Source organism: Chiloscyllium punctatum, chromosome 26, assembly GCF_047496795.1.
Source record: "Chiloscyllium punctatum isolate Juve2018m chromosome 26, sChiPun1.3, whole genome shotgun sequence".
NCBI classification, from domain to species: domain Eukaryota; kingdom Metazoa; phylum Chordata; class Chondrichthyes; order Orectolobiformes; family Hemiscylliidae; genus Chiloscyllium; species Chiloscyllium punctatum.
Window position 1 is genome coordinate 21,554,819 of NC_092764.1, and position 144,179 is coordinate 21,698,997.

Sequence of the window (144,179 nt, forward strand, 5' to 3'; positions counted from 1 at the left end):
ATTTTATATGTTTGTAAAGTTAAAAAAATTTGCAAATAAATATATTTATGAGAAAAATTCCATTGTAATTCATGCAATATTTCACGATTTTGTTTTTTATAATAATATCTGTGGAAAAAAACCCAAAACTGAAGAAGAGAATAGCTGTATTAAAGGCATGAATCTCAATGAGATTTCAGATGATATAAATTACGGAGGCCGTAGTGTACAACATCACTGGAGACCTATTGAGATTGCAGAAGATTACAGTTTCAAAAATGATCTGGGCCTTTATTTATTTTGTTTGATTGCAGACATTAATTTGCTGACATGATGTATTTTTTGCTGCTGTTAATATCTACATTAGAAAATTGTGATAAATTCTCTCTAAGTTTATTGAAAAATAAATTACAGTTGCTCCTAGAAAAACAGAAAAACATCCTGATATTCCCTCTCTTCAAGCACTGTACAAAAGAAACCCTGATGTGAACGAAGCAATTCAGTTTATGAGTCCGTGAGGTATGTTGTCCTCTCTTAATTCTCCCTTCACTGTCCTCTTTTCTCTGTTCATTTCCGAGGTAAAAACAATGACTGCAGGTGCTGGAAACCAGAGTCTAGATTAGAGTGGTGCTGGAAAAGCACAGCAGTTCAGGCAACATCTCCTCGGATGCTGCCTGAACTGCTCTGTTCACTTCCTGTACATTCTGGACTTTTTGCTGGGTTAAAGGTACAAAGATGCTCTTCTCTATCCAAGACTTTGCATGACTGCCAATCTGTGAGCCTAACAAGTCAGCGAAGCAAAGCCATTTGATTTTAAGGTGTTCCTGGTGTATGGGATTGTGATTCTCGCATCCTTAAGCAGATGAGCTATCCAGAAAACTCAAGGAAAGCCTGAATGAAATTATTAACTACATGCAGTGTGGCAGTAATACAGTGCTATAATGCCACATGATGTATGTACAAAATGTTTTTTTTGATTTTCATTTTATTTAATAAATCTGTGAAATATTTGAAATTGTTTAAAATGCTGCAGGTCTTTGATCACTAACCAAAGTCAGTGGTATGATGCACAAAATTCTCTCCAAATACTTTACAGAGTCTCTCAATTTTACTTTTCTTAAACAGTACAATATAATGGGCTTGAACTTACTCCATGAGCACAATCATGAAGTTAGACTCGAAAACATATCCATTGTGCCATGTTTAGTTACATTCAGATTTCCTGTCAATCCTGTTGGAATGTGAAAATGGTTGAAAGAAAAATGTTGATTGCACCTCATAGGTCGGAACAGGCTCAAGGGACTGAATGGCCTACTTCGGTTCCTATGTTCTTAAATTCTTGCCATGTATGAAACTTAAAGTTTCAACTCATTTAAACATCATACATGCACATTAGACATGCATGCTTAGCAACCTGCAATCAGGGAAGCTTTTCCGTTTCAATGTGTGAGATACCATAAAAAAAGTATGCAAACAAAAAGGCAAAACATGATTCAGTCTCTGACTGTGTTTTCTTTTAGGTGCTCAAACAAATCTGATTAAACTTTAGAAGCATTGCACTTTTCTGCTGCAGCTCAGAAAATCCAGTCGTAATTTTGAAAGAGCTTCAGAGCAAGTGCAAATATGGGAAACTAATGTCAGAGACTACTTTATTCACTTGTGGGATGTGAGCTTCACTGGCTAGGGCTACCTGTGCTGCCTATCCCTAATTGGCCTATAAAAGGTGGTGATGAGCTACATTCTAGGAGATCATTGGGTTTAGGTATAGTGCTGTTAGGGAGGGAGTTCTAGGATAAAAATCAAAATAACTGTGGATGCTGTAAATCAGAAACAAAAACAGAAGTTGCTGGTAAAGCTCAGCAGGTTTGGAAGCTCCTGTGGAAAAAAATCAGAGTGACCGTTTCAGGCCTGGTTCTGATGAATGCTGCCAGACATACTGAGCTTTTCCAGCAATTTCTGTTATTGTTAGAGAGTTCTGGGATATTGACCCAGCAACATTAAAAACACAGTAATGTAGTTCCTATGAATATATGAAATAGGAACCAATGTAGATTATTCATCCCCTCAAGACTATTCTATATTTCAAAAGGATCATGGCTCTTCTGTTTGTGTTTCAGATTTCACATTCCCGCCTAGTACTGATAACCATTTCCTTTCCTAACTCGCACCTCTCCACTAAAAATATTCCTTACCTCCAACATCTTCTGAGGCAATCTGTTCCAAAGTTGCTCAACCTTCCTACTCATCTCTGTCCTGAAAGGGCGATCCCTAACTTGAAAACAGTGTCTCAGTCTTGGAAACACACTCACAAGAGGAAACATTCTTTCTACCTCTACCTTATCAAGACAGCTCAGGGTCTTGTACACCTCAATCAAGTTGCTCCTCACTTCTAAACTCCAGGAAACAATTCCAAACTGTTCAAACTTTCCTCATAGGACAATTAACTCATTCCAGGAATCAATATTGTAAACCTCTTCTGAACTACCTCCTAAGCATTTGCATCTTTCCTTAAATAAGAAGGCAGACCAAAACTGCACACAGCATTCAAGGTGTGTTTTTTTCCAATGCCCTGAAGCATAACATCCTCACTTCTTTGACATTGGGAAGGTCATGGATGAAGCTGCAGAAGTTGGCTAAGCCTAGGAAACTAACTTGAGGAATTCGTGCAGAGATGTCTTAGGCTGAAGTGATGAACTTCCAACAATCACAGCCGTGGTTCTTTGTGACTCCAGCCAGCCTTGAGATTTCCCCGTGATTCCCATTGACTCCAGTTGTGCTGGAGCTTCTTGATTCCATGCTTGGTTGAATATTGCCTTGATGTCAATGGCAGTTACTCTCATCTCCCCTTAAATTAAGGGCAGAGCCAGTTTAATGGATAGACATATGGTTCAGATTGAGAGTTTGAAAGACAGTTTTAATAATTTGAGTGCATTGGACTTCTGAGTATAACTATCTTACACCCAAAATTCTATGATCATGCTCGATTATGTGTCTCTCGGTTTTAATACAGAGGAAATTCAAGGTAAATAGTATATAAACATATTTGATATTTTTCCACACTTTTGACTTCTGTACGTATTAATGATATGAGGTGGCATGAAAACTATTGATCATTCTCTTTGCAACCACAGTATATAATAGCTCACAACATACATTGCTGTTTCACTTCCATATTAACTGACATTTGTGGTTTGGAGAAGTCCTGTTATAATTTGGTATATGTTTTTGCACAGGCTCAGTGTGGGATTACATTAATTTTGTTATTTTACAATATTTCCCGCTTGGGAGTGATGGTTTGAGGCAGCATACGTGCAGATGGTGTCTGAATCTGAGCAACAGGGTGCAGTTTATATTCTTCATTTCCTGAACCAGAAGCTGGTGATGGAAGTGGTGTCTCTGGTGATGCTGCAAGGAAGAAAAAATAATTTAGATTAAATGCCATTGTCAATCTGGAAACCTCCAAAATAGTAAACTTCTTGCGCAAGAAAACTTCCTGCATAGTCCAAAAAAAAGGTTCAAGTATTGAAAATCTTCAATTCCTTCTGATTGTATCACTTGCAATTCATTTAAAAAGATTTGCAATCACCTCTCGGTAATAACCATGGTCATCCCATCGAAGGGTGAATGCCATCAAGATTATTAACAATACCTTCCCTTAATTTTCAATAAAAGTTGACTGCAGAATTCAAAATAAGTATTAGTGCAATATTAAAGGAGCATTAGGTACTCTTCAAATTCGGACATTTTAAAAAGAGTAGTTTCTGTCAAACTCCAGTGAGGAAACTTACAGATCTGAACATGATGGATTGCTGAAGGCACACCCGTTGTAATCATTGCATGGCCACTTAACGGATTGTGAAGTAGACCAGAATGTCCAGAGTGTGGATACTGAGTTACTTCAGTTGTGGATCCTGTGACAAATAAAGATTATAAAGTGAACATTTTCTAAAAGAAAGAAGCTATAAAGTAGGCTTAGGTAACATAATGTGACAGAATACCAGTCCTGTTTGGTTGCTTTTTCATAATTCATCAGTCAGATGCTTTACTTTATTTTAAAATATTCACCCATGATGAGCTAAAGAAAAACAAATGATGCTTATAGCCCTGAATTTAGACACAGTATGTGAACTATTCGTATAGGATAGGAAAAGGACTTAGTAGGAGTTGTCCATTTAGCCCTTTGAGCCTATTCCAACATTCAGTAAGATCATATTCCATAGATTGTGATCACAACTCCATTTGACCGTCTGCTCCTCAAAGTCTTGGTTCCATTGTCTGTCGAAAGTTCAGCTCAGTCATAAATAAATTCAATGACTGTGGTCCACGTTTTTTAGGGAAAAACATTCCATTGACCATCTCAGGAAAATAAATTCTCCTCATCCCCATTTTAAGAGGTGTGGGAAAAGATCTGCCACCCTGCCTACACATAATAGGCCCACACAGAACATAGGAAAGCAAACTTGATCAAACTATACCAGAAACACGCAGAATGCCTCAGCAATGACCAAAAAGGCTGACAAGTGAAACCATACAGCACTCCTAGACAAGGAAATACACTTCCCCAATCTCACTAACAATACCAGTCAACACAGCTGTCCCGAAGCCCTGAGGGCAGTCTAATAACACAGCAATACCAAAGCCACACGAAGAACAGGTCAGACGGAGAGGCACCACCAATGACATCACTCCCAGGACAGGAACAATGGAAGCACCTTATTGTTTCAAAAGAGACATTCTCACCTACCTGCAAAGAGGACTGGAATCCCCTGACCCATTGATACTGCCAGGATGTTCTGGATTAGTGGTGCTGGAAGAGCACAGCAGTTCAGGCAGCATCCGAGGAGCAGTAAAATCGACGTTTCGGGCAAAAACCCTTCATCAGGAATACAGGCAGAGAGCCTGAAGGATGGAGAGATAATTGAGAGGAGGGTGGGGGTAGAGAGAAAGTAGCATAGAGTACAATAGGTGAGTGGGGGAAGGGATGAAGGTGATAGGTCAGGAAGGAGGGGGGAGTGGATAGGTGGAGAAGAAGATAGGCAGGTAGGACAAGTCATGGGGACAGTGCTGAGCTGGAAATTTGGAACTGGGGTGAGGTGGGGGGAGGGGAAATGAGGAAACTGTTGAAGTCCACATTGATGCCCTGAGGTTGAAGTGTTCCGAGGCGGAAGATGAGGCATTCTTCCTCCAGGCATCGGGTGGTGAGGGACCGGTGGTGAAAGAGGCCCAGGACCTCCATGTCCTTGGCAGAGTGGGAGGGGGAGTTGAAATGTTGGGCTATGGGGCAGTATGGTTGATTGGTGCGGGTGTCCATTGCTCACTATGCGGTCTCTTCTACACTGAGTAGACTGGACGCCTCTTAGCAGAGCGCTTTAGGGAACATCTCTGGGACACCCGCACCAATCAACCACACTGCCCTGTGGCCCAACATTTCAACTGCCCCTCACACTCAGCTGAGGACATGGAGGTCCTGGGCCTCCTTCACCACCGCTCCCTCACCACCCGATGCCTGGAGGAAGAACGCCTCATCTTCCGTCTTGGAACACTTCAAGTCCAGGACATCAATGTGGACTTCACCAGTTTCCTCAATTTCCCTTCCCCCACCTCACCCCAGTTCCAAACTTCCAGCTCAGCACTGTCCCCATGACCTGTCCTACCGGCCTATCTTCTTTTCCACCTGTGCACTCCATTCTCCTCTCTGACCTATCACCTTCATCCCCACCCCCACTCACCTATTGCACTCTATGCTACTTTCTCCCCACCCCCACCCTCCTCTCAATTATCTCTCCATCCTTCAGGCACTCTGCCTGTATTCCTGATGAAGGGCTTTTGCCTGAAATGTCGATTTTCCTGCTCCTCGGATGCTGCCTGAACTGCTGTGCTTTTCCAGCACCACTCTGCTCCAGAATCCCATTTGGCCCTTAAAGTCTGTTCCTCCATTCAATATGATCATGGCTAATCCAATACCCTGTTCCTGCTATCTTGTGAACATTTGGGAACCATCCTGTTGTTAGAGAAAAACAATTTGAGACCAGAACAGGGCCAACTGACATATCCTGTCAGTTAGACAACGCACCCATTCATGCAGACTTTGTTTTCAGCCAGCCAGCCAATTCTTTTTTCCATGCCAGTACGTTATCCCCTATAACATGCGCTGCTTTGCAGAATAACCTCCATGTGGTGCTTTGTAAATTTTCTTCTGCAAATCCAAGTACAGTTTATCAATAGGCTCCCCTTTGTAATAGTGCACATTTCTCCTACAAAGAACTCCAATAAAGTGATTAAACAATTTCACAAAAATCACTTGACCCTTTCTGATTAACTTTTTCTAAGTGCCCAACTATAGCCTCCTGAATGATTGGTTTGCCTAAGACAGACATCAGGGTAGACAAGCAGGAGGTGGGAAGAACCCAGCAAGCCAGGCAGCATCAGGAGGTGGAGAAGTCAATGTTACAGGTATAATACCTGAAATGTTGACTTTTCCACCTTCTGATGCTGCCTGGCTTGTTGTATTCTGGTAGCTTCCTGCTTGTCTACTTTGGACTCCAGCATCTGCAAATTTTTTTTTGTCTCTAACTATTGCAGACGTTAAGCTTATTTTTAGATTAGATTAGATTCCCTACAGCCCAACAAGTCCACACTGACCCTCTGAAAGTAACCCATCCAGACCCATTTCCCTCTGTCTAAAGCAGCTAACACAATTGGCAATTTAGACTGGCCAATCCACCTGACCTGCACATCTTTGGTCTGTGGCAGGAAACCGGAGCACCTGGAGGAAACACACGCAGACACAGGGAGAAGGTGCAAACTCCACACAGACAGTCACCTGAGGCGGGAATTGACCCCAGGTCCCTGGCGCTATGAGGCTGTTTCCTACCTTGCTCCCATCTTGAATAGCAGAGTTACATTTCTACTTTCCATTCTGAATCTCTAAGTTCTGGAAAATTAACACTAATGCATCTACTCCTCGTTAGCCACTTATTTTAAGACCTTAGGATGAATGTGATCAAGAATCTGTTCTCTCAGTACCACTTCTTTATTGATCGCAATTTCATCCAGTTCCTTTCTTCCTTCTCCCACCTGATGTACAGGTTTTACTTTGATTTTTTTTGTAACTTCTATGGTGAAGACCCTTCTTCATTTCATTTGCCATTTCCTTATAGATTACTACCAACTCCATATTATCACTCTCTGGAAGACCAACATTCAATTTATTTAATTAAAAGCAAAATACTGCAGATGCTAGAAATCTGAAACAAGCAGCAAATGCAGGACTAACTCAACAGGTCTGGCAGCATCTGTGGAGGGAGAAATTGAGTTAATGTTTTGAGTCCAGTATGCCTCTTTTTCAGAATTTATTTCATTGATTTGTTTCCCTTTTAGATATCTGTGTAAACTCCAACTATCTGTTTTCACATTCATAGCTAGCTTCTTACACACTCATTTCTTTCTCCCAATTAACCTTTTGGTTATTTTCTTCCATTCTTTATTTTCTGACCAATCATCTGACCTGCCTCTCGTCTTTGATGCATTTATTCACTTTTCCCTAAATTTGACACTTCGCTTAGCTTCTTTAGTTAAACATAGATGATGAGATGTCCCTTTGGAATTTTACTTCATAATAGGAATTTACTTATTCAGAGTATTCTAAAATATTCCTTTTACAGTCAGCCACTGCTTCTCCACATAGAACATAGAACATAGAACATAGAACATAGAACATTACAGCGCAGTACAGGCCCTTCGGCCCTCGATGTTGCGCCGATCAAAGCACCCCTAACCTACACTAAGCCACTATCCTGCATATACCTATCCAATGCCCGCTTAAATACCCATAAAGAGGGAGAGTCCACTACTGCTACTGGCAGGGCATTCCATGAACTTACGACTCGCTGAGTGAAGAACCTACCCCTAACATCAGTCCTATATCTACCCCCCCTTAATTTAAAGCTATGCCCCCTTGTAATAGCTGACTCCATACGTGGAAAAAGGTTCTCACTGTCAACCCGATCTAACCCCCTAATCATCTTGTACACCTCTATCAAATCACCCCAAACCTTCTTTTCTCCAATGAAAACAACCCCAAGTGCCTCAGCCTTTCCTCATAGGATTTTCCTACCATACCAGGCAACATCCTGGTAAACTTCCTCTGCACCCGTTCCAGTGCCTCCACATCCTTCCTATAGTATGGCGACCAAAACTGCACACAATATTCCAGATGCGGCCGCACCAGAGTCTTATACAACTGCAGCATGACCTCAGGACTCCGGAACTCAATTCCTCTACCAATAAAAGCCAGTACGCCATATGCCTTCTTCACTGCACTATTTACCTGGGTGGCAACTTTCAGAGATCTGTGTACATGGACACCAAGATCCCTCTGCTCTTCCACACTACCAAGTAGTCTACCATTAGCCCAGTAATCCATCTTTTTATTACTCTTACCAAAGTGAATCACCTCACACTTAGCTACATTGAACTCCATTTGCCACCTTTCTGCCCAGCTCTGCAGCTTCTCTATATCCCGCTGTAACCTGCCATATCCTTCCTCACTGTCTACAACTCCTCCGACTTTCGTATCATCCGCAAACTTGCTCACCCAACCTTCTAACCCTTCCTCCAGGTCATTTATAAAAATGACAAACAGCAATGGTCCCAAAACAGATCCTTGCGGAACACCGCTAGTGACGGCACTCCAAGATGAACCTTTGCCATCAACTACTACCCTCTGTCTTCTTCCAGAGAGCCAATTCCTAATCCAAACCTCCAACTCACCTTCAATGCCATATCTCTGTATTTTCTGCAGTAGCCTACCATGGGGGACCTTATCAAACGCCTTACTAAAATCCATATATACCACATCTACCGCTTTCCCCTCATCTACCTCCTTAGTCACCTTCTCAAAGAATTCAATAAGGTTTGTGAGGCACGACCTGCCCTTCACAAAACCATGCTGACTATCCTTGATCACATCACTCTTATCCAGATGTGCATAAATCCTATCCCTTACAATTCTCTCTAAGACTTTGCCCACAACAGAAGTGAGACTCACTGGCCTATAGTTACTAGGATTATCCCTACTCCCCTTCTTGAACAAGGGAACCACGTTTGCTAGCCTCCAGTCCTCTGGCACTACTCCTGTCGACAAAGAGGACACAAAAATCAAGGCCAATGGCTCTGCAATCTCCTCCCTTGCTTCCCAGAGAATCCTAGGATAAATGCCATCAGGCCCAGGGGACTTATCTATTTTCACCCTTGCCAGAATTTCCAACACCTCTTCTCTACATATCTCAAAGCCATCCATTCTACTTATTCGTGCCTCAGTATTCATATCGACAACAATGTCCTGTTCCTGAGTGAATACTGACGAAAAGTATTCATTCAGCGCCTCCCCAATCTCTTCAGCCTCTACACGCAACTTCCCATTACTATCCTTGATTGGACCTATTCCTTCCCTAGTCATTCTTTTATTCCTAACATACCTATAGAAAGCCTTAGGGTTTTCCCTAATCCTACCAACTAAGGACCTTTCATGTCCCCTCCTTGCTGCTCTTAGCTCTCTCTTCAGGTCCTTCCGGGCTACCTTATAACTCTCAATATCCGTTGCTTAGCCAGTATCCCAGTTCAATTTAGCTAGTTCAGCTTTCAACACGACACAGTTACCCTTATTTAAGTTTAAAACATTAGTCTTAGACTCAGGCTTCTCCATTTACTGTGTGTAAATTTCAGTCATGTTGTGGTGCTAGCTGCCTAGATGTGCCCGTGTGCTGAGGTAATTTTAACCCCCTGTCATTAAACAATATTGAAACTAATATAGTCTGCTCTCTTAAAAAATATAATACTGCAGAAGCTGGAAATCTGAAGTAAAAACTGAAAATGCTGCTGACACTCAGCAGGGCTGGCAGGATCTGTGGAGATGATAACAAAATAGTAGGATGGGGGAATTTGACCCTTCTTCAAAACTTCTGAAAGTTTCCAACATTTTCTGTTTTTGTAACCTGCTCCCTGGCTGGTTCTAACCCGTACTACTCAAAGTAGTATTCTGTGAACTCTTCACCAAAACTACCATAGGCAATTTGATTTTTCCAGGTACGTATATTAAAATGATCTCCAATTATTGCCATTTCTTTATCATAAGCACCCAATATCTTTTCTTGTGTACTTTGTCCTACATTGTAGTTAATGTTAGAGGGACTGTAGATCTCTTCCACAAGTGACTTCTTCTTCCAACTATTCTATAGCTTTACCCAAACCATTTTGACAACCTGACTCCTGAAGGAAACTCATCTCAAATTATTGTACCAATGCCATCTTTCATTAAGGGTTCTACACCTCCACTTTTTCCCAGCTTGCTATCCCTCTTGAATGTTCTCTAACCTTAATATTCAGGGCCCAATCCTTATCATTCTGCAGCTCCACCTCTGTAATAGCTGTCAGATCATAATTATTTACATCAATATACACTATCAATTTGTTTATTTTGTCATGCATTCTATGCACACTCAGGTAGAGTCTTTAGTTTTTTTGTGTTATCTTTATTCTTTATTGTTAGTAATTTCTAGTATTCCTTTTATCTCTGTCCCTTCTTGCAAGACTGTGACATCCATTTCTCATGCTACTATTTTATTCTCCTGCTTCAATCTTACTCATCAATTTGTTAAATGTGCTGAAGCTGGACCCCTCACCTTCCTCATTTAAGTTTAAAACTTGCCCTCTATTCCCAGTAATCTTTCTCATTAGCACAATAGTCCTAGCACAATTCAGGTGTAGATGCCAGTGACCTGAGAATTGGAATCCACTATTTCCACGGCAGTCTTTGAGCCATGCATTAATGTCTTTAATCTTACTTGCCTGATATTAATTAGTTAGTGATCCAGAGGTTATTACCTTTAAGATTCTGCTTTTTAACTTAGTGCCTAATTTCTCACAGTCCATCAGCAAATCTCTTTCCTAATCCAGCTTTCAAGCAGTTAAAATGCCTTTACCTTTGAAAAGCCATACCACATTGCAGTCTATTACTCAAAATAACATGGGGGCAGCAGATGAATCAGAATCAAAATCCCTTAAATGGCTGAGAAAGTTCACTCACTGGAGCGAATATTTGGAGAAATATTACCCCATAAGCAAAATGGAAGGAAATGTGGAGCTGCTTCACCAATCACATGTTCCTTCTCTCCTGCACTTGTTGCTGATTGGCTTGCTAAACTTAATAAGCGTAGATATTTACAGTGCAGAAGGAAGCCATTTCACTCACTGGCCCAATGAGCTCATCATGTAAGCCTATCAGCAACAAAGGCAGGAGCGAAGCAACCTGTTACTGGAGGAGTAAAGAGCAGTTAGGTTCAGAATCACATCATTGAGGGAGTTGCTGGGGAATGTCTGTACAAGAGTTGGGCACTGGTGGCTGAGACCAGGGATTGAGGGTCTAAGACCTGAAACTAAAATTCAAGGTAGGGTTTGATCGGCCTGGTTTGAAATGAGAAAAGGCTTTAATTTTATCAGTTGAGACAAGATTTATATCTAAGTCTCAGAAGTGAACAGTTTAACCTCTCAAGGCATCCACATATCACAATCTACCTATTATGTTAAAGTTTTTATTCATGGGCCCAACTTTCTATTTTCACAAATTTTTATTGAATTTTTTTTCATCAACACTTAACATAGGAACAGCTTATAATTAATTGTACGGTAATGGAAATTCCTTATACTGTATAAACAGATTGTTTCACCATGAGTTACACAAATTAGGTGACACAGTAGCTTAGTCTTATTAACAGTCTGTAACTAAAAATAAAACCAGCTTCTCACCTCCCAGCAGCATTTCCTGCAAAAGATTATCAATTTTTGCCACTCCGAAGAGTCTGGCAAACTGAATTTGTTCAATCATCTGCCATGTGATGCTCTGCAGTGATGGAAGAAGTAGGAGAATATCACCGAATCGTCCACGGGAGTCATACTGACGATCATTGATATAATCCTCCAGGTTGACCTGCACTTGGAATCGCATGTTTTTGATTTTTGCTGAATCACTAACACCCCTGCAGTCTGTGATACAAAGGTTACAGGAAATTAACACTTAGGTATAAAACACTACACTTTAGAGGCATTTGTACTTTTTGATGAAAAATGGATAAATACAAGCAATTTAAGGTTAGATAAGGGTGATAATTAAAGATGAGAAAACAAACAATTGTCTCACTAAGTTCTTCTCTCTAGTAGACTGTTACTCCTACTTTAACATCCAGGCAATCACATAAGCATCGTTGATTGTTGTAAAAACCCATCTAGTTCACTAATGTCTTTTAGTGAAGGAAATCTGCCTTCCTTACCTGGTCTAACCAATACATGACTCCAGACCTACAGCAATGTGGGTGACTGTTAACTGCCCTCTGGGTAATTTGGGATGGAAAATATTCATTTAGAGTATTGTGAGAAGTTTTCGGTCCTGTATCAAAGGAAGGATGTGCTGGCCTTGGAGGGGGTCCAGAGGAAGTTCACAAAAGTGATCCTGGGGATGAAGGACTTGTCATATGAGGAGCGTTTGAGGTCTCTGGATCTGTACTCAATAGAATTTAGAAGGATGAGGCGGAAACTTACAGAATACTGAGAGGCCTGGTTAGAGTGGATGTAGACAAGATATTTCCATTACTAGGAGAGATTAGAACCCATGGATACAGTCTCAAAGTTAAGGGATGATCCTTTAGAACTGAGGTGAGGAGGAATTTCTGCAGCTGGAAGGTGGTTAATCTGTAGAAATCATTGCTGCAAAGAGCTGTGGAAACAAGGTCATTGAGTGTATTTAAGACAGAGATAGACTGTTCTTGATTGGTAAGAGGATCAAAGGTGAAGGCAGGCAAATGGGTTTGAGAAACATATCAGCCACGCTTGAATGACAGAGCAGACTCAATCGGCTGAATAGCCTAATGCAGCTCCTATATTGTATGGTCTTATATTTCAGTACATGACCACCATGTTAAATTTTCTTCATATAAAAACTGATCTGAAAAATCAGATTTCATTCTGTGTGTGAGAAGAGTCATGCCAGACTTGAAAGGTTAACTCTGTTTCTCTCTCTACAGATGCTGCCAGACCTAATATGTTTTCCAGCATGTTCTAGGGTTTGATTTTGTCCAGGAGTCTGGGATCATAATAAGTATTGAGCTATGTTGGTACCTAAACATAGTTTAATCAACAAAGACACTTACCTGGATCAAAAAATACCACAGCTTTGAGGCAAGCAAATTCATTCTCATCTATCTGGAGGTCATGTAATGGTTTCACCAGTTCATCCAGAATCCTGTTTGCAACACGCATAATCTCTAACTCTGGGCAATGCCTGGGAATGATGTAATCATTTCCTGTAGAAAAGGGTGGATTTTATTAGCAATGTACCTTCAATTCACAAAGCTAATATAACTGAACATCTTTAAACATATCTGAAAATTATTTAAAAACAGTCAACATATAGATTATATTTATAAATGCAAATAGTCTAGTTTGCATCAAACTTAACAATCTATCCAATGTATGGAAAAAGTTAAGAAGTGTTGTTAATCATGAATGAGAATGTTAGAGGAGCATGCAGGGAGGGCCAAGAGCAGCATTGACAAACCATTGTTTTTTTAACAATGATGTGTACTAATAGTGACTGTGTTACAGTTGCTCTTGAAGTTTATAATCTTCTGCATGGAGCAATATAAACAACAATACTTTTCATAAAATATACATATTGCAGATATTTTTAAAATGTTCTCTATTTGGTGGGACCGTGGTAATGTCACAAGAGTAATAACCAAGAGCTCAACCTAACGAGTAGGTTAAATCCCATCATGGCAGACGGTGAACTTTGAAATCGTTGAAATTTGGAATTAAAATCTCACCTAATGGTGATCTTGTGACCTTTATTGACTGTCAGAAAATCCCATGGGTTTCAATAATATAATTCAGGGAAGGAGATCTGCCATCCTTACCTGGCCTGGCCTACATGTGACTCCAGACTCACTACAATATAATTGACTCTTAAATGCTCTCTGAAATGGTGGAGTTTTAACAAAATACCAGAAGTCTAAAGCAAGTAGTGAAACCAGATGAATCACCTGGCAGTGACTGAGGCACCAGAAATGAGAACAACAAACCCAGCCCCAACGATATTGCATTGTCTTCCTTACCAACAACTTGGGCTTGGACCAAAACCTTTCCACAGACTGATCAAGAAACAGCCCAACTCAGTCATGGTCAGTGAATCATAACTTACAATGTCCCAGATACCACCATCACCGAGCTTTGGAATGTCCTGATCAACTGGCATATCTGACCCAGCAGAGATAGCAGCACAGTAACATGCAGTCAGCAGAAAGTTTCCCCAGGCAACCTCGACATTCACTCCAGATCCCATGAGGTATCATGGCATCCAGTCAAACATGGGAAGGAAACCTCCCTGTTGATTATAACCTACTACATCCCCTCAGTATATGGATCAGTGCTCCTCCATGCTGAAAAACACTTGAAAGTAACACTGAGAATGGTAAGGGCACAGAATAATCCTGGCTGAAGGATTTCAACATCCATCACCAGGAGTGGTCATATGCATCACCATTGACAGGACTATTTGTGTGCCAAGCAGCAGAAGCAAACCATAGCTTATTACAACGAACAAACCGTTAAAGTTTACAAAGGTTCATGGCCAGCTGAGCCTTCCTCAAAGTGGACTTTCACATTAGAGTGTTAGAAAAGAACTGTGGAAAAATTTCACAAGCTACTTAGAGAATGGAACGATGCTTATACTTCTAAGAAGGAGTTGTGCTTTCTCTGAATAGGATGTGGTGTAAAGTTGTGCCCTAACAAAACTTTGTCCTCTCAAACTCTCTAAAAACAAAATGAAGAACTATGCTTGTACCAACACATGATGCCTTTCTAAATGAACAACCTATTGCCTCTATGTGGTCTGTATCCCTCTATTCCCTGCCTATTCATATATTTGTCAAGACTCCTCTTAAACTGTTGATAATGTATCTGCCTTCACAACCTCTTCTGGCAGTGCATTTAAGGGATTTACCTCGTACTGTGTAAAAAAAACCTGCCTCTCACATCTCGTTTAAATATTCCCCCTTTTACCTGAAACCTATTCCCCCCCCAATAATTAAAAAATACTCTTGACTGTCCATTCTATCCATTCCATAATTGTGTAAACTTCTGTCAGATTGTTCCTCAGCTTCTGATGTTCAAATGAAACAAACCAAGTTTGTCCAATGTATCCTCAAAGCTAATACACTTATGATAGTGTAAACTTCAGAGCTTTAATAATTTTTCACAGATTGAAAGAATGAATAAAGATAAACTGTTACACACAAAAGGATCAGCAATAATTTTAGCTGGAATAAACCAAACTTTTCATTAACTGATACCTCTTGGACAGGATTGTGCCTATTGATCAAATATTCTGGTTGAATCAGATGTCCATATAATCAATGTAAGACAACTATAAGGCACAGAAAAGTAATGCATGGTCTATATACATCACTGTTATACTTTATTTACAGCATTATCACAAATAATAATGCAACTTTGCCTTAAATAAAACTTATTGACAGAGAGCCTTTTCACTCGCATCCTGATCTGACTACTTGGATACTAAGGAGGTCACAATACTACAGTAGACCTGTGGTATTTAAGGAATATAATTTTTACCTGCTTATTGAGAGTGCCAATTTATAAGGTGTCGGTTAAAATAAAGTTTACTGTATTAGGGGACAAGGACAAACTTATACAGGGGATTGAAAGTAATTAGCCATGTCTGGGAGAAGAGGGAGTCAAAGCTACAGCAACAAAATGGTTCTATCAGTTGCTTTATGAATGGCTGCCTCATGCCACAAGGACAACTAATTGCTCTGCAGAATAACTTTAAGGAGTTAATTACAGGAGAGCTGTCATTTCAGAGAGTTAAGGCCAAATGTAACAAGAAACATTCCTTGATAAGAAGGCAAGCTGCAGACTTGATGGTTTCACAGGAGGAGTCAATAATTTGGATGAAACAATCTGAAGAATCATTAATAATATCACAACATAGACCTGAAGGACAACTATATGATATAAGAATCCAACACCAGAACTCTCCTTCAGCCGAACTTCAAAGAACAACACAGCACAAAGATCGTGCTCTAGACATCCTGAGACTGACATTGTTAGGTGGAATCTTAGTTAAATTCCGCCATTAAATCATATAATAGCCAAATTGAGTTGTGAGGTTTAACTTGTTTACTTGGGGACTCTTATTTTGGTTGCTACATGCAATAAAATATAAATCATTGTTTCAGTACTTGGTTGGCTTTAACATTTCTTATTCAGTAGCTGAATTAAAGGTAACTTGTGCTGATTTGCCCACAACACCCTCCAAACTGGGCAACATCTGGTAAACTTTTCCTGTACCTCTCAAAAGCTTCCACATCTTTCCAGTAGTGTGGTGGCCAGAATTATACACAATATTCCAAATGTGGCCTAACTAAAGTTCAAGAAACTGCAACATGACTTATCAATTTTTATACTGTATGCCTCAACCCAGTGAAGGCAAGCATGCCTTATGATTTCAAGAACATCTTATCCACTTTTGTTGCCACTTTCAGGCAATTGTAGATCTGTAAGCCTAGATTCCTCTGTTGATGCTACTAAGGGTTCTGCTATTTACTGGGCATTTCCTTCCAGTATTAGCTCTTAGAATCTGCAATACCTCACAGTCATCCAGATTAAATTCCATCTGCCTTTTCTCTGCCCAAGTCTTCAGCCTATCTATGTTCTGCCGTATCCTTTGGCAATCCTTACCTTTTGCAACTCTCCCAATCTTTGTGTCCTCTGTGGACATACTAATCAGGCCACATACATTCTCCTCCAAATCATTTATAAATACAAGCAACAGGGGTCCCAGCACCAGTACCTGAGGAACACCACTGGTCACAGATTTCCAGTCAGAAACACCTTTCCACCACTATTCTCTGTTTTCTATGGCTAAACCAGTTCTATGTCCACCTTGCCAGCTCATCACAGATCCTACGTGACTTCACCTTTGGTATCATGAGAGACATTGTCAGAGGCCTTACTAAAGTCCACATAGACAACATCCACTGCTCTGCTCACATCAATGTACTTTGTCATTCCCTCAAAAAACTCAGTCATGTTTGTAAGACAAAATCTCCCCATCCTTTTTTATATTGTCGAACCCTGGAATATCAACATATCCCTTTCTAAATTCAACATCTACCAAGTCCTCCTCCTTTGCGAATTCCAATGTAAAGTATTCATTAAGCACCTTACCCACTTCCTCTGGTTCCTTGCATAAATTCCTTTGTCCTTGAGGGGACTTACCTTTTCCCCAGCTACCCTCTTGCTACTTATAAATGCGTAAGTGTCTTGGGATTTTCCTTTATCCTGTTTGCTAAGGATATTTCATGGCCGCCAACTCCTTGTTTAAGTTCTTCCCTGCTTTCTTTCTATTCTTTGAGTGCTTTGTCTGTCTTCAGTTCTCTAACCTTACTGCTGCCTTATTTTTCATTTTGACTAAGCTCTCAGTTTCGCTTGTCATCCAAGGCTTACGAATCTTGTCATTATTATCCTTCATTTTCACATTGCCTGGTAGACAATGCCCTCCACACAGTATCTAAAACAGTATATTTATTGGGAGGGCGTTAGCCACAGGTTCTCCTGCACTGCCTGCCTGTCCCTTCTAGTAGGTAAAAACAATGATTGCAGATGCTGAAAACCAAATACTGGATTAGTGGTGCTGGAAGAGCACAGCAGTTCAGGCAGCATCCAACAAGCAGCGAAATCAACGTTTCGGGCAAAAGCCCTTCATCAGGAATAAAGGCAGTGAGCCTGAAGCATGGAGAGATAAGCTAGAGGAGGGTGGGGGTGGGGAGAGAGTAGCATAGAGTACAATGGGTGAGTGGGGGAGGAGATGAAGGTGATAGGTCAAGGAGGAGAGGGTGGAGTGGATAGGTGGAAAAGAAGATAGGCAGGTTGGACAAGTCAAGGAGACAGTAACTGAGCTGGAAGTTTGAAACTAGGACGAGGTGGGGGAAGGGGAAATGAGGAAGCTGTTGAAGTCCACATTGATGCCCTGGGGTTGAAGTGTTCCGAGGCGGAAGATGAGGCGTTCTTCCTCCAGGCGTCTGGTGGTGAGGGAGCGGCGGTGAAGGAGGCCCAGGACCTCCATGTCCTCGGCAGAGTGGGAGGGGGAGTTGAAATGTTGGGCCACGGGGCGGTTTAGTTGATTGGTGCGGGTGTCTCGGAGATGTTCCCTAAAGCGCTCTGCTAGGAGGCGCCCAGTCTCCCCAATGTAGAGGAGACCACATCGGGAGCAACGGATACAATAAATGATATTGGTGGATGTGCAGGTGAAACTTTGATGGATGTGGAAGGCTCCTTTAGGGCCTTGGATAGAGGTGAGGGAGGAGGTGTGGGCACAGGTTTTACAGTTCCTGCGGTGGCAGGGGAAAGTGCCAGAATGGGAGGGTGGGTCGTAGGGGGGTGTGGACCTGACCAGGTAGTCACGGAGGGAACGGTCTTTGCGGAAGGTGGAAAGGGGTGGGGAGGGAAATATATCCCTGGTGGTGGGGTCTTTTTGGAGGTGGCGGAAATGTCGGTGGATGATTTGGTTGATGCGAAGGTTTGTAGGGTGGAAGGTGAGCACCAGGGGCGTTCTGTCCTTGTTACGGTTGGAGGGGTGGGGTCTGAGAGCGGAGGTGCGGGATGTGGACGAGATGCATTGGAGGGCACCTTCCCACGTGGTTAAAGATGCCCTCCAACGCATCTCGTCCACATCCCGCACCTCCGCCCTCAGACCCCACCCCTCCAACCGTAACAAGGACAGAACGCCCCTGGTGCTCACCTTCCACCCTACAAACCTTCACATCAACCAAATCATCCACCGACATTTCCGCCACCTCCAAAAAGACCCCACCACCAGGGATATATTTCCCTCCCCACCCCTTTCCGCCTTCCACAAAGACCGTTCCCTCCGTGACTACCTGGTCAGGTCCACACCCCCCTACGACCCACTCTCCCATTCAGGCACTTTCCCCTGCCACCGCAGGAACTGTAAAACCTGTGCCCACACCTCCTCCCTCACCTCTATCCAAGGCCCTAAAGGAGCCTTCCACATCCATCAAAGTTTCACCTGCACATCCACCAATATCATTTATTGTATCCGTTGCTCCCGATGTGGTCTCCTCTACATTGGGGAGACTGGGCGCCTCCTAGCAGAGCGCTTTAGGGAACATCTCCGAGACACCCGCACCAATCAACTAAACCGCCCCGTGGCCCAACATTTCAACTCCCCCTCCCACTCTGCCGAGGACATGGAGGTCCTGGGCCTCCTTCACCGCCGCTCCCTCACCACCAGACGCCTGGAGGAAGAACGCCTCATCTTCCGCCTCGGAACACTTCAACCCCAGGGCATCAATGTGGACTTCAACAGCTTCCTCATTTCCCCTTCCCCCACCTCGTCCTAGTTTCAAACTTCCAGCTCAGTTACTGTCTCCTTGACTTGTCCAACCTGCCTATCTTCTTTTCCACCTATCCACTCCACCCTCTCCTCCTTGACCTATCACCTTCATCTCCTCCCCCACTCACCCATTGTACTCTCTGCTACTCTCTCCCCACCCCCACCCTCCTCTAGCTTATCTCTCCATGCTTCAGGCTCACTGCCTTTATTCCTGATGAAGGGCTTTTGCCCGAAACGTTGATTTCGCTGCTTGTTGGATGCTGCCTGAACTGCTGTGCTCTTCCAGCACCACTAATCCAGTATATGTCCCTTCTAGTGGTTACCCATCTTTTTTAGCTGAACCTTGAGTGTGACCACATCTGTAAAACTCCTGTCTATGACTCTTTATGCCTCCTGCATGTCCCTAAGTGTGCTGCTCTAATACATTCATACAATCTGTCAGGAGCTTGAATTGATTACATTAGATTCCCTACAGTGTGAAAACAGGCCCTTCAGCCCAACAAGTCCACACTGACCCTCTGGAGAGGAACCCACCCAGTCCCATTTTCCTCTGACTAATGCACCTAACACTATGGGCAATTTAGCATGGCCAATTCACCTGACTTGCACATCTTTGAACTGTGGGAGGAAACCGGAGCAAACCCCACGCAGACACAGGGAGAATGTGCAAACTCCACACAGATAGTCGCCTGAGGCAGGGATTGAACCCAGGTCCCCTGGTGCTGTGAGGCAACAGTACTAACCACTGGGCCGCTGTGCCGCTCTAATTGGACACACTTCCTGCAGGTGTAGTTGTTAGGAACGTTCAAACTGTCTCTGATTTCCCACATTCCTCAGGAGAAGCATATTACCCTGCTGACTGCCATTTTTACCCTCTAGCTACTATTTAATTAAAAATAAATTTCTATTAAATTAATTTACAGCTAACTAGATGGCCCTTAGAGTTAGATTCTCACTTAAAATACCCAATACACTATTCAGTAAACAACATTGATACTTTACAAATGGTCAAATGGCATAATTGTTTTTTAACTCCTTCATGAATAGTTAATAGATAATTAAGTATCTCTTTACAGTGCCTGAAAATGTCACTGTAATTACTGGTGGAATGAAGTAATGGAGTAAAAAACATAGAGAAACTGTAATATTCCGGATATTGATGTGAGATTTACGTCAAAGGGATAACCCTAATTATCTATCCTTAAATTACAACACTGGAGCACTGAAAATAAATTACAACCTAATATTTTCAAAATATTACAAATGCAATGTCATACACACTGTCATGGAGAAGACTTCAGTTTTTGAGTGGAACAATATGGTCTAGTCAGAGCATAGATAAATCAGTGAGGTACATATGGAACTCCAGCTAGAAGCTACAGTTCATTAAGTGTTCCTTTCAAATGTTTTCTTTAGTTTTCATGCTGTAGAGTAAAGAAGACATCTTGGCAATGCACTTGGGTGGTCTTAAATGTTATCAAACAATAAGCCAAAATAGTTTGAAAATTGTTATCCTCTTGCAATATTAAATACAACAATCATTACCTAACAAGAGGATGTCCTTGTAAGGTATTGAACGTTTGGCCAGACCCAACAGCAAATGTTCCCCTGCATGGGCTCTAAGTAATGCAACCTATAGAAATAAACAGACAGTGATAAGATCATTGGAATATAAGTATTCCATTCAGCAACCAATTCTAACATTGTAACGAATTTGTATCTCAACCTAATTTATTTCCCATTGTTCCAAATCTTTAGATACTGTTGTCTTCCCAGTGATGCTTCATGCAACTCCATGCAACCTCTCTTCATAATGTAATCCTTTGAATTCCAGTTGCAGTTTTGTGAATCTACATTGTATCTCTGCCATGATCAATAGTATCTGCAGAGGTACAGTACCCAAAACTGAAAGGTGTCTGACTAAGGCTTTAAACAACTGAAACATCAGTTCCTTCAGTCTGTATTACAGTCCATTGAGGCGAATGTTAGCAGTCCATTGGCTTGCTTGATAATACTTGGTGCTTGTAGTTTTATTGATTTCTTCACCAGAATACACAGCCTCATTCACTGCAATATCATTCTTGACCCCCCATGTATCATTAAGAACAGATTTTCATTTGCTTTCCCAAGATACCAAGTGGATGATCCCACATTAACTTCAGCTGTCAGTATTGCTTACTCGCATAATTTATCTCTGTCTCTTTGTTCCATCCTGTCCCCATCTTCACAACTTACTAAATATTTTCAACTTCAAGTCAGCTGATGGGGTATTTATTGCAATTACGCATTCTACCATCAAAACGTTTAACAGCAATCATTTTAATCAAAATTATTACTTATCATGTAGAGAGTCATTAGATACATAGCCAAACATTTTCAAGGTACCACTCAAACACGTATACAAAATATCTTGCATTATCTCTCACATGGATCACACTTAGTTTAATGACTATGCTTGTTCAATGTGAAAGATGTATAGTGCATTAACTGTCAACTCAGCTAGGTAGCATAAAATATATACATTTAGGAATTTTTTTAACAAGAATAATGTGTTTTCTATTTGTCATGCCTTTCACTGACCTGGTCATCCAATAGCAATTCGCAGAATGCTGGGATAGATTTTGCCCATTCGACTAAAACAAGCAGCTGCTGTTTCATGGATTCACTGACATCGTTGATCGTTGCGATCTTCTTCATTGCAATGTCAGCGTGATGAACAGGACTGAAACCAGACATCTACCATTGGAGAAACAAAGTCATTCAGTTATTTGAATTTGAAGAGATATGTAAGTAGGTTTTTATTCATCATATATGAATTTGGCGCATCCACAGTTTTATACCTGCACTAATCTTAGTGAGTTCATAACTTTAGCCAAACCATTGAAGTGAGGTGTCAAGAATAAAAAGGGCATTTCTATGATATCAGAAAGAGTTAAATAGATCAGGTCACTGATGAGTTCTAATTGTCAAGGAACCTTTCTTCATTTACAGATCAAAATAGAGCTGTATTTTGAGCTAAATAATGCAGACAGTCAAATGAAATTGATCACATGGAATTAAGTTCAGGAGCCCTACTACTGTCCTATTACTGTTGATTAGGCTGTTTTATAACAAAAAGGCTTTTTGACTATTGTTAAACCAGTAATCTTCTAGAGATATGTACATTTAGAAGATTCAATCAGACAAGGAGAAGTGGAAAATCTGTAACCAGTTTAATGGTCAGCTAGGTATGTAATGAACAGAAGTGCAACATAGTAAGGAGTCTTTAATAGCTGCAATCTTTGGTTTGAGAAAGCAACTTATTACCACTTTTTGAAAGGCATCTAGGGATAGGTAATCAATATTGGCCCAGCCAGTGATGTGCATCCCATAAATGAAGAAAACCAAAACCATGTAAATAATTTCTTTGCAGCTGTCCTGTACGATGTGAAAGGATGTGTCCTTGGAGAGATTGAGAGAAGTTGGGGAAATACTGAGTGATTCAGAGGAACTGCAAAGGAGGGTTGTTAGGAAGGAACTGAGGAGATAGCTAGGTAACATTATGCTATGAAGCAATTATAATCAGTTTTTGTCTTGTAGCTAATTAAAACAAGCACAGAGAAATAATCACAGATACTAAGGCAGAATATCAATGTCACATTTGCAAAGTATGCTCAGGTTTCTTGTGTCTACTGCATAACAAATGATATATCCTATGCAGAAGTAACAGAGGTCATACAGTCTAAATGAGGTGCTATCATGTGTGGTCGGTTGTATTTATAGATACTGTGAGTCAACCCATTCAGACATATTTTCACACACCTCTGAAGCAAGTAGGACTTGAACCCAGACTACTACGCCTCGAATCGCTATTTTCAAAAATTGTTAATGTGGGCCTCAGCTGGCTAACCCAGCATCAATTGTCCAGAGGGCAGTTAGTGTTAACTATATTACTGTGGAACTGGAGCCACGACAGGTAACAGAGCAGATTCCCTTCCCTAAAGTGCATTATTAAATAAGACTTTTTTAAAAATAAATGACAATTGACAATGTTCACATGGTCACCATTAGACTAGTCCTTTGTTTTAAAAGTTGAACTCAAATTTCACTATCTGCTATGGTAGAGTTTGAAACTGTATACCCAGAGCATTAGTATGGGGTCTCTGGATAATTTCCCTAGTGATATTAGCACTATGCCATCACTTACCCACTGCGGGATTGATATACTAACATTAATTGAATAGAGCTAGATGAATGAAAACACTTTAAGCTGCAATATTTGGTATGATTCCTACAGATAAATACTTTTTATATACCTTTAATACAATATTGTGTTTAATAAATGAGAGGTAATTTATTATTCTAAGATGTTAAGCAATGTTTAATTTTGCATGAACCTAACCGCAAGCATCCAAAAGCAATCTTAGCTGCTAATGATGGACATTGTTTGCTCTTTCCAACAAAAGAAATGATGAAGGTATCTGAGAATGATAGCACTGAACCACCAGCAACTATCTCAGTTCAACATTTCACTCTTATTGTTGGTGAGCAGCAACACAAGACATGTGCTTTGTACATCATAATTAAATCCACGCTGATAGCATGGATGAAAGAGCCAGCTTTGGACAGAGTTTGCCTCTCTAGGACTACATGCAGTATCTTCGTTATTTTGACAGTTAGTTATTGTATTTAATATTAATTTTCTAAATTACCTTTACTCTTCACACTTTCATTAAATCCTAAATAAATATTTTACCCTCTCTCATAACAAGCTCATATTTAAATTTTTCCTATAAACCATATAAAAGAGCATTAGGTGACACAAAACAGGGATGAAAGGATAACTGAAAATAGAAGAGTAGTTAATGCTAATGCCATGAAACTCAGCCTGGGCTTATTACTGGAAGGATAGTGACTGAAAACCACAGCAGATTCCTTCTGTAATGGAAATGGCTGATAAAGTGCAAAAAAGAAGCTGCCCAAAATTAGCTGACAATGATCACAAGATAATACAGAACCATTGCATTACCTTTCAGTATTGTGCAGTTGCATATATTTCTGCATCAGTAGAACCTCTTCTCTCATCACACGGTTTACTCTAGCCCTTTCACCTTTATGACTACTATATTTTCTATCAGCCTCTCATTCTTTTAAAAATATTGCCACTTCAGCAATCCACTCTGACAGGTTACTGGTGACGAAGTAACTCAATGGCTGTCACAACCTTTAGAGCACTCTAACTGCTTGTAAAAACAAATACAGCACAAGTGCTAGATATATCACCATTTTAAGTGTCTGACAAAAAGAAAATATATGGTATCTAGATGCCCTGATGTGTTTCACATTTGTTTTTAAATATTGGAAGGGGAGTCATTAAAAACCACACAGATTCCCTCTGTAAGGGAAACGACTGACAAAATACAATTAGAAACTACCCCAACATTAGCTGGATGGTGTAATTTGACAGGAAGCAAAAGACATTGCAGTTGATATATTTTTAGTTGGATGACAATAGAAGAATTCCCTTCCTCTTGCTTGAGTAGTAAGGTGGCTCAGTGGTTAGTGCTGTTGCCTCATAACACCAGAAACCTGGATTTGATTCTAGCCCTGAGTGACTGTCTATGTGGAGTTTGCACATTCTCTGCATGGGTTTCCTCCTCCAGTCCAAAGATGTGTTAGTGATGCTAAATTGCCCATATTGTGGAGGGATGTGCAGGTGAGGTCAACTGGCTGTGGGAAATGGATGGGTTTGAGTCTCGGTGGGATGTTATTTGGAAGATTGGTGTGGGCTGAATGGCCTGCTTCCACACTGTAGGGATTTTATTCGAGGAGTGTACTTTTGTAGTCACTGTTATATGGTAAGAAAGAGTGGGTTTCATTTTGTATGGAAGACAAGAGTGTATATGCAAACTCAGCTGGCCCACTTACATTTAGTGCTGAGTTCAGAGAGGGCCAGAGAATTATCCATGTGAAATGGAGTGTTGCAGGGATAAGGTGGTGGGGGGAGAGGGGGTGTCTGGGTGGGATGTTCTTTGAAGAGTTGGTAGGGAGTTGTTGGGCTGAATGGGCTGTTTCCACACAGTAGGGATTCTACGGATGTCCCAATTTGGCTGTTCAAGGGCCTTAACTCAAAACATAGGAAGTAAATGGAAACACTCTGGAAGGTCAGAGAATTGTCATGACCCAATCTGCCTTGGCACTGGCCCATTCCCTCCTGGCATTTAGTTCTGGTGTCAATGGGCACCTTTTACTGAATGGGTCCTGCAAGACGAGAAATTTGCCAACTCTAGCTGCCACTGCAGTAACCAAAATCAGAGTCACAGTATTCAATTTGTACACAGCAAGCCTTACTCCTGTCTCCACTTCCAGAGCTGCAATGCACTACTAACTCAATAAGAATTCCTAGAGATGTTGACTGAGGGATAAGAATTAACCAGGATGCAGAGATAAATTCCCTGCTCTTCTTGAAGACCATGTCATGGGAAGGGCCTTTATTTAACATGGTATCCAAAAGGCAGCACCTCTGAAAGTGCACCACTCCAATCTAGGACTGAAGGATTACCATCTTTGATATTTGTGCTCAAGTCCCTAGAGAGGATTTGAACCCACATCTTCTGGTTCTGAGGTAAGATGACAAACTGGGTGGCTTCCATTGACATACCTGATGAAAACACATGACCTAATTAATTTTGTCAAATGCACTAAGTGAACTATTTTTCTGGACATAACAATATTGAAAATAATTGTTCACTTACATTTTTTATTGATTAAAAATGCGTATGATATCATTAAACAGCTTTGACTACCTGTATGTTAACTTGTTTTGGTGAAGTTACCTGCCTAGCCATTGCTTCTGCTTGGATCAGTGTAGCAATGGAAAGAGAGCCAATATCTTCATAGCTGGTTCTGCGAATGCTGATTCTGTCCCTTTCATTCTGTACAGCTTTGCAAAATATAAAATTACATGTTAAATCACCTGTATCCAATGCTCTAAATTTAACTTATACATCTCTCCCTAAAACTTTTTGTTTCCAGTAATTTAGTAGCAAGAATCAACTTTCATTTCCATAGCACCTTTTATGATCGCAGGAAATCCCAAATTACTTTACACCCATGGAAGTTTTTGAAGTTTTGTCACTGTTGTATAAAATGTAGCAATCAATTTTCACATACAGTCCCACAAATACTAATGGAATAGAAGACGGGGTGATATATGTTTAGTAGCATTAGGTGACAATAGGAGAATTCTCTTGCTCATCCTCAAATAGAGCCAACACCTCAGTTCAATATCTTATCCAATGCTTTGGCTGAATGATTGCAGCCATACATTAAAGAAAAATTAAGATGAGGGTGTCACTGGCTGGGCAAAAATATATTACCCATCCATTAGAGGCTGAGTGGTGACTTTACAAAGGTTTCTAAAATTATGGGGGTCTTGAATAAGGTGAATAGCCAAGGTCTTTTTCCAAAGGTAGGTGAGTCCACAACTAGAGGGCTTGGATTTAAGATGAGAGGGGAAAGATTTATTAGGGACCTAAGGGGCAACCTTTTCATGCAGAGGAAAATGTCTATATGGATTGAGCTGTCAGAGGAAATAATGGAGACTGGTACAATAACAACATTTAAAAGGCATCTGGATGGGTATATGAATAAGAAGGGTTTAGAGGGATATGGGCCAAATACTGGCAAATGGGACTGGATTAGTTTAAGATATTTGGTCGGCATGAATGAATTGGATCGAGGATCTGTTTCTGTGCTGTACAACTCTGTGACCTAATCCCTAAATGCTCTTGGAAAAATGGTGGTCAGCCTTCCTGAACCATTGCTGTACATGGGAGAGAGTTTGCAGCACCTTGATACAACTGGAGTGCCTTGCCAGAGCATTTCAGAGTCAACCACATTGTTAAATATATGCCAATCAAGGGTGGCAGATTTGTTTCCCTAAAATACATTTGTAAAGCAGATGAGTTTTCAGATAATGGTTTCATGTTCACCATTAGACAGGCATTTAATTTCAAATTTATAAATTAATTTCCACCATCCACAAATCATGTTTGTAGAGTATTCACTCTGGGCTCTGGATTATTCGTGTGGTGACATTACCACAAAGCTTCCACTTCCCCAAACCATACTGAAGCGTTAGCCTGGATAGAATCATTGATTCCCTACAGTGTGGAAGCAGACCATTTGACCTACCAATTCTACATCGACCCTCCAAAAAAAGCATCCCACCCAGACCCACCTCCTCCCCAACCCTGTAATCCTGCATTTCCCATGGCAAATCCACTTAGCCTGCACATCCCTGGACATTTACCATAGCCAATCCACCTAATCTGCATATCTTTGGACGGTGGGATGAAACCAGAGCACCCGGAGGAAATCCTCTCAGACACAGGGACAATGTGCAAATTCCACACAGAGGGTGAAGGATGCTGAGGGTGGATTCAAATCCAAGTCCCTGGCACAGTGAGGCAGCAACATTAACCACTGAGTCACTGTGCCACCCTTCAAGCACTTAAATATCTGGAATTGGACCTTGAAGTCATAAATTTTAAGAACATCACCAGTTGGGTAGCATCCTGTTTTCTGAGTCAGAAATTTGTGAGTTCAAGCCCACTCAAAAACATTTAACATGTAAACCAAGCCAATACTCCTATTGTTATGCTGAAGGAATGTAGCACTGTCAAAGGAATTCACTTTTATAGGATGCCGTCATAATTGAATGCAGAGATTCCACAGCATTACTTTAAAGATACTTTAAAGAAGAACAGGGGAGTTTTCCCTAGTGTTCCAGCCAATACTTAATCCCTCTACCCACACCACAGGAATAGATTATCTAATCATAATTGTGAGATCTTGTTGTTATGTTGCTCCATTTCCTATATTAGGACATTTCAAAAGTATTATCTTTGCTGTAGAGCTCTTTGAGATGTTTTTGGTTTATATAAGATGCTATATAATTACAAGTAGAACTGCCTCTGAGTTAGAAAGAAACAAGATGGAAACACAAACATTTATTTCACACTTATACCTAAATCAAGGCTCCACCTAGCATGGAACTTAATGTTCGTCTAGCTATGGTCTGCAGGCTCTGGGCATTTAATGGGACACGAGGGTGGTGTTTCACTTTAAATCCTCCCATTTCTATCCAATCAAGACTGATACTCATTGAAGTCCTGAGGTAGGCAATAGTTAGTGCCCACTTCAAAGCCTCAACTGCTGGTATTCAGTTTAGGCTTTGGGAGTTGCGGAGGGTGTAGGTGTGTATGGCTGTGGTGGTCCTTCATTCTAAGGCATTCAGTGCCCAGTAAGGGGACAAGGGACCCCCTCCCTACAAATCCTGTCCTAACCTTACTCACCTGCAGCCTGATTCCCTCATTGGACCCCTTTTCCTGTTGGGAGAAAGTGAGGACTGCAGATGCTGGAGATCAGAGCTGAAAAATGTGTTGCTGGAAAAGCGCAGTAGGTCAGGCAGCATCCAAGGAGCTGGAGAATCGACGTTTCGGGCATAAGCCCTTCTTCAGGAATCATTCCTGAAGAAAGGCTTATGCCCGAAACGTCGATTCTCCTGCTCCTTGGATGCTGCCTGACCTGCTGCGCTTTTCCAGCAACACATTTTTCACCCCTTTCCCTGTTGGCACATTACCAACAGTAGTCACCACTTTGTGGTAGCACCAACCGGCAATGGAGTGATGCTTGCTTCTCATTGGCCAAAGGCATTTGGCAGGAGGATTTTAAACCCAGGATACAAAATCCTGGCAGATTGTGAATTAAGAGTCTGTTGAACTCCTCATTCAAGGGGCTTTCTCCAAAGAAGGTGACTTGGGTTGCGGTTGGTTCTCCATGAGCTGACAAGGCCCACATCACCAACATCAATCCTCTTTTCTCGTAACCCATATGCCAACACTATTTTTGTTAAGTGATGAATCAAAAATCATGGACAACATACTTTCACACAGCACATTTGGGGACTGTAAATTTCTAATGAGCAGGCAATTTCCAATTTTGGCTCTTTTGTTTGTTGGGCAGTCCTGCATTACATACATTTACCAGCAGATGGAAACCAACTGAAACATCTTGATTACTATATTTCTTAACATCTCCAATTGCTATAGAAAGAACTGGGGTTGTCTTTCAAATAAAGATGTGAGTTTGTTAAACACATTGTATATTTGAGTTATTCATTGTATCTTCTTTTTAATGGTTTATGTGAAATTAATTTCAATGTTATACTCATGTATCAAGTACAAATCAATATCAGTCATGTACCTTTAATAGGTGAAGAGTTTCTGTCTGTATTAGCTCTTCTAATATCTAACTCATACTTTAAAAGCATCTAACAGACACAGGAAAGCTTCCTCCCTTTTTGGTATATCTTGATGGAGGCATTTGGCAAATGGTTTTCAAATTACTAATGAATTGGTAAATTTCAAACTGCAGTTTTGCAAGAATCTGTATCAATGCATTCAAGGTGACCAAACTTTCCTGTTTTTTTAAGGGATTGTGACATATTTTTGAGTGTTTGACCTGTGTGCCATTTACAAATCCCATACATCTCTCATTTCTCAGTCAGCCTGTGGGGCTCTGAGCCTGGGAGTCTCGACTGCCTGCTTTGCCTCTTTATTTTGTGTGTGTATATTTGTACAATGGACTTTCGCCACTAGGGGGAGTAATGTTCACTAGAAACCTCCTGACCACTGCCTTTGCACTGCCATACTTAGGGTCATTTCTTCCCTACTGCACGTGTTTATGCTCACTAACATGTTCACCCCTACATCTTCCCTCACCTCACCCCACTTAGATCCCTATCTACCAGAAAAAAAATTCAAAAAGCTGTAATACTTCAAAATGACCATATTGTACCTCCATCTTAAAGAACAAAGACAATTTTGAGTAGTATGTGTCCTACACATGTTTTACTGGCTCTTCCTTTTGGGTATTGTCATCCCTACTTCCACTGAAATGTCCTTGTTTTATTTCCTAAAAGCTGGTTGCACTGAGCACACTATCAATTTATAATCTGCTATGGGTTTTTCTTATAAGACCAGGTGTTGATAAAAATTATTTCCTCTGTAACTTCTCTGAATCCATCAGATTTCACATTCTGTAAAAATGATGAGATCCACTTTATTTATTTTATGATAGGTAAATAGAAAGAAGATGTGCAAAACAGCTTGGGATGGATGTTGGATTTGTTTTGCCAAGATTTTCATGGATAGGGTGAATAGTAAAGATCTTTTCCCCACTGTAAAGGAGCCCAAAACTTGACAGCATCAGTTTGAGATAAAAGGGAAAAGATTTAAAAGGGACTTAAGGGGTAAACTTTTCGCGCAGAGGGTGGTGTGTATTTGGAATGATTGCCAGGAGGCGATGGATGCTGGTACAATTAGAACATTAAAGAGGCATCTTAATGATAATATGAATAGGAGGGGATTAGAGTGTTATGAATCAACTGCTGGCAAATGGGGCTAGATTAATTTAGGATATCTGGTTGGTATGGGCCAGTTGGACCGAAGGGTCTGTTTCTGTGCTTTCCAATCTCTATGACTCTGTGACTGTGCAAAATAGGTTCAATGAAATCCAATCTCTATAAAAATATCATGGCCCTCCCTTTGAGGATAGTTGCAAACTGAAACTTGGTGCAATGTTTTTCAGGGACGTGGGACAGCTACCTATGACAGGTACTAGGCCCCTTGCAGGGACTAATGATGGTAACACTAAGTTCTCAAAGACTGAAGACAAACATTAGAAGATACCAAGTGACAAAAAGCTGAAAAGAATCTGGTGGTAGTAAAACCACAAGTTGCTGGAGAAACCCAGCAAGTCTGGCAGCATCTGTGGAGAGAAAGCAGAGTTAACGTTTTGAGTCTGATATGATCTCCTTTGGAGCTTGTGGTGAAACTCTGTTGCATGTGGTAGATTAAGAATAAGGCGTGTTGAATCTGGTCCTATGAAAAACATCCATTTACTATGGTTAGATTCTACAACATGGGCAAAATCAAAACTTCTTGAAAGCTGTATTTCCATCTTTTATTTCTGATTGCTGACTTTTTAAAAAAGTGTATCACTGGCAAGTGTAGCTGGCCTGAACCAATGGATAGCGCAATTAGTACATACGCAATCTCTAAAGAAGTAAGTTTTGTAGATTCCACTGTATCTCACTCTCAAGACAGCCAGATTTATTAAGAGCAGCAGTAAAAGGATATTGAATCCTTAAACCTTATTAATTAGAGTTTACGAAGTGCAAGAAAGATATTTGGCAAATGTTTAATGTTCATGGTTTTAAAACTTAATCTCCATACTTGTATCCATCTATAGAAAGGACTTTAAAATTTCAAATTGTTTTGAAGCAGAAAGGGGATTACGTCAATGGAAATAAAGATTGAAAGGAATGTAAAACAGCCTGTCAATTCATTGTCACTCACTTGACATAATTATACAAAATCAAGATCTGCCCAAATGATGAATAAGATAGTGAAGAGATGCAAACCAGCTGATGGCTTTGTGGCAAAATGAACATCTCAATGTAGCAGCATGCTATGCCGATTAAAAACAAAAGCAGAAATTGCTGGAGAAGCTCACTAGGTTTGGCAGCGTTTGTGGAGAGAAAGCAGAGTCCTGAAGAAGGGTCATTGTACCTGAATCATAACTCTGCTTTCTCTCCTCAGACCTACTGAGTTTCTCCAGCAATTTCCATTTTTGATTCAGATCTTCAGCATCCACTGATCTCTGTTTTTATACACAATGTTCAGTTTGTGGTGATTGGATCCCAACCCTTCAAACAGATTGGCCTCAGCATTTGGAGCAGGGAAGAAAAAATAGACCTGAGTTGTTGTGTAAGAGTTTTAAGATCTTGGATCAATGATATCACAGGCCTACTCCCCACTAGGTCCAAATTGCAGAGCGTGGGAAGAATGACAAGAGAAACACATGGAGAGCTATGCATAAGTATGCAGATCAGCCACATGAATATTAGAAACGTGTAGAAAAGCACATGGAGCAGACGAGCTAGCATTTGGTGGTACAGTTTATGGAATAGTGTTTGAATAATGTAAGTTTAGACCCTGGTATATCTTTGAATGTCATGTATTGTAGTACTTAGTCTTTATAAGCAATAAACAGTGCTATAAAGAAGTCCAAGCATTAAGACAGTTCTTGACCATACCTCCTCCTTAACAAATCCGTCTTGAACAATAGTGCATGGATGTGACCATAAAACCACAGGTTCACTGCTCCTGATTGCTATCCAGTGGTTTGTGTTGGGCAATCACATCCAGCATGGATAAGTAACAATAAAGGTTTATGTGGTTGGCCAAATGCTCTCCATGTATAATCTGCCAATACCTCTTGTTCAAGCCTGCACGAAAACTTGTGTAACAAAGCAGAGAGCCACTATGCCCCTGAAAAATTATCCCAGCACTCAAGCACATGATAGGAAAAGAGCTGTGGGACATTCTAAAATTATTATAGTATATATTGACGAGCTTAACATCTGCATTTTCATTACATTTATTTTTCTTGCTCCTTAGTGCCTAACTGCAAGGGATTTCACCACAGTGCTTTGTTTAATTCATCTGAAATTGTGAGGTTGCTGCAGTGAGGAAGCAAGATGACACAAAGCTCTGAATTTTCAACCTGTAATCCCAGCAATTTGAAGATGCTTTCTGCACAATCTTCAATGCACAAAGCACTGTTTCTGGAGTGCTGAGGTCTCCCACAATTTCCAATAAATGTGAAACTTAGGCCAAAAGATGAACAGTTTGGTAACTGCAATACATCAATTCAATGCCACAATAAGCAATCCAACAATACCAAAAGGTAATGAAAATCTATTAAATAGATTTTGCTGAGATTATTAGACAAAACTGCATTTGATGAATATATATTTTGTTAATCTCTATAACTGCCTGCAACAGTAGTAGACTCGCCAACTTTAAGGGCATTTAAATGGTCATTGGATTGGCATATGGATGATAATGGAATAGTGTAGGCAAGATGGGTTTCAGATTGGTTTCACATGTTGGCACAACATCGAGGGCCGAAGGGTCTGTACTGCGCCTGTCATGTTCTGTGTTCTATGTTCTATGCTTTTCCTGTGCTCTGTTTTTTTGTTACAGTTTATGGAATCATATAATTAAAGAACGGTTACAAGACAAAAGGAGGTTATTCAGCCTATTATGCCCAAGTGAACTTTCTGCAAGAATAACCCAGCTAATTCCATTCTTCCATTTCCTCCCCATAGTCCTGCACTTTGTGTTCTCTCCTCAGATAATTATTCAAATCTCTTTTGAAAGCTATGATTGAATGTGCTTCCTTTTTTCAGCACATAACAGGTCCCAACCACTCGCTGTGTAAAATAAGATTTCCTCTTTTTGCCATCACTGTCATAACTCTGTCCAAAGACCCTGAACTACTATTTGGCATCATCCATCTTATATTCTCATCCAAATGTTCGAAGTGAGAGCTATGAGGCATCAGTGTGACTACAATATTCTGAAAACAAACAAGACAGCTAATTAAATGATTAATTGAGGAAACTCCATTAGGTTGAGAATATTATTGTATAAAATCAAATGCACTCAGGTGTTTTCTTTTATTCATTCACAGGATGTGAGCAACACTGGCCAGTCCAACATTTACTGCCCATCCCTAATTGCCTAGATGGCAGTTAAGAGTCAGCTACATTGTTGTGGGTCTGGAGTCACATGTAGTCCATGCCAGGTAAAGATGGCAGGTTCCTTCCTTAAAACTCATCCATGAACCTGATGGGTTCTTCCTGACAATCAGCAATGGCCATCTTTGGAAGGTAAATTTCAGATTTTTATTGAATTCAAATTCCACCATCTGCCATGGTAGAATTTGAACCTGGGCCCTCAGAACATTAGCTGAGTCTCTGCATTAACAAATCCAGCAATGATACCACTGGGCCATCCCCTTTCCTTATTTGCATAGTGTCCAGTCATGATAAGGTTAGGTAGCAAAAGATTGCAGAATCACAGGATTTCAGGGCGCAGAAGAGAGCTGTTCAGGCCCATTGTGCCTGCAGTTTTATAATAGATCTGTCAAACTTTTCCTCATAATACTGCAAAGTAATGCACTTCACAACTGAAACCATTACAAATCATTGTACGCGCATTTGTAGACTGTATATAGAAGGAAGATTAAAGATAGCATTTGTAATACATAAATTAACCGGAGGTGAAATTTAAATAGCAGTGTTTGGGATTATCAAAATCTTATCTTTCAAAAAAAAACTTAAGAAATATGAAATTATCATGCCCTTAATCTTTTTTGAACAGCAGTCAGAAAAATGAACTATCTTTATAACACCTGGCCGTACATACTGGAGTATGTTGTTTGCATAGATCTAACTGGAGAATGCAATTGAACAGACAAATGCTATTACCTTCCTTTCTCATTCCAGCTCTGAAGCACTTCTTGAGCCTGCAGTATCTGCATTGGTTCCTCTTGTCCTTGTCAACCACACACTGCCTGCTAAACCTTTGGTGAGGAGAGATAAATTAATTATTCCACTTGTTGATATGGCCTATTAATTATACTCTCACTAAAATGTAGCAGAAGGTTCAAAATACATCTCAGAATCAAGAGTGTGGTGCTGGAAAAGCACAGCAGGTGAGGCAGCATCCAAGGAGCAGGAATATCGACATTTCAGGCAAAAGACCTTCATCTTCCATTTTTCCTGCTCCTTGGATGCTATCTGACCTGCTGTGCTTTTCCAGCACCACAGTCTCAACTCTGATCTCCAGCATCTGCAGGCCTCACTTTCGCCTACACCTCAGAATGCCCAGTGTGCTGTGCACAATATCAGAAATAAAGTTTCGAATGTCATCGAGAAAGAAGAAGCAATGAGAAGAAAAATATTGCATGCTCACAGGATTGACCTTCCAATCAGTGCCAAGTTTTCCTCTGAAATCAGAATAAGATATAGGCTATGTGGGACCCTGAAACCCACAGACTCCTCCATTGGCTGGACACAGGTAGCCACACCTATATGATATAACAATAGCAGATTTTGAGAAGATTTGTAGCTCAGATTGAAGTTTTAGATGTAGGTTTGCTCGCTGAGCTGCAAGGCTCATTTCCAGATGTTTCGTTACCTTACTAGGTAACATCTTCAGTGGGCCTCAGGTGAAGCAATGCTGAAAATTCCTGCTTTCTATTCATATGTTTGGGTTTCTTTGGGTTAGTGATGTCATTTCCTGTGGTAATGTTATTTCCTGTGATGAAGTCACTTCCGGTTCCTTTTCTCAGGGGGTGGTAGATGGGGTCAGCATTCCTTCGCCTGAGGCCCACTGAAGATGTTACCTAGTAGGGTAATGAAATGTCTGGAAATGAACCTTGCAGCTCAGTGAGCAAACCTACATCAAATGATATAACAATAGCTGGGAGTCGGCCTCAGACAGCATTACGCTGAGGAAGGAGAATTGCTTGAGGCCCTGAAATGTCAATGTGTGAGAGCTTGATGGAAATAGAGTCAGGTAGCAATGCAGAATCTAGGGGTGACGTGTGTTGTGAATGTAGAGAGCGCATCTAGTGGGAGGCCCTGGAAAACGGTTCTAGGGAGACCTGCTGGGAGGCTGCAATTGAAGCAACATGTGCTATTGATAATATGACTCCTGGAGACCTGACCAACTTAGACTCCAAAGTGGGTGACACACCATATGCCTGGATCTATTGGAAGTCACCAGTACAGGTAAGAGGCTGAGGAGGTCTTCTCAAGCAAATACTAGATATCACCCCAACCCATACCATTTGATCAGATTAGTGATACAAGAAAAGAAAATGGCCACCACTGAACATGCAAGCTATCACAGCACAATTTAATCTACTAATCCAATGAAATGTTCTGACCTGAAGTGTGGACTCCCATTCTGCTCTGATGCTGCTTGACCTGCTGTGCTTTTTCCAGCGTCACTCTTTATCTGACTCTCCAGTATGTGCAGTTCTCACTATCTCCAACCTACCAATCACACATCAGCTGGGCAAATGGTCACAGTGTACTACTTGTAGTTGACAGAATCGTAAACTTCAATTAGGAAAATGTGTAATGGAATCTCCAGCAGCTGGTTGTGATGGTGAGGGACGGCCACGGGAGCAGTTGAATGGATCCAGTCTGGAAGAAAAGTGTGTCTTCTTTGGAAGGAGGCCCCATAGGAGGAAGAAGCAGGTGGACAAAGGGTTCATTGATAAAGTATTAACACCATGCTTCATTCATGTAAACATTTGCTTGTTTAGCTTTCATTTTTATAATATCATAATGCAAGTGGGAATAAAAACCTCCTTGCTTCATGATTTTTGGGCTATCCCTGTGTTCAAATCTCATGTTGCACAAGGATGGACAAATTGGTCACAACACCACAGGGAAAGCCCAGAATCCTGACTCTGGTCATTACCCAATTACAGCAAAGTAAGTGGGTAAATGTATAATACAGGGGAATATGATGTTATTCACTTTGTTCATAAGAATAGATTAGTAGAATATTTTTAAAAGTTGAAATTTTCAAAGTTAAGAATTTTATAACTGTAAGTGTTCAGAGCATTGGGTGTTTTCGTACAAGGAATCTAAAAGTTAGCACACAGGTAAGCAATCAGGAAGACAAGTAACATGTTGGCCTTTATTATAAAGGGAATAAGGAATAAAGAAGTCTTTCTACATTTGTGTAAGGTTTCAATGAGATTAAATCTGGAATACTGTGTGATGTTTCTTGGAGGTATAGCGAAGGTAGACTATATTGGTTCCTGGGGTGAGAGGGTTATCACATGATGCGAGGATGGGTAAACACACCCTATATTTCCTGGGCTTTAAAGAATGAGGTGTTTTAATTGAGACGTAAAAGAGTCAGAAGGGACTTGATGCTAAGAAGGCTGAGAGTCTAGGGATACCTAGACCAAGGGGGTGTAGTTTTAGGACAACGGGCCAATCACTTAGAAATGAGATGAGGAGACTATTGATTCACCTGGAGAATTGGGAACCTTTGGAATGCCACAGAGGGCTGTGGATACACCATTTTTGAATATGTTTAGGGCTGGGAAAGACAGACTGCTGGTCTCTGGAGGAATCAAGCTATATGGGGAGCAGGCAGGAAAATGGAGTTGCAACCCAATATTAGTCATTATCATATTGAATAAAGAAGCACATGTATGTGGTGAAATGGTCTACTCCTCTACCTCTTGTGTTCTTATCCAGCACAATTATCATTTGTTTTATGTTGTGGGATTCAAACTTTGGCTTCTCAATTATTAGTTCAATAATACAACCACTATTTTCAGTAAAGCATTTGATAAGGTTCCCCATGGTAGGCTATTGCAGAAAATACAGAGGCGTGGGATTGAGGGTGATTTAGTAGTTTGGATCAGAATTTGGCTAGCTGTAAGAAGACAGAGGGTGGTAGTTGATGGGAAATGTTCATCCTTGGAGTTCAAATACTAGTCGTGTACCACAAGGATCTGTTTTGGGCCACTGCTGTTTATCAGTTTTACAAATGACCTGGATGAGGGTGTAGAGGGATGGTGAGTAAATTTATGGATGGCATTGAAGTCGCTGGACTGGTGAACAAAGGGACATAGATAAGCTGCAGAGAGGTGGCAAATAGAGTGTAATGCAGAAAAGTGTGAGGTGATTCACTTTGGAAGGAGTAACAGGAATACAGAATACTGGTAGTGTGGATTGTTTTTAGGCTAGATTCCCTACTATATGAAAACAGGCCCTTTAACCTAACAAGTCCACACTGACCCATTCCCCTACATTTTACCCCTGTCTAATGCACCTAACACTATGAGCAATTTAGCGTGGCCAATTAACCTGGCCTGCACATCTTTGGATTGTGGGAGGAAACCAGAGCATCCGAAGGAAACCCACGCAGCGAATGTGCAAGCTCCACACAGACAGTCACCCAAGGCATTGAACCCAGGCCCCTGATGCTGTGAAGCAGCAGTGCTAACCACTGACCCAACATGCCACCCTAATGAGCAGAGAGATCTCAGTGTCCATGATCCCTGAAAGTTGCCACGCAGTTTAATAAGGTTGTTAAGAAGGCATCTGGTATGTTAGCTTTTATTGGTAGAGGGATTGAGTTTTGGAGCCAGGAGGTCCTGTTGCAGCTGTACTAATCTCTAGTGAGGCCACATTTGGAGTATTGCATACAGTTCTGGTCACCGCATTATAGGAAGGATGTGGAAGCTTTAAGAAGGGTACAGAGGAGATTTACCAGGATATTGCCTGGTATGGAGGGAAAGTCTTATGAGGAAAGACTAAGAGATTTGAGGCTGTTTTCATTCCAGAGAAGAAGATTAAAAAGTGACATAATAGTGATGTACAAGGTGATCAGAGGATTAGATAGGGTGGACAGTGAGAACCTTTTTCCTCAGATAGTGATGGCTAGCATGAGGGGAGATAGCTTTAAATTGAGGGATGATTGATATAGGTCAGATATCAGGGGTAGGTTCTTTACTCAGAGTAGTAAGGGCGTGCAATGCCCTGTCTGCAACAGTAGTGGACTTGCCAACATTAAGGGCATTTAAATGGTCATTGGTTAGGCATATGGATGACAATGGAATTGTGTAGGTTGGCTGAGCTTTAGATTGGTTTCACAGGTCAGTGCAACATTGAGGGTCAAAGGGCCTGTACTGGTCTGTAACATTCTATATTACGTTCTACAATACTGTACCAGTGAAGAAATGAATTGATTTCCATTGTTAATGCAATGGATGTGGGTGTTGAAGGTATATAGAGCCAATGCATTGTGTTTTTATAGAGAACACTGCCGGTTAAAGATTTAACTAAAGATCTGGTCTTGATGATCGTGCTATATTGTTCTTGCTGTAACCCATGAAACATGAATTCAAAGCTCATCGTGGCAGTTTCTGAATTTGAATTCCATTTCAAAGAAATGTGAAAAATGAAAAATGGTACCTGTAAAATGACTATGAAGTTGTCAATTGTTATTATAATTGGTTAGGGAATGTCTGTTAGAGAAGGTAATCCGCTATCTTTGTTTTATCTGGCCTATCCCTATGTGTGACTCCAGTCACTCAACAATGTCATTGATTCTAAGCTATCCTCTGAAATGGCCTAGCAAGCCTCTGAGTTATATCAAGCTGCAACTACAAAGAATTCAGGGCAACAAGGAGTGGACAATAAATGCTAACATTGCAGCAACGTTCAGGTCCAGAGAGCAAAAAATTTAAAAAGATTAAGTTATGAAGGTGTGAAGGGAGCTGATGTGTTGTCATGGAATAAGACTCAGCCTCATTAGAGAGATTTAAACAATATTTGAATAAGCACATGGATGATAATGGGATAGTGTAGAGGGACAAGCTGCGAGTAGTTCACAGGTTGGCACAACATCGAGGGCCCAAGGGCCTGTTCTGCACTGTATTGTTCTATGTTCTAAGATGGGTTGTACTTTGAGAGAATATCCTTGATTTGCAAATGGGAGAATACAGCACTTATGAATACTATGTAGGAGCAATGATTTGAGTTCTGATGCTTCTTTGTGTCTGAGTGCTGATTATCTTGGTCAGATTCATGGAAGGTTGGTTCCAGTTGAGCAAATGTCCTTTTGTACGTCTTACTAAATCCAAATTTCCCTGAAATATAAACTTTTGAAGAGAACAGATTGAGATAATTTGTCTTGATTTCCAATCTTGAGCCTGCTGCAATGTAACCTTGACTGGGAAAAATGTCTGTATGCTCAACACCTTGATGGTTCCCTCAATAAACAGTTAAAAAAAAGTTCAATGGAGCTGCACAGCTTCATAAGGTGTGTGGACCACTTTTTTGAGCTTTCAGTATCCATGGGAGATTGAGTTAGGCTTTGTTCCTCAGTACCCTGGGCCTCAATATTATCCTGCCTTCAATGGGCAGCAGAAAGTCAAGTTGTGTAGTTCAGTGTTTAAATGCAAGAAGCTTAATCCCTAAACCAATGCCTGAAGTCAGTTTCAATGCAATGAGTACCCTGCCTGATAAATGCTCCATATTAGAAAGAAAGGACACTTTAATCCCTCTGCCACATTGTATCTTTAGACAAAAGTCTGCAGATGCTGGAATCCAAGGTGACACTTGAAACATTGACTTCTCCACCTCCTGATGTTGCCTGGCTTGCTGAGTTTTTCCAGCCTCCTGTTTGGCTACATTGTATCTTGAAGCCTAATTTAAATTTAATTGCTGCTGACTAGGTTTTCAAGCTTTGGGAAATCTAGCTGGGAATAAAAAGGCGTTATCGCCTCCGGAAGGTAACGCGCTTTTTAAAAGTGTGTTTCCCTTGCACCTCAGTGAGTATCTTGGCCCCCACACACCCAATCTTGACTTTCATTCAGACCCTTCACCCCCAAGGTTGGTGCAAGTCCCGGTCTACCGTTTGCTAATTCCTGTCTATTCCCCGCGTCTATCCTCTGCTTTCAAGGTTGCAAAATCCCACATCAAGCTGGGAAGAAAACATGAACGAGGATCTGGTATTAAATCTGGCACTATATCCACATCCTGAGCCTGCTGCTGGATTCCGTAAACAATGCCAGATTTTCCATTTCACACATCCAGCTAGCTGCGGCAATATCAGAGCCCAGGTGTTGATATGATTTAACTTATAATTTATGGCTATAGAAAGTTTAGTTTTATTCATTTCCAGGATGCAGATGTTGCTGGCCAGGCCAACATTTAATACCCATCCCGAGTTGCCCAGAGGACAGCTAAGTATGAACCAAATTATTGTGTGTCTGGAGTTACATGTAGGCCAGACAGGTAAGGATGGCAGATTTCCTTTCATAAATCCAGATGGGTTTTAAACAAAAATTGACTCTCATCATTTGGCCAGTATTAATTCCAGATATTTACTCACTTCAAATCTCTGCCATAAAGGGATCAGAACCTTAGCTTCGGATTCTGGATTACTAGTCTAGTGACATTTCCAACATGACACTACCTCCCAGGGGTATTAAAACTCTCCAGAAAACCTTAGGCTCACAAACTCCTCCCTTCCACCTTGAACAGGTTAGTTTAGCTGAAGTGGTATAGTTCAGGGATTGGCAGGAATGTAGAGTTGAGATCACCAACAGAACAACCATGATTTTATTGAAAGGAAGGGCAGGCTAGAGGGGCTGAATGGGCTACTGCTGATCCTAGTCTGTATGGTTGTATGTGCTCTATCTGTTCTAACAGATTGCACTAGCAATGCAAGGCCAGGAAGCTTACATCTGCGGCTCTACTCAGACATTCCAAAGGAGGTCAGCAGGACTGGGTTACAGGGGAACTCCCAATGCATGACTCTCTGTTTCAACCCTTGCAGCCCCACAACTCTCAGATATTAATGCTCCTCCAATTCTACCTCCTTTAGCAAAGCTGATTTTAATCTCTGCCCCATTAATGGCTACGAATTCAGTTGTTGATAAGCTCTAAGTTCTAGAATCCCATCCTTAAACTCTCCCTTTTCTCCTTTTCCCTCCTTTAAGACTGTCCTTAAAACCTATCTCTCTGAGAACGCTTTTGACCACACGACCTAACATTTCATTACATGTATCAGTGTTAAATTCTTTTTTGTACCAATTCTGTAAAGCAATTTGCAATATTTGATCATGTTTAAAATACTGCATAAAGACAAGTTGTTGTTGAATATTAAAAAAGTATATAGGAACTCTACAGGCAGAGTGGGGCGTTGTGTGTTTTGAGTTGTGAAAAGCTCACTAGTTTTACTGCCAAATACATTTCTTGTGCTTGTAGCATTTATGCAAAAAAAACGTGTTTTTGTTGAAATGTGTTAATGTTGTAGTCCTCTCCTCCAAGGCTGTGATTACAGATTTAACTTTGTTGGCTCTTTGGCCTCAATTCTTTCCTCCCTCTCCCAAGCTTGAAAGCCTTGTGAGGGCCAGGCAAGGGGCTTGATTTGATATTCAAAATTCTACCTCCAAACAACTAATACCCAGCCACCATAACAATAATGCTGGTGATTCAGTGACCTCGGGACTAGGGTCCCAACAGAAGTTGGCTTAAAATGTAGAAATCATAGACGGGTTACATTATTTGTTATGTAACATCTCCTTCTGGAATGTGCCTTTACAAAGGAAGTTTGGAGAGAGATGCAATGGTTTTTGTTGAGGTTTGTGTGCTCTGAGGTCTGTTCACCAGGATGCACACCGAGATAAGTGTGCCTGAAGGACCATCAACTCAGTGAAAGACATTCTTTTCTGCCTTTCATATATTCCATTCATATTAATCTAGAATGGCATTTTTCCAAATCAGTGTACCACAGGATTGCAATGTTACTCAACTAAGGTCTCTCTTGTGCATGTGTGACTTTCATTTGAAGTATTATTTTTTACTATTTATTTCAATGAAAAGGGAAGGTATGGAAAACAGATTGTATTTTCTGGGAAATTTTGCATAAGCATGACGTGATCTGTTATGAACATAGTGCAAAAGACATTTCAGGAACAACCATTTGCGCAAATCATTCTCTTTCAGGCAGAAAAGTAATGGTGCTTCAGCTGATTAAATTGATGCCTCCACACTAGTGTTGAAGACTGGTGTTCCTCCAGTACTGCATCATTCAGTTTTGCATCTATCCACAATCTCGGAACCTTCCATTCGAACATCACCCAATCTCGCATCTAATTGCTACTTTATCATTCCCTGCACTACTTTATGATTGATTAGATTAGATTCCCTACAGTGTGGAAACAGCCCCTTCGGCCTAACCGACCCTCTGAAGAGTAACCCATCCAGACCCATTTCCCTCTAATACACCTAACACTATGGACAATTTAGCATCGCCAATTCACCTGGCCTGCACATCTTTGGCCTGTGGTAGGAAACTGGAACATCCGAAGGAAACCCATGCAGACACAGGGAGAATGTGCAAACTCCACACAGACAGTCGCCCAAGGCTGGAATCGAACCTGGGACCCTGGTGGATAAGCTCCTTCAACTATTTAGGAGCCCTTTGAGTAAGTTTTTTTTAATATATATGATCTGATTTAAGTTAATTTAAATTTATCTGGCCTTATTGATTTTAAGATAATAATCTGAGTGCCCTTATGTTGCAATATTATCCTGAATTTATCTTATTCATGCGATGTATTCTTTTATACCAAGTAAGCACATGCTCAACTCCTTCATCGAACTGTCAAGCTTAAGCATTGGTCCATCATGGTCATGGACCCCAAGATCCCTCTGTTCCTTTTTGGCAGTGTGGAGGAACAGAGGGATCTTGGGGTGCGTGTCCATAGATCTCGCAAAGTTGCGACCCAACTTGATAGGGTTGTCAAGAAGGTGTGTGATGTGTTGGTTTTCATTAACAGGGGGATTGAGTTTAAGAGCTGTGAGGTTATGCTACAGCTCTATAGAGCCATGGTTAGACCACACTTGGAATATTGTATTCAGTTCAGGTTGCCTCATTATAGGAAGGATGTGGAAGCTTTAGAGAGGGTGCAGAGGAGATTTACCAGGATGCTGCCTGGACTGGAAGGCATGTCTTATGAAGAAAGGTTGAGGAGCTAGGGCTTTTCTCATTGGAGTGAAGCAGGATGAGAGGTGGCTTGATAGAGGTGTACAAGATGATGAGAGGAATAGATAGAGTCGATAGCCAGAGATTTTTTCCCAAGGCGGAAATGGATATTACGAGGGGGTATAATTTTAAGGTGATTGGAGGAAGGTTTAGGGGAGATATCAGAGGTGGGTTCTTCACACAGAGAGTGGTGGGTGCATGGAATGTACTGTCAGCAGTGATCATAAAGTAGATACATTAGACACATTTAAGCAACTTGTAGATACGCACATGGAAGATAGTACAATGAAGAGTATGTAGGTTAGCCTGATCTTAGGGTAGGATAAAAGTTCAGCTATTCTATGTTCTACATTCTATCTTAATCATGTCTCAGATCTCTCAAAGTCTAACGTGAAGCCCACCTGCATGTGTAGACATGATTTTTTCGGACACTTCTCCTGAAGAAGCCTTTGCATCCATCACAGCTGGATGCACCGTAGTGTTTCCCTGTTGCACGGTCACCACAGATTGAGCACATGGCATTGATACCATTGTTCATCAACACATTAATATTACTCACGTCTGATGGAATAGTCTCTGTGAAGCAAAAAAGAAAATGCAGTACAGGCATTAGAATTTCAATACTCATTACCTGCTCAAAGACTTATCCTTTGCCAATGAAAGGGAGCACCCAACAAGACTTAGATCCAAACAGTGTGGAAACAGGTCTTTCAGCCCAACAAGTCCACATTGACCCTCTGAAGAGTATCCCACCCAGACCCCTACATTTACCCTGACTAATGCACCTAAACTCCACATCTCTGAATACTATGAGCAATTTAGCATGGCCAAATCAGCGAATTTTGGTGAGTTTCATGTTAGGTTTCTGTTCGTAAGGCCTGGCAAGGTTCTTTGTGCAACCTTCCCAAACTTGCTTCATTAGCTTATGCACAACACCCAATGGCACCTTGGTCATCGCAGTGTCTCACTAACCAAAGGCAGAAGCACTTGGCATTGCTGGAATAAACTGGGATCCTTGGCACTGACACCATGTTTAAAACCCAGCTGTGTACCCTATCCAGCATTGACAATCTGCAAATCCTTTCATTGGGCATATAGTGGAAAAGAAACTACAAACCAACACTTCGCAGGGAGCATAGATGACACAGCTGATAATTTATTGAACTTACAAGTGCAGATTCTAACATCTATTGCTGTTTAAGAACAAAGCCACACAGTTTCCCTATCCTTAGTCCCATCCCATTTATAACCCTGTCTGAGACAAGACTGCACTTTTCCCAGTGCTCAGTGTAGTCTAACATCTTGAGAAAATCTTGAGAAAAATTTGGACAACCCTGAGCATTGGGAAAAATGTAGCCTTGGCTTAGACAGGGTTAAAATGTAGGGACTTCACATACTGGAAATGATTCAAATTGTTCAAGACATTCATTTTTATTCAGCAACACAAAAGAAAGCAAATAAAAAAGACACAGCCTACAAGTTCTCACTAGCAGAGATACGGATATTGTCTTTTGAGGATCCACAATTACAGTCAAGGAGAGATCACAACTCACATCTGGTCAAACTAGGTATCAACTCAAACCAACCAGTTACATAAAGGATGCGTGGAACTGTTACCTTAGTGGTTACTGGGATAAGGTGGCCACCAACCCCTACAGTGTCCCACTCCAGAAACTGTGACACTCTCACAGGACATCCCTTATCTCTTCATGTAGTGGCTGTTCAGAATCTGCTGGATGCCACTGCTGCTCCTAACAGATCTGTATTTTTATTCAGGGGATGTGCATGTCACCGTGCCAGCATTTATTTCCCATTGCTAGTTGCCCTTGCGAAAGGCATTGTGAGTTTTCTTAAATCACTGAAGTTCATGCACCATGGGTAGTCCACAATGCCCTTAGGAAGGGGATTCCAGGATTTTGACCCAGCAATACTAGAGGAATGAAACTAGGAGAAAGTGAGGACTGCAGATGCTGGAGATCAGAGCTTAAAAATGTGTTGCTGGAAAAGCGCAGCAGGTCAAAGGAGCAGGAGAATTCCTGAAGAAGGGCTTATGCCCAAAACGTCGATTCTCCTGCTCCTTTGATGCTGCCTGACCTGCTGCGCTTTTCCAGCAACACATTTTTAAATACTGGAGGAATGGCAATATACTTCCAAGTCTGGATGGTGAGTGACTGGGAGGGGAACTGGCAGACATTCCCATGTATCTGCTTCCTTTGAACTGCTAGATAATTGTGGTCATTGGTTTAGATGGTGCTGCCCAAGGATCTTTCTGCAGTGTAACATGTGGCAAGTAACATATGTGCCACATAAATGACAGGGAATGACCATCTCCAATAAGAGACAACCTAACCACCACCCCTTGACATTCAATGGTGTTACCATCACTGAATCATCCACTTCATCATCCTGGGGGTCATTATTGACCAGAAACTCAACTGGACCAGCCACATAAACACAATGGCTACAAAAGCAGTTCAGAGGCTAGAGGGCACTGCTTTGAGTAACTCACCTCCTGATTCCCCAAAGCCGGTCCACCATCTACAGGGAACAAATTAGGAGCTGATGCAATACTCCCCACTTGCCTGAAAGAGTGCAGCACCAACAACACTGAAATAGCTTGATATCGTCCAGGACAAAGCAATCTACTTGATGGCACAACATCCACTAGCATGCACTCTATCCCCCACTGACACTCAGTAGCAGCAGTGTGTACTATCTACAAGATTCACTGCAGAAATTCACCACAGATCCTCAGACACATCTTCCAAACCCAAGAACACTTCCATTTAAAAGGACGAGGGAAGCAGATACATGAGAACATCGCCACTTTCAAATTCCCCTCAAAACCATCCTAACTAGGAAATATGTCAACTTCCTCCACTACCATTTGTTCAAAATCTTGGAATTTCTTCCCTAAGGGCACTGTGAATTAACCCACAGGACATTGACTGCAGTGGTTCAAGAAGACAGCTCACCATCACCTTCTCAAGAGTATTTAGGGACAAACAATAAATGCTGACCTAGCCAGGGTCACCTACATTCCATGAATGAATAAAGAACATAAATGAGGTGACTGACGTCCAGCTAGTGTATACCTGTACAGTATTTACTCAAGTAATAGTCGATCTCATGTAAAAGTTGACTCCATATTTGTGTCCAAATAATCTGGAATTTTCCATATACTTCATGTAAGAGTTGACCCTATTCCTTCACAGTTAACAACAGATCAACGTTTATGAATCAGTGTGCCGACCATCACATCCCACTCCAGCTTTCCAGTCTGTCAGTTACCAAAAGACAAGATGCTGGAAAATCTCAGCAGGTCTGGCAGCATCTGTAAAGAGAGAAAAGAGCTGACATTTTGAGTCTAACTGACCTTTGTCAAAGCTGTCAAAGGGCTTTGACAAAGGGTCAGTTAGACTAGAAACGTCAGCTCTTTTCTCTCCTTACGATGCTGCCAGACCTGCTGAGATTTTCCAGTATTTTCTCTTTTGGTTTCAGATTTCAGCATCCGCAGTCATTTGCTTTTATCCAGTCTGTCAGTTATTCCGCTCTGCTCCCGGTCTTCCAGTCCACTGGCTGTTTGAGTCCGCTCCGGGTTTTCAGAATGGCCGTAATTTGTTTTTGTTTTCTTTTTGTTTACAGATCAGTTGGGCTTCTGGTAATGATACCGTATGAATTTTGACGGGCATGAATTTCAGCCCCGCAAAGGTAGTATCCATGTGATAGTTGACCCCATAAATTTCACCTTAAAAAATAGTCAAAATAATTTGACTACTACTTGAGTATATCCAGTAACTCCAACAAGCAAAGATTTCCTCCTGATACCCATTGATTCCAGTTTTGCCAGGATTCCTTGGTACCACACTCAGTGAAATTTGGCCTTAATGTCAAGATTGGTCATTCTAACCTCCCTTCTAGAATTCAGTTCTTTTGTCCATGTTTGAACCAAGGCTGGAATGAGGTCAGGAGCTGAGTGGCCATGGTGGAACCCAAACAGGGTATCACTAAGCAGGTTATGCTAAGCAGGTGCTGTTTGATAGCACTGTTGATGGAACCTCCCTATCACCTTACTTATGAGTGAGAGGAGAATGATGGGGTGATAATCAGCCGTGTTGGATTTGCCCTGCTTTTTGTGTACTGGTCATATCAGTAACCCTCAATGTTTTGCAATTTTTCACATTGTCAAGCAGTTTTTAGTGTTGTAACTATTCTGGAACATGGGGACATGGTGAGTATGGAACATGTGTCTTCAGTACTGTTGCTGGAATATTGTCATGGCTGTCAGCCTTTGCAGTATCCAGTGCCTCCAGCCATGTTTTCATATAATGTGGAGAGAATCATATTGACAGAAGACTGACATTTGTGATCTTGGGATCCTCTGGGAGAGGCTGAATTGGATTATTCACATAGCACTTCTGCGTGATGATTGCTGTGAATGCTTCAGCCTTACCTTTTACTCTGATGTGCTGGCCTTCCCCATAATTCATATGGGATATTTGTGGAGACTGCCTCTCCAGTAGATTGCTTAATTGCCCACTACCAATCATGACCAAATGTGGTTGGTCCACAAAGCTTCAATGGAGGCTACAACATTTAAAAGGCATCTGGATGAATATGAATAGGAAGGATTTAGAGAGATATGGGCCAAGTGCTGGCAAATGGGACTTGATTAGTTTAGGATAGCTGGTCGGCACGGCTGAGTTAATAGACAATAGACAATCGGTGCAGGAGTAGGCCATTCTGCCCTTCGAGCCTGCACCACCATTCATTATGATCATGGCTGATCATCCTTAATCAGTATCCTGTTCCTGCCTTATCTCCATAACCCTTGATTCCACTATCCTTGAGAGCTCTATCCAACTCTTTCTTAAATGAATCTAGAGACTGGGCCTCCACTGCCCTCTGGGGCAGAGCATTCCACACAGCCACCACTCTCTGGGTGAAGAAGTTTCTCCTCATCTCTGTCCTAAATGAGGTAAAAACAATAACTGCAGATACTGGAAACCAGATGCTGGATTAGTGGTGCTGGAAGAGCACAGCAGTTCAGGCAGCATCCAAGCAGCAGCGAAATCAATGTTTCGGGCAAAAGCCCTTCATCAGGAATAAAGGCAGAGAGCCTGAAGCGTGAAGAGATAAGCTACAGGAGGGTGGGGGTGGGGAGAAAGTAGCATAGAGTACAATAGGTGAGTGGGGGAGGGGATGAAGGTGATAGGTCAGGGAGGAGAGGGTGGAGTGGATAGGTGGAAAAGGAGATAGGCAGGTAGGACAAGTCCGGACAAGTCATGGGGAGAGTGCTGAGCTGGAAGTTTGGAACTAGGGTGAGGTGGGGGAAGGGGAAATGAGGAAACTGTTGAAGTCCACATTGATGCCCTGGGATTGAAGTGTTCCGAGTCTGTTTCTGTGCTGTACATCTCTATGACTCTATTATCCATTATTAATTAATTAACTCTGTCTTTCTGCTTCTGCTTTTGGCACATGCCTAGTCCTGTTTGGTTGCTTCACCAGAATAACACCTTATTTTTAGACACTGCTCTTGGCATGCTTTCTTGCACTCTTCATTGAGCCAACCAATCATTTCCCATTTCTGTGATTGTCAATCACACACCTTATCCACTGTTTCCCATCTCCTCCGATGTGCTAACATCACCCATCTTATTTATTGAGATGTCCCTTCACAATTATTGTAACCTCTGCATTCCAGCATGCTGCCTTCTGTCCTCACAACTGACTCTCTCGACTTCCCCATCGCACCAATGGTCCCTGATGACATTCATTGAGCTCTTCACCAGGAGTGGCCATGTTCCACCCACACTTTGGATTAGTGGTGCTGGAAGAGCACAGCAGTTCAGGCAGCATCTGAGGAGCAGCAAAATCGACATTTCGGGCAAAAGTCGATTTTGCTGGTCCTCAGATGCTGCCTGAACTGCTGTGCTCTTCCAGCACCACTAATCCAAAATCTGGTTTCCAGCATCTGCAGTCATTGTTTTTACCTATGTTCCACCCACACCCCTAACCGATTTTGACAGACAACCTGGACTGATGACTGACCAGACCCCTGGCTGCTAGCATGCAGCTCCTTGACTGATTGACCGTGGCTCCCCAGTTTGTTTGCATTCAACCTGCAGGACGGGCTGTGTGGTCTGTGGTGATAAGGACCCCTGATCACGACTATCCCAAGTGGCCAGCTGACAGTGTCCAAGCCTCTGGACTGATAGCAGAGGCTGCCCTTTATTTACTGTGCCAGGAGCCCCTGACCAAAGCCTTTGATTTGACAGAAGTCTACTTGCCATAGATTTTGAGACTGGCATCAGTGGGTTGATGCACATGTAGTTTGTTTGCCCTATATGCTGCTAGACCATGGTGGAGCGGTGCGATTGACATATCACCTTGTAATATAGCAGTGTGTTCACCCATTGACTGGTGACTGCAGATAACCATGACAGCCTGCCTGGCTTTGTTTCTATGCAAAACAGAAAGACACGATTCAGTCACTAATATCTGGTTCATGGATCAAAGAGCAAAAGGCAAGGCAAAGCAGGGGAGCTCTGAGCATACAAGCTGTGAACACAAAGTGAGTGAGTGCTAAGAGAGCGAACGACCAGTCTTGAGATGCAGCCTGGTCATATTAATGAACTCAGTGCCTGTCCCTGTGCGTTCTGGAGGCAGTATTCCAATGAAACATGCTGGCACACTCCAAAATGGAACATTGAAGTGCAGGACCATGTTGCAAGTAGATCAGCGATGTGCCATGAAGTTGGCATGATGCTTGTAGATGTCAGATGCCAATGTCTATGGATGGGATTGCATGCTGGGTATGTTGGTGACATGAATAGAATATGTGCTGACAGTGGGTGAGTAGTTGGTGACTGCTGTCTCAGATAGGGGTATAGGTGATCAAGCAACGAGCTGGTGTCACCAAGAAACTGCTCTGACTGTCACATTGGAAATTGGCCATTTTGTTTCTGTCTCGGGGGGGAGTTGGGAGAATGGAATGCTGTACATTAATAAGGAATTTTAGTGAATAATGAGAGGTTAATACATGCAAATAGGCCCCTTGCCTCTCACAAGTGAAAATTCCATTGTGCCATTCAACACATGGTTGGAAAATGGATCTCTTTCCTCTCACATTGGGAGACTCCTGACTGGCCATTGCACTCAGTTTTCCCAACTTTCTCGCCAATGCTTACATTGTTTAGTGACAGGAAGATACTAATCTCTGTGATTAACACACGAAAACAAGCCCAAATACAGCTGTATCTTAAAATTCTACACTAATTCAGAACAGTTGGCATGGAAACTGCATTTTCCAAGTGTCTCCCAGGACAAGGAACCTCACCCACTGTCAGCCCATATGCTATTCATGAGAAGAAGGTCTCATACTCGACTTCAACACTTTCGATAAAGTCCCACTGACAAAAAAACTGTTTGCCCATTGTAAATTACTGTTTCTATTTGAGGGTAAAGTTGAGAGGATTTGGCTTTACACGGCAATGTTCACAATCACAAACACTATACAGACATAACGATCATTTAAAGTATAGTCATTGTTGGAATCTTAGAATCTTGGTAGCCAATTTACACACAGATCACAGATACAGCTACCAAATGATCAGTTTGTTTATCTGAAATGAATATTGGGCAGGCTATGGGGAATGCTCCCTAACTCTTCAGAAAAATAAGTTCAAGGGGATTTTTTACAGGCAGACACACTTGAAAGGACAGACAGTGCAGATCCACTATCTTATTTGAATAGCACCTCCAGAATGTAACATATTCAACATGTTGCATATATACAAAACTGCTAGTAACATAGCACCAGCTGCACTGTTAACCTTGCTAATGCATTGTAGGAAATAGTCCTAACAATTCACTTAAGCACTTCATTATTTAAAACATTTTGTGTTACATTTATGCAGCTCCATCCTCACATTTATTTCCATACAATAATATATCTCTCATTTCTCACAGTATATTTCGATTTCCTTCATTAGTTTCAATCATTTTTCTACATTCAGAAACTTAGCAATAAAATTGGGAAGCCGGTTAAAAGAGGAATGTTCCACAAATGTTAAATTGCGTTCTCTAATTCCAATAATAATGATTATGAACCATTAGAGATTACATATCATTGTTTGTAGCACTAAATTTTGACTGTGTTCTAGGATTGGAAAATACATAATGGGTGAGGATCAGCAACCAATTATTTGAATTAGTTTTTTTAAGTTCAAAATTTATTGTTATGCTTGAGGCATTTGAAAATACATTTGCAATACACTGTATCAGAGTGACATAAGTCTTACCTATTCTTCCTTCTCAATGCCAAATAATTCCTTACCTCATCAAAAATAAAATCACATAGTAATATAATTGAGTTAAAAATCACACAACACCAGGTTATAGTCCAACAGGTTTATTTGAAAGCACTAGCTTTCAGAGTGCTGCTCCTTCACCAAGTTGTTCCCTTGTTCAAGAAGGGGAGTAGGGATAATCCTAGTAACTATAGGCCAGTGAGTCTCACTTCTGTTGTGGGCAAAGTCTTAGAGAGAATTGTAAGGGATAGGATTTATGCACATCTGGATAAGAATGATGTGATCAAGGATAGTCAGCATGGTTTTGTGAAGGGCAGGTCGTGCCTCACAAACCTTATTGAATTCTTTGAGAAGGTGACTAAGGAGGTAGATGAGGGGAAAGCGGTAGATGTGGTATATATGGATTTTAGTAAGGCGTTTGATAAGGTCCCCCATGGTAGGCTACTGCAGAAAATACAGAGATATGGCATTGAGGGTGAGTTGGAGGTTTGGATTAGGAATTGGCTCTCTGGAAGAAGACAGAGGGTAGTAGTTGATGGCAAAGGTTCATCTTGGAGTGCAGTCACTAGCGGTGTTCCGCAAGGATCTGTTTTGGGACCATTGCTGTTTGTCATTTTTATAAATGACCTGGAGGAAGGGTTAGAAGGTTGGGTGAGTAAGTTTGCGGATGATACGAAAGTCGGAGGAGTTGTAGACAGTGAGGAAGGATATGGCAGGTTACAGCGGGATATAGAGAAGCTGTAGAGCTGGGCAGAAAGGTGGCAAATGGAGTTCAATGTAGCTAAGTGTGAAGTGATTCACTTTGGTAAGTGTAATAAAAAGATGGATTACTGGGCTAATGGTAGACTACTTGGTAGTGTGGAAGAGCAGAGGGATCTTGGTGTCCATGTACACAGATCTCTGAAAGTTGCCACCCAGGTAAATAGTGCAGTGAAGAAGGCATATGGCGTACTGGCTTTTATTGGTAGAGGAATTGAGTTCCGGAGTCCTGAGGTCATGCTGCAGTTGTATAAGACTCTGGTGCGGCCGCATCTGGAATATTGTGTGCAGTTTTGGTCGCCATACTATAGGAAGGATGTGGAGGCACTGGAACGGGTGCAGAGGAAGTTTACCAGGATGTTGCCTGGTATGGTAGGAAAATCCTATGAGGAAAGGCTGAGGCACTTGGGGTTGTTTTCATTGGAGAAAAGAAGGTTTGGGGTGATTTGATAGAGGTGTACAAGATGATTAGGGGGTTAGATAGGGTTGACAGTGAGAACCTTTTTCCACGTATGGAGTCAGCTATTACAAGGGGGCATAGCTTTAAATTGAGGGGGGGTAGATATAGGACTGATGTTAGGGGTAGGTTCTTCACTCAGCGAGTCGTAAGTTCATGGAATGCCCTGCCAGTAGCAGTAGTGGACTCTCCCTCTTTATGGGTATTTAAGCGGGCATTGGATGGGTATATGGAGGATAGTGGGTTAGTGTAGGTTAGGTGGGCTTTGATCGGCGCAACATCGAGGGCCGAAGGGCCTGTACTGCGCTGTATTCTTCTATGTTCTATGTTCTATGTTCTATGTTGTGAAGCCTCCGCAACCACCTGATGAAGGAGCAGTGCTCAAAAAGCTAGTGCTTTCAAATAAACCCGTTGGACTATAACCTGGTGTTGTGTGGTTTTTAACTTTGTCCACCCCAGTCCAACACCAGCATCTCCAAATCATGATATAATTAAAACTGACAAACCTAACATCATTTATTCATGCGATGGAGCAATGCACCATTATAGTTCAATGTGTTTAAATATGTTGTGATATAAAAATTATATTCCCTTGAATGCTGTTAAAGAGTATCATTTTTCTATGGGGGAGTCTAATATGATAGCAGCTTCATCAGATTGGATTGTTTTTTGATACATATTATGTACGTATTCTTTAAACAAATTCTAACTTTGGTTAAATATTTGGGGCTGTGCTCATAGGTTAAACTTGGAATGTAATAGGCATGGCAGAGAGCCCAGAATCCCTTAAATGGTTTTATTTTGTCATAGAATTCCTACAGTGTGGAAGTAGGCCATTTGGTCCAACAAGCCCACACCGACCCATTCCCCTACTACTCTATTAGATTAGATTAGATTACTTACAGTGTGGAAACAGGCTCTTCGGCCCAAGTCCACAACGCCCCGCCGAAGCGCAACCCACCCATACCCCTACATCTACATCTACCCCATACCTAACACTATGGGCAATTTAGCATGGCCAATTCACCTGACCTGCACATCTTTGGACTGTGGGAGGAAACCGGAGCACCCGGAAGAAACCCACACAGACACGGGGAGAATGTGCAAACTCCACACAGTCAGTCGCCTGAGGCAGGAATTGAACCCAGGTCTCTGGTGCTGTGAGGCAGCAGTGCTAACCACTGTGCCACCGTGCACCGTATGTTTACCCTTAACTAATGCACCTAACTTACACACCCCTGAACACTATGAGCAATTTGGTACGGCCAGTTCACCTAACCTGCACATCTTTGGACTGTGGGAGGAAACCTACACAGACATGGGAAAGAACATGCAAACTCCTGAGGCTGGAATCAAATCTGAGTTCCTGGCTTTGTAAGGCAGCAGTGCTAACCATTGAGTCATCTGTTCACACAACGAGGGAGAAGTGAAAACTTTAACTTACAACTTCTGTGTAAAGTCTGTACTGGATCAATAATCATAGAAGTGCCATGAGTTGGCATAGAGGGTGTGATGGGTGATTTGGACTGGGTGGGGCAGGGACATGTGTTGGCATGGAGGCAGCATGTAGGGGTGAGAGGCAGTGTGAGAGCCAGAGTGTCTAAGGTATTAGCAAATAACTGTGACAAAGTCCCGGAAAGCCAAGTCTGGCCAATTAAACTGCCCGCTTTGACACTAAGCCAAACATGCGGCTGCATGCAGTCTACTGAGCAGTACTCACGGCTGAACTGATTTTAACCTCAATTCTTCATTCTTGCCTACTCCCGATAAATGTTCACGACTTTGCTTACCAATTTCTGCTTTAAAAGTAAGCAAAGATTCTGTCTCCATTGCCTTTTGAGGGAAAGAGCTCCAAAAGCACTCAACCCTGTGAGAGAAAAGCATTTCTCCTTATCTCTGTCTGAAATGGATGAACCATTATTTGTAAACACTGACCTTAAGCCTAGATTACTCCATGGAAAAGTAAAGGTAACATCACCATAAATTATAAAATAAAAGGTAAAGGAGAAGGTAGGGTTGCTGGTTCGTGATGGGATTGATTGTTACCAGAAAATTAAAGGAATAGACAGAATTTGTGAATGCCATACTGTATCAGGGAACCATAAGGGTGTAGAGAAACCTGATAATAGATAAAGATTTTGTATCTTAATGCATGAAGCATTCCAAACAAGATAGATGAATTGATGGTACAAATCTTGGCAAATCAAGGTTACAAAGCCTTTAAAATAGTTAAAGGGAGGAGAGGGACCAGCAAAGGTTATTAAAGTTTCCAAAAAAAGTAATAGTGTATGGAAAGGTCAGGAATCTAATTTCAGGCACAGCAAATAAGGAGCCAACTATGAGAAAAGGGGCAGTCAACGTAGGACTGAGGGTGTTATGCTTAAATGTTCACATAAATGATACAAGGGTAAATGAGCTTGTGGTGCAGAGTGAAATGGATGGGATGTTGTGGTTATCACAGAGATGTGGCTGTAAGGGGATCAGCGCTGGGAACTAAATAAGTAAGGATACCCATCCAATCAGAAGGACAAGCAGGTGGACAGATGGGACAGGATTGCCTTCTTAGTAAGAAATGAAATGAAATTGATAATAAGAAGTTATATAGGGATGGAAGGTGTAGAATCTGTGTGGCTGGAGTTGAGGAACCGCAAAGGAGAAAATACCTTGATAGAAGTTATGTACAGGCCTCCTATGTGCCTGTATATGTAAGTGCGTGTGAGAGTGTATAGTGTAGTGGGGTTGCCTGAAGTGTGACATGAACCCAAGGTCCCGATTGAGGCCATCTCCACGGTTACCGAAGTTGGCTATCAGACTCTGCTCGGACACTTTGTGTTGTTGCCTATCCTGAAGTCCCCCTTGAAGGATAGTCACCTGAAGATCCAAGGCCAGAAGTCCCAGACCGTTGAAGTGTGTTCCCCCACTGAGAGGGAACACTCCTGTCTGGTGATTGTTGCGCGGTGTTGTGTGATTTTTAACTTTGTCCATCCCAGTCCAACACCGGCTCCACCACATCCTTACAGTAATCATGGGCGACTTCAATTTGCAGGTGGGCTGGAAAAATTAGTTTTTTCCGTGTCCCATGAAATGGATTCCGTGGAATTTTTGGAGCAGTTTGTGGTAGGAACCATAGGGATTTGGTGATGTGTAAGAGGCAGGCCTGATGAGGGGACTTAATGTGAAGGAACCTTTAGGGAGCAGTGACCATAACATAACAGAATTCATCCTGCAGATTCAGAGGGAGAAGCTGGAATCAGATGTAACAATACTTCAATTGAGTGAAGGTAACTACAAAGATATGAGGGAATAGCTGGCCAGAGTTGAATGGAAGGGAAGCCAACAGGGAAGATGGTGGAGCAGCAATAGCAGGGGTCTCTGGGGGTAATTCAGGAAGGTGCATGAGAAATTCATCCCAATGATGAAGAAACATACTAAGGAGAGGATAAAGCAACAATAGCTGACAAGGGAAGTCAGCCATAGCACAGAAGCAAAAGAAAAAGCATACAATATGGTGAAGATCAGTGGAAGGCCAGAGGACTGGGAAGCCTTCAAATACTAGCAGAGGGCAATTTTAAAAAAGCAATAAGGAGGAAGAGGATAAAATACGAGAGGATGCTAGTTGGTAATATGAAAGAAGATTGCAAGAGTGTTTTAGATATTTAAAAGATAGAGAGGCAAAAAAGGTATTGGACCCCTGGAAAATGAGGCTGCAGAAGGAGTACTGGGGAATAAAGAAATGGCAGAGGAATTGAATAGGTACTTTGCATCAGGTTTCATGGTGGAAGACACCAGCAGCATACCAGAACTTCGAGAGAGAGTCCGGGGGCAGAGGTGAATGTAGTGGCTAACACGAAAGAGAAGGTGTTGGAGATGCTAAAAGGTTTGGAGGTGGATAAATCACCAAGATCAGGTGGATTACACCCCAGGTTTCTGAAGGAGATGGCTGAGGAGATTGTGAAGGCACTGGCAGTAATCTTTCAGGAAGCAATGGAGTCAGACAGAATCCTGGACGATTGGAAAATTGTAATGTAACAAACCTGTTAAAAAAAGGAGGGAAACAGAAAACAGGAAACCATAAACCAGTTAGCCTGATCTCAATTGTTAAGGTTTTAGAATCCATTACTCAGAATGAGATTAGAGAGTACTTGGAAGTGACTGGTTAAATAGGGCTGGGTTTTGCAAAGGGGAGATCACACCTGTCAAACCTGTTAGAACTTTTTAAGGAGGTAATGAGCAAGTTAGTCAAAACAGAGCCAGTGGACGTGATTTATTTGGATTTCCAGAAGGCCTTTGACACGTTGCTGCACAGAAAACAGCTCAATAAGAGCCCATGGTATTAGGTGCAAGGTGCTGGAATGGTTAGAGGATTGACTGATTGGCAGAAGGCAGAGAGTATAGATAAAGGGTTATTTTTCAGGATAGCAGTTCTGCAGGGGTCAGTATTGGGCCCACAACTGTTCGCATTATACATTAACAATCTGGACAAAGGGACTGCGAGCATTTTGCTAGGTTTGCAGATGACACAAAGATAGGTGAAGGGACAGGTAGTGAAGTAGATAGGCTGCAGGAGGAACCGGACAGTCTAGGAGAGTAGGTAAAGAATTGTCAGATGGAATACAGTGTGGGAAAGTGTGAGGTTTTGCACATTAACAGGAAGAATAGAGGTTATACAATTTACCAAATGGCAGAAAGTTTTGAAATTTGAAGCACAGAGGGACTTGGCAGTCCTGATTCAGGACTCTTTTAATGTTAACATGCAGGCTCTGTGGTTAGGACTGCTGCCTCACAGTGCCAGGGACTCAGGTTTGATTCCAGCCTCGGGTGACTGTATGGGTTTTCTCTGGGTGCTGCAATTTCCTCCCACAATCCAAAGATGTGCAGGTTAGGTGAATTGGCCATGCAAAATTGCCCATTGTGTTCAGGGATGTGTAGGTTTAGGTACATTAGTCAAGAGAAATGTAGAACAATGGGGAAGGGGAATGGATCTGGGTGGGCTACTCTTCGGAGGGTTGGTGTGGACTTGGGACAAATGACCTGTTTCCATGCTGTAGGGATTCTATGACAAGGGCAGAGATATACTGCTGCAGGTGTAATAAGTCTCTAGTCAGGCTACGTTTAAAATGTTGTGAGCAAACTTTTGGCCCCATGTATAAGGTAGGATGTGTTAGCCCTGGAGAGGGTCCAGAGGAGGTTTACAAGAATGATTCCGGGGATGATGGGCTTGTCATATGAGAAACAATTGAGGACGCTTGGTCTGTACTCAATGGAGGACAGTGGGGAATCTCATTGAAACTTACAGAATACTGAGAGGTCGGGATAGAGTTGATGTGGAAAAGATGCTTCCACTAGAAGGAGAAACTGGAACCCAAGAAGACAACTTCAGAGTGAAGGAATGACCCTTTAAAACTGAGATGAGAAGTAATTTCTTCAGCCAGTGGGGGAGGTGGGAGGGGGGGGGGGGGTGTTGGGGTGGGTGGGGGGCGGAGTTTGTGCAATTGTTTGCCACAGAGGTCTGTGGAGGCCTTGATATTGGGCATATTTAAGATAGAAATAGATAGGGTCTTGATTATATAGAACATATAAAGCATAGAAGAATACAGCACAAGAACAGGCCCTACATCCCACCATGTTTATGCTGCCTATGATGCCATTGAACTAATCCCATCTGCCATCTGCACATGGTTCACTCCCCTTTATTCCCTGTCTGTTCATGTGTCAGTCTAAATGCCTCTTAAATGTTGGAGCTGCTTCTGCCACCTTCCCTGGCAGCATGCTCAAGGCACTTACATCCTCTGTGGGAAAAACTGTGGCACACATCTACTTTAAACTTTCCCTGTCTCAATTTGAACCTATACCCCCTTGCATTTGACACTTCCACATGGGAAACAGACTCTGACTATCCACCCTATCCATGCCTCTTATAATTTTATATCCCTATCAGGTCACCCCCTCAGCCTTCCTCACTCTCACAATTAGTAAGGGGTCCAAGGTTACGATGAGAAGGCAAGTGAATGGGTTTGGAAAAGATATCAGCCATAATTAAATGGCAGAGAAGCCTTGATGGGCTGAATGGCCTAATTCTGCTCCTATATCTTATCATATGAGGCGAATAGTTTTAGAGGTATGAGTTTAACCTCAGGGTCACCACCCCTCGGACGTTGAGAAGGCAGGACCTTCATGGTAACCTCAGCCAGTGCAGGATGAAAGGTGTGTATGAGGTCTCATTCTCCCACCAGAGATAGCATCAGCCTGGATTTCCTGACAATCAGATAATCATTTCTGAAATGAAGATGGTAGTAGCATCTTGGGAGCCAATGGAATTCCCATCTTAACTGATGCCTGGACTTTCATGGAAAATTGAAGATTCCGCTGGACAATTTCCCTGCATCTGGAGGCCTTCAAAAGTGTCCATTTAAAATTGGAGAATTCGGAAGGTCCACTGAAGTTAAGAAAAAGTTAGATTGTTGAAGACCTAATCTAAAAACTGACCCCATAAACAACTGCTGCACACCTCCTGCAGACTGCTTGCACTGTGAAGACCCTGACATTACATTCCACTATTTCACCACCAAATCCAACATTGCAACACCAGCTACCCCATGCCCCCACACTGGGTCCCAATTCCCCCACCCTGGCATCAGAGCTAAGATCTGCTCCAATCCAGGAGACTGAACCCTAAAGCCCCCCTGCCAGTCCCAACCACATCCTTATCCCCTATTCTGGACCTGATCCCCCTGTCCAACTGCCAGAGCTGACATGAAACCACTGTCCAGACTAGACCCCCTGCTGGATCCGATGACCTGACAAAGAGCCACACTCCTGACCTGCCCTCCCCCTCAACTCCCCAGGACCTGGAACCACCTTGCCACTTACAGAATCCAACACCATCTGCCTTGCCAACAGCAAGCTCACTATCTCTCACTCCTGCTCTATCCTAAACACTCCATTACTCGTTACTCACCTTGGTCCCTTGTTACCCTACACCCTAGAATCCTAGCCCCAGACACCCTACCCTTTGGCATCTTTCACTTGATATGTTTGCCCCTGACACAATTGCCCACACCTTCTGGAATCTACTCACCTATCTTCCTACCCCCTGACATATTACCCATACTCACCTGGTACCCAACACAACTGGTGCCTTACTTACCTGGCATCTTTCCCATATTCACCTGGCACTTTGCCTAACTGGTGCCCTAAACTCCTACCCAACTGGTACAATCACCTCACAATTACCTTATGTACTTTCCCTTTCACAGGAGCTGGCAAAGTGCCTGTCTACAATGGTTGACCTTCATACCATGGAATCAATCAGCTGACAGCTGTCAATAGGGGTCATGGTTTGTCTTTCCACAGCAGTTCTGCATGACGAGGGACCCATCAGAATTTCTGAATTCCTGATCATACTCTCCTCAGAAATGTGGAACTCTTTCATTTCATAAGAAAGTGGGTTGGGGGTGGCAATCTACATGTGATTGTAAATCATTGGAAAATCCTTGGCCCATCCTTTCCACATCTCCTCAGGGCCTTGAATGTTGAATTCAAATCACTTTTTACTCTCCTAAATTCCAGCAAGTACAAGCCCAGACAGTGCAATCTTTCCTCATATGACAGCATGCTTATTCCATCTTTCCTTCCCATTCACCTTTATACCCTTAAGCTGAAATTGGGTTTGATGGGGCACCTTTTACCATAGCTGAATCAGGAAAATTTCCCAAGCCAGTTAAATCTGGACAAGCTTGAAGATAAAAATGCAGCCCAGGATCTCTGACAATGCAACATTTCTTTATGACTTTATTGAAGTATCAAACTAAATCATAAGTCTGAGCCATGAGTGTGAGCTCTGATTCAAAAGTTTGGTCTGTTATTACAGCCTTTTCTCTAGATCAATACTTTTGGATATGAAGCTGTTGTTTATTTCTACGTGAACTAAGCTGACTGCTCTTTGTTCTTGTTAATTCCAAAAGAATTGGAGCAAATTTTCTGCTTTCATTTCAGCTCATTATCAAAGCTTTGTTTAAATTCTGTATTCTTAAGATACCCCAATGGCGCATATATTCTTTACAGATCATTCTGCTATAATGTGCATTTCATCAAAGCGAATTGGCTGTAATATGATTGACAAATAAGAGACAATATGTCTATAACACAAACTTTTTAAATGTGTGTTGGCTATAATGTGATTACATCAGCAACACTTTATGTGGTATTTTTATTGTGTAATTTTTATATAGTGCAGGGTCACACAGGAATGCAACCATTATGTTATAGGTGAAATGACTGTAATTTGGATCCCTCGGACATTTGAGGATAATGCACACAGACACACAAATATCAGTATGGTTGGTCCAGTTTAATTCTCATAAATATTCAAGTATTCTGCTAACAAAAGACATGTGTGGATTTGCTATTCTGCACATTGGCCATGAAATCAAGAGGTTTTCTTTCATAGCTCACATACTCATTCCATCGTCAACTCAGGGCTTAAACAGGAAAACAATGTCACGAAACAGAAACATGTATTCCCATCACGATGAACTTATCAAAATGCATTGTCTCCTGCTGTATAGATTGGTTGTAAACTTCAATTTAGAAGATTGGACCCTGAAAACTAATCAGTTACTTTTGGATTGGAACTTTGTCATTAATTGTTTGGGTAGATGAATAGTTCCAGATAATTTGAGTGAACAGGAAGTGATTTGGTGCATTATTATTCTATGAGGTATTTGGAACCAATGTTTCAGAACTGTCATTGCAAACTTGCAGCAGAGAAAACATGAAAATATAATTTTGACTTGTCACTGAATTACCATCTGTTGTATTTTCTTTCAGTTGGACTATGTTGTGAATGCCATGTCAGCCTTTGGAGTAGCGAATATAAATTATATTCCAGAGATTGAGGATGGTCAAGTTACTAATAAAAAATGAGGAATTTAAAGTATTTAATAACAGCAGAGAAAAATTATTGGACAACCTTAAAGGACTAAAAGCTGACAAAGCTTAAGGGCATGATGACATTTTAAGAGTCTACATGAGGCAGCATTCTCTTGGATAGTGGATTAATGCGATATGTTTGAATGAGATTGTTCTCACTAATGTTGTGTTATGAGCATCAATGTTGGAGCTACTGCTGTTTGACCTCTATATTAATGCCTTATACATAGATACCAAGGTGAACATATCAAGTTTGCTAATGATACCAGTTGAGTGGGGAAATGTGAGATTATTCACTTTGATAACAAGAATAAAAATGTAGAATATTCCGTAAAATGTGTGAACTTTTTCAATGAGCTACATCACACTGCAGCACCCAAGAACTACAAAAAGCAGAAGAAAAATATGTATACAATGTTTTCAAGAAAAATGGGGACCCAGTAAACACAATCTGCCGATTCCTCAGAAACAAACCCAAAAAAGCAGACACAATGCAACCAAAAACTATAGCCACATTACCTTACATCAAAGACAGCTCAGACCCCTTGGCATCATGGTAGCCCACAAACCTATCAACACACTTAAAATGTAACTAATGAACCGAACAGATCCAGTAGATACCACCAGCAAAACTAACGTCATTTACAAGATAACATGCAAAAACTGTAAAAAAACACTACATCGGACAAACTAGCAGGAAACGTGCCATCAGGATATATGAACACCAACTGGCCACTAAAAGACACTATCACTAGTTTCTATGCATACAGACAAAGAAGGATACCACTTTGACTGGGACTACACACACATCCTAGGACAGGCGAAACAAAGATGTGCACGAGAATTCATAGAAGCATGACATTCTAACCAGAACTCCATTAATAAACACACATTGATTTAGACCCTATCTACCTTCTCTTGAAAGAAACCTGGAAATGACATCACCTACCTTAAGAAACCAAGACCTATAAGTAGAGTGGCAGGACATACCACCAGTGCTTCACCGGAGACTCTCACGGATGATGTTACATAACATCTGAAAATAAACCTTCAAAGTCAGTGAGCTAACTGATGTACTTGTGTGAACTTTCGCTACTTTGAAATTCAAAGGGACTTGAGGAACACAGAAAGTTTGAATAGAAGTACACAGGTCATTAGGAAGGCAAATGGCAGATTGGCCACAACTGCAAGGAGACTAGTGTACAAGAATAAGGATGTTTTGTTGAAATTGAACACGGGTTTGGTGACATTACACCTGGGACTGAACGTGGTGCAGTGGAGGTTCATTAGATCGGATCTAAATTTGCCCTGCGATGAGAGGCTGAGTGAATCGGACCTACACTCTCTGAAGTTTACAAAAATGAGTGGCAATTTCATTACAATATATATGATTCTGAAGGGCTTAACAGGATAGAACTGAAGAGTTGTTTCCCTTGGCTGAGGAAAATAGAGCACAAGGGTATAGCCTCAGAATTAGGAGGCAATTATATAGGACTGAGATTAAGATTTTCTTCTCAGGGGTTATAAATATTTGGTGTTCTGTAGCTATAGAAATGTGAGTGTTTCATTGTTGAATGCATTTAAAGTTGAGATAGATTGATTTTTGATTTCTCAGGACTCAAGATATATGGGAAAGGGACACGCACATGGTGTTGAAGCAGAAAATGAACAATGATCCAGTGGCCTCTATTTTCATAATGGGACTGGAATACTCTGGGGAGTGTCAGTGCCACCAATTCTTCGAGCTAGTATTAGTTTCAAGTACTAATACCATCTGGGGAAGGATGCCCACTCAAAGTCATTGGCAGAAGACAGGCTCAGTTTTGATGATCAGTAAACTACTTAATAGCTGGCTACATTTTATTTAAGCTCTTGATATAATCTTATGAGACCACAGGTTCAATGTAAGAGTAGATTCACATTACTATGACTGAAACCTTCTCACACAACTTCACCTTCAGACAGTACAGAATAATTTGCTCTTCCCAGGAACAGTCTTTAATATCCTAATGGACAGATCTTATCTTGTGATATCAGTTTTTTTTTCAGGTGCTAAGGTAACCTTCCTCCTATTTATTACATTATTCTTTTCTTAAGAAACAAAGGATATGAATGTTTAAGTCTGGAAAAGTCATGTTACAAAGGAACGTTAATTCTGTATAAATTTTTTTTGTTAATGAATGGAGATCTCAAACAATCTTAGTGCTGGTTTTAAAACCTTTCTACCGTTCCATGCACTGAAATTCCTCCATTATTTCAACAGTTTCCCTAATCACTGCACAATAGATGAAGAGGTGATTTCTTGTGGCTTTTTCATTTTTAAAAAATGTTTGCTGGTGAAAGAATGTTTTAGCCCCTCTCTCAACCTCCCCTTCCCCATTTAACCCTTCTTTCTAGTCCCAGTGGAGCTTTGGTACAATTTATAAGCAAAAATCCAACATTCCGGGATAAGTTTGATGGTCACAAGAAAGTGTGATGCAATTCGGCACAAGATTAATTTGCATTGTGTTCAGTCATTGGTATTTGGGAGGATCTTGCTGAAATATAAATGCTAATTGTCAGCATCATTATTGGGTACCAGAAGAGTTGATGTCAAAGTTATTGTTATGTATTGAATTATTTTGAATGATTTGGACTTAGACAGAGAAATTCAAGTGTTACAGATAATTCCAAGCTTAGTGAGCTTCCACCTTGACAGCAGCTACTGGAGCAATGACTTTTAAATTCTCCTGAAGGTAACAAGCTCAAAGCTGGTTATAGGAAGCTTCCACTGTGTGGGCTGTACAAAGAAGGTATTGTCCCTCTTATGAAGGCCAGTCAATTAATGAGCCTTTTGAACATCCACTTTCTGCTCTCCTGTTCACCATTCATACCTCTTCATATCTCCAAGCTGTCTTACTCTATCCTAGCTATAATGAGACATTAAGTAATTACAGCAGGCCTTAAGTTTAAGGCCTGAGTTTGTTTGTTAGATACACTATTAAGCAATACATGACTGGTGCAACAAATGAAATGCTTGCAGAGCAGCACATGATTGTATCTGAAAGTATTTTGTTGATCAAACTGCCACGTATTTGTGTTCTGATGAAAGGTCACAGATCTGAAATCCAACTCTATTTCATATTCCATGGTAGCAGATAGACCTGATGAGTATTTCCTGCCCTCTCTGTCTTTATTTCAGAATGTTGACATACACAGTATTTTGCTTTTGCATATTTTTGATTAACTTCATAATTTTGACTCATCTACAGGAAAGGGATGTTTCTTTGAAAAAAGTCAACATTTACTTTGACCTGGAGAAGATGGTGACACATGCTTTTTTTCAAACCATTGTTATCCTTGATGTATAGGGATACCCACAGTGCTCTTAGGAACAGACTTTCAGGATTTCAATTGAGCACCAGTGAGGAATGGTAATACATTTCCTAGTCAGGAAGTTGCCATGGTGATGTTCTTGTGTATTTGCTGCTCTTATCTTTCATGGTAGCAGAATCATAGAGTCAAAGAGTCATAGAGATGTACAACATGGAAATAGACCTTCAATCCAACTCATCCAGATATCCTAAATTAATCGAGCCTCATTTGCCAAAATTTGGCTTATATCCCTCTGAACCCTTCCTATTCATTTACCCATTCATATGCCTTTTAATTGTTGTAATTGTACTTCTTCTGGCAGCTCATTCCAGAGACACATTGCCATCTGCATGAAAAAGCTGCCTCTTAGGTCCCTGTCATATAATTCCCCTCTCACCTTAAACCTAGGCCTTCTAGTTTTAGACTCCCCTGTCTCGGGAAAAAGGCCATGGCTATTCATCCTATCCATTCCTCCCATGATTTTATAAACCTCAATAAGGTACCCCCTCAGCCTCTGATGCTCCAGGGAAAAAAAACAGCCTATTCAACAACATCCTCATCAATCTCTTCTGCAACCTCTCAAGTTTGGCAACATCTTTCTTACAAGGTTGCAGATTTGCAAGTTGCTGTCTAAGGAGCTACGGGAGGTTACTACAATGCACAGTGGCTCAGTGGTTGGCACTGTTGCCTCACAGCATCATGGACCCGGGTTCAACCTGGGTAACTGTCTATGTGGCGTTTGCATATTCTCCCTATGTCTGCGTGGGTCTCATCCCAGTGCTCCGGTTTCTTCTCAGAGTCTAAAGATGTGCAGGTTAGGTGGATTGATCATACTAAATTGTTCTGTAGTGTCCAGGGATGTGTAGGCTAAGTAGGTTGACCATAGGAAATGCAAAGTTACAGGTAGGGGAGTGGGTCTAGGTGGGATGCTCGTCGATGGGTTGGTGTGGTTGACCCAATGGGCCGAATGGCCCACTTCAACAGTGGAGGGATTCTATGAATGCATCCTGTAAATGGGTGATATGCTACTACTCTGTATCAGTGGTGAAGGAAGTGAATGGTGAAAGCGATAGATGGGATTTCTCCTGGACGATGTCAAGTGTTTTGAGTATTGTTGGAGTTGAACTCATATGGCAGGTGGCAAGTGTTCCATTACACAGCTGACTTATGTCTTGTGGACAGGCTTTAGGCAGTCAAGAGGATATTTACTCGCTGCAGAATTCCTATCCTCCATTTTGCTGTTGTAGACAAAGAATTAATATTAAAGGTCCAATTCACTTTGTGATCTTTAGTAGCCTACAGGATTTTATTAGTGAGGGATTCTATGTGGAAATACCATTAAATGTCAAGGACTACTCAGAAGTGAGGAAATAGCAATGCTTATTTTTTATCTCAGCGGTGTCCACAGTAACCACCCTGGCTAGAATTCACTCCATGGAGCAGGATGAAATGTGTTTGTGTTTCTTTTTCCAGAAAGTCTCCAGAGGGAACTCTGAGACCAACAGCCAGAATGAAGAAGACAGTTTAATAATGTCGTCAGTTACATCAGTTTCAGAATTTCCTGTTTGCAGGTTCCAACCACCTCCTCTTTACCATGGACATGCAATCCCATTACACGTCCATCCACCACCAGGATGGTCTCAGGACTGTCCTCTTCGTCCGAGAAAAAAGGCCTGACCTGTCTCCATCTACCACCATCCTCCTCCACCTGGCCGTGCTCCTCTTCATGCTGAACAATTTCTCTCTGGATACGCGCATGGGCCCCAGTTATGACTATCTCTTTGTGGGGTATGTGGAAAATTCCTTGTCTAGTCCTATTCTGGTCCCCACCCATAACTCTTTCTCCAATGTATTGATGTTATCATTGGTGCTACTTCCCTCTCTTGTTCAGAATTGGAAAACTTCATCAGCTTCGCTTTCAGTATCACTCTCACCTTCACCTGGTCCATCCCTGACTCCTTCCTTCCCTTCCTCAACATTCATTTTGGGGATAGACCGGACAGCAATATCCACCATAAACCGACCGACTCCCACAGTTACCTGGACTATACATCCTCACACCCTGCCTCCTGTAAAGACTCTATTCCATTCTGCCAGTTCCTCCATCTCTATGTCACCTGTTCAGACGATGCCAACTTTGACATGGGGACCTCCAAAATGTCCACTTTCTTCCTCAAATGAGGATTCTCAGCACTGTAGTTGACAGGCTACTCACGCGGGTTTGACTCATCTTCCGCACTTCAGCCCTTATCCCCTCTCTTCTGTCCCACAACAGCGATAAGGTGACCCTTGTCCACTAACATCCTACTAGCATCCATATCCAGAGGATCATTAGCTGCCATTTCCACACACCTCTAGTTGGATGCCACCACCAAACACATATTCCCCTCCCGTTTCAGCCTTCCACAAGGACCGTTCCCTCGGGACACCTTGGTCCACTCCTCCTTCATTCCTAACACATGCACACAGCCCTATGGCACCTTCCCCTGCAACCACAGAAGGTGTAATACCTGCCTGAATACTTTCTCCCTCCTCAGTACCCAAGGGCCCAAGCACACCTTCCAGGTGAAGCAGCCAATTACCTGCGCTTCCCACAATCTAGTCTACTGCATTCACTGCTCACGATATAATCCCCTCTACATTGGGGAAACGAAGCATAGACTGCATGACTGCTTCGCAGAACACCAACATCCTGTCCGTAAAAAAGACCCTGAACTTCCAGTTGCTTGCACCTCAGCACACCACTGTTCCCTGGCCAAATCTCTGTCTCAGGCTTGCAGTGCTCCAGTGAAGCTGAGCGCAAACCGGAAGAACAGCACCTCATTTTCCACTTGGGTGCTCTACAGCCTTTTGGACTCACTATCGAGTTCAAAAATTAAAGCTTAAGCAGCTCCCCAATGCTTTCCCCCATCCCCATACACCAGGTCTTGTTTTCACATCGTCTGCTACTATATACAGCCCATCATTAGCCTCTAATACTCCCCATTAGTAGCTATTCATTCTCCTAAACTGATTGCTATCCACTCCTTTGTCTTTCCAATTGTTTTGTTTTACTCTTTCTTGGGATCCATATCCACCTATCATTTACTCCTTAGCCCCTACCCCCATCCTGTTGTTCCTAGCTCCAATGAGTTCTGAAGAAGGGTCACTGGACCTGAAACATTAACTGATTTCTCTCCATAGATGCTGCCAGTCCTGCTGACTTCTTCTAGCAATTTCCGTTTTTGTTTCTGATTTCCACCATCTGAGTTCTTTCGTTTATTTATTTGCTAATGTCTTTATCATTTGACATTTTGAGATCAGCAAATCTTTTCATAGCAGACTGTATGACATGAAGCTCATAGACAGCATGGCCTTCCTTTCATTCATATTCTCTATTATTGAGGTCTTAGCTTGCATTTTACAGGGAAAGTTGATAACTGCTAACTCTGAACAAGCTGAGTGAAGTCAGCCATTCTTTACAGGAGAGTAAAACTACCAGAAGTGAAGACTTAACAGTTGAGTTGTATTTCCCCCTATTAATTTGATTGGGCACACCCTGACAGCAATGTATGAGATAGTTCTCAACTCCCCCTTCCTGCCTTTTCCCCATAACTCTCAATCCCCTTACTGATTTGCCTCTCTCAGCTTTGGATATACTCAACAAACCAGCCTTGACAGCCATCTGCAAAACAAGATTCCACAGATTCACTACCTTTAAGAGAAGAAATTCCTCTTCTCTTTCTTTAATGGATGACCCCCTAACTCTGAGATTATGACCTGTAGTCCCAGAGTCTCCCATGAGAGGAGCAGACACTCAGTATCTACTCTGTCAAGCATCTAAGAACATTATATATTTCAATAAGGTGGCCTCCCATTCTTCTAAACTCCACTGTACTCAATCTCATCTTTTAACAAATCCCTCCATACCTCAATCAACCAAATGAACCTGTCTGGACTGCTTTCAATGACATGATATCTTTTCTTAGACAAAGGGACCAGACCTGTTCACTGTATTCTAAGTGTAGTTGACTCGTGATTTGTATAGATTTTTTTTGCAAGATTTTCCTACTTTTATTTCCATTCCCTTTGAAATAAAGGAGGAGAACGTTAGCACGGCACATGCTGGAGATCAGAGTCAAGAGTGTGTTGCTGGAAAAGCACAGCAGGTCAGGCAGCATCCAAGGAGCAGGAAAATCGACGTTTCGGGCAGAAGGGTTTATGCCCGAAATGCCGATTCTTCTGCTCCTCAGATGCTGCCTAACCTGCTGTGCTTTTTCAGCAACACACCCTTGCCTTTGAAGTAAAGGACAAAATTCAATGTGTTTTCATTACTACCTGCAGAACATGTGCACTAGGTATTTGTGATTCATGCACAAAGACTCCAAAAGCCCTATGTGCTATAGCTTACTCTGGTCTTTTTCCATTTAAAGTATATTCAGACTCTGTATTCTTGGTGCCAAAGTGTATAATCTCACATTTTTCTGCAATATACCACGTCTGCCAAGTTTTTGCCCAATGACGTGACCTACCGTAGTCTTCTGCAGATTCTTTGTGTCATTCTCAGCTCTTTCCTTCCCATCAATTTTTGTATCATCTGCAAACCTAAATATAGTACATTCACTTTCCTCATTCAATTCATTTATATATTGTCAATAATTATGGCCCCAGCACAGATCCTTGTGGCACTCCACTAGTATCCTGAAAATGTCACACTGTTCCCAACTTTCTGTCTTCTATTAGTTCACAAGTCCTCTATCCATGCTGATGTATTATTTTCAAAACTTCAGTGTAAAACAGAAGGATGGACACCTGCTTCCTAACCCTGTGCCAGGAAAAGGTCTTTGACAGAATATCACAAATCTATGTGATGGAGGGCATTCCAAAATGGGATCTAGGAATGAAATCAGTAATTGAATCCAACCTGTCTACACAAATGGTCGGCATGGTGGCACAGTGGTTAGCACTGCTGCCTCACAGGGCCAGAGACCCAGGTTCAATTCCCACCTCAGGCAACTGCCTGTGTGGAGTTTGCACATTCTCCATTTGTCTCCGGGTTTTCTTCGGGCACTCCAGTTTCCTCCTACAGTCCAAAAATGTGCAGGTTAGGTGAATTGGCCGTGCTAAATTGCCCGTAGTGTTAGGTGAAGGGGTAAATGTAGGGGAATGGATCTGGGTGGGTCTGCGGAGGGTCAGTGTGGACTTGTTGGGCCAAAGGGCCTGTTTCCACACTGTAAGTAATCTAAACATTAGGCATGCAGTTTTAATGAATAGAAGGGAATCAGAAAGTTTGTCAATCAAATCTGGAGTCAGACAGAACTACCCTCTATAGTCTGTGCCACTTGTATGTTGTATAGAACCATTTGCTGAGTTCATCATGAGACATCTGGCTTAAGATATCCCAGGCAGTAAAGGCCTGAGAATCTAAGCTTCCCTCAGCACAGATTATGATGCTGTTTATTGCACAGACCCATAAACACCTGTGACCAGCTTGTAAACTGGAAGGAGTGTATCACCAAGTTCAGGCAGATCTTGGACATGTGGGAGCCTCTCTCTTCTCTCATTTGCAGCTAAGAACCTGGTCACCAGGACAGAGATGCTCTCGGTGTTACTGAATGTAATGCAGGTCAGGCCCATTCCAAGACTGTGTGCAGGAGTGACCCAAGCCACCATTTACTTAGCTAAAAGTCAAAGCTGGATTGTGCTGTCATCTGTATCAAAGTGTCTGACTGTTGATATTAAAGTAGCAAATGTCATTTTGTGCTGAGGTTTTATTTGTGCTTATTGTTTCAAAAAATATGCCTGGCCACAATACTGAGGAATACTCTAAGTATTTGGTTGCTACTGTATTATTTGTTCTCCATGGAACGGTTTGTACAGAAAATACCTTTAGCCTCAAGTCCATCAGATAGCAGTTAACACATAACATTCTCAAGATCCGACATGAATAAAGGAATGATTGATCCGCAGACTGTCAAAGTCATTTGGCAGGATGCCTCATTGATGAAAGTTTCAAACAAGCATCAGGACATAACTTCAGATATCGTTCTAAAGATTCGTAACAGATTAGAAACGTTATCTCTGGTTTTGCCTTCACAGCTGCTGCCAAGCCTGTTAGAGTTTCTCCAGCAATTTGTATCAGATGTTCTGCATCTGCATCATTTTGCTTTAATCTAAGACATAACTTGGCTAGTGGGGAGAGAGCACTCGCCATCAGTTTCTTGATGCACACCCGACTCTTTTGTCTCACCGAATCCAACCTTGAGATAGCCTGTGGTGAAGATACCATTCCATTGCATCTCATCTTCTGAAATATGACTTTGCACAGGACATCTGGAGAGGGATACTGTGGTTTGCACAAGGTTCATCCTGAGCAGTTCTATGATACAGGATACTGCTCTCAGGGATGCACACTGAAAAATATCAACTGAGCCTAGAGGACCACAACTTAATGAAAAGCTCTCTGTATCTCCCTGAATCTTGCTGCACTTTCAGTGCAAACAGTTGTCATCAACTGAGTCTTACAGACTTCCAAGTTCATGGACTAAGTATGAAAGGACAGTCTAGAGCTTGGGGTAGCCACCCAAAATATGGCATGGGGAAAGACATTGGCTAAGGCCTTTTCATCATCATTTATCAAGGTGCTGGTGACTTCTCGAACTCCTTGGGCTGTCAGTTTGTCAGTGACTGTATGTAATACATGTCCAAAATATAAATTACAATTAATTTGAGGCCATCTAAGCATATAAAATGCACAAAAGAGAAGAGTTGCAATTTATTGAATTTTCTATAATTTGAAATGACTTGGAATGCTCTTTCAGTTATATTATGAATTAAGTATAGTTTATAAAAATAAAGAATGTTTTGCCAGTGAGTTTTCCATGACTGAATGTTGCAGCCTGGCACATTCCCATGCTCAGGACTACATGTAAAGTGGTGCACTAAAGCTTGGGGAAGCTTCAACAAAGGAGCAGTCAATAAAAGGATTTTATCCAGTCTATGTTCACCTGCCATAGTGTAGCAAAGGATAGAAAACCATGTAAAATCTCTCATGAGGCATCTCTATTATGGAAAGTACTTTGCAAATACTATGGGTAATTGCAATTGTATTTAGGCATCTCAGAATATGACATGCTGATATTACAAGAGCTTAAACTGTATTTCACTTTTGATAATATCCAATCCAAGCTGTTATAAAATATTGGCTGTTTTTTTTTCTGCATAAAGTATATACTTGGGAACAAAATGCTTTACCTGGTTAAGTGGCCTACAAAAATCCATAAAGGAACTGAGGCAGACTACTCAAAGAATATTCCAGCTGGGATTACCTTTCCTCCCCCCCCAGACTCAATGTCCTGACTCGGTCAATGTAGCGAGTTCCTGTTCTGTCCATCCAGTGATCTACACTGCAGTATCTGACTGTACCTGCATCCCAGTGGATAAATGTAAACAAGACCAGAAGCCAAATTTCACTCAAGCCTCAGACAGTCTTCACTTTGATTTTCCTTTGACGTGCATAGGTTGTTTATTGCAACATGCAATGAATTCCAGATCTGTGGCCACACGTGTGTAGCTAAGAGGCAACATTGATCTCACACCAACATAGGTCAAAGTGGGGTGCCTGGCTGTGTGATTTGCTTCATATTTGTGACCAGGTCATTCATAAAAACCAAATATGCCCCATTGATGATTGCGGCATGCTAATTTTATTATATATCTCTGTATTTATAATTTATAGGTAATTTATTTTGTTTGTACAGAAGCAGGTTTTTTTTTCAAGTCCGTATATTTTCCATAAATAGCCAATGAATCAAACCAGGCTGGAGTAGAAAGAATTTTTTAAAAATTGACTGCAGAGATTTTATAATGCTCTATGTACAAGGGTCATGTTCCTTTACAATAATGGTAATGATTGAGGCCATAGTTATATGCAGATTTGATGCCTATATTACTCATACAAAGTAAAGAAAACGAATTCAAAGATCCTACCAGATTTACTTGTTGCAGGTAAAACATACGTAATATTAAAGTGTACTTTAGTACAACATTTAGCACCAAGTGACACAAAATATGAAGCTTGAAAGGGTTCAGAAAGAATTTACAAGGATGTTGCCACGGTTGGAGGATTTGAGCTACAGGGAAAGGCTGAATAGGCTGGGCTGTTTCCCTGGAGTGTCAGAGGCTGAGGAGCGACCTTATAGAGGTTTATGAAATCATGAGGGGCATGGATAGGTTAAATAGACAAGGTCTTTTCCCTGGGGTGTGGGAGTCCAGATCTAGAGGGCATGGGTTTAGGGTGAGAGGGGAAGATATAAAAGAGACCTAAGGGGCAGCTTTTTTACACAGAGGGTGGTGCTTGTATGGAATGAGTTGCCAGAGGAAGTGGTGGAGGCTGGTACAATTACAACATTTAAAAGGCATCCGGATGGGTATATGAATTGGAGGGTTTGGAGGGATATAGACCAAATGTTGGCGTATGGTACTAGATTAGATTAGGATATCTGGTCAGCATGACGAGTTGGACTGAAGGGTCTGTTTCCATGCTGTACATTTCTATGACTCTATGATTTTATAAATCAGCATCTTGAAATTTGGCAATCTCATTCAAAATGGAATAAGCCTTGTTTACTCAATAGCAATTATAATTTATACTGTGGTTTTAATACAATAGAACTTCCAAAGATCATTCACTGCATCATGATGTGAAGTATGATTCCCAGCCACCTCACAAAAATTACAGAATTATTAGGGCTTAGAAGGTCATTTAGCCCATTGTCACAGAGTCATGGAATCATAGAGGTGTACAGAATGGAAACAGACCTTTTGATCCAACTCTTCCATGCCGATCCAATTTACTAAATAAACCTAGTCCCATTTGCCAACATTTGGCCCATATCCCTCCAAATCTTTCCGATTCATATATCCATCCAGATGCCTTTTGAATGTTATTATTGCACCAGTCTCCACCACTTGCTGTGGCAGCTCATTCCATACACACACCACACACTGTATGAAACAATTGCCCATTAGGTCCCTTTTAAATCTTTCCCTTCTCACCCTAAATCTATGCCCTCTGGTTTTGAACTCTCCCATGCTAGGGAAAGCACCTTGACTACTCAATATATACATGATCCTCATGATTTTATAAACTTCTATAAGCCTCAGGGAAAATAGCTGCAGCCTATTCAGCCTCTTCCTACAGCTCAAACCCTCCAAACCTCGCAACATCCTTGTAAATCTTTTCTGAACCCTTTCAAGTTGCACAACATCCTTCTTATAGCAGGGAAACCAGAACTGAGCACAGTATTCCAAAAGTGGCCTAATCAATGTACTGTACAGCCACAACATAACCTCACAACTCCTATCCTCCATGTGATAACAATTTACGCCCTGAATTAGATGAGTGCCAGTGCCTTGGAGGGCTGTGTAACTGGTAGAGACTTCAGAAATAAGATGTGTGTTGAATAGTCAAGTTTTAAGTTAGTAGCATCATAGAAAGTGGATTTCAGTGAAAGGAAGGAGATTGGATCAGTGTTGGGCAATGTAATGGCGCTAGAAGCTGGCAGCTTTGATGGTAACATGAATCTGTAGTCAGAAGCTAATCCTGAGCTCAAAGATAATACTGAAGTTGCAAACAGGCTGCCACATCCTCGGTATTGGGGGACAAATGGTGGCTTGAGAATTGAGTTTGTCACAGGGACCAAAGGTAACTTGACTTGCCCAATATTTAGTTGGACAAAATTTCTGTTCTACTGGATATTGGATTCTGGTAATTTGGCAAAAATGGAAGAGTTGGAAGAAAGGGATGTGAGAGGTAGTGATGAGATTGAACTGGGCATCACCTTGTGAAATTGTGAAAATGTAAAATTATGTGTTTGGATGAAGTTGCCAGACACTACTAGCATGCAGAAAGAAAACTGGAAGGCAGCAAAGATTTTTTTTTGAGGGACATCCCAGTCAGCAGTTAGGTAATGAAGAGAGAAGTATTACAAGTGACTATCTGGTAAAATTGGTAAGCAGGTGAATGTAGTCTCATCCAGCTCGATAACAAAGGAGAGGAGTTGGAGAAGGATGGTGTGTAAATAGCTGAAAATATAGAGAACAACGAGAAAGAATAGTTTACATTTTACACAGTCATACAGGATGTCATTGACTTTGATAAGAGCCGTTTGTATACGATGGTTGGGGCAGAAACCTGATTGGAAGGATTGGAACTGGGGATTTTGGGAAAGCTCGGCAAGGATTTGGGAGGTGATAATAGATTCATGGACTTTGGAGAGGAAACAGTGGGCAGGGTCAAGAGACTTTTCATTGCAGTGCCATTTTCAGATTATAAAGGAAAAACAGTTGAGTAGTTGTTATTAATGTTAATTAACATTTTGACAGACTTCCAATTGTCCTTAGTTATTGTATGATGTTGAATTATGAAATGATACATTTAACAATCTGATTTCAACACAAGTACTGCTGAAATTTGGTTAAACTTTAACTACAAATTAAATAAACCTCTGGTGACCCAGATACCATTAGCCTTTAAAGTTGGGCTGCGAATTCCTATAAATTTTTCAAAATGCTTTAATATTTTTATGTATTCCTTGTTTTACATGAAAAGGAAACAAAGAACGAAAACATGTTTTTGACAAATATGTTTTTTGAGGTTTTTTTTTAACCATGCCTTTTTTCTGCTATCACTAAATCAATAGACTGACATAAATGCAAACCTCATGACAATTCAATGACAGCTGAAGATTCAGCAATTTATTTTAGTTGTTTTTAATGCAATGATAGTTTGTTCATATTCACCCTATAAATTGATGGAGTTATAAATATTAAACATACTTATTGCATGACACAATTGAAATTCTCTGAGTTTTGTAATTCAGTTTTCATTTTGTTGCTGTCTTTCCAATTGGAATTTGGATTTGTGACAAACATTTAGTAATTTTTTTTGATTTTTTAATGGTTTATTTTAAAGCAGAAGAATTATTAGAATTAGCCAAGTTATTATTCTAGTTAAAGCACAGCCCACACAAATATATCAAACTCCTCCACTAAACAAACAAGTTCACCTATCCATCAAAACTCACCGTTATTTGGTGGCAGTACTTTCAGGCTATCAAACTCAAGCATGGTATAAGACGAATCCAGCGTTTCGGTGTAATCAGGCCTACTCATATCCATCATGGGTTCACAAAGCTTCATTATTATGATCTGACAACGAAGTCATAAGTCAGCGGTCACAGCTTCAAATAATTAGGGAAGGAATATGACAAGCAGTGTGCCTGTCAACTCTCCACCAACTGCAGAAAACTCCCAAACAATTCCCTACATGTTCATTGAGGTTCTGGAAGACTAACCCACTGGCACTCCCAATACCGTCTTTCTCATAGTATGAGCATATGACACTGATAAGGCCTTGAATCTATCTAGATACCCAACATCCCTGTTTTCATGCAATCTGCTTATCTGTGTTACTGTGTACACAACATAAAAAGTGTAATACCTTATTGGTTTTTGTGGAGCCACCCATGCAATTTATTCCTGAACAACCAATAACATTATGGCATAATGCTGTTGAACAGAACAATGTATTCTTTTTTAAGTGCAGACCATGATTTCAAATGTTATCTGCCAAGACTGCTTAATCTCTTGATATATTAAAATAGTAAAAAAGCAGCATTTTCTGCATAGTTACTGTTAAGTCTTGAAGAAGCCATTTGAGTGATCTGAGTGTAGAGCAAATCAGACAATTGAGTGTGGTGTTCTGTCTAGTTGTTGTCCAGCCATACGGAAAACTGTTGGTCCTTTCTGTCAGAAAACCCTGACCGTTCAAGAAGACTCTATTCCACCAATCATCACAGGCCACACATCCTACAGCTTTGTACACAATATCCTGGCAGCAGTCACCATTGATTCATATTGTGTCGGATTTCTGTTCCGCCCTTGGTTCAAATTAAGCCTCAGGCCACAGGCTGACTACAGGGCATCAAAGATTACTCCCTTTGGACATGACTCATGATATCTGTCAGGGGATCAGAGATAGCTACAGGACTGGCCGACAATGAGTCCCAAATCAACCAGTGTTTTTCTTACTGAACAACTTATTCCAATGACCTTCTATAGGGTTCAGCAGAGTCCCTTACATTTTGCCATACATACGAATAATGTAGACTTAAAGGTGGGGTGCAGAATTAAGAAGTTTAGAGATGATATGGTTCACAGTGATGGAGAAAGCTTTAGATTTGCAGGAAGCTATCAAAGGAATGATCAAATATGTAGAAAAGTAGCAAATAGAATGCAGATGAGAAGTGTGAGGTAATGTAGGTGGGGAGAGCAAACAGCCTAACAAATAGTGGGATTTCTGTGATGTATAGAGCAACAGAGGGACCTTTACAGTTCACAGATCTCTGAAAATGATAAAGCAGGCAGCTAAGGTGGTTAATCATTTGTGCCATAGAATATAGGAGCAGGGAGGTTTTGTTAAAACTGTATAAAAGGGTAAAAGACAAAGTTGCCAAACTATCAGGGAATATGCGAAATGCTAGTAAGGTTGCAGTTAACGTATTGCTTCAAATTTCGGTTGCCATTTACAGGAAGAATGTGATTACACCAAGGAAGTGTTTATAAGTTTCCCAAGGAAGTAGCCAGGAATTGAGATTTTAGCCATGAATGCAGACCAGAATTGTTTTGTTTGGAATAACAGATGTAGCAAGCAATTTAAATAGATGAGTAGAAAATTATGAGAGGCCAAGATACAACAAATAGAAGGGATCCATTTCCCTTAGCAGAAAGGGCAATAACTAGAAATATAGATTTCATCTAATTGATAGAAGGATTTAGAGGGGTGTGGAGGATTCTTTTTTCACTGTAAATGGTAGTAGCAGCACAGATTGCTTCATTATCTAAGGCGTTGTGAACTGAACACCATGCAATGATTAGCGAACATCCCCACTTCTGACCTTATGATGAAAGGAAGGTTATAGATGAAGAAGCTGAAGGTGGTTGTGCCTCATACATGACCCTAAAGAACTCCTGCAGCAATCTGCTGGATCTCAACCATCTTGCTTTGTCTCAGGTCTGACTCGAACCAGTGAAGAGTTTTTCCTTTAGTTCCCAATTTTACCAGTCCAATTCGTCTGATGCTCCTTAACGATAATGGCTTTTACTCTCACTTCATCTCTGGTATCTTTGGGGCAGCATGGTGGTTAGTACTGCTGTCTCACAGTGTCAGGGACTCTGGTTCAAGTCTGCCCTCAGGTGACTGTTTGTGTGCAGTTTGCACATTCTCCTGTGTCTGCGTGGGATTCCTCCGGGTGCTCTGGTTTCCTCCCACAGTCCAAAGATGTGCAGTTTAGGTGGTCTGGCCATACTCATTTGCCCATAGTGTCCAAGGGTGTGCAGGCTATGAGAATTAGCTATGGGAAATGAAGGGTTACAGAGATAGAAGGGGTGGGTCTGTGTGAGATGCTCTTCGGAGGGTCCGTTTGAATAGGATGGCGTGCTTCCACACTGTAGTGATTCTATGGTTCTGGAACTCAGCTCTTTTATCCATGTTTGCGCTACTGTGTAATAATGAATGGTGCTAAGTGGTCCTGACAGAAATCAAACTGAGCATACTGGTGAAACAGTAGCAAAAGTGAGGACTGCAGATGCTGGAGATCAGAGTCTAGATTAGAGTGGTGCTGGAAAAGCACCGCAGGTCAGACAGCATCCGAGGAGCAGGAAAATCAACATTTCGGGCAAATGCCCTTCATTAGGAATGAAGGCAGGGAGCCGCTGGGATGGAGAGGTAAATGGGAGGGTGTGGGGCTAGGGAGAAGGTAGCCAAGAGTACAAAAGGTGGATGGAGGTGGGGATAGGTCAGAGAGGAGGGTGGAGGAGATAGGTGGGAAGGAAAATTGACAGGTAGAATAGGTCATGAGGATGGTGCAGAGCTGGAAGGTTGGAACTAGGGTAAGGTGGGGGAAGGGGAAATGAGGAAACTGGTGAAGTCCACATTGATGCCCAGGGGTTGAAGTGTTCCGAGGCAGAAAATGAGGCGTTCTTCCTCCACGCGTCAGGTGGCGAGGAAGTGCTGTGGAGGAGGCCCAGGACCTGCCAATCTTCCATCCTACCTACCTACTCCACCCTCCTCTCTGACCTATCACCTTCATCCCCACCTCTATCCATCTATTGTGCTCTTGGCTACCTTCTCTTCAGCCCCACCCCCCTCCCATTTATCTCTCCATCCCGGAGGTTCCCTGCCTTCATTCCTGTTGAAGAGCTTTTGCCTGAAACATCGATTTCCCTGCTCCTCAGATGCTGCATGACCTGCTGTGCTTTCCCAGTACCATTCTAATCTCGACTCTTGGTGAAACAGTGTTAACTTTCATCTACAATGTGCCAAAGAAAGAAAGGCTGTAATGAATTGTGATTTTAGTGGGAATGATGTCAGTGAGAGGTATAGCTAGTAGGATGGTCGACTGTGAGTTCAGGAGCAGCAAAATGGGAAAATTCAGAGAAAGTTATTGATAAAATAAAGACACAAAAGATTAGATTGAATTTGAGAAATTACTGAATGTGTATGATGAACGATGAATCAGCGAAAAGGATGCTGAGTTTCTTTATGCAACCTGAAGATGAAATACTTTAAGTCAAGATGCCTCAAAATGTCTTGGTTTGCAATCCCAACATAAAGGGACAATGTTTGGTGATGCCTTCCATTGCGGACTCCATTACAGCTTGGATAGGATTCAACCCAGTTCACATATGATAGGAAGGTCCAAGTGCTGTTATGACCATATCCCTGGCCAAACCCCACGGAAACTAGTTTTACTACTTCATTATTTGGATGGAAATTGAATTTTCCACTTCAACCTTTCAAATGCCTCCTTCAAATGCCAGAAAAAAAATGATGGATCTTCTCATTTCTTTCAGAATGAATTGCACATTTTGTGCTGGCTGCATGTGAGGTACCAATCACCACAATGATGTTTGAATTGAAAATAAGTTCAGGAGAGGGATTTCACGGTTGACACAATCCACTGTCCCCACTCTGCCATCTGATTTGATTCTAATTGTTTTGTAATTGGTAAGTAGAGAGTTTGCCCTTCACAAAGCATTGAAGTAGCCCTTGAAAGTTGGGTTTTCCTGGTTTTTCTAGCTACCTCATCACTTTGTTCCCGAGTTAGAACAGGAAATGAGTGGAAGCTTCACAGAGATTCAGTTTGTAATATTTATCAGACTGATAATGTTTATATAAAGTATTCCTTATCTGTGCCTTATTTGCATAGTCAACATTGTATTCTTATTCTGCTTTGCATTTTCTGATGAACATTATAAAATTAAATAGTCCATTTCTAGCAAATAAAAGCTTTTTGTTTTATAACTAGTATTTGAAGTGGTTATTTATAGGTAAAGCCATATTCCTGTATAAAAGTACATAGGCATTTCCTTAATGGAACTAATTATTTGCTTTACTATAACCAAAGGAAGGTGATACCAAAGTGAGTGATTCCAGCCCAATAATCTTACATGCAATCAAACCAAGTCTGCACCTTATCCTGTGGTATATTTGCTGCCAGCAACCTCTTACAATTGCAATGGCAGCATTTTTGCTTTTCTTTATTTTTGGTTGTGGACCAAAGTGGGGAAAGAAAATGTTTTAAAACCAAGGGCTGCAGAGGAAAGGCCACACTTTTGAGAACAAGTTACTGGGACTTATTGTCAGTTGTGTTTACACTATTGTTTTTCCATCATTAGGGGAAAATCAGATTAGGCAGCACAGCACCTGGGTGTGTGTGTGCAGACTGAGGTCTGAACAGTAACCGATTACTGATTGGTTTATGCAATTATGACTAGTTGTGAATGCCAGAAGTCATCAGCATGACTATAGTTCTCTGACTGGCTCGTTGACAGGTGAACAGCTTGAGGGTTCACAATAGAAGGGAAGAACCTTCTAGACTGCTAGAAGATCAGGTTATGTGTCTCAACTTCTCTGGAAGAAAAGTAGCTGATGCCTGAAGCTAGATATTTTCTCCCATCAGTTGCTGTAAGCTGGGCCTTTAACCAGTAATGCAGAGACTTTGCGATTAGTGTATCAATTGCTCAGTGCCTCTATGAAGAAATGAAAGAACATGGAGAAAAGGGACCAAAGAACAACTACTTTATCCATTTTCTAATCTAATAGTGAACTTATAATTATTCCTCAATTGAGTCTGGTGTGTGTCTGCTGCACTAAAATTAGACTTTGGTCATATGCCTGCTGACTCTCTTCATCCTTGTGTGTTATATTAAGTGAGGTAGATAAATACACATTGTGTATAATCTGATCCTAATATCAGATATCAGGTAATTCTGATTTTGGATGGATTAAAAACCTGACTTATTGTTCAGTGGATCATTGTTTACACCCTTTGTCCCCTGATATTGGGTTCTGGAGGAATATAGTTTCATGGAAGGTTTCTGTTGTCATAAGTGACCATTCTTGCATGATTCTGGACAGTGTTTACAGGCAGATTGTTCATCGCTTTGGTGCATCAAGACTGAGTCCAATCTGATCCTCAGCAGCAACAACTTGCACAATTTAAATCACACCTTACATGTAGTAAAATGACCTGAGACACTTCACAGGAGCATTACCAAATAAAATTTGACACCCAACCACATAATGTAATGACATAGGACAAATATTTGGTCAAAAAGGGAGATGTTAAGCAGTACTTTGAACAGTAAAGAAAGGCTAGAAAGCTTTGGCATGGGGTTTCTAGAGCTTTGACACCTCAACTGCCTATGGAGAAAGTAAGGACTGCAGGTGCTGGAGATCAGAGTCAAAAGGTGTGACTCTGGAGGAGTGCAGCTGGTCAGGCAGCATCCGGAGAGTGGGAAGGTTGCCATTTTGAGCATAAGCTCTTCTTCATTCCTGGTGAGGGGCTAGTGCTTGAAGCAGCAGCTCTCCTGCTAATCAGCGCTGCCTGACTGGATGTGCTTTTCGAGCACTACACTTTTTGACTCTGCCAACGGAGAAGTGAAACAAGTCGGGTAAGTACAAGAGTTGAAAAGTGTGGTGCTGGAAAAGCACAGCAGGCCAGGCAGCATTGCGGAATGTTTCAGGGAACACCTCTGGGACACCCGCACCAACCAATGCAACCGCCCCATAGCTGAACACTTTAACTCCCCCTCCCACTCCACCAAGCACATGCAGGTCCTTGGCCTCCTCCATCACCCTGGCCACATGACGCCTGGAGGAAGAGCGCCTCATCTTCCGCCTAGGAACCCTCCAACCACACTGGATGAATGCAGGTTTCTCCAGCTTTGTCATTTCCCCTCCCCCCACCTTATCTCATTCCCAACCCCAGATTCAGCACCGCCCTCTTGACCTGCAATCTTCTTCCCGACCTCTCCGCCCCCACCCCCTCTCCGGCCTATCACCCTCACCCTCACCTCCTTCCACCTATCGCATTCACAGCGCCTCTCCCCCAAACTCCCCCACCTTTTATCTCAGCCTGCTTGGCACACCAGCCTCATTCCTGAAGAAGGGCTTATGCCCGAAACGTCGATTCTCCTGCTCCTCAGATGCTGCCTGGCCTGCTGCGCTTTTCCAGGACTACACTTTTCAACTCTGGTCTCCAGCATCTGCAGTCCTCACTTTCTCCTTGGGTAAGTACAAGAGACCACAATCCATTCTCTTCAACAGCAGCCACTTATAAATAATTAAGTATAACAAATGACTGTTGCAGCTATTTAAGGCTCCAAATGGTGTCCGAGCTGACTATAAGGTCCTCTACAATACAAGCTCATGTTTTTATCCTATAACTCATTGGGTGAGACTCATACCCTAACCATCTGCAGGGAGAGTAGACTTTAATTTTCTTGAGCTGCCTTCAATTCTTTGAGATTCCCTTCTCAGTCTTTTTGGACTTGGTGTACCATAGAACCCACAATCCCATGAACAGAAAACTTTAAAACTGATCTTGATCAGATGGGCCAATGGGCTGAAGGGTGGCAGGTGGAGTTTAATTTAGATAAATATGAGTGCTGTATTTTGGGAAAGCAAATCTTAGCAGGACATATACACTTAATGGTAAGGTGCTTGGGAGTGTTGCTGAACAAAGAGAACTTAGAGTGCAGGTTCATAGCTCCTTGAAAGTAGAGGCACAGGTAGATAGGATAGTGAAGAAGGCGTTTGGTATGCTTTCCCTTATTGGTCAGAGTATTGAGTACAGGTGTTGGGATGCCATGTTGCAGCTGTACAGGACATTGGTTTGGCCACTTTTGGAATACTGTGTGCAATTCTGGTCTCCTGTACTTGAGAGGGTTCAGAGGAGATTTACAAGGATGTTGCCAGGGTTGGAGATTTTGACTATAGGGAGAGGTTGAACAGGCTCGGACTGTTTTTCCTGGAGCATTGGAGGCTGAGGGTTGACCTGATAGAGGTTTATAAAATCATGAGGGGCATGGATAGGATAAATAGACAAAGTCTTTTCCCTGGGGTGGAGGAGTCCAGAACTAGAGGGCATAAGTTTTGGGTGAGAGGGGAAAGATATAAAAGAGACATAAGGGGCAACGTTTTCATGCAAAGGGTAGTATGTGTATGGAATGAGCTGCCACAAGAAGTAGTGGAGGCTATTATAATTGTAACATTTAAAAGGTATCTGGATGGGTATATGAATAGGAAGGGTTTGGAGGTATATGGGCCGGGTGCTGGCAGGTGGGATTAGATTGGGTTGGGATATCCATTTGGATGGACGAGTTGGAGCGAAGGGTCTGTTTCCATGCTGTACATCTCTATGACTATGACTCTATAACAAAAGGTCATGGGATGCAAAACAATCACCTCCTTGAACCCTGTTGATTTGTGCTATTGAACCATGATTCCCAGTTTGTTTTCCTTATACACATAACACCAGCGTTTTTATTGATAGTCTGTGCATGCATCTGTGTCTGGATTTAAAAGGGGTGTACGGCTTCAACACGATTGAAATTGAGCAGAATCAGAAAAGATTTTATAAGTATATTAAGGGCAAAAGGATAACTAAGGAGAGAATAGAGCCCCTTAAAGATCAACGTGGCCATCTATGTGCAGAACCACAGGGAATGGGTGAGATACAAAATGGTTCGCTAATGTGGTGCCATTATTTAAGAAGGGCAGTAAGTTAAAGCCAAGGAACTATAGTCCAGTGAGACTTATGTCAGTCGTGGGAACTCTGAGGGATAGGATTTACATGTATTTGGAAAGGCAAGGACTAAATAGAGAGAGTCGACATGGCATTATGTGTGGGAACTCGCATCTCACTAACTCGATTAAGTTGTTTGAAGAGGTGACAAAGAAGATTAATCAAGGCAGAATAGTAGACATTGAATGGATTTCAGCAAAGTAGTCAACAAGATACCACATCATAGACTGGTTAATAAGGGTAGATCACATGGGATCAGGGGAGCTAGCCAATTGGATACAAAATTGGCTGCGAAGTAGGAGACAGGGGGTGGTGGTAGAAGGTTGCTTTGCCAACTAGAGGTCTGGCGCAGTGGTGTACTACAAGGATCAAAGCTGGGTCCACTGCTTTTCAACATTCATGAAAACAATTTGGATTGACATGGACTGTTTGGACGAAAGTGTCAGTTTCTGTGTTCTATGATTGTATGAACTCAAAGTAGTTGGTGTTGTGGACAATGAAGAAAATTATCTCAGAGTCCAATGGGACTTTGATTAGATGGGCCAATGGGCCAAGGAGTGTTAGATGAGTTTAATTTCAATAAATATGGGGTGTGGTATTTTGGTAAAGCAAACTAGGGCAGGATTTATACAGTTAATGGTCAGGCCCTGGGGTGTGTTGCCAAACCAAGAGAGCTAGGCGGACAGGTGCTTAGTTCCTTGAAAGTGGAGTTGCAGATAGAAAGGTTGCTGAAGGAGGCCTTTAGCATGTTTGCTTTCATTGGTCCGAACATTGAATACAGGAGCTGGGAGGCCACTTTTAGAAAGCTGTGTACAATTCTGGTTGCCCTTCTATAGGAAAGATGCTGTTAAACTTAAAAGCACACAGGAAAGACATACAAGGATGTTGTCAGGTTTGAAAGGTTTCGAGTAGGCTGAATAGGCTGGGGCTTTTTCCCTCGAGTGTCAGAGGTGAGGGATGACTTTATAGAGGTTTATAAAATTTCACCTTTTTAAAAAAAATTTTAAAAAGCCTGAGGTGTAACCTTTTGTTCATTCAGAGTGGGGTGAATGTACAGATTGAGCTGCTAAAGGAGGTAGTGGAGATGGGTACAATTCCAACATTTAAAAGCTGTCTGGATGGGTCCATGAATAGGAAGAGTTTAGAGGAATATGGGCCAAATGCTGGAAAATAGGACTAGGTCAGATTGGGATTATGTTCAGCACAGATACGTTGGACCAAAGGTTCTATTTCCATGCTATATGACTCTATGACTAGTAGAATTGTATGCGGTTATTTCATAGTTTTATTTGCTTGTGGCTAGAACTTAATTATTAGTGATAAAATCACTCGTGTTACATACAGGAATCTGGTCCATGTTTTCCATTAACCTGATTCCATTAGACAGGCAATTTGGAGATTTGTGAACTTTGATTAAATCATTAACTTTTGCAGTGGCAGTGGGTGTTCATGGAGCTTGAGAATCGGTGCACTAGAGGTTTTCAAAATCATGTGTGGGCTGAACAGAGTAGATAGGGAAATGTTGTTCCCACTTGGAAAAGGAAGAACTGAAGGGCATAGATATAAAGTGAAATCATGACGGGTATAGATAAGGTGATTGGAAGGTGTCTTTTCCCTGGTGTGGGAGTGTTCAAGACTAGTGGGCATACTTTAAAGGTGAAAGGAGAAAGATTCTAAAAAGATATGACAGGCAATTTTTTTACACAGTGGTTCGTGTGTGGAATGAACCTTCAGAGGAAGCGATGGATGAAGGTACAGTTACAATGTTTAAAAAACATTTAGATAAGTTCATGAATACGAAATGTTTGGAGGGATATGGGCAAGCGCAGGTAGGTGGGGTTAGCTTCATTTGAGATTATGGTCAGCATGGATTGGTTGGATCAAAGGGTCTATTTCCATGCTGTATGACTCTATAACTCAATGAGTCTAAGCAAGGCGAATGTGAGAAATAGGTAGTGATTCAACAAATTTCTCAGCCTTTGGCACTTCTTTGCACTTACAGCAAATACCTGTTTTCTAACACAAAGATCATAGTGAACATTGCACCAAAGTCAGAGTTTAATAACTTTCTATTTGTCAGTTAGATCAATTGATTTACATGACTGAGAAGAACAGTAATTCAATTAAAAGTCTTATGTTTGATTAAAGCTTTGCCATTGAACTCAAATAGATTTATGAAATCCTCTTCTCAAACTCCCACCTGTAACTGCAAATTGTGCACATGAACCAATGAGTCAAAAATAGAGCATTATGTTCACTGCATGTGCTAAGTATTAATATTTGCGCAATACATTTTAGAAATTCTTTTTTCCCTGAGCATGACCTCACCATTTGATATCAGTTCAAGGTGTATCGGAGGGAGAAGCAAACTCTACTGAAGTTCCAACTATCTTATCTCAAGCTCAATTTGAATGCATACTATTGCCTTTACTCAAGAACTTAGTAGAAGTTTTACAGTGATGATATGATGCATGCCAACTTGAAGATAAAGATTAATTGACAATGTTACCTTGAGAGCTTGATGAAGAATGCAAAGTTATACCCAGAAGGCCTTTAACACAGTGCTGCACAGGAAGCTGCTAAAAAGAGCGTATGGTGTGAGGGGCGAGGTACTGGCATGACTAGAGGACTGGCTGACTGGCAGAGGGCTGAGAGGAGCGATAAAAGGGTATTTTTCAGAATGGCAGCCAGCAACTAGTGGGGTTCTGCAGGGATCAGTGTCGGGAAGGTGACTATTCACATTATACGAGTACGATCTGAATGAGGGAACTGAGAGCATTGTTGTGAAGTTTGCAGATGTCACAAAGATAGGTGGAAGGATAACTAGTGTTGAGGATGCAAGGAGGCTGCAGAGGGACTTAGACAATCTCAGCAATTGGGCAAAGAAGTGACAGATGGAATACAATATGGGAAAGTGTAAGAGGTTTTGGAAAGCATAATAGAGGCATAGATTATTTTTGGAATCTGAATCACAAATAGAATTTGGACTCAGTTCAGGATTCTCTCATGCTTACATGCAGGTTCAGTTGACTGTTAGAAAGGCAAATTTAATGCTGGTATTCATTTAAAGTGCAAGTTGAATCCTATGCGTGGTCCTCAGTTTGTTAAAAGATCTGTTCAAATCTTTTCCTGACTATTCCAAGCAAGATTCAGCTCCCCAAATCCAAACCATCAATTTGATTGTTTCAGTTTGCAAAAAAGGAATGGGAGCAATTATTTACCTCCGGAACCACTTCAAAAAGGCGGCACGGTGGCACAGTGGTTAGCACTGCTGCCTCACAGGGCCGGAGACCCGGGTTCAATTCCCGCCTCAGTCGACTGACTGTGTGGAGTTTGCACGTTCTCCCCGTGTCTGCGTGGGTTTCCTCCGGGTGCTCCGGTTTCCTCCCACAGTCCAAAGATGTGCAGGTCAGGTGAATTGGCCATGCTAAATTGCCATAGTGTTAGGTAAGGGGTAGATGTAGGGGTATGGGTGGGTTACGCTTCGGCGGGGCGGTGTGGACTTGTTGGGCCGAAGGGCCTGTTTCCACACTGTAAGTAATCTAATCTAATCTATAAGCATAATTAAAAATTGACAATTGCCAGACATTCCCTCAGCTGCCATGACTTCAGCAAGTAAATGGATTTTCACTGAAGTTATATCAATGAATGGGGAAATAAGCCTGAAGAAATGTCAGCTTAGTATTTTAACTTGTTCATTACCCTTTGGACAATTATATTCTTACCACAAAGCACTCCTAATATCACTAAACAATAAGCCTAAGGTTCAGTTATGGACCACCTTTGTTTTTATTTCAAAACTATATTCATAAAAAGTCTCTTTGTGTATATATAATGTTACAATAACAGTTTGGTTCTGTAGGGTTGCATGTCAAGTAAACAAACAAAACATTGGGCTTTGACTCTATCCAAAAAAATCAAAGTCCTCTCTTATACATGTAATACTCTTATACATTAGTTACATATATTTGAGACAATGGGAGCATCCGATAACTGAACAGACCTCCATTTACCTTCAGCAGGAAGACCTCAATGATTTTTCCCCACTGTGCCTTGGCAGCAGCTACTCCAAATTTTAGTTGTGTCTAAGGGAGACCAAAAATCAACTTTCACTAAGTTGATGGTCCTCCAGGCACAGTCGATGTTTGTCTCAGTGTGTGTCCTGGAGAACAGGCTGGAGAGCACTGAATCCCACATCACAGACCTGCTGGAGATGAACCTTGACAAAAACCATTGCATCTTCCTCCAGACCTCCTTTGTAAAGGCACATTCCAGAAGGAGGTGTGTGACAATAGCAACCCCTCTGCAGCCACTTCAAGGGCAGCATGTGGTGGCGTAGACCGACCAAGTGTACATGAATGATCTCACAGGATCTCACCAGCCAAGCTTATGATTGTCTTGTTGCTGTTTGGAAAGCTCTGGTGATGAGACATTCTGCCAAATTACTTTGACAGTCTGCCCAGGGATCAACACAACAAGATCCACCCTCTCCTTTTATCGCAGGGTCTCAAGGATGATATATGCTGACCACTTCTTGTTGGATTTGTGGTCAAAGGTCACTTTCTTTGTAAATGTCTGTACGGAGGGCAAGTGATACAGAACATTCCATAGCAAAAAGGCCAGTCCCATCTTTTGCAACAACAGGGACAGGTAGAACCTCAGTACGTAGGTGTTTGCACACCGAGGGTCTACGCTCAACTTGATGCAGTCACACACAAAGGTGGCCATCAGGATGAGGCAACATTGGGTATGTTCAACCTCCCCTCTCCCCTTATCTAGAGTTTTGTACATGGAGTCCCTACAGACACAGTCCATCCTAGACATCCAGATGAAAAGGAAGATGGCTCGGGTGACTGAAACACCACAGTTTTGGGGAATGGGCCAGACCTGCACCATATACAATATCAGAGAGAGTGCCTCACATTTGATGACCAAGTTTTGGCCCACAGAGGAGTTAATTAGTGATTCCCCATGGGCCTTGGAAAGGTTATCACACACACCTGCTTCCTTGTACATTTGTTCTTGTTTGTTTTGCTCTTAGTAGAGAGGACACATTCCCTTAATTTCACAATTTAATTTACACCAATTTTAAATTTCTTTTTATCTCACAGTGCTGTTTGACAACCCCTTTGTCTTTTGCACTGAACCCTGCCTCTGTCAAATGCATAAAATACCATTTTCCAACACCTTTCAGTTTTGAAGAAGAGCCAAAATATTAAATCTGTTTCTCTCTCCACAGATGCTGCCAGACCTTTTAAGTTTCTCCAGCATTCTGGTGTGTTTGTTCCAGAAGATTCTATGCCTGCGATTAAGTCTGCTAGATCTCTGTCTTGTGAGTGAGCCCCAGTGAACTCAACCATAAGAAAAACAAAATTGACATTAATTCATGATGTTCCTTATGATAAGAACCATACGGGTGAGTGAAGAATGAACATTGAAACAAGACAGTGCAGTTTGGCTGTGATGAAATAATAAGCTACTCATGGTTGTTCATTAAAAAAGATATATTGACTATGTGGACAGGGACAAACTGTATTCCTAATACTGCCACGTGAAATAATCTGAGGGGAAAAATTCCAAAACATCTTTTTTACCATTTGTGCATTAGCCATCAGGCACAGTGACTGATTTTTCAAACTTTGGCATTGAGTACTTGAATTTGGTCCATGGTGATGAATAAATTGATATTTCTTTTCTGTTACAGCATTCCAACAATTGAGATACATTTGATTCAAATCACCATGGCCCTTCAAATTGAAGTCTGTTGTGCATTAGGCCTACTTCACTGCTCTTTGATAGGCTCCTGGTCACTCTATTTGACTGGCATGTGGTCTAATACACTAAATGATAATCTGCTTTTGCTTGTATTCATCTGTCTTCAGTATTCCATCCATACAAATGTACTTAAAAACTGTAGGAAAACTGACACAGTTAATAATATTATTTTTGAGATATTCTTTTTCAGATATCTGTCAAATCTCTAGTGATTATTCTTCCAGGTCCAGTAGAATGCCATGTTTTTAATACCCTGGGCAGGTGAAGAGCTGTCTACATCAGCCAGAAAGGGTTTCAAATCCTAACGTGTTGGAATGACTCTGACGCACATTGTCACCATCTAGCCAACTGAGCCAACAGTACCCCTATATATAAAATAGCACAACCCAAACCAATGCAGAGTGTTACTTTTACAGGGATCAGTTAGCTGCATAGCTGATTTGCCAAGCAGAGTGATGCCAACAGCATGCATTCAGTTCCTGCATCAGCTGAGGTTAGCACGAAAGATTCATCTTCTCAACCTCTCCCTTGCCCTGAGGAGTAGTGACCCTGAGGCTAAGCCACCAACAGTCATCGCAGTCAAATGAGAAAGCAGCCCTATGGTCTGGTTAGAATGGCGACTTTACCTTTTATTTTGAATAGGTAAAAGGAAAAGTCACTATAGTCCCACTATCTTATTAGAAGGAGGCAATTGGTGATGGTTGAACCTGTATGATACTATTGTCTCAAGCACAGTGTGGGGTCAAGAAGGGGACCTTCATTGTGCCCTCAGCTGGTATGAGACTTAACCCACATAGTCAGCATTACTCAGCATCACAAACACATCCATCCACTCAAATGAGTTAGAGATATTGAATGTTTTGAACTAATGTCTCTACAGGGTCATTGGAGAACAATTAAAATGTTTTATTGCTTTGCCTAAAAGCAGCTAGATATTGGGCTCTTTACTAAAAATTGCCAATATAAGTACATGACTGGTACTGAAAACCAAAGTAAATCTTAACCTTGGACTTTGCTGTGTTTTTGACTGCAATGTTAATCTCAGCATGATCGCTGTCTGATTAGAAGTCATACTTTCTAACACAACAAGGTTGTTAGGTGGTAGTTTTGTAATGGTAACTGCTCCTCATCAATTGTGGAGGTGGGGTAGGGCTATATATGGAATCTTTCAGAACAACTTTTCTTACATAGAATCATCAATACCTCAGTATTGGTAGGTCAGTGATCAGTGCACATTGTATGAAGCAGGTTGTATGGAAACAGCGTTGAGTGAATTTTGTTATCCAGTCACATTATAATTCAGTGCACAGTATTTCAACAATATCACTGCATTAATGGAAAGAATTTAGAACACAAAAGAGTGAAAATTAGAGTTATATAACCCTCTGGTTAGATCCTATTTAGACACTGCATTCAATCTGGACAGTACATTTCAGAAAGGAAATAATTCTTCAGAAAGGGTGGCTCACAGATTCACCACGATGTTATCGGAGCCAATTGCAAGAACTGGTTGTATAAACTGGGCTTGCATTCCCTTGGGTATAGAGGGCTGATCTAACCGAATTGTTTTACCTAAATGGAGGAACTGGTCAGGTAGAGAAAAATATTTCCTCGAGTGGGGGAGTCTAGGTCAAAGGTGAGTAACCTTAATATCAGATTTTCGGGGTGATGTTAGGAAGTACTACTTCATACAATCATAGAATCCCTACAGTGTGGAAGCAGGTTATTTAGCCCAACTAGTTCACGTTGAGCTACCAAGGAGCATCCCACTCACACCACCCCCCTACCCTATTCCTATAACCCTACATTACCCATGGTTAATCCACCTAGCCTCCACATTCCTAGGCACTGTGGGCAATTTCTCATGGCCAATCCACTCAACTTGCATATCTTTGGACTTTGGAAGGAAACCAGAGCACCCAAAGGAAACTCACACAGACGTGGGGACAATATGCAAACTTCACACAGACAGTCACCCGAGGGTGGAATTGAACCAGGTCCCTTGTACTGTGAGGCAGCAGGAGTAATCCACAACTCTGCCCTCAATAATTGTTGAGGCTGGGGGCCAATTGAAAATTTCAAAAGTGAAGTTGATAGATTTCACTTTGAGCTAAGATATCCAGGGTTATGGAGACAAGGCAGTGGAGGGAGGTAAGATACAAATCAGCCATGGTCTAATTGAAGGGTGGAATAGGCTTGAAAGACTGAATTACATATTCCTGTGTTTATGCTTTTATGAAAGAAATACAAACAGTGTACTTAATGCAAACAGTAAATGATTAAAGTATACAGCAAGTCAGGCAGCACTGTGGAGAGAGAAATGGAACGAATGGCCAGAATTTTAATACTTACAACCTTATCACAGCAGGTGAGCTAAACACCAGGTCAGGGAGCAGACCATTGCTGGAGGAGCTTTTCAATGATTTTTTTAACTCAGGTATGGTATCAGCATCGTGTTTCCAGGTTTCCCAAATGATTTGAGTGGGGAAGCATCATTGCAACTTGCTTATGACAGTTAAAGGTTCTCTGTGTTGACTTCCCAATAGGGGAGAGAATCTTTCCATTACACAACTGCCATGATAGAGGAAATAGAATACAATGATGGAGGGTCACCATGGGAAGCCTTATCCTCAGTTCTCTGAGATGTCCTTGGGGCTGATTCCTGAGGGAGACCACAGTCTGCCCAATGGATAGAAGAAGCTAATTTCTGTACGTTAAGCAGGTGTGGCTCAAAATCGCTGAGGAGATCATGCAACAGGATTGTGATACTTCACACATGGTGCTGAAAGAGATTCACTTATCAGGGCAGAAAAATTGAGTGGCATCCCCCATTAAAATAACAACACCTATACTCTGACTTACCCCACATTGATAAAAAATCCCACAACAACAGGCTATAGTCCAACAGGTTTATTTGGAAGTGCAAGCTTTCAGAGCACTGCTCCTTCATCAGGTAGATGCTTCTACTTCCAAATAAACCTGTTGGATCATAACCTGGTGTTGTGGGATTTTCAACTTTGTCCACCCCAGTCAAACACTGGCACCTCCAGATTATTTCCCCAATTCTCCAAAGTTGCAGTTCTTCGATCAACAGAACTCACAGTTCCACTCACTCTGCCTCTCAAGGCACAGTCTTATGTCCTAATCTGAACAGCCACCATTAATATCTTATTGCATCACACACTCATGCTCACAGTCACCCTCTCAAACCATTTCATTTCTTATGTCCACAATCTCCTGAATTAACACATAACTCCAAAGAGAGGTGAAGAACCAAGTGTGATATTCCTGAAGGTGTAGAAGAGGAGGTCATGCGGTTTCATGCGATTCAATGGTTTTTTAAGAATAAAGAAAATTTCAACAATATTTGGTCTAACATTTCTGAATCATTGCCTATCCAGATCAGTAATGAGATATATCTTCAGAATATGTATATGCAGTTTGACTGATGTTTTTAACCACAAAGAAGGATTAACTTGCAATTTTATAATGTCTTAAACAGCTCTGAGAAAATCTACACTGCACTTCATAAAAGTAATTACTATGGAGTTATCAACTGTTGTTTTCTCGGGAAGTAAACCCAACATTTTTCATACAGGGAGGTTTTGCATTGGCAATGAGAGGAATGAGTAATTAATTTTGGTTGATGGAGGACATTTACCAAAATGCCAGTACAGCTTCACTGGCCTTGGAATAGTGTTGCTGGATCTTTAATATCCAGAATCCACTTGAACCTTGATATTCACGTCTAGCAATACAACACACCCTCAGTACCACCTGAGTTGTCAACACAGGCTCACTGCAACCCAGTTATCCAAAATACCCAGACATAACATCAATAAGACTTATCCCACAGCTTTTGAGAAGGTGCAATTGGTGTTAAAATACCATTATAACCTTGTGAAAAATCACAGGAAAACAGTACATAGTATCATAGAGAAAAGTTGAACAAAAAAAGTGTTACCGATATTGATTTTCAGCCTCAGATAATGGTGAGCCACCCACACAGATAAGAGACGATTGAAACATTCAGTTTTGCTTACACTGTAATTTCACGAGCAATAAAATCAGTTACTCATTAAGTATAATGCTGCACTATATTAAATGGAGAAAAACAATGAGTATTTGAAAGCATTGTGACAGATATTAATGTAGGAATCCAAACTGTGCATAAGTGGTAGGCACAAGTCAACTATCTGCACAGTTAATTACTTTTACCTGTGTTCTTTTTAATGTTAATGATTATGTTCACACAAATAAATGGCTAGTCCAGCATTATCAGTGAATACTCAATCTGATTAGATTTCCTTGGCTTGCGAATTAACACAGTGATAGTTTACAAAATAAATTCCTGAGATGAAAGGGTTGTCCTATGAGGTTGAAGGGACTTGAGAGGATACGGAGAGGTTGTATTCCCCCTTCCCTACACTTCCCCCCACCACCAACCCCCCACCCCGCCCCAAACAAAAATGCTGGAGAATCTAGGACATGGGGCACAGCCACAGAATTAGCAACTATTTTGACGGAGATGAACGGAATATTTTTTACATGAATCTTTGGAATTCTGTGTTCTAGAAAGTTGTGGATACTCCGCTGCCAATTGTACTTAAGGCTGAGATAGACAGATTGTGGTCTCATGGAATCAGGCATTATAAAAAGGGTGGGAAAGTGAAGTTAAAGCGGAAGGACAGAAATGATGGGCATATTGAATGTCCAAACAGACCAGAGGGGTCAAACCATCTACATTTGCTATAATTTTTTATGATTTGTTACAGCAGTCCTGTGGTAGTGTGATTGTATGTGGTGCTGGAAGTGTCATGTTATCTGACTCATTAAACACAGTGGGTTTTATATAACAGTATGTATACCACCAGGCAGTCGGGATCCCCAATGGAGGGCTCTCTGCGCGGGGGTCCTCCCCCCTCTTCTCGAGGATCTGGGGTGGAGGGTGTTGCTTGCAGCAGTCCCCTGCAACCGCAGATTGCGGTGATTTACGGACTCCCAGCCAAACCGCTTGCTCTGCGGTGCTGTGGAGTCTGTGGACCATGTATGGGGTGTGGACGACTGCATTCCCATTTTAGTTTTCTTAAAGACCTTCTTTGATGTTTTTGGTTGCAATTTAGCCCTACACTCCCAATCTTTGGGCACTGAATGTGGAGGGCAGGTTGGAGAACCTCCTCGTGGGTCTGCACCTGGGCCTGGCCCAGGATCGGGCAGCAGGCTGTGGATGGGGTCGTTAGGGCCAATTGCCTGTTCCTCTTTCGTGGTTATGTTTGAGCCTGGGTGTCCCTGGAGAAGGAGCATGTGTTGTCCAACAACACCCTCAAGGTTTTCAGGGAGAGGTGGGCACCGTGGGGTGTGAAGTATTTTATTCCCCCTCCGACTCTATTTTGATTTATACCTTGACCTCCCTTTCTTTTTTTTTAACCCTCAGCATTGCCTTGTCACTGGACACTCGGGGTGTTATTCCTTTCTTTTGGTGATGGAATATAAATATAGATTTATGCACTTGTTGTTCTGTACGCACACGACATGGGAGCTGAGGAAAAATAAGCACTACCTCTGTTTAGTGGTAGTGTGAGGGTTTTTATTTAAACACTAGTGATTAGAATCACCTCAGTTGAGGACTGACTCCAAACTGGCTAGCCACAGCCAGTGTACTGAGCATTACTAAATAAAGGGTGACCTGGTGATGAGATACTGGCAGCTGTGCAGTTATTTCAGTACCCTACAGAAAGAAACATAACCATATGCAGCAATTCAATTGTACTGATCCGATGAAATCTTGTGCAACACTCCGTTGAGCTCAGTTTCGTTCTGGTGTTACTTACCTGTTGCTGGTCCCACTTCAGTACTTTATCTCACATTGAGAAGGGCTCCTTGAAATGTAACTGTGTAAATGACAAACTGCTCCCCTGTCCTGAGAACTAAACCACAGGAGAAATCAGACAATGAAGTGGAAAACATGAAGTTAGCAAGGAAACTACCAGAAATTTCAAACACAGTGGAGTGTGATGGTGGACTATTAATTCCCCCCACTGTCATCTGACAGCGAATACAAGTGAATAATCTCAGTGGATCTGCACAGTATCTCGTGGTGAATCTCAAACCAAGGTATGCACAGAAGAATGACAGGTCTTTGAAGGTCAACACTGCAATGCATGCAGTGGGAGACATTTATAATACGCCACTGTTTCTGCAGCAGGGGTCTTCAGAAAGCCTTATGTCTGGCATAGCACATGCAACCTTTCTTTTGTGAACAGCTGAAAGAACTATGCTATCCAAATGGAAAAAACAGAACTACCCTTATGACATCCCTAATGGGGGGCGGGGAGTGGGGAGAAGTGGGATGATGGCACAATGATTAGCACTTCTGCCTCCTAGCGCTAGGGGCTCGGGTTTGATTCTACCCTTGGGTGACTGTATGTTTGGAGTTTGCATGTTCCCCCTATGTCTGCATGGGTTTCCTTCCAGTCCTTCAGTTTCATCCCACAGTCCAAGTATGTGCGGGTTAGGTGGCTTGGCCATGATAAATTACCCATATTGTCTGGGGATGTGTAGGATTAGCCATGGATATGCACTGTTACAGGGATAGGGTAAGGGGTGTGGGTCTGGGTGGGATGCTCTTCAGAAGGTTGGTGTGGATTTGATGCGCTGAATGACTTGTTTCCACTATATAGATTCTATGATACTAACAACAGTGAGTCCATAATAACCACTCTGCACTGAACAGTGAGATGTCACCACTTTTTAAGAAGGGTGGGCGGGAGAAAGCAGGAAATTATAGACCAGTTAGTCTGACCTCAGTGGTGGGAAAGATGCTGGAGTCTATTATAAAGGATGAAATTACGGCACATCTGGATAATAGTAACAGGATAGGACAGAGTCAGCATGGATTTATGAAGGGGAAATCATGCTTGACTAATCTTCTTGAATTTTTTGAGGATGTAACGCGGAAGATGGACGAGGGAGATCCAGTGGATGTAGTGTACCTGGACTTTCAGAAAGCTTTTGATAAAGTCCCACACAAGAGGTTAGTGAGTAAAATTAGGGCGCACGGTATTGGGGGCAAAGTACTAGATTGGATAGAGAATTGGTTGGCTAATAGGAAACAAAGGGTAGTGATTAACGGCTCCATTTCGGAATGGCAGGCAGTGACCAGTGGGGTACCGCAGGGATCCGTGCTGGGACCGCAGCTTTTTACAATATATGTAAATTACATAGAAGATGGTATCAGCAATAGTATTAGCAAATTTGCTGATGATACAAAGCTGGGTGGTAGGGTGAAATGTGATGAGGATGTTAGGAGATTACAGGGTGACCTGGACAAGTTAGGTGAGTGGGCAGATGCATGGCAGATGCAGTTTGATGTGGATAAATGTCTGGTTATCCACTTTGGTGGCAAGAACAGGAAGGCAGATTACTACCTCAATGGTATCAAATTAGGTAAAGGGGCTGTTCAGAGAGATCTGGGTGTTCTTGTCCACCAGTCAATAAAGGCAAGCATGCAGGTACAGCAGGTCGTGAAGAAGGCTAATAGCATGCTGGCCTTCATAACAAGATGAATTGAGTATAGAAGCAAAGAGGTGCTTCTGCAGCTGTACAGGGCCCTGGTGAGACCACACCTGGAGTACTGTGTACAGTTCTGGTCTCCAAATTTGAGGAAAGACATTCTGGCTATTGAGGGAGTGCAGCGTAGGTTCACGAGGTCAATTCCTGGAATGGCAGGATTGCCTTACATGGAAAGACTGAAGCGACTGGGCTTGTATACCCTTGAGTTTAGAAGACTGAGAGGGGATCTGATTGAAACGTATAGGATTATGAAAGGACTGGACACTCTGGCAGGAGGAAACATATTTCCGCTGATGGGGGAGTGCCGAACTAGAGGACACAACTTAAAAATACGGGGTAGACCATTTAGGACAGAGATGAGGAGAAACTACTTCACCCAGAGAGTGGTGGCTGTGTGGAATGCTCTGCCCCAGAGGGCAGTGGAGGCCCAGTCTCTGGATTCATTTAAGAAAGAATTGGATAGAGCTCTTAAAGATAGTGGAGTCAAGGGTTATGGAGATAAGGCTGGAACAGGATACTGATTGGGAATGATCAGCCATGATCATATCGAATGGCGGTGCAGGCTCGAAGGGCTGAATGGCCTACTCCTGCATCTATTGTCTATTGTCTATTGTCTATTGTCTACTGTCTATCAATTACTGAGTTACAAATGGATAGTAAAGGTATTCACTTTCTTAGCTGAATATAACACGAAGACTTAAGCCTCCTCTGCCAGAATTACACAAAATATTTGAACAGTTTTCTGTTTCCTCAATGTTTAATGACCATCCATTCATAGCTTCAAACACCTTCTCTGTAGATCCATCCAGGAACTAGAGAGTGTCTCCACCCTTATTGGAATGAAACCAGTATTGAACTTCAGTTACTGTAAGTCTAAACTCTTTCTCACAAGACTCTTGTCTTAGAGAAATCTATTTGCAGATACAACACAATCCAATCTAATACAGCATTTGATGGATAATAGTGCTCAAAGTAATATTTCATGGTAGGTATGTTTTTAATTTCGATGGATGAATATTCTGTAAAATTAAATGGGCAGAGTACAGTCTAGGTTGATGTAATCTTATCTGTAATATTTTACCATCACTCAATTTACGTAGACGATCATAAATACTGGAAAAGTCACTGTTGGAGGGATGGATAGAAGTCCCTCATTTGCTTGACCTGAAGGCATTTGGCTCTATTCTCCTCAAATGTCAAAATTACTTAATGATAGAAACTTCTCTGTCTCATCTCTCCAAAATTATTTTTTCTCTTGTAAAGTTCCACATATATTCTAGTCTTAGAAGTAACATGCTTCCTTATTTGGCTAATCTCTTAATGGATGGTCGTTCCTTCTCCAAATTAGCCGATGAAACAATGAGCCAGGGGGTTGTGATTTTTGTTGTTTCTATTCTGGGATGCTTTATCACTTGACCCCCTGCCTCCAATAAGTATTCTGTTTGCTATCACCAATTACTTTACACAAAATAAGCAAGAGTATTCGGTTTAATTCAAAGTAGGATTCATTTTATTGCTGTTTAATTTTGTTATTGTGTTGACTGCATGAGAGTTCATAACATTAGCTGTTGATTGATAAATAGTCCAGGTCAGCATTGGGAAGCTTGGAAATCCTAAGGTTTTCTATGTTACAATGGTGATGACACTTCAACAGTACCTCATCGGTTATAAAGTGCTTAGGATGTCAGGTGGTTGTGAACACTGCTTTTCAATCATCTTGTAACTGTAATTATTTTATTCATAAGAGATTCAAAAAAACAACAATTTTGATGAAAATGTGCTCAGCACCCATTGCATTGATGTGAAATGGATAAAAATACTATTTCTAGTTTGTCTTAAATTGGCAGTGTCAAATGAAGTTGCTGTAGAACATAGAACATAGAACATAGAAGAATACACCGCAGTACAGGCCCTTCGGCCCTCGATGTAGCCTACCATGGGGAACCTTATCAAACGCCTTACTAAAATCCATATACACCACATCTACCGCTTTATCCTCGTCCACCTCCTTAGTCACCTTCTCAAAGAATTCAATAAGGTTTGTGAGGCACCTAACCTACACTAACCCACTATCCTCCATATACCTATCCAATGCCCGCTTAAATACCCATAAAGAGGGAGAGTCCACTACTGCTACTGGCAGGGCATTCCATGAACTTACGGCTCGCTGAGTGAAGAACCTACCCCTAACATCAGTCCTATATCTACCCCCCTTTAATTTAAAGCTATGCCCCCTTGTAATAGCTGACTCCATACGTGGAAAAAGGTTCTCACTGTCAACCCTATCTAACCCCCTAATCATCTTGTACACCTCTATCAAATCACCCCTAAACCTTCTTTTCTCCAATGAAAACAACCCCAAGTGCCTCAGCCTTTCCTCATAGGATCTTCCTACCATACCAGGCAACATCCTGGTAAACTTCCTCTGCACCCGTTCCAGTGCCTCCACATCCTTCCTATAGTATGGCGACCAAAACTGCACACAATATTCCAGATGCGGCCGCACCAGAGTCTTATACAACTGCAGCATGACCTCAGGACTCCGGAACTCAATTCCTCTACCAATAAAAGCCAGTACGCCATATGCCTTCTTCACTGCACTATTTACCTGGGTGGCAACTTTCAGAGATCTGTGTACATGGACACCAAGATCCCTCTGCTCTTCCACACTACCAAGTAGTCTACCATTAGCCCAGTAATCCATCTTTTTATTACTCTTACCAAAGTGAATCACTTCACACTTAGCTACATTGAACTCCATTTGCCACCTTTCTGCCCAGCTCTGCAGCTTCTCTATATCCCGCTGTAACCTGCCATATCCTTCCTCACTGTCTACAACTCCTCCGATTTTCGTATCATCCGCAAACTTGCTCACCCAACCTTCTAACCCTTCCTCCAGGTCATTTATAAAAATGACAAACAGCAATGGTCCCAAAACAGTTCCTTGCGGAACACCGCTAGTGACGGCACTCCAAGATGAACCTTTGCCATCAACTACTACCCTCTGTCTTCTTCCAGAGAGCCAATTCCTAATCCAAACCTCCAACTCACCCTCAATGCCATATCTCTGTATTTTCTGCAGTAGCCTACCATGGGGGACCTTATCAAACGCCTTACTAAAATCCATATATACCACATCTACCGCTTTCCCCTCATCTACCTCCTTAGTCACCTTCTCAAAGAATTCAATAAGGTTTGTGAGGCACGACCTGCCCTTCACAAAACCATGCTGACTATCCTTGATCACATCATTCTTATCCAGATGTGCATAAATCCTATCCCTTACAATTCTCTCTAAGACTTTGCCCACAACAGAAGTGAGACTCACTGGCCTATGGTTACTAGGATTATCCCTACTCCCCTTCTTGAACAAGGGAACCACGTTTGCTAGCCTCCAGTCCTCTGGCACTACTCCTGTCGACAAAGAGGACACAAAAATCAAGGCCAATGGCTCTGCAATCTCCTCCCTTGCTTCCCAGAGAATCCTAGGATAAATGCCATCAGGCCCAGGGGACTTATCTATTTTCACCCTTGCCAGAATTTCCAACACCTCTTCTCTACATATCTCAAAGCCATCCATTCTACTTATTCGTGCCTCAGTATTCATATCGACAACAATGTCCTGTTCCTGAGTGAATACTGACGAAAAGTATTCATTCAGCGCCTCCCCAATCTCTTCAGCCTCTACACGCAACTTCCCATTACTATCCTTGATTGGACCTATTCCTTCCCTAGTCATTCTTTTATTCCTAACATACCTATAGAAAGCCTTAGGGTTTTCCCTAATCCTACCAACTAAGGACCTTTCATGTCCCCTCCTTGCTGCTCTTAGCTCTCTCTTCAGCTCCTTCCGGGCTACCTTATAACTCTCAATCGCCCCTATTGAACCTTCACGCCTCATCTTTACAAAGGCCGCCCTCTTCCATTTAACAAGGGATTCCAACTCCTTATTAAACCACGGCTCCCTCACACGACCCTTTCCTCCCTGCCTGATAGGTACGTACTTATCAAGGACACTCAATAGTTGCTCCTTGAACAAGTTCCACATATCAATTACGCTCTTGCCTTGGAATCTACTTTTCCAATCCACACATCCTAAGTCATGCCTCAACGCATCATAATTTCCCTGCCCCCAGCTATAACTCTTGCCCTGTAGTACACACTTATCCCTCTCCATCACTAGACTAAAAATCACCGAATTGTGGTCACTGTCCCCAAAGTGCTCACCTACCTCTAGTTCTAATACCTGGCCTGGTTCGTTACCCAGAACCAAATCCAGTATGGCCTCACCTCTTGTTGGCTTATCTACATATTGTGTCAAGAAACTCTCCTGCACACATTGCACAAACACTGACCCATCTAACGAACTTGAGCTATAGCTTTCCCAATCAATATCAGGAAAGTTAAAGTCTCCCATAACAATCACCCTATTACTGTCACTCCTCTCCTGAATCATCTTCGCAATCCTTTCTTCAACGATTCTAGGACTATTAGGAGGCCTGTAAAAGACTCCTAACAGGGTGACCTCACCTCTCCTATTCCTAACCTCAACCCGAACTACCTCAGATGGCAAATCTTCGTCCATCTTCCTTTCCACCGCTGTAATACTATCTTTGACAAGCAAAGCCACACCCCCCCCCTCTTTTACCCCCACCTCTGACCCTACTAAAACATTTAAACCCTGGAACCTGCAACAGCCAATCCTGTCCCTGATCTAGCCATGTCTCCGTAATAGCCACAACATCGAAGTCCCAGGTACCAACCCACGCTGCGAGTTCACCTACCTTATTTTGTATACTTCTGGCATTAAAGTATACACACTTCAAGCCACTCTTCTGTTTACAGGCACCCTCCTTTAAGATTGATGCCATATTCCTAACCTCCCTACACTCCAGGTCCTGCACCCTAAAGCTACAGTCTGGGTTCCCATGCCCCTGCAGAGTTAGTTTAAACCCCCCCCAAGAGCACTAGCAAACCTCCCCCCAAGGATACTGGTGCCCCTCAGGTTCAGGTGCAGACCATCCTGTTTATAGAGGTCCCACCTTCCCCAGAAAGAACCCCAGTTCTTGGTTTCATTAGCAAACAATGCTTTCCTCATCCCAGCAAAGGGTTGATGAAGTTTTACCCCAATCAACCTCCAAATTGAAATTAGCTTTCATTCCTTGCTAATCTTTCCAAGTCCTTTTTCCACTTCACTTTGAATGATTTGATTTATTTATCGTTGCGTGTATCTCAGAGACATAGAATCAGAGAGATGTACAGAATGGAAACAGACTCTTCAGTCCAACTCGTCCATGCCGACCAGATATCCCAACCCAATCTAGCCCCACCTGCCAGCAACTGGCCCATATGCCTCCAAACCCTTCCTATTGTATACCCACCCAAATGTCTTTTAAATGTTGCAACTGTAATAGCCTCCACCACATCCTCTGGCAGCTCATTCCATACATGTACCACCCTCTGAGTGAAAATGTTGTCCCTTAGGTCTCTTTTATATCTTTCCCCTCTCACCAAAAACCTAAGCCTTCTAGTTCTGGACTCCCTGACCCCAGAGAAAAGACTTTGTCTATTTATCCTATCCATGTCCCTCATGATTTTATAAACCTCTATACTGTCACCTCTCAGCCTCCAACGCTCCAGGAAAAACAGCCCCAGCCTGTTCAGCCTCTCCCTGTAGCTCAAATCCTCCAACCCTGGCAACATTCTTGTTAATCTTTTCTGAACCCTTTCCAGTTTCACAATATATTTCCGATACGAAGGTGACCAGAATTATAGGTAGTAGTTCAACAGTGGCCTAACCAATGTCCTGTACAGCCGTAACATAACCTCCCAACTCCTGTACTCAATACCCTGACCAATAAAAGAAAGCATACCAAACGCCTTTTTCACTATCCTATCTACCTGCAACTCCACTTTCAAGGAGCTATGAATCTGCACTCTAAGTTCTCTTTGTACAGCAACACTCCTTAGGATCTTATCATTAAGTGTACAAGTCCTGCTAAGAATTGCTTTCCCAAAATGCAGCACCTCCCATTTATCTAAATTAAACTCCATCTGCCACTTCTCAGCCCATTGGCCTGAGTCTGTACTGCTGGGCCTTACTTGAGTCTGTGCTGCTGGGCCCCACTTGGATCTGTACTGCTGGGCCTTACTTGAGTCTGTGCTGCTGAGCCTTACTTGATTCTGTACTGCTGGACCCCAATCGAGTCTGTACTGCTGGCCCTTACTTGAGTCTGTACTGCTGGCCCTTACTTGAGTCTGTACTGCTGGCCCTTACTTGAGTCTGTACTGCTGGGCCCACATGAGTCTGTGCTGCTGGGCTTTACTTGAGTCTGTGCTGCTGGGCCCCACTCGGGTCTGTACTGCTGGGCCCCACTCGGGTCTGTACTGCTGGGCCCCACTTGAGTCTGTACTGCTGGTCCTTACTTGAGTCTGTACTGCTGGGCCTTACTTGAGTCTGTACTGCTGGGCCCCATTTGAGTCTGTACTGCTGGGCCTTACTTGAGTCTGTACTGCTGGGCCCCACTTGAGTCTGTACTGCTGGGCCTTACTTGAGTCTGTACTGCTGGGCTTTACTTTGCGTCACTGTTGCCATTGCCGCAACCGAGCTCTTCACCAAGAGGTAAGTAAAATAAAAGAGAAAAAAAAAAAAAAAGAGAGATAAAGGAATAAAAAGAGAATAAATGAAATGGAAAGTGGACAGAGCGGATGAGCTCGAGGCTTAGAAGCCCTACTCCATTGCCATCACCTGTGGTCCCAGGGACTCCGAAGAACATATTCACATTGTCAGCAACACAAATGAATGAAAATATCTCATTACAGCAGGGAATGCTGTGGTCATTCATGTCAAAGGATAGAAAATCTCAGCATGACAAATTTACTGGAATGTGTTTCTGCAAGCCTGCTCTTCAAAAGGGGCACTGGATTGTGCAATTACCACTGTGAGGCCTGTTTTGCTGCTGCTGCATTGTTTTAACATTTAACATGTGTAGTTTTTAATGAAATTTCATAATTGAGACAGTTTCAAGTAGTGGGCAGGGTTTGGTGCTGCTGAAGGAAAATTATTTTTTTAGATTAGTGGGCGGCACGGTGGCACAGTGGTTAGCACTGCTGCCTCACAGCGCCAGAGACCCGGGTTCAATTCCCGCCTCAGGCGACTGACTGTGTGGAGTTTGCACGTTCTCCCCGTGTCTGCGTGGGTTTCCTCCGGGTGCTCCGGTTTCCTCCCACAGTCCAAAGACATGCAGGTCAGGTGAATTGGCCATGCTAAATTGCCCATAGTGTTATGTAAGGGGTAGATGTAGGGGTATGGGTGGGTTGCGCTTCGGCGGGGCGGTGTGGACTTGTTGGGCTGAAGGGCCTGTTTCCACACTGTAAGTAATCTAATTTTTAATGCATACATTTTGTAGTCAGCTGAACTGGCGATGGTATTGGAAGGCCACATGGTGCTGATGAGATTGAGACCCCAACTTATTTCAAGCCACCTGAAAGATCTGAAGAAGGAGACAGACTTTTATTGCACCTAACTGCAGTGATTTCATTTTCAGTCAAAAATAGAAGCAATGAATCATTGAATGGTTGTAGCATAGTACAAGGCCATTCAGCCCATCAAGTCCATTTCAGCCATCTATAGTAGCAACGTAGCTTGTACCATTTCCTCACTGTTTCCCCATGAAACTGCAAATGTTTACTCTTCAAGTGCTTTTTAAATTCTCTGTGAAAGCTGTAACTGACTGTACCACATTCTTGTGCATTGTAATTTAAGACCATTCTCTTTTTTATAAAGGACTCTGTCATGCTGTTATTGTTTCTTTTGCAAATAATCTTATAATTAGTGCCCTCTGGGTTATTGAATTGGCTGTCAATGAAAACAGTTTCTCCCTTAGTACTGTATCAAGATCTCTTACGATTTTGAACACCACTATCCAATCAGTTCCCAAATGTCTTTTCTGTGAATACAACCACATGTTTCTCCAATTTATCCACGTGACTGAAGTTCCTCACTCCTTATATCATACGTTATTATCATGGCAATTACATTCAATGGTGTCTAAGTAAATGATAGACTTCACTCTGCACAGGCTGTCTTTACACTCACCACGCAATGATTCATCTTTTCCTGGGTGGTTTTATCTGATTGTACCAGGGTTCCACAAGCACTGCCCAAGAAACTCATTTTAAATTGATCTTTGCTGAATGAATTGCTGTTGCTAACTGTGCAAATATTTTATGGTGCATTTCCACTGACAGTTCTAGTAAAGTTCATACTCCTGTTCATTTTTTGTTTTATGCACCCATCTATTATTCCTTGTGAAAGCCTTCCTGTTTTCTTTTGAAAACCGTATTTTATCACAACACAAAATTCCTGATTTCTCCCACAATAGTGTTTTATATTTCTGAAGTAGCTGTGTGACCTACCAATATTAAGCAAGCTGTAGGAGCAATCTCTGGAACAACTTTGTGGCATGGATATAACTCTGTCCAAATTTTGGCTTTACTTGTGTCATGGTCACAGATTAATATCCACATGATGCTAAACCATACATGACATGTTAAAATGTTAGTACTGATGATGAAAACTTATAAATGGAAATAATCTAAAAATGTATCCTGAAATCTTCAAATGATGGAGATATGATTATTTCCTCTGGTTGCTTTTTGCATTGTTGGATTGTCCTTGGATGGAAAGATTATTAACACAACAACTTAGAGACAAATTTTAGTTTGTGTGGATGGCTATTTCATGTTTGGATATTGCTGGAGATCACTGAGTGTTTGTTTCCAGCAATTCCCACCAGTCTATTCCATATTGCATAAAACATGATCAGTCTACTTGTAGATAGAGTGTTCAACCAAATATAAATTCACAGGAATGAATACAATATAGGTCAGGAAAGACTTGCTGTGTTGGTGGTAGGAGATGGGGGTGGGAGCAAGTTACTGCTGAGGGCCTCAGGCTCCTGTTTTGTGGAAAGGATCATAGTCTTAGGCAGAAGCTAATGTTAATATATAAATGCAAAAAATGGAGTTGCAGGTACATAGGATAGTGAAGAAGGCATTTGGTATGCTTGCCTTTCTTGGTCAGTGCATTAAAGGTAGCAAAAAAGAGAGAAAATGCTGGAAAATCTCAGCAGGTCTGGCAGCATCTGTAAGAAGAGAAAAAAGCTGACGTTTTGAGTCTAACTGACCCTTTGTCAAAGCTGTGACAAGTGTCAGTTAGACTCGAAACGTCAGCTCTTTTGTCTCTTTACAGATGCTGCCAGACTTGCTGAGATTTTACAGCATTTTCTCTTTTTTGGTTTCAGATTCCAGCACCTGCAGTAATTTGCTTTTATCATTAGAGGTAGCAGTTGGAAAGTGATGTTGTGGCTGTACAGGACATCGATTAGGCCATTTTTAGAGTATTGTGTGTGATTCTGGTCTCCCTCCTATAGAAAGCATGTTGTGAAACTTGACAGGGTTCAGAAAAGATTTATGAGGATGTTGTTAAGGTTGAGCTATAGGGAATGGCGGAATAGTCTGGCTATTTACCCTCGAACATCCAAGGCTAAGGGATGACCTTATCGAGGTTTATAAAATCATGAGGGGCATGGAAAAGGAAAATGTACAAGGTCTGTTCACTGGGGTGGGGTAGTCCAGAACTACAGGGCATAGATTTAATGTAAGAGAGCTAAGATATAAAATGGACCTAAGGGGCAAAGCTTTCACACTTTGGATGGTGTGTGTATGGAATGAGCTGCCAGAGGAAATGGTAGAGGCTGGTAGAATTACAACATTTAAAAAACATCTGGATGGGTATATGAATAGGAAGGGTTTAGAGGGATGTGGGCAAATGCTGATGAATGGGACTAGGTTAATTTAGGATATCTGGTCAGCATGGACGAGTTGGACTGAAGGGTCTGTTTCAATGTAATACATCTCTATGAGTTGAGCTGAGTAATGTATAAGATTGCATGGCAATTCATAGCAAGTTGCTAATAATGTAAGCATTTTGTTTCATAATAACGTAAGCTTTGTGATGTGACAGTTGAAATCAATTTAGAAATGGACTACAAATAATGCAGCTCTCTGCCTTTTTGGCAAAACTAGCTGGGCTGTCATTTGTAGCAAAAACACTGATACAATTAGAAAGGGAGACAACACTGAATGAAAGGGTGACAATATGCCACAAAAAAGAATATATTTGCTGCCTTTGGAATGGAAGGCTTTTTCACCCCGTGGCAAACAACATTAACTGACGTTGATAAAAAGATCTTAATCAAGATAATAGTTCTTATTGCAGAGGGTAGAAAATTCCTAGTAGTGTTGAAGCAGGCAGTAGGTTCTATCAATAAGACTGCTCACAGTTTTCACCATTATCCACCAATCTATTTAGTAATTCCCACGTAAAATAAATGCCTTTGTTGGGAAAGTGCCACACCTTAAGATAATAAACAGAACAGTTCTGCAAAAAAAAGTCTCTACAAATGAGATAATTGTCTTATGTACTGTATTATAAATAACTTAGCATCATAAAAGTTTAGTAATTCTAATAATAAAATAATAAAGCATTAATGTGTCAGAACCAAATCTATGGAAAATGTATTCATATGTAACTTATAAATAAAAAGCAAGACATAAATTTATTCCCTGAAAAAAAAGTGCTCTTCAGGGAAGAACATTAACCATGGCATATGTCAATAGATGGCGCCATGTTGATTATAACCTCTGAAAGACGATGGCCCGGATTTTGCAATCGTAGCAACAGTGGAATTGTCAACATTCATTTTTATTGCTCTTCAATTACTGTCAGCGACTTCTGGAACCTACAGCAGGACAATTAAAAACAGAAATGCCAATGGTGCCATCAGTCATTTAAGACTTTTGCACGGGATACGATGTTGTAGTTTACCCAGTTGGACATCTTGTAGAATCATTGCCCTGATCAGAACTTGCCCTTTTATTGCTATTGCTTGTGCTGTGAAAACTTTGAAGGAGCTAAACTCTGTGTAATGAAGAGTAGTTGATTTTCTTTAAAAAAAAAACTTTGTTTATGGTTTGTGTGAATCACTGGCTGGGGCAGCATTTATTGCCCATCCCTAATTGCCCTTATGGAGGTGGTTGTGGTGAGCTGCCTTCTTGAACCATTCCTGATGAAGGGAGTATGCCCGAAACATCGATTCTCCTGCTCCTCGGATACTGCCTAACCTGCCATGCTTTTCCAGAACCACACTCTCGAATCTGATCTGCAGCATCTACAGTCCTCATTTTCCCCTATGCGAATAGTTTTGTTTGGTAGCCAAGATGACACATTATTTTAGGTATACCTGGTGCTGCTCTTGGGAAAACCCAGGAAGAAAGAGAGAGCTGTCTCCAGTCCAGTTTCAAATCCATCTCTTCTGCTCTGTGAAAGCAGTTGCTTGAAACACAACTCATTCAAGGATTTCTGTATCTGAGATAATTATTTCCAGGCTAAATAATTGCAGGTGAGTCTTCCAACTCCAACATGTGAAACGTATCATGTACGTGTAAATTAAAAATAGGAAATACAGAACCAATTGATTTGTTTCAGTCTCTTTGATAACATGCAAATTTCAGTTCACACTGGTTCTTGTTTATTACTAGTTTCCTGAAGCTTGGCTTAACCTGTGGTCAGGTGATCACTGCCCCCATTTTTAAGTCAGTGTTTATTCCTCTTTGAAACTATTTCATTTTATGGAAGTGCTGGATATTAAAATCTCATGATGGAAGTCAGAAACTTGATAGGCCACATTTTACAATATCCTAACATCTATCTAGACTCATTGGCAAAGTGCAATAAAATTCAATCCCCACTGCCTTAAAATCACCACAGAAGTTAAAGTTTTCAAAAGAAATATGCAAAATACCCAAACTACCAAGTTTTCATACAAAAACATGGACCAGATTTCTGTACTTGACAAGAAGTCATTATTTATTACAGGTCATTAAATTCCAGCGACAGGCAACTTAGTATAATGAATTAAGCAAATTCTAACAATTACAGCTCTAAGTGCCTTACAAGCTCATCCTTACACAGAAGACAGATAAACATATACAAGAGGAAAAAAATAAACACATGGGTAGAGGGAAGACTAGGAAAAAATTCCATTGTCTTTGTTCATAAGATCTGGGTTGATTCTTGCTGATCTGAAGATTTCTCCTTGACGTCCGTTTTTCGAAATGCTTCCACTGGTTTATAAGCAGCACACGGTGGCTGTTCCAGTTATGAAAGGTCTCTGACTTATCCAATTTAAAGTCACAATTTGCAGTTTTTGCTGAAAGAAAGATAAGCTGATTTTTTTGCCAGCAGCAGACCTGCTTGTTGCTCATTTAGTCTGACTAGCTTTTCTTCATTTTGTTCACAGCTCAAGATGCTCAGCTACTTGACAACCAATCACATAATTTTTGGGAGGCGGAGGACCTTTGTTGTTGATAACTGGTCCCTAGTCCACAAACCAATCAGCTTCTCTTATAAGGGTTGTTAAGAAGGCATACAGTGTTTTGGCCTTTATTAATAGAGGAACTGAGTTCCGGAACCAGGAGGTTATGCTGCAGCTGTACAAAGCTCTGGTACGGCCACACTTGGAATATTGTGTACAGATCTGGTCACCGCATTATAAGAAGGATGCGGAAGCTTTAGAAAGGGTGCAGAGGAGATTTACTAGGATGTTGCCTGTATGGAAGGAATGTCTTACGAGGAAAGGCTGAGGGCCTTGAGGCTGTTCTCGTTAGAAAGAAGAAGGTTGAGAGGTGACTTAATAGAGACATACAAGATAATCAGAGGGTTAGATAGGGTGGACAGGGAGAGTCTTTTTCCAAGTATGGGAACGGCAAATACGAGGGGACACAACTTTAAAGTGAGGGGAGATAGGTATAAGACAGATATCAAAGGTAGTTTCTTTACTCAGAGTGTAGTAAGGGTAAGGAATGCTTTGCCTGCAACGGTAGTAGATTCGCCAAGTTTAAGTGCATTTAAGTCATCATTGGGCAGGCATATGGATGTACATGGAATAGTGTAGGTGGGATGGGTTTCAGATTAGTATGACAGGGCGGCGCAACATTGAGGGCCGAAGGGCCTGTACTGCGCTGTAATGTTCTATGTTCTATGTTAAACAACCCCTCAACTCCAGTTCATCTGCACATTGCCACAACCCACAACTACACAAACAGAGTTCACAACAGATATCAAATTCTTTCCTTTGAAAACATACAGCCATCCTTCAAAATCTCTGGTTTAAGACAATTCTCTCTGAGTTTAGTTCATATTTTTACAAAAAAACACAATAAAAAGATATGGTCTTTATACATCACAGTGAATTACTATGAGATCTCAGACCTTAAGAACAGCCAGCAGCATGTTCACAATAGTTTATATTTCTTCATAGGATTTTCTTTGGCCCAGAGTGTCATAGATGCAACTTAATAGATATCTGCCATCAAAGCTTGTGGTAATATGAACTGTGGGAGCTACAATTCCTTCAGTATGCAGCAGCGTGACCATAGGCACAGAAACATACAAATAAATGTCCATTGCAATGCTTTCATCTACAGACAACTACAGTACATGCTTTATTCAAGTCACAAAGAACATTGCACAATTTACTAATGGAAGGTAAGTATGCCTTTTGCATCCATGGCTAAATGGTAACTATCAGATGTTCAGTCAATGTAATGCAATGAGGCGCACATATTGACTGGGACAACCACCAAGTTTTCCCCAACAAATCTATGTCCCAAGAACCTCTGAAAGGGTGGTTTAGATTTCCTACTATACAGTCTATCTATGCTGTCTCTTCAGGGTATTTACTGATCTTTCACTAAGATCCAGAGGATTCTGCAGAAATTCTGCCTGAAGCCGACAAAGTCCATGCTGCACAAATTCGCTCTCCACTTATCTGGGTGGACTAATTGCAAGAGGAACATTATTCTCTGCAGCTAGATATTCAAACTAGGACTTGGCATTATGTTACCAAACACTGCCCTGTTCAGTGATCAACTGCAAACCATCCAATAGGAACCAACCCTATAACTGACTCATTTACCGACTTTCTTTCTCCAATGAATAATTTTCCAAAACAAAAACAAGTATGCTGCCAAAAAATAATGTGAAAAGTATGACCAACCACAATTTTTGTTCCATGTGTGTCTGTGCTTGCATGCTTTGCTGTCCATGGAGTGTTTCATGAAGTCCAGTTTCTCAACCCTTGCATATTCATCAAAGACATCAAATGTTGGAGTGATAATTTAGCTTTGGCAACTGAATTCAGAAAGTCGTATCTGCATCTGCTTTTAATCACGAAATTTATTAACCAAGATCAGTTTTTTCTGGAAATGATTTGTCATTTTTTTTCACAAAACTTGCTGGTTGGTTAAGATAAAAAACAGACTTGTTTGGGTTTCTCTTAAACACTCGGATTGTGTTTACTCAAAACTCATTCAAAAAACTAGACTTGGTTAGATTTGAATTTTTTTTGTGGTTGGTTTCAAAACTCTCCACATGCAGTTGAACATTGCTTTCAGCTGCATGTTATTAGTCAGCAAAATGGGAAAACTGCAACCTGTTGGAAGCTGGGGATAGCTTGGATTGGTTGTAGCTTGTTACTTGTAGAATTTGCAACCCTGTTGACAATGTGTTGTTAAAGTATGTATGTGACGTGTAAATATGCAAAATCAGGTAGTTAGGGGATTTCGCATATTTCTTTTAGAAGCATTACATTTGTGATAAGCATTACGTTAGTGAGCAAAATTAGGGCGCATGGTATTGGGGGCAAAGTACTGACTTGGATTGAAAATTGGTTGGCTGACAGGAAATGAAGAGTAGTGATAAACGGCTCCCTTTCGGAATGGCAGGCGGTGACCAGTGGGGTACCGCAGGGATCAGTGCTGGGACCGCAGCTTTTTACAATATATATTAATGATATAGAAAATGGTATTAATAGTAACATTAGCAAATTTGCTGATGATACAAAGCTAGGTAGCAGGGTGAAATGTGAGGAGGATGTTAGGAGATTACAGGGTGACTGGACAGGTTAGGTGAGTGGACAGGTTAGGAGATGGCAGATGCAGTTTAACGTGGATAAATGTATGGTATCCACTTTGGTGGCAAGAACAGGAAGGCAGATTACTACCTAAATGGAGTCAAGTTAGGAAAAGGGGCAGTACAAAGAGATCTGGGTATTCTTGTACACCAGTCAATGAAGGCAAGCATGCAGGTACAGCAGGTAGTGAAGAAGGCTAATAGCATGCTGGCCTTCATAACAAGAGGGATTGAGTATAGAAGCAAAGAGGTTCTTCTGCAGCTGTACAGCGCCCTGGTGAGACCACACCTGGTGTATTGTGTGCAGTTCTGGTCTCCAAATTTGAGGAAAGACATTCTGGCTATTGAGGGAGTGCAGCGTAGGTTCACGAGATCAATTCCTGGAATGGCAGGACTATCTTATGTTGAAAGATTGGAGCAACTGGACTTGTATGGAAGACTGAGAGGGGATCTGATTGAGACGTATAAGATTATTAAAGGATTGGACACTCTGGAGGCAGGAAACATGTTTCTGCTGATGGGTGAGTCCTGAACCAGAGGACACAGCTTAAAAATAAGGGGTAGGCCATTTAGGACAGAGATGGGGAGAAACTTCTTCACCCAGAGAGTTGCGGGTGTGTGGAATGCTCTGCCCCAGAGGGCAGTGGAGGCCCACTCTCTGGATTCGTTTAAGAAAGAGTTGGATAGAGCTCTCAAGGATAGTGGAATCAAGGGTTATGGAGATAAGGCAGGAACAGGACACTGATTGAAGATGATCAGCCATGTCAAAATGAATGGTGGTGCAGTCTCGAAGGGCAGAATGGCCTACTCCTGCACCTATTGTCTATTGTCTATTGTCTATAACACTCCAAATTGCTGTGCCTAGTTTTCTAATGTGCTACCCAGTGAGTCGGAACATATTGATTAATTGATGGTGCTTTTGGGTTTTTTTATGACAGGAAAAATACTTGATATTCCTTTAAATGAGCCACTTGGAATTCAAATTTGTTTTATCAAACTTTATCATATCCACAATGATCATAACAAAGCTGAGGTAAAGATCACAGAACACCATGTTATAGTCCAACCTTTATTTGGAAGCACTAGCTTTCGGAGCGCCGCTCCTTCGTCAGGTGATTGTGGTGGTTCAGATCATGCAGACTTTATAGTCAAAGGAGTCCAGTGTCATGGAGATGTGATACAGTAAATAATCTTAGATTAAAACTTTCATCTTTTATAATACGATATGCTAGTTTCAGTTTTCTGACATGTTAAATCCAGAACTTCTTTTAAATTGATTTGGAGATGCTGATGTTGGACTGGGGTGTACAAAGTTAAACACTAGTTTAATGGGAAGCACTAGCTTTCGGAGCGCCGCTCCTTCATCAGGTGGTTGTGGAGGACACAATTGCAAGACACAGAATTTATAGCAAAAGTTCACAGTGTGATGTAACTGAAATTATACGTTGAAAAATACCTGAATTGTTTGTTAAGTCTGTCATCTGTTAGAATGACCATGTTAGTTTAGTTTCACTTCTTTCATATGTAAATCGCAAGACTTTTTTAAAAGGTTTTTTAAAAGTTACATTCTCAGGTTAACTTTTACAATTAGTGTTTGTCCAGATACACACTATTCAACACATTATCTGCTATAAATTCTGTGTCTTATGATCTTCTTCTCCATAACCACCTGATGAAGGAGCAGTGCTCTGAAAGCTACTGCTTCCAGTTAAACCTGTTGGACTATAACCTGGTGTTGTGTGATTTTTAACTTCTTTTAAATTACATTCTTAAATTAACCCAGCTTTTTAAGCAATAGGTGTATGGTCTGTCTGTGTCCCAATGCTATGTCAGACTGACAAACTCTCTGTATAGCCTTATAGAGTTTTACATGGATTCATGTAGTTTTTGAGCAAATTACAATGAAATTCTTCAAAAACAATTTCACCCCATAAGCTCATATGTGTGTGCATGTTGGAACAACAGATTAAGTGTGCATGTGGGTATGAGTGCACATGATAGAGTGCACATTGTGTGTGTAAGCTTGGTTAAGCATATGTGTGAGTGCGATGGGTATGTGTGAGAGGGTGTGTGTGCTGGTGTGTGTGTGAGGGGTGTATGTGTGTGCATTTGAGAGACAGCTTATGTGTGAGCAAGGGTCCGCTTGGCTGTGTGAGTATGTAGGAGTTTGAGTGCATGCATGTGTGTGTGTGTGTAGGAGTGTCTGTATGTGTAGGAGTGTCTTTGTGTGTGTGTAGTGCGGTGGGGTCACCTGAGTCTGACATGAACCCAAGGTCCCAGGCCACTGACTGAGAGGGAACACTCTTGCCGGGTGATAGTTGAGTGGTGTCCATTCATCCGTTGTCGTAGTTTCTGCTCTGTCTCACCAATGTACCATGCCTCAGGCCATCCTTGCCTGCATCGTATAAGATGGACCACGTTGGCCGAATCACGAGTACTTGCCGCATACATGGTGGGAGATGTCTCCACATGTAGTGGTGTTATCATGTTGATACTCTGACATGTCTTGCAGCGGCTGCTATAGCAGGGTTGTATGGTGTTGTTGTTCTGAAGGCTAGGCAGTTTGCTGCGAATCATGATCTGTTTAAGGTTTGATGATTGTTTAAAGGGTAGAAGTGAAGGCACGGGGAAGGTTAGATTAGATTAATTACAATGTGGAAACAGGCCCTTCGGCCCAACAAGTCCACACCAACCCGCCGAAGCACAACCCACCCATACCCCTACATTTACCCCTTACCTAACACTACGGGCAATGTGGGAGGAAACTGGAGCACCGGGAGGAAACCCATGCAGACACGGGGAGAACGTGCAAACTCCACACAGTCAGTCGCCTGAGGCAGGAATTGAACCTGGGTCTCTGGCGCTGTGAGGCAGCAGTGCTAACCACTGTGCCACCGTGCCGCCCAGGTCTAGTGTATTGCAGGCTGCTAAGAACATGGCGTCATCGTTCAGCTCCCAGGAAGTACTGGACAATGAAGGGTACCCTGTCTGTTGCAGCCTGCATCTGTCTCCTGACAAGGTAATTATGGTTTCTCGCTATGGCACACCGGAACTGTTGGACGAGAGTTGAGCATCGTACCCTGTTCTTATGAGGGTAACCTTGAGCATTTTCAACAGTCCATCATGTTCCTCCTTATCCGAACAGAACCTGTGTATGCGGAGGACTTGTCCTTAGGGGATGGCTGTTTTAATATGTTTCAGGTGGATTATCGGGTGTATGTTTTTGCAGAATTATGTTTTATTTTGTTCAAAAACTGCATGAATTCAAGTAAAGCTATACAGAGGGTTTGTCAGTCTGACATAGCATTGGGACACACACAGACATCACACCTGTTGTTTAAAAAGCTGAGCTAATTTGAAAATGTAATTTAAAAGAAGTTCAGCGATTTACATAACAGAGAACAGAAACCATCATATCCCATTATAAAAGATGAAAGTTTTCATCTAAGAATCCTTGACACTGGACTCCTTTGGATATAAATTCTGTGAGCATGCTCTTAACCTCCACAACCACCTGATGAAGGAGCAGTGCTCCGAAAGCTAATGCTTCCAAATCAACCTGTTGGACTATAAAGTGGTGTTGTGTAATTTTTAATTTTGTCCACCCTAGTCCAACACCGGCACCTCCAAGTCATAACGAAACCAATAACACAATATTCATAACCTAATCTACTTTACAGCAAGCAATTCAGAAAACATAAAGGGACAGAGGGTTAATGTTTAATGCTGCACCAGCAAAAACACAAATGAAAATAACAAAATTAGGAAGACATTGACTATAAAATTTGGCTCTGCAGCATGTGCTCATTTGCATTCTCAGAAACTGCAATTTCAAAAATAGCCAATTTCCAGCTGGCAATCTTCTGCTGCTTGGAAAGCTTTTAGCATGGGTGTAACATGTGTACGCCAGAAGAATATGGAATAGGTAGATTCATCACTTCGCAACTCCCAACTCGTGCCTTTTGCAATATCTGCCTGGTTTATCAGATGAAGTGTTTTTGACTTTGTTTTACCACCGCAGATTTAGTGGGAACCTTTTGAAGTTGCTGGAGGAGCTCCTCAAATCTATTGGTGTTAGAAAGCTACACTTTTCCAAGGAATTTAGGAGCTTAAAGATCTCTGACAGAACCTACTACACCTCAGGAGAACTGTAGTTGCAGTCCCTCTTGGATTGCACATGGCAGGGAGATGGGAACATAGACATCAGAGAGGGAAAGGTGTTTGAAGAGAGTGCCAGAGGAAGACTTTCAATGATAGACAATACTCACAAAAGACAGACTCCTTCTATCTCTGCGTCACCATGGAGCTGTGCCTGAAATGACGAGTGTTTTTCAAAGTGTGCATTTCCTGCAGCTGAACTTGCAGCAAGAGGAACAGAATGGCACTGCCTCAAAATCATTCTGATTCTCAACTTTTACACCTCAGGAATTCTCGGGCTGGGGACCAATGACATTGCCAAAATCCCAATGATTGTCATTTTGCATTGTATCCAGGATAATTGGAAACCCTGTATAAAAGGAGAAGGGAATCAATATTTGTCTATCTAACTACAGGATGTTAAGAGGAATGGGTTTTAGTTTTACCAGGGTTGTGGAATTCCAAAATGTGCAGAGATGTAACGATGTTACACATACGCCTCTACAGAAGCCACACTTCAGTGGGAAGCTGTACCAAAACTGCAAGACATAGCACTCACTTAACATGCAGTTGCTGTGCAGTCATACAGAGACAATTAGACAGGAAGTGGCGGATAGCCTGCCGGTTAGCTGTTCTGGTCACCTTTGGACTGCCAACATAAACCAGAGGTTGGCTGCTCACAGGCAAGGGCTACCATCTTCATTCTGACCAAATGTGGATAGGACACAATAGGAGAATCATGTTGCCACCAAGAATATCATAGAGCAAACCATTGGCTTCATAAAACACAGTTGCCTTGTCTGGACCAATCAGCAGGGAGACCTGCAATACTGGAGCAAATTATCCAAAGTAGAAGACTTTTGTCCAGAATATTGGGAGGAGGAAGAGAGATAGAAAAGAAGTGGGGCAGAAGTACGGCACTATGCCTGTCATCAGCCTTAATATCCTCAAAAAGCATCCACACATTATCATTTCTCTGCAATCTCTTGTCTTTCTATCCTTCTGTTACAGATTACAATACCTTCCAATTGGCAACAATCTTTAAAGAAAGAAACACTTCATTCATTGACATTGAGACATAGAGATGCACAGCACGGAAACAGAGCCTTCAGTCCAACTTCTCCATGACAACCAGATATCCCATCCCAATCTAGTCCCACCTGCCAGCGCCCGGCCCATACCCCTCCAAACCCTTCCTATTCACATACCCATCCAAATACCTTTTAAATGTTGAAATTGTACTAGCCTCCACTACTTCCTCTGGCAGCTCATTCCATACATATAACACCCTCTGCATGAAAGAGTTGTCCCTTAGGTCTCCTTTATATCTTTCCCCTCTCACCCTAAGCCTCTGACCTCTAGATCTTGACTCCCCCACCCCAGAGACAACTTTGTCTATTCATCCTACCCATGCCCCTCATGATTCTATAAACCTCTATAAGGTCACCCCTCAGCCTCTGACGCTCCAGGGAAAACAGTCCTAGCCTATTCAACCTCTCCCTATAGCTCAAATCCTCCAACCCTGGCAACATCCTTGTAAATCTTTTCTGAACCCTTTCAAGTTTCACAACATCTTTCTGATAGGAAGGAGACCAGAACTGCATGCAATATTCCAATAGTGGCCTAACCAATGTCCTGTACAGCTGCAACATGACCTCCCAAATCTTGTACTCAATACTCACCCAAAAAGAATCCCTAACTACTTCATCCAAAAATATTTCCAATGATACTTTTTAAAAATAGAACTTTTCATTCCCCTAGTCCGTGCCTTTTTGGCGTTTTTGCCTTGTTCAGAAAAAAGTCAGCTATCACTCTTGTGCTTGCTGACCTACATTGGCTCAATGTTGAACAATGCCTTGGTTTGGAGATGCTGGTGTTGGACTGGGGCGTACAAAGTTAAAAATCACACAACACCAGGTTATAGTCCAACAGGTTTAATTGGAAGCACTAGCTTTCAGAGCGTCGCCAAGGAGCGTCACTCCGAAAGCTAGTGCTTCCAATTAAACCTGTTGGACAATAACCTGGTGTTGTGTGATTTTTAACTTTGAACAATGCCTTGATTTTAAATTCTCACCATTCTTTCAAATCCTTTCCTGGCCTCTGCCCTACATCAGCCCCACAACCCTCCAAGATAATAGCCTTGATCTAATTCTGGTGTCTAGAATTTCTCATTTTAATTGCTTCCCATTGGGCTGGCTGTGCCTTTAGCTCTCTAGGTTCTACACTCTGGAAGTCTGTCTCTACATCTCTATCTTTCTACTTTCTTGAGCAAGCTTTAGGTTTGGAAACTCATTTCAACTTTATGTAGCTCAATGTACACTATTGTTGCTGTGAAGCACCATGAGATGATTTCCTGTGTTAAGGGTGTTGTGATAAATGCAGGATTTGTTGTCTAAAAATGACCAGTTATTGCCCCCTGAATTGTATTTAATTACATATGGATCTGATGGGGCAGACATTGTTTCATTCACTGTTCTTCACAAGGATATGATGAGCAGTTCCATTTTAACTTTGGGAGACCAGCAAGAGAGACATCTAGCAACAGAAGAAGTAAACAGACTTCTTCCATTTTGATGGTTAGCTCTCATTAAAGTGGTGGTAGCCAACTTTCATAGAACATAGCACATAGAACATTACAGTGCAGTACAGGCCCTTCGGCCCTCAGTGTTGCACAGACCTGTCATACCAATCTGAAGGTAAAAACAATGACTGCAGATGCTGGAAACCAGATTCTGGATTAGTGGTGCTGGAAGAGCACATCAGTTCAGGCAGCATCCAAGTTGCAGCGAAATCGACATTTCGGGCAAAAGCCCTTCATCAGGAATAAAGGCAGTGAGCCTGAAGCATGGAGAGATAAGCTAGAGGAGGGTGGGGTGGGGAGAAAGTAGCATAGAGTACAATGGGTGAGTGGGGGAGGGGATGAAGGTGATAGGTCAGGGAGGAGACGGTGGAGTGGATAGGTGGAAAAGGAGATAGGCAGGTAGGACAAGTCCGGACAAGTCATGGGGACAGTGCTGAGCTGGAAGTTTGGAACGAGGGTGAGGTGGGGGAAGGGGAAATGAGGAAACTGTTGAAGTCCACATTGATGCCCTGGGGTTGAACTATTCCGAGGCGGAAGATGAGGCGTTCTTCCTCCAGGCGTGTGGTGGGGGGGGAGCGGCGGTGAAGGAGGCCCAGGACCTCCATGTCCTCGGCAGAGTGGGAGGGGGAGTTGAAATGTTGGGCCACAGGGCAGTGTGGTTGATTGGTGCGGGTGTCCCGGAGATGTTCCCTGAAGCGCTCTGCTAGGAGGCGCCCAGTCTCCCCAATGTAGCGGAGACCACATCGGGAGCAACGGATGCAATAAATGATATTAGTGGATGTGCAGATAAAACTTTGATGGATGTGAAAGCCAATCTGAAGCCCATCTAACCTACACTATTCCATGTATGTCCATATGCTTGTCCAATGACGACTTAAATGTACTTAAAGTTGATGAATCTACTACTGTTGCAGGCAAAGCATTCCATACCCTTACTACTCTCTGAGTAAAAAGACTACCTCTGACATCTGTCCTATATCTATCACCCCTCAATTTAAAGCTATGGCCCCTCGAGCTCGCTGTCACTATACTTGGAAAAAGGCTCTCCCCGTCCACCCTGATTATCTTATATGTCTCTATTAAGTCACCTCTCAATCTTCTTCTTTGTAACGAAAACAGCCTCAAGTGCCTCAGCCTTTCCTCATAAGACCTCCCCTCCATACCAGGCAACATCCTAGTAAATCTCTTCTGCATCCTTTCCAAAGCTTCCACACCCTTCTTATAATGCAGTGACCAGAACTGTACACAATACTCCAAGTGCGGCCACACCAGAGTTTTGTACAGCTGCAGCATATCCTCCTGGTTCCGGAACTCAATTCCTCTATTAATAAAAGCTAAAACACTGTATGCCTTCTTAACAACCCTGTCAACCTAGGTGGCAACTTTCAAGGTATATGGACACCGAGATCTCTCTGCTCATCTACACTACCAATAATCTTACTATAAGCTCAGTACTTTGCATTCCGGTTACTCCGACCAAAGTGAACCGCCTCACACTTGTCCGCGTTAAACTACATTTGCCACCTCTCAGCCCAGCTCTGCAGCTTATCTATGTCTCTCTATAACCTACAACATCCTTCATAACTATCCACAACTCCACCGACCTTAGTGTCGTCTGCAAATTTACTAACTCACCCTTTAAGGCCCTCATCCAGATCATTTATAAAAATGACGAACAGCAGTGGACCCAACACCGACCCTCGCGGTCCACCCCTAGTAACTGGACTCCAGGATGAACATTTCCCATCAACCACTACCCTCTGTCTTCTTTCAGCACAGCAATTGCTGATCCAAACTGCTACATCTCCCACAATCCCATTCCTCTGCATTTTGTACAATAGCCTACTGTGGGGAACTTTATCGAACGCCTTGCTGAAATCCATATACACCACATAATCTCATCTACCTGTTTGGTCACCTTCTCAAAGAACTCAATAAGGTTTGTGCTGAGTATCCGTAATCAAATTATTCTTTTCTAGATGATTATAAATCCTATCCCTTATAACCTTTTCCAATACTTTACCAACAACTGAAGTAAGGCTCACTGGTCAATAATTACTAGGGTTGTCTCTACTCCCCTTCTTGAATAGGGGCACATTTGCTATCCTCCTCTCTTCTGGCACTATTCCTGTAGACAATGATGATTTAAAGATCAATGCCAAAGGTTCGGCAATGTCCTCCCTGGCTTCCCAGAGTATCCTAGGGTAAATCCCATCCGGCTCAGGGGACTTATCTATTTTCAAACTCTGCAGGATTTCTAATACCTCTTTCTTGTGAACCCCAATCCCACCTAGTCTGGTAGCCTGTATCTCAATATTCTCCTCGACAACATTGTCGTTTTCTAGAGTGGGTACTGTTGAAAAATATTCATTTAGTGCTTCCTCTATCTCCTCTGACTCCACTCACAACTTCCCACTACTATCCTTGATTGGCCCTAATCTTACTTTCGTCATTCTTTTATTCCTTAAATACCTACAGAAAGCCTTAGGATTTACCCTGATCCTATCCGCCAACAACTTCTCATGTCTCCTCCTGGCTCTTCTGAGCTCTCTCTTTAGGTCTTTCCTGGCTACCTTGTAACCCTCAAGCGCCCTAACTGAGCCTTCACATTTCATCCTAACATAAGCCTTCTTCTTCCTCTTGACCAGAGATTCCACTTCCTTCATAAACCACGGCTCCCACGCTCTCCAGCTTCCTCCCTGCCTGGCAGGTACATACTTATCCAGACACACAGGAGCTTTTCCTTGAATAAGCTCCACATTTCTAATGTGCCCATCCCCTGCAGTTTCCTTCCACATCCTATGCTTCCTAAATCTTGCCTAATCGCATTGTTCTTGCCTTTCCCCCAGCTGTAACTCTTACCCAGTGGTTTACACCTATCCCTTTCTATCACTAAAGTAAACATAACAGAATTGTGATCGCTATCACCAAAGTGCTCACCTACTTCCAAGTCTAACACCTGGCTGGGCTCATTACTCAGTACCAAATCTAATGGGGCTTCACCCCTTGTTTGCCTGTCTACATACTGTGTCAGGAAGCCCTCCTGCACACACTGGACAAAAACTGACCCATCTATAGTACTCGTACTATAGTGTTCCCAGTCAATATTTGGAAAGTTGAAGTCCCCCCCATGACAACTACTCTGTCTTTCTCACTCCTATTGAGAATCATCTTTGCTATCCTTTCCTCTACATCTCTGGAACTATTCCAAGGCCTATAGAAAACTCCCAACAGGGTGACCTCTCCTTTCCTGTTTCTAACCTTAGCCCATACTATTTCAGTTGACAAGTCCCCAAACATCCTTTCTGCAACTGTAATACTGTCCTTGACCAACAATGCCACACCTCCTCCTCTTTTAACATCAGAATGATTTCATTGAGGAACCATTGGGAAACAATTGCCCAGCTTTCAAAGTTAGGATGCAAAGACCTCTGACATGACCACAGGAGATGGTTTTTGGCATAAGGTGGTGGGTGTGGAAGCCTGGTCAAGGGATTGTGCAATGGGGTTTATGATGGGGGAATCCAAAGGCTAAAGGAAACCCAACATCACTCTATGGGACCCAATCAACCAATTGTTTTCTTAATGGTCAGCAAGAAACTACTAAAACAAAGGTTATACAGCTTGCCTTTTAGTCCTGGCTGCTGTACATAGGAAATATGGCACGTTTCACAAGCCAGCTTTGCATCACCAGCCCAAGCATTGGGTTAAAATAACAAAAAACATCTCTGACAATCTCATTCAAAGAGGTCCCGGTTAGTTTTCAATACACCAATACGATATTTGGAAATGTGGTGAGGCAGGTTCAACTGAGGAATGAGACATTGAGATACTTCAGTTGTGGGGACAGATTGAGACTTTGGGACTGTACTCTTGGAGAGAAGAAGGCTGAGGGAGAGCGGCTAGTTAGGATAACTAGGTAGAAGATATTCTCTCTTGTTGAAGCAGGGAACCAAATAAGAAGATATAGATTTAAATTGATGTGCAAAAGAAGCAACAGTAACATAAGAAAAACCTTTCTCACATAGTAAGTAGATGGGGTCTAGAATGTTCCATCAGCAAGTGTAGTGGAGGCAGGTTCAACTGAACCATTACAGAGGTTATTTGGATAGGAATAGTGAGCAAGGGTTTGGGGAGAAAATCAATAGATTAGCACGAAATAATGATGAGTCAAAAAGTGTGGTGCTGGAAAAGCACAGCCAGCCAGGCAGCATCAGGAATTCCTGATGTTGAGCTTATGCCCCAAACATCGGTTCTCCTGCTCCTCAGATGCTGCCTGACCTGCTATGCTTTTCCAGCAGCACATTTTTTGACTCTGATCTCCAGCATCTGCAGTCCTCACTTTCTCCTACTAAATATCGATGCTGGTTTGTAGAGCTGATGCAGGCACCTTGGGCTGAATGGCCTCCTTCTGCATTGTAATAATTCTAAGATGATGTCAGGCTAGTGGACAAGATGCATAAGGCCATTGGCCTGTCCCCAGCAGTCAATTCAGTGAGTGGAGTGGCGGGTATTTGTTGTCATGGAAGAGAAGCCTTGGGTTCTAATGTGTCTTTTGTGCTCACAGGATCAGTTCTGCTTTTCCTGACTCAAAACTGAATTTTAAGTTTCTTGACTTGCGCTTTTCTATTTGGGTTTCCTGAGTGAGGCCAGAATTAAGTTTGTGACAAAGCTACAATAGTGTTGTATTTTGATTAATATCATTCGACCTTGATTTTTGCAACTTCATGAGGCCTTTAACTACTTGTCGTGACAGCATCATAAACCTGGAGTAATACAGTCATAGAGATGTACAGCGTAGAAATAGATCTTTCACTCCAACTCATCCATACCGACCAGATATGCTAATCTAATCTAGTCTCAACCAATAAAAATGTTACTTTGTGAAGTTACTAGTGCAACAACAAATTTAATTTATGCATCAACAAAACAGCATGTTTTAAATAAAAAGTGTCTTTGCCACGTTTGACAATCCTCAGGATTCTCAGCATTTTCTGCAAATGCCCATGACTTTGGCAACAATTAGAGTCATAGAGATGTACAGCATGGAAACAAACCCTTCGGTCCAACCCGTCTATGTCAACCAGATATCCCAACCCAATCTAGTACCACCTGCCAGCACCCGGCCCACATCCCTCCAAACCCTTCCTATTCATTACCCATCCAAATGCCTCTTAAATGTCGCAATTGTACCAGCCTCCACCACATCCTCTGGCAGCTCATTCCATACACGTACCACCCTCTGTGTGAAACAGTTGCCCCATAGGTCTCTTTTATATCTTTCCCCTCTCACCCCAAACCTATGCCCTCTAGTTCTGGACTACCCCAACCCAAGGAAAAGACTTTGCCTATTTACCTCATCCATACCCCTCATAATTTTATAAACCTCAATAAGGTCACCCCTCAGCCTTCGACATTCCAGGGAAAACAGCCCCAGCCTGTTCAGCCTCTCCCTATAGCTCAAATCCTCCAATCCTGGCAACATCCTTGTTAATCTTTTCTGAACCCTTTCAAGTTTCACAACATCTTTCCGATAGGAAGGAGACCAGAATTGCACGCAATATTCTAACAGTGGCCTAACTAATGTCTGGTCCAGCCACAACATGACTCCCAACTCCTGTACTCAGTACTCTGACCAATAAAAGAAAGCATACCAAAACGCCTTCTTCACTATCCTATCTACCTGCGACTCCACTTTCAAGGAGCTATGAACCTGCACTCCAAAGTCTCTTTGTTCAGCAACACTCCCTAGGACCTTACCATTAAGTGTATAAGTCCTGCTAAGATTTGCTTTCCCAAAGTGCAGCACCTCACATTTATCTGAATTAAACTCCATCTGCCACTTCTCAGATCCTGTTGTAATCTGAGGTAACCCTCTTTGCTGTTACTCACAAAATTTAAGGGCAGCTGTGAAAACTCACGACACCCATTGAAAACACAGTGTGTGAGGGTGGGTTAAATGACCAATTAATAGGTTAATACTCAGATTTTGAGCAAAAGGGAGCTATTTGCCAGCACTTGGGCCCATATCCCTTCCTATTCATGTACCTATCCAGATACCTTTTAAATACTGCAATTATACTAGCAGGTTGACATTCCTGTTTGTTATCGGATTAGGTTGAAGTCCAAATCGGAAGTCTCAATCAGTTCCTTATTCCATGTTTTCGGTCTAGTTTTGGTTTCAAACTAAATTAATATCTCACTAAAGCCTATTATCATGGTAAAACCATAAGTGGTAATTCAATGCTTCAACAAATTTCTTAAAATCTTCTTAATTGTTACGATGCGGATTGCACTACAACAGATAATGCTAATCTGACAATCCTTTTGCAAAGGGAAACCAAGTAAACATCTTCAAATCAAATTACATATCCTGCGAGACCAGTTGAGTTTTTCGAACACTTCTGTTTTTGTTTCAGGTTTCCAGAATCCACAATGTACTGTTTCGTGTTAAATATAATCTCATGGCTACTATTTTCCGAACATTTGTTTTAAAATAAATCCCTTTTTATGTCTGTTGCTATCGATTTACGATTTCATAGCTGGCTTCTGTTATCAGTTCCTAGAAAACCAAATCCAGGTATTTATAGAAGACCACATAAATCTGCTCTTAATGTCAATACACTAGCAAGTTTTGGGCAAAATTTGATAAGTAATTTTCCAGAAAACCTCCCATAATTAAAGAAATATTCAATTTATTAAAAGCATATGCAGGCCCTTGATTTTGGTTTCTGTTGCCAAAACCAATGCATCTTTCCAAAATAAATTTGACACCAAGTCAAGCTGTTATTGCCAGGGTACTCAGTATTTTGGAACTGCCATCAATCAGGTTCAGAGCAATAGTTAAGACCATTTTCTTTATAATGGAGTTAGTGAGTCAAAGGCTGATAATTAAATATGATAACTATTGTCGCTAGCTAATGAAACACATGGGATACATTCATTAAACTTATGAGCAATAGTGATTAAAATTATTTCCAGTAGAAAATCCAGGTGTTGGTATGAACTGTGGAAGAAATTGAAGAAATCGTGAATCCAATTATCAACCCATTAAGCACAATTAACTACACGATGAGTGGAAAAATCTAATGATTGCTTCCATTGATAATGTGTTCAGAAACGCCCATCACACATTGGAATATTTTGGTAACGTGTTTATTGTGGATAAACAACAAAACAACGGACAAAACAACGGAACATATTAAAACAAACCTGATGCTACATTATTGATAAAAGGACATGTTTTGGACAACTTTTTCCAGAATTTTAAATCTTTCTTTGTTAACAATTCAAAAGTTAACAGCTTACTGCTTTTGGCAGCAAGTTGGATTGTAAATTGGAACTTGCTACGAATGAGTTACTAGTTTGTTGAGAGATTTTGCCTGTTGGTTTACACCTGCTTATGAGCTTGAATGTGGCGTATTTCTCCTTCGCAGTGAGTCAACCAATAAAAATGTGAAGTTACTAGTGCAATGGCAAATTTTATTTATGCATCAACAAAACAGCATGTTTTAAAAGAAAAGTGTCTTTGCCACATTTGACAATCCTCATGATTTTCAGCATTTTCTGCAAGTGCCCATGACTTTGGCAATAATTGCTCCCAAGATTTAAGGGCAGCTGTTAAAACGCACTGCACCCATTGAAAACACTGTGTAGGGGTGCGTTAAGTGTCCAGTTAATAGTTTAACACTCAGATTTTGAGCTATAGGGAGAGGCTGAATACGCTGGGCTGTTTTCCATGGAGCGTCGGAGGCTGAGGGGTGACCTTACAGAGGTTTATAAAATCATGAGGGGCATGGATATGGTAAATAAACAAAGTCTTTTCCCTGGGGTCAGGGAGTCCAGAGCTAAATGGAATAGGTTTGGGGTGAGAGGGGAAATATATAAAAGAGACCTACAGGGTAACTTTTTCACACAGAGGGTGGTACGTGTATGGAATGAGCTGCCAGAAGAAGTGGTGGAGGCTGGTAGAATTGCAACATTTAAGAGGCATTTGGATGGGTATATGAATAGGAAGGGTTTGGAGGGATGTGGGCCGGGTGCTGACAGGTGGGACTAGATTGGGTTAGGATATCTGGTCGGCATGAAGGGTTTGGACCAAAGGGTCTGTTTCCATGCTGTACATCTCTATGACTATGTCTCTATGCTGTGACAATCAACAGTCACACATAACATTAACCTGTGATCTCCTGCAATACAAAGATAAGGACTAGGAGCAGGAGAATACCCCACAATCCCTTGACTCCGATCCATCATTCTGAACCTTAGAATTTTATTTTAGATTAGATTACTTACAGTGTGGAAACAGGCCCTTTGGCCCAACCAATCCACACCGACCCTTCGAAGAGCAACCCACCCAGACCCGTTCCCCTACATCTAATTCACCTAACCTGCACATCTTTGGACTGTGGGAGGAAACCGGAGCACCCGGAGGAAACCCTCGCTGACACAGGGAGAATGTGCAAACTCCACACAGACAGTTACCTGAGGCGGGAATTGAACCCAGGTCTCTGGCACTGTGAGGCAGCAGTGCTAACCACTATGCCACCGTGCTGCCCATTTTGTGTTCAACAATTTAGTCTTTGATTGTGTGCATCTATTGAGTGGGCTGTGAGTCAAGCCTGTGAGTGTGGTTACAGAAAAACTGAAAACGAGCAGTCAAAATGATCTTAAACCTTTCAAGAAAGATGCAGATATGATTCTTAGGATGAAAATGATCAAAGATTGTGGGAAGAAAGCAGGATCACGGTACTACATTGGATGATTAACCATGATTATATTGATGGATGAAGGAGGCTCAAAGGGCCAAATGACCTACTCCTCCTCCTATACTCTATTTTTCTATGTTAAAAGCATTTTTAATTAGCTCCTGTTCACTCAAAGAACCCACTGCGAATCATCTCCATGACATAAAAGGCAACATTTAACATTGAAGATCCAAAATAGATCAAATTTATTGATTCCGGTATCTTTATTTCTTGGATGCAATATCCACTTATGACATGCAGTCAGTATTTATCAGGGTTCAAAACTTAGGGCTGAAAATGTGTTGCTGGAAAAGCGCAGCAGGTCAGGCAGCATCCAAGGAGCAGGAAAATCGACATTTCGGGCATGAACCCTTCTTCAGGAATGAGGAAAGTGTGTCCAGCAGGCTAAGATAAAAGGTAGGGAGTAGGGACTTGGGGGAGGGGCGTTGGATATGCGATAGTTGGAAGGAGGTTAAGGTGAGGGTGTTCGGCCAGAGTGGGGGTGGGGGGGCGGAGAGGTCAGGAAGAAGATTGCAGGTTAGGAAGGTGGTGCTGAGTTCGAGGATTGGGACTGAGACAAGGTGGGGGAGGGGAAATGAGGAAACTGGAGAAATCTGAGTTCATCCCTTGTGGTTGGACGGTTCCTAGGCAGAAGATGAGGTGCTCTCCCTACAGCCGTCGTGTTGCTATGGTCTGGCGATGGAGGATTCCAAGGACCTGCATGTCCTTGGTGGAGTGGTAGGGGGAGTTGCAGTGTTGAGCCACGGGGTGGTTGGGTTGGTTGGTCCGGGTGTACGGTATTGGAACTGGTTCTCCTGAGAGCGTACTCCCAGGAGGACCAGTTCCAATACCGTATTCCCAAAAGGACCAGTTCCAATACCGTATTCCCAGGAGGACCAGTTCCAATACCGTACAACCCAGATGGCCTCCTTCTTCAAAGACCGCAATTTCCCCCCAGACTTGATCGACGATGCTCTCCACCGCATCTCCTCCACTTCCTGCTCCTCCGCCCTTGAGCACCGCCCCTCCAATCGCCACCAGGACAGAACCCCACTGGTCCTCATCTACCACCCCACCAACCTCCATATACACCGTATCATCCGTCGTTATTTCTGCCACCTCCAAACGGACCCTAACACCATGGATATATTTCCCTCCCCTCCTCAATCAGCGTTCCGAAAAGACCATTCCCTCTGTGACTCCATCATCAGGTCCACACCCCCCACCAACCCAACCTCCATTCCTGGCACCTTCCCCTGCAACCCAAAAAATGTAAAACTTGCGCCCACACCCCCCCCCCCCCCCTTACTTCCCTCCAAGGCCCCAAGGGATCCTTCCATATCCGCCACAAATTCACCTGCACCTCCACACACATCATTTACTGCATCTGCTGCACCCGATGTGGCATCCTCTATATTGGGGAGACTGGCCACCTACTTGCGGAACATTTCAGAGAACACCTCTGGGACACCCGCACCAACCAACCCAACCACCCCGTGGCTCAACACTTCAACTCCCCCTCCCACTCCACCAAGGACATGCAGGTTCTTGGACTGCTCCATCGCCAGATCATAGCAACACGACGGCTGTAGGAAGAGCGCCTCATCTTCCACCTAGGAACCCTCCAACCACAAGGGATGAACTCAGATTTCTCCAGTTTCCTCATTTCCCCTCCCCCCACCTTGTCTCAATCTCAACCCTTGAACTCAGCACCACCTTCCTAACCTGCAATCTTCTTCCTGACCTCTCCGCCCCCATCCTCACTCCAGCCTATCACCCTCACCTTAACCTCCTTCCAACTATCGCATTTCCAACGCCCCTCCCCCAAGTCCCTCCTCCCTACCTTTTATTTTAGCCTGCTGGATACACTTTTCTCATTCCTGAAGAAGGGCTCATGCCTGAAACATCGATTCTCCTGCTCCTTGGATGCTGCCTGACCTGATGCGCTTTTCCAGCAACACATTTTCAGCTCTGATCTCCAGCATCTGCAGTCCTCACTTTCTCCTTCAAGACTTCGGTACTCTTGAAGCTTATTGCATAGTCCATAGATACCAAACACCCACAAGAAGCTGAAAAGGACGGGAACATAGAAGATTCACACAAGTTAATGTGCTTAAATGTATTAACGTTTCAGAGAGCATTAGCAAAAGTAAAGTGACTTTTAACTTCAAAGAGCACACAATCACTGATTTTGCATGAAACTGCAAATCTTTTTATACATGAGAAGTTGACAATAGTTGGAAATGTACAATGTACTGCATGAAGCAAGCTGAGAATAATAAGAAGCTCATGAAATACACAAAGAACTGATCAAATAGTAGAGTACATCATGAGCTGATATTGTGCGCAGGCACAAATATTTATTCCAAAATTGCTCCACCACGTATTGCATCGTGAAAGACACTTGGGGGTTGTTAAGATGAAATAATGAACCTGAAAAGCAGTCTGGTCATCAACAATATATGGCTTTGTCTTAGATGGTGTCAAGCTTCTTGAATGTTGCTGGAGATGCAGTCATCCAGGCAAGTGAGGAGTATTCCGTCACACTCCTGGATTCTGCCTTGTAGATGGTGGAGAGGCTTTGGAGAACCAGAAGATGAGTTTCTCGCTGCAGGGCCCCTAGCCTTTGACCATTGTAGCCATTGTATTTACCTGGTTAGTCCAGTTCAGACTTTGGCAGAATGCTGACAGTGGTGGATCCAGCAATGGTAATGTTATTGAATGTCAAAGGGTGATGACTGGATTCTCCCCTTTTGGAAATGGTCACCACTCAAAACCTGCAAGTTGTGAATGTTACTTGTCACTCAAGTGTTTGGATGAAAGTAGGACAGTTGATATAGTTTGTGTGAATTATAGCAAAGCCTTTGACAAGTTCCTTCAATGGGAAACTGACGAAGACGGGAAAAGCTGACAAGATCTAATTTAACTTGGCAAATTGAATCCAAAGTTTTCTTATCAAAAGGAGGCAAAGGGTGGTGGTAGAAGATTGTTTGCCCGATGTGCAATGGCTTACCACAAGGATCAGTGTTGGGTCCTTTATTGTTTGTGATAACTAAATGATGTAGATGAGAATGTGGGGGAATAGGATGTAAGTTTGCTGATGACACAAAAATTAGCCAGGTGGTTGACAGTGAGGTGATGCACTGTGGAAGGAGGAACAAGATACGGGAGTATTCAACCAATGACAGGACATTAGGAAGCTCAGAGGAACAGAGGGATTTTAGGGGTGCTTATCCACAGATCCCTGAAGGCAGCAGGACAGATTAATTGGGTCATTAAGAAGGTGTATGGGATGTTTGCCTTTATTAGTTGTGGCATTAATTATAAGATCAGGGAGGTCATGTGGAAATTATACACAATGTTGCTTAGGCCACAGCTGGAGTACTGTGTGCAGATCTAGTCACCACACTATAGGAAGGATATAATTGCACTGGAGGGGGTGCAAAGGAGATTCACCAGGATGTTGCCTAGGATAGAAAGTTATAGCTATGAAAAGAGGCTGGATAGGCTCAGGTTTCTTTCCTAGGATCAGGGAAGGTTGAGGGTGGACCCAATAGAGGATGAAGGGCTTTTGCCCGAAAGTCGATTTCAAAGCTCCTTGGATGCTGCCTGAACTGCTGTGCTCTTCTAGCATCACAAATCCAGAATCTGGTTTCCAGCATCTGCAGTCATTGTTTTTACCCAATAGAGGTGAATAAGATCATGACAGGTGTGGACAGGGTGAGTAGAAAGCACTGTGCTTCCAAACTTGTCTTTTGACCCTGGTTGTTGTTCCTGGAAGGTTGGGTCTATCTGATTAACTTTGGTTAAAATAGCACAATTGGCCTGAAAGATATGATTGAAACCTGAGCTACACATTGAAGGAGAACCCTGCTGGTCTGGGGAGGAGATGGTTTAGGATTTAAAATTGCAGTCAACCAAACCCAGGCAAGAAAACATTAGGTAAATTCTCTTAATTTTAACTGCTTCACTGCTTGGTTCCTCTGAGTGCTGGGTGTTATTTACTGTAATGTGGGACTGTGCTATATTGTAAATGTTCAAGATCCCAGAGGAGTGGCAGCACTGAACTCAGGGCTCACCTGCTCCCATCTGCTTTCTTTCTTTTTGCTGTTCTTTTCTTCTTTTTGCTTTTGCTGTTTTTCTTTTCTCTTTCCTTAAATCCTGGAGAGTGGTGGGTGGAGGAGGAGGCCTCAGATGGTTAGAGGTAGTGGCAGCAATGCCAGGGTGAGCCAGAAACGGCTCCACCCCAGCCCAGCCCAGTGAGCGAGGAGCAGGTCCTGGGCAAACTCCCTTGGCCTGGACTCACAGGCTGAGCCAAAGCCCCAGGGCCATAACTCAGCCCAGGCATCTGAAGGAGCAGTAGCATTGCCGAATGGGATGGCAAAGGACCCCAATGACCAATTACCATTGGCAGCGAGTGAAGGAGTATCGGAGGGGAATAGGAGGAAGCGAACCGGTGCACCCCCAGGCTCACAGCTCCAGCTTGAACACAGCAGTCACAATTGTAGTGGCTGTGGAGGCCCATAACCAAGACCCCCAGAGCCCGTTACATAGACCTGGGAGCCTGTTCGGAGATTTCTGTCACGCAATGACTGGAGGAGTAGTGGAGGAGGAACAAGAAGAAGAGAGGAAGCTGAACTCTATTGCAGTAAAATCTTGCATTATATTCCGTGTTTCAAGATGGCGTTGGAATATGGTGACACTTCGTGTATAACATGTGAGAAAACACTTCAGACTGCATTTTTGAAATATATGTGACAATAAATCTAAATCTATATCTTTACAAAAGAAAACATAATGCTTATGAGAATTGAACAAAAATGCTGATTTTGTCTTACAGCTTGTCTGGATGTCAGTCATGATGGTACGCTGTAGAATTCCAAATCAAAGTCAACAGAACAGTGATTGTTAAACTTCACATCAGATTTAAAAAGTTAGCAAAGGCAGTGACTTTCCTCAGTTCTCAGAATAATACATAGGAGCTTTCAGTCCATAGATCTTGCAGCCGCAGGCTGATATATCCCAGCGATGCAGAAGAGGGCAGCCTCAGCGTGCGAAGACGATAAGAGTTTGAGCAGCCAGCATCTCAGGCAGAAATTGTAGAGTCAAAACGTTTGGGTTCCTTTTAACAGGCTGAGTTAGAAAGCAGATTTAAATGCAACATTCCAACCCGTGAGGTAGCAATACTTTCTGTATGTTTGAGGAATGCTTGCTCTAGGGATATGTGCCCAAAATGAAGGTGGTTCAGTTTGCTGTGGATAACATTTCTCACATTGTGATTTAAACACTTTTTGATATTGTATTTTTTTAAAAGACAGTAAAAACAAGTCAATTTAATTTTGAAGAGCAAAATTTCAAGAATCAGATTATCACTTTTACCAAACCCTCTATTTAGTATAAAGTAATACTATCTTCCCATTAACTTCCATCTGGATTTAAAATCAGACTCACATGGAAATTCTTAACAATGATAGAGAGTTTTTCTCCATATTGTGTACTCAACTTTCATGTTGTTTACTTTTACAAGCAATGATTTACTATCATTTTAAAGTAGTAACAAACATTCTTTCAGATAAGGAAAACATTTCTTATAATGTTGCAATGTAAATGTAGATCATCTATCCTCTTTAGTGTACCTGTAATTTTATAGGTGCCCATTATATTTATTGCCTTCTGGTAGCTGTGCAGAACAAATCCAAAGTGCACAGCAAATGGATCGTGTCTCTTCTGTATAATAACACATCATATGTTACTGTTCCAGTCATAATAAGGAATAGGATTTTGATGACCAATAGACAACATGCAATATAATACTTCAATTGCCAGAAGGCAGCTTAGAGCAAATTGGTTAGAAATATAAGCAATGTTACAGCTAGGTTCAATCATGTGTATTTTATTAACAATCAAGGTCATGCATCGGCTATAACATTGTCTGTGAGCTCAGTTTCAAATTTAATTAGAACAACTAGAAATTAAGATTTGTAGTGTCACTGTTGTTGGCATTGCAAAAGTCAAAGTTCCTCAAAATAAGACCCACAGGATTTTCAACCTCTTCTGTCACAATCCTGCTGTGTCTCACACCAGAAAGGGTGCCCACACCCTCATGCTGTACTGGAGGTTTCCCAATTGGCAGGTTATGGTATCAGACAGTCATTCTGGAAGATTCAATGCACATATCCCCAACTTGGACGGCAGATATCCATTAATCCATTTGTTTATTACTTACTGAAGAACAATGTGTTCAGCTGAAAAATTGACACCTCACTGGTGTCATTCAAAGGTCTAGGCATCCAACTTGCAAGCAAGATAATTTAGACTAAATTCTAAGCCTTAAGTGTATTCAAGGATGAATCATCCCCAATGCTTTCTGGTAGACAACTTCAAAAGTACACAGCATTAGGTGAAGAAATTTCTTATCATTTCAGTCCTAAATGGTCAAACCCCTTAACTTGGGACTGTACCCCCATGTTCTATATTCCACACCCTCTCCAGTAACTCTGTCAAATCTCCCAACAAGCTTGTTTCAATGAGATAATTTATTTTCTTCTAAACTTCGGAGATTTGAAGCCTAATTTATAGACTAGGGATGGCAGAATAACAGAATTGTTACAACATTGAAGGAGGCCATTCAGCCCTACATGATCGCACCAGATCCTCAAATGGATATCATTACCAAGTTCCAATCCCTTGCTCATCCCTCATACACTTCCACACTGCTTTTATCCAAATAATGATCCATTGCCCTCTTGAATGCCTCAGTTGAACTTGCTTCCACCATGTTTCCATTGCATTCCAATGCATCCAGACTCTAACTACTCATTCAGTGAGAAAGTCTTTCCTCATTTTGCCCTTTCCTCTTTTGCACATCGCTTTATAACTATGTTCACTCGTTCTTATTCCTTTTTTGAGTGGGAATGGTTTCTACAGTATCCAGCCCACTCATGTATTTGGTTATGATCAATTTCCAGATGAATTTCCTCATGTTATGACAATTCCAGATGGATTGCCACAAACATTTAAATTCTAGTGTATGAACTGGCTCCCATTTCTTCATTCCCTGACTCCCTTGGTTGGTCGCAGCAAGATCCCCTCCCTTGTGAATATTGTTTTCCCACACCAAATGTATTTATGTTTTAATAAAAAACAATTTAACCAGGCTTTCTTGAATTAACGAACGTGCGTGTTCAGTTATTAAACATGAAACACTCGAGGGACTGAATTGCCTGTTCCTGTTGCTAGTTCTTCTTGTTTTATGAAATAATAATGCAACACAATCACTCAGACGAGAAGTGTAATGTGAGTCCACAAAAGAATAGACATTAGAAAATATATGGATTGATCGCTAGGTTGTTCATGAAGCATAGGTAGTGATTCAATAATAATTGAGCAGATGATTTCAAGATTCTTGATTTTGTAGGTTAGCTGAAATTTTCTTGCCCTGCTCACTTTGAAGTAGCTTACTGACTGATATCTAACAATCAGAGTAAGAGACTACCTTACCTGCAATGCACAGGTTCTTCCACCAGACCTTTCACAGCACATTAGCACTCAAACTCTTGCTAGTACTTACAAGTGTCCCAGGGGCTCATTAGCATGCACTGACTTGGGTTGAAACTCACTTTGAACTTCTGTCCCAATAGATTCTTGAAAGGAAGGCTGCAATTTCATCTGTTGCCCTGACTGCTTGCTGCCTTTTCTCTCATCAAGATCATTCTGAGATACTGAGATCTCAGAGAAAATGGACAAGATTCTTAATGAGTACTTTTAATTTTAATTAGAATAGATTACATTGTGGAAACAGGCCCTTCGGCCCAACAAGTCCACACCGACCTGCCGAAGCACAACCCACCCATACCCCTACATTTACCCCTTCCCTAACATTGCGGGCAATTTAGCATGGCCAATTCACATGACATGCACATCTTTGGACTGTGGGAGGAAACCGGAGCACCCGGAGGAAACCCACGCAGACACGGGGAGAACGTGCAAACTCCACACAGTCAGTCACCTGAGGCGGGAATTGAACCTGGGTCTCTGGCGCTGTGAGGCAGCAGTGCTAACCACTTTGCATTGGCATTCACCAAGGAGAGGGACATGACGGATGTTGAGATTAGGGATAGATGTTAGGTTACTCCAGGTCAAGTCAACATAAGGAGGGAGGAAGTGAAGGGTATTCTAAAAGTCATTAAGGTAGACAGGTCCTCAGGTCCAGAAGAGATCTTTCTCAGGTTACTGAGTGAAGCAAGACAGGAAATAGCTGGGGCCTTAACAGATATATTTGCAGCATCCTTGAACAGTGGGGAGGTCCCAGAGGACTGGAGAATTGCTAATATTGTCCCCTTGTTTAAGAAAGATAGCAGATATAATCCAGGTAATTATAGAACCATGAGCCTGACATCACTGGTAGGGAAGCTGCTGGAGAAGATACTAAGGGATAGGATCTATTTACATTTGGAAGAAAGTAGGCTTATGAGTGATAGGCAGCATGGTTTTGTACAGGGATAGTCACGTCTTACCAACTTAATAGAATTCTTTGAGGAAGTGACAAAGTTGATTCATGAGGGAAGGGCTGTGGATGTCATATACATGGACTTCAGTAAGGTGTTTGATAAGGTTCCCCATTTGTAGGCTGATGGAGAGAGTGAAGTTGTATGGGATCCAGGGTCTTTGAGCTAGATGGATTGAGAACTGGCTGGGCAGCAGGAGACAGAGAGTAGTAATAAAAGGGAATTTCTCAAAGTGGAGACCTGTGACCAGTGGTGTTCCACAGGAATCTGTGTTGGGATAACTGTTGTTTGTGATATACATAAATGATCTGGAGGAAAGTATAAGTGGTCTAATTAGCAAGTTTGCAAATGACACAAAGATTGGTGGAGTAGCAGATAGTGAAGGGAACTATCAGAGAATGCAACAGAATACAGATAGATGGGAGAGTTGGGTGGGGAAATGGCAGATGGAGTTCAATCCGGGCAAATGCAAGGTGATACAATTTGGAAGATTCAATTTAAGAGTGAACTATACAGTAAATAGAAAAGTCCTTGTGAAAATTGATGTACAGTGAGATCTGGGTATTCAGGTCCATTGTTCCCTGAAGATGGCAACACAGGTCAAGAGAGTGGTCAAGTAGGCATATGGCATGCTTTCCTTCATCAGACGGGGTATTGAGTACAAGAGTTGGCAGGTCATGTTACAGTTGTATAGGACTTTGGTTTGGTACATTTGGAATACGTACAGTTCTGGTCGCCACATTACCAAAAGGATGTGGATGATTTGGAGAGGGTGCAGAGGAGATTCACTAGGATGTTGCCTGGTTTGGTGAGTGTCAGCTATGAGGAGCTGTTGAGTAGACTAGGATTATTTCCATTAGAAAGGTGGAGGTTGAGATGGGACCTGATTGAGGTATACAAAGTCATAAGGGGTATAAACAGAGTGGATAGTAAGAAGCGTTTTCCCAGAGTGGGAGATTCAATTACTAGAGGTCATGAGTCCAAAGTGAGAGGGGAAAGGTTTAAGGGAGATATGCATTGTAAGTTCTTTACACAGAGGATGGTGGGTGCCTGGAACACGTTGCCAGCAGAGGTGGTAGATGCGGGCATTATGGCATCATTCAAGATGTATCTAGACAGATACATGAATAGGCAGGGAGCAGAGGGATACAGAACCTTAGAAAATAGGTGACAGGTTTAGATAGAGGATCTGGATTTGCACAGGCTTGGAGGGCCGAAGGGCCTGCTCCTATGCTGTAATTTTCTTTCTTCTTTGTCCTTTGTTCTTTGTTCTTTGTTCAGGACACAGGAAATTACAGTTTAATTTGTAGTGCATTTCTCTCTTTTAAGTTTCCTCATGATGTTCATGTGTGACATTCCAGGGTTTCTCTCCAGACAGCTACTCAATCTGGCTTAGAGATGTAGATTATGCAGAGCAGTCTCTTCAAAACCTTGGAGAGATGCCACCAGCCCTTGCCCTTACAAGATGATGCAAATCCGTCAGGACGGATGCACCAATGTCACTTTTCTCACTCAGGCTAACATTCCCAGCACTGGAGCATTGGCCCTGCAGATAGACCGCATCATCCATCTGCGTGACATGAGACTCCCTAAACAATGCTCCACTCAGAGATTCGACATAAATGAGGACAAAGGAAATGCTTCAAGGATAACCTTGATGCCTCCTTGAAAAAGTTCAACATCCCCATCGAAATCTGGAAAGCCCTAACTCAACCCCACCCAAAGTGGTGGGAAAACATCTGTGAAGGATCTGTAACTCCTCAATGTTTACTGCTGATGGCAAACTCAAGACAAGCATTGACAGAGGAAGGAGTGCTTGGCACACAGTAATCCCTTCCTTCCAGTCTCCTAACTGCTCTCTGCCCCTCCTTGATAATAGACTATCGATCATGCAATAAACTCTTCAGTCATATGGGGCCTCACTATTAGTGGAAGCCAGGCATCTACTCACAGTGTCCACATTGTGTTCACAAAAGCCTTTTAAATTGTAATGTGATTTCCTTAGTCCTTTGCACCAATCCACCCTAATTGTTTTAGTACCTGAACACTAAACTTTTGCAATTCTTAGACAGTGTATCAAAGCCATCTGCACAAAACATTTAAAAGTTTCATTCTTTTCAATTCTGTTTTTCTATTCTTTATATCAAAGTGATTAAACTTGGGCATTTCTACATTAGATTCAACCTTCCACCTATTGCCCATTCACTTATCTTGTCCAGATCTCTTTTCCATCTCTTTGTTTCCTCCTCACAGCTTAATTGCCATCTAACTTTGTACTTTGTTGAAATACGATGGAGATTTTGATTTTCTCACTCTTTCATTTGTAAAGACAACACAAAGTACACTCCCGAACCCACACTCCCTAATACGATTAAACACGACACTACAACATGATATAAACTTAACAGGAGGTGTTTCTGCACCAACACAGAGAGGCAGTTGATTATAAGGGTAATGACAGGGGGCTGTTGTAGTGCTTCTAGGTATGCAACCCAGTAGAGTGATCAAGTCAAGAATGCAGCAAGGAGAATCTCTGGAGAGGATGAGGACCAGGAAGGAATATAGGCTATTAGCTATCTTGTGCATCTATTCTCATCAATATTACTTTGTAATAAATTCCATCCACAATGTCAAAAGAAGGCACCTTCTTCACCAGAATCTTGCATTGAAAGCAGTCAACAAAAACGTTGCCATTACATCTTTATCAAACAGCACATGCAATTATACAGGGCAAACTGAGCTACTTTCCCCGTGTGCACTCTCTTACCATATGTTTTGCAGGTTTCTTTGCCTGCCCTTGTCGTGCAGTGCAATCCGATCCTATTTGCTGCAGATACCTGATGGAAGGCTCCTGACTTTCAGTGGGGAGAATTAAAGGTGAACATGTAAGGTTCCCTCAAGTAGCTCTGGGTCTTGAGAAACCTTCTTCACATATACCATCTCAACATGAGTGACAGAATTCTGAGCTGGCTGTTTGATGGGTAATAGTATCGGTACTGGGTGGAGTGGCAGTGGTGAAAGTATGAGTGATGTCATCCCAAGAGAAAACAACAGCTTCATGCACAGTAGAGGCACTGCTTCTTGTTTCTGTGAGACAATGGCCCGTGAGAGTGTGATTATCCTCCATTGATCTGCCTACCATAGCTGAATAGCTGTTTGGAGGGAGATGGAAATGGTAGGAGGTGGGTTTGAGTTTGACCAAGAAATGTGCGTGGAGGTGAATGGTGTCTCTGGAAGTTAGATATGAATTGTCTGTGGCAGAGACCTCGATTGTGGAAGTGATAGAGGTGTGGTAGTTTGAGTAGCACGAGAAGCTGATAGAGTATTGGATATAAGCTCCTTGGATGGTGCATTCACTAACCTCCCACATCCACAAGATCTGCTGCTGCCCCGTGCTTGGGACCAGATCTTTGGAGTGGGGGGTGGGGGTGTTATCTGCTTGGCTGCCCATCCCTCACCATTCTACCCTGAGGAACCACTTTGAAAGCTCACTGTTTTACACTTCCTGATTGCAGGCAATATTGTAAATTGTTAAAGAAATGGGGAAAACTTACACTGATGCTCTTAGCTGCCACTCTTTTACTTTCTCTCTGTCTCTCACCTTATCTCCAGTATAATGTAAGCATTGCAAGACAAAAGTAGCAAGAAATACTTTTTTTTAATTTTCTCTAATCACTTGTCAGTCTCCACCATTAAGACTATCAGCAAATACCCTTGAACTTTGGAGCCATCTCTCTTGTATTTTTGTTAATGCTCCGTTTTTGCATACTCCACCCCCCCCCCCCCCCCCCCCCACCCCAGCCACGTGCCAATACACCAAACGTATTTCATAGGTGAGGTCAGATTGCCTTGAAGAGGAGCCTCCTAGCTATGGCATGCATTACCAGCACACCCTGCTCAGTCCCTCGCTCAGAACTCAGGCAATTGGCCCCACTTGGACCAGTGATATAATCAGCTAAGTGAGGAGGCAGGACAATGTTTGCAACTGTTGCCTCAATGGGTCTCAAATCATGATAAAAATAAAGCTCTCAGAGTCTTACCAGACCAGAGGGCTGCTGTCTCATTAGAGAGAGACAACCTGAACATCACCGTGTCTCAGGTAAAGGGAGAGCCCTTCGTGGTAACCTTAGCTGGTGGGGGAATCAAACCCATGCTGTTGGTATCATGAGCCAGCCATCCAGTCAACTGAGCTAACCAATCCAAAACCCCACATCCTGACCCCAGTGCTCAATAATGGTGCAAACTATAGAAGTGTTTTAAAATATCTTAGGTTTTTTGCAGTAATTTTCCCACTAGGTGGAGCCAAATAAACTTTTCCAACATTTGTTGAGCTTGAGTATAAACATGACTTGGAGGTGCCGGTGTAGGACTGGGGTGGACAAAGTTAAAACTCACACAACACCAGGTTATAGTCCAACAGGTTTATTCGGAAGCACTAGCTTTCAGAACACCACTCCTCCAACTGATGAAGGAGCAGTGCACCGAAAGCTAGTGCTTCTAAATAAACTTGTTGGACTATAACCTGGTTTTGTGTGAGTATAAACATGTTTGAATTCACAGACAAGGTTAATTTCAATGTTTTGAGTGCTGATATTTTCAGCTGCTTCTTCTTTATGTGTTGCACGTATTGCAAGCTTCAATTAAATAAAGATGGATATTAGGGAAATGCAGGCTTTAACCAATACAGCTTTACCTAAATCCATTTCTCCTCTTGAACTCCACTAGCACCAGTGAAGTAATTTCTTTTGACTAAAGCTTTCTTCTAGCTGACAAGGTTTAAGAACAAATTCAAAACTGAACAAAACTAAGATAATTTCTAGGAGCAAACTTGGTAACTTATTTAAATTACCAGTTCTGTTATTGCTAATGAGCATGGATGGACTTTCAAATCTATTAAATATCAATCGAGAGCAAACCTTTTGATTGGAGATAATAGAAGGAGCAGACAGTTTTGCAATTAACCAGGGGCAATGACAATCCAGCAGAGAGCCAAAGAGAGCTGTTCAGGGATCACATGACTTGGCAAAACACCAAAGAAGGCAGGCAAAAGAGTGAGAGGCACAAAGGCAGAGCAGTAAATTATAAGAGCAAATGGCTGAGACCGTGTGCAAAAAGAAGAAGGAAGAAGAACACTGAAGCCTATGGAAAGCGTGTATCAAACTTTGAATTAAAACATCATGGCTTCATAGCTTTGATGTAGCATAAGTCTATAGCTGAAAACTGTGTGCTGGAAAAGTGCAGCAGGTCAGGCAGCATCCAAGGAGCTGGAGAATCGACGTTTCGGGCATAAGCCCTTCTTCAGACCTGCTGCACTTTTCCAGCAACACATTTTTCAGCTCTGATCTCCAGCATCTGCAGTCCTCACTTTTTCCATAAGTCTATAGGACAAACCATGAGGGTTTATACCCCTGAAATGAAACCTTGGGCTAGATCTTGACTCTACTTAATATCTTGGATCTGAATATCCTGGGTAAACAATATTGGCCAAATTCCTTAGAACCAACGATGACACCTTCCGTTTACATCATGCCTATAAATTAATGACACATGCCAAGGAGCTTCACATAGCACTGCAAAATGAACTATGAGACCAAGCTATGAAAGGACATAATAGATCAGAATAGATCAAAAGCTTCAGGGGTAGGTTTTAAGAAACCTGTTTTTGAGTTTTGACGTTGGGTTGCTGAATTTCCCTTCACTCAAGCACTCACCCATCTCCCAACTGAACCTTTAGCTTAAAGACCTTTCCATCGCCCTTGTTAAGCAATTAACCAAGATATTGTACCAGGTTAAAGTGGAGTCTATTGCAATAGATTAGTTCTATCTTTATTGATGACTAATGCCAGTACTCTATGATTTGAAACTCCTCTTCCTCACATCATTGTTTGGGATAAGATTCCTAATCTTTAAATTTACCATTTAATTACACAGGGTCAGACATTTATATTTTCATTAAAATTAAGGGAGGGATATCCCTTTAAGAGACCATCATACAAATTAACCGAGTAGTTGGGATGTTGTCTCATGTCCCTAGGCTGGCTACTTTATTGCACTTGAAACACTGGCTATTTCTGGGCATTACCCTGTAGCATATGAATTAGCTGTAAATAAACTTATGAGACATTTCCAAGTAAACAAAATCCATGCATCTCATTTATGTCACATATCGACAACACAAGAATAGTACGGCATGGTGTACAGCTGTGATTTTTAATAAATCAAAAATGATATCTGTCTTACAAGCTTGAAGGCTGCTGGGAGCCAGCAGCAAACAAAATATAACAAGATCCCAAAATAGACAAAACAAAAAAAAAGTTTCTTTGCAAACTGAATATCACTGAGTTGAACAGGTTTGTTCATGCAGTCAGGTAAACCTAACCTGCCTTACCTAAAAACTATTGCACTGTTTGAATGGCCCTCAGGAGTCATGTTGACCTCAGGAAACACCTACATTCATGAAACAAAAACAAAATTGCATTCAAGAATTGCATGGGAGAAATGAAAAACAATTCTAAAACAAAACTTAGGGCAGTTTAAAGAAAAGTACAATACTGAAAGCACAGAATGAGTGTGCAAACATAAACATAAAATGAAAAGGTTAAAGAACAGTAGAATGAAGGTTAAAAAAAACTCCATAAATTGGAAAACTAAGGATCAACTGTATCTAAATTCAAACTTTTGAAATGAAGAATGCAGCATTGCATTTTAGATCAAGCAGTTGCAGATTTGATTGTGCTGTGAAGTTACTGATAACAGTTGGCAATGAGGTGTTGTATGATGCCAAACTTTCAGTCTTATATGAAGATGACCAGAAAGATCCCACAAAGTTGCATTGGTTGTCCTCTTCAAAGATTGTTAAGATTCTGGAACATTTCATTCAGATTAGTAGATGGCGAATGTAACCCCACAATG

The 144,179-nt window shown here is 41.9% G+C and overlaps 1 protein-coding gene across 2 annotated transcripts; it reads right to left on the minus strand.

Annotated features, from left to right (window-relative positions):
• Positions 1–268: 268 nt before the first annotated feature.
• LOC140496319 (hepatocyte nuclear factor 4-beta-like) lies at positions 269–77,162 on the minus strand. Of its 2 annotated transcripts, none has more exons than XM_072595928.1 (10): positions 76,845–77,162; positions 44,367–44,541; positions 34,854–34,948; positions 26,284–26,390; positions 22,049–22,204; positions 21,014–21,101; positions 13,182–13,334; positions 11,785–12,021; positions 3,768–3,890; positions 269–3,384 (listed from the first exon to the last, which is right to left on the minus strand). In XM_072595928.1, exons 1-10 carry the CDS (start codon positions 76,957–76,959, stop codon positions 3,245–3,247), a joined length of 1,389 nt encoding a protein of 462 aa, XP_072452029.1. In that variant the 5' UTR covers positions 76,960–77,162; the 3' UTR covers positions 269–3,244. The 2 variants fall into 2 exon arrangements, with proteins under 2 accessions (XP_072452029.1, XP_072452030.1); XM_072595929.1 differs by lacking the exon at positions 76,845–77,162 and adding an exon at positions 55,284–55,368.
• Between the last annotated feature and the right edge of the window lie 67,017 nt (positions 77,163–144,179).

Bases quoted from the DNA above. Each gene is read 5' to 3' on its own strand.
- LOC140496319 (XM_072595928.1), bottom strand. From the start codon at position 76,959: ATGAAGCTTTGTGAACCCATGATGGATATGAGTAGGCCTGATTACACC. The intron at 34,949-44,366 runs GTGGGCTTCACG...TCCTCACCAAAG, and splicing joins AATCATGTCTACACATGCAG to GTTTAGCAGGCAGTGTGTGG. The intron at 21,102-22,048 runs GTCAGTGAAAGG...TTATTTCTATAG, and splicing joins AATTGCTATTGGATGACCAG to GTTGCATTACTTAGAGCCCA.